General features: G+C 43.0%; 1 protein-coding gene across 17 annotated transcripts; it reads right to left on the bottom strand.

Moving 5' to 3' along the window:
• Positions 1-45,167: 45,167 nt before the first annotated feature.
• Positions 45,168-119,627, bottom strand: Cyld (CYLD lysine 63 deubiquitinase). 17 transcript variants are annotated; one of them, XM_046434485.2, is made up of 19 exons: positions 119,452-119,587; positions 118,851-118,928; positions 112,022-112,674; positions 110,277-110,579; positions 107,949-108,054; positions 88,833-88,931; positions 86,816-86,932; positions 79,981-80,076; positions 79,697-79,890; positions 78,558-78,723; positions 77,516-77,657; positions 75,430-75,552; positions 73,261-73,352; positions 72,174-72,240; positions 54,574-54,706; positions 53,567-53,675; positions 52,628-52,746; positions 52,152-52,368; positions 45,168-50,426 (listed from the first exon to the last, which is right to left on the bottom strand). In XM_046434485.2, exons 3-19 carry the CDS (start codon positions 112,523-112,525, stop codon positions 50,242-50,244), a joined length of 2,772 nt encoding a protein of 923 aa, XP_046290441.1. In that variant the 5' UTR covers positions 112,526-112,674; positions 118,851-118,928; positions 119,452-119,587; the 3' UTR covers positions 45,168-50,241. The 17 variants fall into 17 exon arrangements, with proteins under 17 accessions (XP_046290441.1, XP_046290443.1, XP_046290433.1 ...); XM_046434487.2 differs by having other exon boundaries at positions 79,981-80,070; XM_046434477.2 differs by having other exon boundaries at positions 79,697-80,076.
• Positions 119,628-126,887: the final 7,260 nt, after the last annotated feature.

The following is a 126,887-nucleotide window of genomic DNA, read 5'->3' as shown; positions in this document are numbered from 1 at the left end:
TTGGTCCCCTCTTTTTCTAGTGATATAATGAAGCCAGATAGTTTCCTGATAAGAGAAAGCCCTCTAGACCTTCCGGGCTGGCTCCAAGTGGTGGTGGGGGAGGGGAGGGAGGAACTCAGAGCAGCTGGCCCCGGGGACCCAGGGAGATGGACGGTCACAGCCAAGTCACAGGATTCCTGACCAGGTTGACACTCCCTCCCCTGGCAGGGACCTGGGCAGAGGCTCTGGTGGGGAGAGAACACAGGAGAGGGGACAGACTGTCAGGAGGAGGGCTCAGGGACCCCAGATCCTGGCTCCTGTGCAGTGGTGGCCGGCTGGTCCCCGTGGGCACGTGAGTGGACATCAGGAGGGGGCCGTGTGGTGCGGAAGGGAAGGCAGGGCCCGGGAGCCTCATCTGCCAAGAAGGGCTGGGCAGGGGCGGAGCAGGAGGCGGCTCTCGAACTGTGTGGCTGGAAGGCAGAGGGGCAGGCACCGTCCTGGGGTTAGAAGGTCACCCACCCTCGGGAGCCCTCAGGACTCATCCTGGAGGATGGGGGAGCGGGAGGTGTGAGTGTGCGCCACACCCCCCTCTATCAGCAGGAGGTCGGTAGTGACCAGACCTGATGAAGGAACTTGTGGGTACTCTGAGGTGGGCGGGGCTTAGGGGACCCCCTGGAGTTGCCCCCAGGCCTCTGGGAGCAGGCATGGAGTGGCTGGACTTCCTGTTGGAAGCCACCCTGTGCTATCTGTAAAATATATTTTATTAAAGAGCCTTTATAAGTGTTCCTCTACTTCACCCAGTGCCCAGGCCAGGAGGCCCCGCAGGAGAGGTGTGGTGCCCGTTCACCCCTTTGCAGTGCATCCGTGAATCTGTTCTACAGGAGACGATGACCCATCTCCCTTTCTTCCATTTGGGCCCCAGACTTTCTCATCTGCATAATAAGAAGCTCAAGTGAGGGCCCTTGCTTTCTGACAGCCTCAGGTTTCGTGATGACAGTTTAAGTCAAGGGACTCAGATTCTAATTCCACTCCTGCCACTTCCTGGCTGTGTCACTTTGAACCAGTGACTCAACCTCTCTGTGTTCATTTTCTCCTCTGTAAAATAATGGGGACTGTGCTCATCCACAGGGTTGCTTGGTCAGGCCCTTGGTTCTCGTTCTCCCTGTGCTTGCCTGACGAATCTCTGCACCTCCCCTTTCAGTTCCTCCCTCCTTCTGCTCTGTCCTCCCTCCCCTCAGCCCCTCCCCACTTCTGATGGCCACTGACAAGGAGTAGATGAGGAGCTTGAATAACATTAAAGCATCAGGAGACAGAAAGAACCAAGATCAGGAAGAGGGATCTCAGGAGACGAGGGCAGATGGATGGTGGGACAAGTGGTAGCAAATGTGGCTCAGGGCTGCCAGGACTCTGGGCGGAGACTAACAGAACCCCCAATTCAAACTGGCTCAAGTGAAAAAGCATTGATTGGCTCACTTTACGAGGAGCCCAACACCACCTTCAGGTACGGCTGGATCCAGAATTCAAACAGTACCTGCACAAACATGTGTCTCCCGTTTCAGCTCTGCTCCTCTGGGTTGGCATCAACCCCAGGCAGGCTTGTTCAAAGACATGGGAAGAATGGTCTTGGTCGTCTTGGCTTCTGATTTCAGAAGACCCTCCCTCTCCCAGCCTCCCCAGCAATCTCTGACCTGCCCTCTTAATCACATGTCCAGTTTTAGACCAGTCGCTATCTCCAGGCGGGCAAGGTGTTCACCCACTGGAGTCACATGATCTTCCCTGGACAAGAGAGGCAGGCCCCTTGACCATCAGACCCACCAGAATCCCATGGAAATGGAAGAAGCCTTTCACTTGATCTATGGGCCGGAGGTGAGAGGAGGGGGCAGGTGGGCAGGCTGGGCTGACTGTGGGGCCAGCACAGAACCCCGTGGTCCCAGTGGGATGTGGCTGGAGTTGGAAGGTGAGGTCAAGCCAGTCTGGAGGAGAGGGAGGTGAGGAACCCCGGGCAGGACAGGGGCAGAGGCCCCACATGCACCTCACATTTCAGGAAGCCGGAGCCACACACAGCCAGATCCTGAGTCCCCTGGTCTGGGGCTCAGATGTTCCAGAGGAAGGCAAGCGGACTCTGTGAGCCGGGTCAGCAGTCAGGACAGGGTCCCCAGTCCCCAGACCTCCAGGCCCCCAGACCCTGCTGGGCATCTTGATGAGGCGCAGGCCCCCCGGCAGGCCCAACCCTGTGCTCCAAGGAGACTCCGCCGACTGTCACCAGCCATCGCCCTCAACTGCAGACTTCCCGCCCCACTGAGGACAGCAGAGGGCCTGCTCACTGTCTGTAGGCACGTAGCCACGCCATCTCCCTTCCTTCTCATTCCAATTCTGACATCCCCATCGTCCAGATTAGAAAATCAAGGCTGAGAGAGGTTCAGTGACCTTCCAGGGATCACTCAGTCAGGAGGAGCAGGCCAGGCCTCCACCTGCAAACCCTGTGCCCTGAACCACCGGCTTCTGCTGTATACTAAACACATTCTATGTTTACATCTTATATTACACATGGTTTACGTTTGTATTTACTTAATACAAATACACGGCTCTTCCCAGGCACCAGGAACTCTCCTGGGCACGTGACCTGCACCCTTCCAGTTCACCCTCATATAATCCCACGAGGTAGGTACTTTTGCGACTCCCATTTTAAAGATCAGGAAACCGAGGCCCAGAGACATTACACAACTTACGCAGGGTCACACAGCTAGTAAGTAGCAGAGCGTTGGCCCCAGGCATGTGGCTGCAGAGGCTGAACCTAGGCCAAGCCTGCACGAGCTCCCTGGGGGACACACCTGAGTCCCCTCTGAGTTCAGCACTGACCCGGGCAGGCACAGTGAGCCTTTGCTGAGTGGCTTTCAGGTGGACAGCAGAAGACTGTACAGGGAATTCAGCCCACTGGCCGCCGGAGGGGCCCAGGACCAAGAATCTCAGGACCACGAGGTCTTCATCTGTAAAAGGGGGCGCAGGCACAGCTGGAGCAGAGGCAGGTCGGTGCACCCGGGAGAGGGAATGAGAGCGACTGAGGCAGACAGAGACATGCAGAGGGGAGAGAGCCACGCAGAGCCTGACCCACACAGCCCCGTCCCCAGAGCACAGGGTCCCGGCTGGGCAGGGGGAGGAGTCCCAGAGCTGGGTCTCAGCAGCCCGGCCACCCTGCATGCCCTGCACTCCTGCGGCACCTCAGGGCCCTCAGAGTGGCTTCCCACCAGGGGGAGGGGGAGGGGCAGTGGGGTGGGCTGCTTGGAGGTGAAGATGCGGCTTTCGAGGAGGACGGGGGGGGGGGGGGACCTGGCTAACAGAGCTGCTCCCTCTTCCGTGCTCTCAACCTTCAAGGGCTCCCTAGTCCCCCCACAGAAAGTCAGTGCATTCCCACCGCCCTCCACCGCCTCCCACGCCCTCCCCTGTACCTCGGGGTACCCACTCCTCCTCTGCTCCCTGTGGGATGTCTGGCCCCCAGGCCTCAGATTCAGCCTGAACCCTACCCCTCAGAGCACCCCGAGGCCACCAGGGCCCAGACCCATCTGTCCTGCAAAGCCTGGCTCAGCCCCGGCTGCACAGCCCTGTCCCTCCCCGGGGGCTGGCTTTCCCTGCTCCCCAGCCTCACTCCCCCCATTCCACTTCTTCACAAACCTGTCCCTGGACCCGGCTACAGCTCAGGCTCTCCAGCGCCCTCAGGCTTCAGGTGCCACCCAGCGGGTGCCCATGGTGACCGTGGGCGAGGATCCAAATGAGATGGTGCAGGAGAAACGTCTAGAACAGAGCCTGGAACCCCAGAGGGACATTGCTGTGCTGTCCCTGCTGCCTGGGGGGCGTGGCCCGTTGCATCTTCCAGAATAGCTTCGTCCCCTGTGCCCTGGGACCTGGCCGCTCCCGCAGAAGCTGAGCAGTCAGTCTGCTCCTCACCCGGCCCCTGAAACTCTCCAGGTCAGAAGCGAAGCCCTGTGACATTTGAGGCCGGGACACAGGAAAGACAGCTTCTGCAGCCCAGCACCCCTTCTCCCCGGGAAGCCAGGCGCGTGTTGTAAGGAAGCCCGGGTCACAGGGCAGATCGGCAGCAGGTTCCAGCCGACTGCCCAGCCACCTGCCCAGGTCAACGCCAGACCCAGGTGAGCTGCTTCTATTCAAGTGAGTCCAGAACCCGCCAGAATAATGTCCCCCCAGGATCCCCGAGCCCTGATCCTGGGCCCTGTGTGTCACGGTTTGGATACGAGGCCTCTCCCCAGAGCTCTCTGCTCATGCAGGAGGTGAAACAGGTCATGAGCCGCGAGCTGTCAGTGATCGGTCCATGTGAGGGACGGGAAGACTGAGTGCACTGACAGGGGAGGGGGGGTGACTGTCGGCAGCAGAGTGTGGCTGGAGGAAGTGGGTCACTGGGGCTGCCCTCGGGGTTGTATTTTGTCCCTTTCTCTCTCTCTCTCCTCTCTCTCTCTCCTCTCTCTCTCTCTCTCTCCCCCTCCCTCCCTCCCTCCCTCTTTCTCTCTCTTCTTACTCTGAGGGGAGCAGCTCCTGACCACTCCCTTCCTTGGGACCCAGGGCAACCTGACCATGGACTCAACCTCTGAAACTTCCTCCTCTAAGTATTACACAGCCATGAAAAAGAATGAAATTGTGTCATTTTCTGGTAAATGGATGGAACTGGAGAAGGTAGTGTGAAATGGAAGAAGCCAAACTCAGAAAGTCAAAGGTCAAATTTGGAAGCTCTGGTATGAGCAAGGTAGTTGGGGGAGGGAGAGAGACAGAGGGGAAGGGAAGTGAAGTGGGGGAGGGGAGGGAGGGGAGGGGAGGAGGGGAAGGGGAGGGGAAGAAATGGGGAGGGGGGATTCCATCAAAATAAAAGATCACAGGAATAGTAGGGGCTGGAGGGGTGAGTAGGGATGGGACAGGGAAAACAGTGGAGTGAATGTGACCAAAGTTTCCAGTGTGCATATGTGACTGCACCACAGTGAGTCTGACTGTTATGTCTATCCACATGACACTGATCTTACCAAAAAGAAAAATAGTAAATGAATGGGAAGCTCAGTAGAGGAAAGGGGAAAGGGAGGGAGGGTACTAGGGACTGAACAGGAGCAATTATGCCCCATGTTTTTATAATTATGTCAAAATGAACCCTAATGTTTTGTATGACTATTATGAACAAATAAAAAATTAAAAAACTTCCTCCTCCAAATTGTCCTCCTCAGGTGTTTCAGTCCCAGTGACAACTAACACAGCACGGCTCTGTTACATGGATAAAGGACTCGCAGATGGCCCTAGGTGGGTTGGACCTGGGGCTGGGCAGCAGCCTGGGTGACAGGGAGCCCTCGGGAGCAGGGGCCTTGCCCAGCTGCAGGACGGGCTGACTGAGGGGCAGGAAGGCGGTGGGGAGGAGCAGGCCGAGAGGAGCCTGGGGGAGAATTCCAGGCAGGAGAGGCGTCAGGAGAGGGGCTAGGAGGCCAGGCCACCTCCGAGAAGCTGAGACCCCCGCAAGGGAGCAGGGATGGGGCCACGGTCACAAGGAAGGGATCTGCCAACATCCTGAGGGGCTGGGCACCGTCCCCGAAGCCCTGGACTCTAAGCTCACACCCAGCCAGGTCACCAGATGCAGGCCCCGTGACACCCGGAGGTAATGGACCCGGGTCGGGGAACCCTTGGGTTTGTGGCTACACCTTACAGAGAAGAAAACTCAGCGGCCTTCACATTCTTGGGGGTCCCAGGTGACACGCATCCCCACTCCCCTGCCCCCCAAGGCTCCTGCCCACAGAAGCTCCCAGCAGGCCGTCCGCCTTGCCCACGCGTGAGGTTTTGTGCAGCCCTGGGAACGGGTCAGGGGCTTCCCAGCCCCTTTCCCAGAGGAACCACCGTGTCCTCTGAACTCACCAAGTCACGGTCCCTTCGGCCACAATAAGAACGGTGACACAAAACAAGACAAGTAGTGACATCAGGAAAGGGTACCACGCCGAACCCCGAGTGAAAACCTGCACCGATGTCCACCAGGCGACAGGTCTGCGAGAGGAAGAACGATGCTGTCACAGTACCCAAGGTACAGAGGCAACACAGGCAGCCATCGATGGTCAAAGAAAACGTCACACACCCACGTGAACACGCGCTGACACACATCACACACAGTCACACACTGGGATGTTATTCAGCTTTAAAGGAGGAGGACATTCTGCCATTTGCCACAGCGTGGGTGGACCCAGAGCCCATTCGGCTAAGCCAGATGCAGGGGGAAAAATACTGCATGATCTCACTTAAATATAGAACCTCAAGAAGAAGAAAAAGACAAGGTCAATTATACAGAGATAGAAAACAAAACAGTGGTTCACAGTGGTACTGGGCTCAGTGAGAGGAGAAGGAAACGGGGAGGTGGAAGTCCACAGATACACAGTAGCGGATATGCAGGGTGAAGAAGTCAGAAGATCCAAGGCACAGAGGACCACGCTTAAGACTTACTGTGCCTGGGAGTTTGGCTAAACCCGCTCTTGCCATAAAGGAGGAAAAAATGAATAACTACGTGAGACGATGGATATGTTTATTTGTTCCACTGTAAGTGACCACTCAGATACCTACAGACAGATCTAGATGGGTCTCTTACGACATCTTGCCATATACCTTAAATATAAGCAATATATACAGAAACTCCCTCACAGAGTTCTCACTTGGCAAATATAAAAATCTTGCTTCTTTCTTAAAAAACAAAACAAAACAAAGATCTCTGTTGGAGTTTTGCTGCAGTAAGATGCCATGTCACTCATCAGGATGGTTATTATTGCCAATCCCTAAACACCAAAGGCTGAATGTTCTCTCTGATAAGTGGATTCTGATCTATCATGGGGGAGTGGGGGTGTGGGGAAAATGGAGGGACTCTGGGCAGAGGGAGGGCAGGGGACAGGGCGTGGGGGCAGGAAAGACGGTGGAGTGGGATGGACGTCATCACCCTAGGTACGCGTATGACTACACACAGGGTGAGACGCTGAGTCGTGTACGACCAGAGAAATGAAGAGTCGCGCTGCGACTGTGCGCAGTGAATCAAAATGAGTTCTGCTGTCATATAGACCTAATTAGAATAAATAAATAAATTTAAAAAAATAAAGTAGTAAGAGCTTAGGGGGAAAAAGAGATGCTATTATCAAAACCAACCAACCAACAAAAACCAGAAAACACCTAATGTTGGAGAAATCAGGACCTTGTGCATTGCTGGAAAATGGGGTTTTTAGCTACTATAGAAAATGGTACGTAGAATCCAAAAATATTACCAGGGTTTCCATGTGATTCCTCGATTCCCCTTCTGAGTGTCTGATACCCAAAAGAATGGAAAGGGGGGACTCCATAGACATGGGTACCACCGTGTTCACAGCAGCAGGACCCGCCATAGCCAAAGGGTGGGAACACACAGGTGTCCAGCAACAAGGGAAGAAACTTTTTAAATATGGCCTGTCCCCCATGCTGAATATTATTCAGCCTTGAAAAAGGAATGAAATACGATGCACGTGGCACACGAAGGGACCTGGAGGACTCCGCCAAGTGAAAGAAGCAGCTACCAAGAACAAAGGGTGGCACAAGCTTCCGTTTCTAGGAGGAACCTCGAGCCATCAAGTTCATGACAGAAGGAGTGGGGTTGCCTGGAGCCAGGGTCCAGGGACCAGGGGACGGGAGGCTGAGGAGGAGAGAGCTGGATGAGATGGAACAGTTCCAGAGCCAGGAGGTGGGAGTCCGAGGGTGAATGTCGGGAGGGCGACTCACTACCTAGGACTTGTTGGCATCGGTACCAGGGGCATCTTGAAAGGAAGCTTTCAGCGTTGCCACAGGGCGCCGTGTGAAATGGAGGTGCAAGGGCCACTCTTATGCACCTGTGTGCTGGCCAGCCGTCTTGCAAGAAGCAAGCATGAGGTCTGCAATAACAACGGGCATCAACGCATATTTTTAAACAGTGGCAGGCACCGCAAACAGAAGAAGCAAAGACCAGCATCTTCCCCATGGGAAACGCAGCCTCCCTGGACACAGAGTGCCCAGTGGCAAATGTAAAAATCCTCACCTTCTGTTTTCCCTCCCTGAGCACCACTGAGCTGCACCACAGCCCCCAGAGGCTGAGAGTGAAGCCGACCAAAGACAAGGAAATGTCCACCCAGGAGGCCCACCCAAGCCTCCTGACCCCATCTGATCAGGACCCGGCAGCCCCTCAGCACCTCTGCAGTTTAGCCAGAGGGTTCAGTCTTGAGATTCTAAGAACACATGATTCTTTCTAGGGGGTCACATTATTAGGGGCAATAATTGCTGTTTTTCTGGATCATTCTCAGAAACCCAGAAAAGCTCTGACAATGTTTCATCCATCCTTCGGCCCTCTTTCCCAAATGCCAGCATCCTCAAGTAAACTGAGCTTATTTTACCCTTCCTTTTGAATATGCGATGGCACTATTCACTTCCTGGAAGTCTCTCACAATATCTAGTTCAAGTCTCTCAGGCTACTGCCCTGAAAGAAAAAAGAAAGAAAGAATGGGTTCAGGAAAGAAATGTGATCGATCTTCTTCTTCTCTCCCCAGAACCAGAGAGCACGTTCCCTTGCACACCATCAAAAGATCTTAGCAAATATCATCAGTCCAGAGCTGTGATAGTCGGGATCTCCAGAGACACAACCAGCAGGATATGTGTGTGTGGGCACAGTCATGGACCACATGATGACCTTCCGGCCAACATCGGACCACATACACGACAGTGCCCCCATGAGATTGTACCACTGCATTTCTCCAAATGGCTCTCCAGTGCTAATTAAGTGATGCCTTAATTAATGGTTTTTTATAAGGAATGACAATAGTGATGACAGAGTGAAAGTGTCAATTAACAATCGTGAGCAGATGGGGTAGGGGTCACCAGTGACCCAAAGCAATGTAACAGAGATTCAGCCTCCTAAGAAGTGGACCTAACAAGAATCTCTGCCTCCGGCTCAGAAAGCCAAGAGCTGTTCCATGTTACGCGGCCAGGGCTGACCTGAGTTAGCAGCCCCCCAGCACAGCTCCCGTCCGGGAAGCCCTTTCTGATGAGCCCATCCTAGCAGCATAGTATTCCCTTGGTCTTTTTAGTTATTCTAAAAATATAAGGTGATTTTGTTAGGTCTAAAAGCCCCAAAGCAATAAAACAAACACAATTTTTTATCATCAAAAATGTTAGAAGATATAAAAATTAAATCTCACATACAGCACCAGCTAAAGTCAGTTTAGTCAAATGACAGATTTGAGAAAATACTTGCAATGCAAAGAATAGAAGCTCAATGTTTTTAATGTGCCAACAAACTGTTACAAGTCAAGGAGATATTTTTTATTTTAAATTGCAATAAGGACATGAATCACCAAATCCCAGGAGAGCAGATACAGAGGTCAATAAACACCAAAAACAGATGTTCAGATTTAGGGCCATGCAGATTGGCATAGCAGGGACATTATTCTTCATCCATCAGACTGGCAAAAACTTAAGTGGCCAGCATCAGCCCAGAAGATGTGGGGGAAACAGAGATTCTGGCTGTCAGGCAGGTGAAACGGGAAACAGTTCCGACTTCCGTTGTTTGATTGACAGCCTCTCTCCTGGAAATGCACCTTATGAAAACCAAAACCCTGGTACCTGAGACTGGATAGGTGCCCGTCACACAATCATTCGCTGGGACAGGTCACTAGATTTAATAAAGAGATGCCCATCAAAAGGCAAATGCGTGGCGTCCAGCCGCCACAGACAGCCACAGAAGAGAACGGCCATTGAAGAGAGGGGCCGAGGATGTCCGCTGCAGGGTGGGTCCCCGTAACCACAGCAGGTGGGACAGTGGTTCATGGGTCGCAGAGCTTCTCCACTCTGTGGTTCTCTGAAGCATTTCCCTGGAAAAGGGTGGGTCGGAATGCTGGGAAGGAAAGGGAGCCCCTAAAATACTGAAGGCAAAAGCAACAGGGATGCATTCAGCATGATCACACTTGTATTGGAAGAATAAAAATAAAAACCTCAATATATGGATGTTCTGTAAAATGGCTATAAATGGAAAGGGCCTCTGGGGAGGGGGGCTGGTGAGGAGGGCCCTCTGCGTCTATATCATGCAAATTTATACAATACAAACATGTGCTGCACGTTTTCCCTGGATGATTCTTTCTTTCTTTATTTTTTTGCATTAAGAACAATTTTTGTATTTGTTCTGATTAGTTACACATGACATAGAATGCACTTCGACACATCATGCATAAAGGAGGTAACTTCTCATTCCTCTGGTTGTGCATGACGTAGAATCTCAACGGTCGTCGAGTCCTACGCACACACAGGGTAATAATGTCTGACCCATTCCTCTATCCTTCCTGCCTCCACACCCCTCCCCTCCCTTCACTGCCCTCTACCCAATCTAAAGTAAGTCTGTTCTTTTCTTGCACCCCCCTTATTGTGAGTCAGCATCCACATGTCAGAGAAAACATTTGGTCTTTGGTTTTGGGGGGATTGGCTTATTTTGCATAGCATGATATTCTCCAGCTCCATCGATTTATCAGCAAATGCCATAATTTCATTCTTCTTTAAGATTAAGTAGTATTCCATTGTGTATATGTGCCACACTTTCTTTATCCATTCATCTGTTGAAGGGCATCGAGGTGAGGTCCATAGTTTAGCTATTGTGAGTTGAGCTGCTATAAACATTGACGTGGCCACGTCACTCACTCTAGTATGCTGATTTCAAGTCCTTTGGGTATAAACCAAGGAGTGGGATAGCTGGGTCAAAGGGTGGTTCCATTTCTAGTTCTCTGAGGAATTGGGAAGATGCTCAGTATCCAAACCATGGGAGCCCCTGATGCAGCCTCTGAAGCAAAGGTCTCACATACTCAGTAGGAACATATCTTCCTGGTAGCATTTGAAATGGAGTGAAAAAGCAGAATAAAAAATGTGGTGAGCTGAAAACTGTCCATTCCTGAAGACGGCAAGAATGGACACGGGCGAGTCCTTACCCTTAGAGGGGGCACAAGTCCTTCTTATTTTTACAGTTTTTGCTATGATACTTTTTGTGCAGTTGCAAACACTGATATCAAAGCCGTTTAAAGATACTTACACCTCTGACTTCTCCAGGGACATACACAAATCACTTGCTGAACACTCAACATCAAGTCAAGGATTGGCCCTGAAATGAGACTTTAAGATCCCAAAGAAGAAAAAGAAAAAAGTCATGGTCAGGGATGGGAAGAGGGAGTTAGGACCTGAATAGGTCGTCAAAACATAGTAGAAAGGCTTTAAGTCCAGTGGGTATGAAGAACAGGATGGCGGTGATGATGTCCAGCATTCAGGCATCACTGTATCAGGCAGGATAAGCCAAGTTCTGCTGCAGTAACAACAAACCCATAAGCTCAATCGAAAAATGGCCAAGGTTTATTTCTTCCCCATACTACTACTGTTCCCTGCAAGGTGACATGCAAGGAAGGGTAGGAGGTGACTTTGCCTATTACTTAAACACCTGACCAAGTAAAGCTGATCACCATGTCAGAAAGAAGAGGGGCTCAGGGGGAGTCAGTCCTGCAGCTAAATAATCTGGAATAGAAGCGACACCCATAATTCCTACAAATAATTGTTTGGCCAGGGTCAATTGTTCCATGCCCCTCCCTTCAAGTGGGGCTGGAAATGTAATTCTATCCTGCTTCTGAAAAGCAGGAGATGGAAATATTTCGTAAACTCCACTAGTAAGTACCAGAAACACTGATTCAGGTGCTATCCAAATACACGATATAAGTCACAAGTCACGCTATTTAATTCTGTGTTCAGAGTGCAGCCACCCAGCTGGGACCTGTCACTTGTCCTGACCTCTCAGGGGTCCTGCTCCCGCTCTGCTTCCACCCCACCCCCCCCCAGTTCCCACCAGGTTCTTTCCTTCTCCCTGAATCACAAAAAGAGACTGAAGCCCCTCCCTCAACCCCCACCCAGGGAACTACACCCCCCGTGGTGAACTAATTCCCAGCCCCTCACACAGGAAGCAGCCCCTCCCCCTCTGTCCAGAGGACTCCAAGGCAGACAGGAAAGGGGTCCCTGCACTCAGACTCCAAGTTTGTTCCTCTTAGGTCTGATTTCTTAGACAACCAAGTCTGGGATGAAACTAGGTCTCCCTCCACTCCCCTTAGCCCCCCAACTCTGCCCACATGATCTTTGGGGGCCTGAGATGGTTCAGAATGGATGTGACAATATTTGGCCATTTGCTTACTTGGCTACCCACGGCTTACCCGTTGCCTTAACCACGATGTACAACAAACTACCTCGAACTCAGGGGTTTAATGACTATTTAGTGCTGCTCACAAGGCCACAGGTCAAATGGGCCAGTCCTCTGATCTGCGTCAGGCGGGGTGGGGTCCACCAGGCACCCAGAGCCAGCTACGCCCCAGCTGATGGCTTTTCGGATCCTCGGGGCTCCCCCAGGACCTCAGCCAGAGCAGCCGGCTGGCTCTTCTCCGCTCCCGGGGACCTCTCGTCCTCCAGCAACCTGTCCCAGCACGTCCTCGTGGTAGAGGGACATTCAAGGAGAGACCTTGGAACCCGCGCAGGGCATTTCCACCACGTGCTGTTGGCCAAAGCAACTCACAGGTCCAAGAGGTGGGAAAAGAAACGGATTCCATTTTTTCATGGGAAAAGCTACAAAATCCCACCCTAGAACTGGAGGAAATTTTGTTATTCGTCTACAAAAAAAAATGAAAAAGAAAGACAAGACGCAAAGATGTCCAAGCATCTGTCTGCATGTGCACACCTGAAAGCCAGGCGTGCGAGAGCTGATGCACGTGGGAAATAAAGAGAGTGGCCACGTAGCAGGCTTCTCCTGTGGGGACTGCCAACGGAGGACCCCTCTGCCCCCCGTGCCCCTCTAAAGGACAGACCTCTCTCACTGCTGACAGCACTAGCCAGAAAACCCTTGCAAAGTCCCTGCCCAGACTCAGAGCCTGTGCAGTGGCAGTGAATTGCTATCTGAGGACCCAGATGGCAAGACTGGCTACGTAATGTGTGGGGTTCAGTGCAAAATGAAAATGCGGAGTCCCCCACTCCAAAATTAGAAAAATTCCAAGACAACTGTCCAGAGAATGAGATGGCGATCCTCTGACTGCAGGGAATATTTGCAAAAGAGACTCTGATAAAGAACAGTTAACCAACACACACGCGCACACACACACACACACACACACACACACCTCTCAAAACTCAACAGTAAGAAAATGTAAAATTGGGCTGGGGGCTCAGTGGTGGAGCATTTTCCCAGCCTGCACAAGGTCCGGGGTTTGGTCCTTAGTGCCACTCAATGAATAAAGTTTTCTAAAAAGAAAAATACACTTAACAGACACCTCCCCAGAGAAGATACGTGTAGGGCAAATAAGTATGTGAAGAGATGTTCTACATGCCCCGTCACCAGGAATGCGGATGAAGACAACACTGAGATGTTTTACATAGGCAGTGGCCAAACACTGTCACAGGCACACACCTATTGGAATGACACCAAACGCTGGCGATGATGTGAAGCCACAGAGGTTCTCATCCCCGGCTGGTGGGAGGGCAGAAGGGTTCAGCCACTTTGATTGGCAGTCTGGCCTTTCCTACCACCACCCACACTCTGCCCATCACCCCGAGTCGCTCTCCCTGGCACTTACCTAAAGGTGTTGGAAACAGGTCCACACAGGACCCGTGAGCCTGAGCGCTTCCCACAGCTCTATGCGCAACTGTCCCCACCGGGAGGCACCCAGCATGTCCTCCACAGGTGAACCGATGAAGAAACTGTCGCTCACCCAGACAAGAGGATATCCCTCAGCACCAAAAAGAAACGCCCTCCTAAGCCACCAAGAGACGCAGAGAAGCCTAAACACACGTCACCACATGAAAGGAGCCCAGCTGGAAAGACCACCTTCTGCATGACCCTCTACAAAAGGCAAAACCACAGGCACAATAAAAAGCTCAGGGGTCACCAGGGTGGGGGGGCGGGGTGAATAGGCGGAGCCCCGAGGTCTCTGAGGGCAGTGGAACCTGTGCCACCTGACACTGCAGAGCTGAGTACCTGTCATTATTAATTTGTCAAACCCACAAGTGGAGAGCACCCACGGTGAACCCCAACATCAATGGTGGCTTGGGTGACAATGACATGTCAGTGTAGGCTCATCGAGGGCAGCCAGCGCACCACCGCAGGGACCGTGAGGGGTCGGGGTGTGTGGGGACAGCCTTCTGCTCAGTTCTCTTGTGACCTAAAACTGTTCCAAAAATACTGTCCCTAAACAAACTTGAAGACAGCTCTGGCAGAGCGTCCCCTGAGCACTAGCTGTGCAAAGAGGTCCCTGCACAAGTCACACCCCCAGGAGGCTGGCCCGCCCACCAGGACCCCTCTCCTCAGGCAGAGCAGAGCCCAGCCTCAGCCCTCCATTCCTTCATGTGACACCGTCTCACTGAGAGTCTACCACCACCCAGGGAGGGTGCCAAGTGCTGGGGACAGAGCAGGGGAACAGACAGTCCCTGTCCTCATGGAGCTTTGCATTCCAGAGGGGGAGACAAACAGTAAACAAGATAAATAATGTATCATCTGTTAGTGAGCAGAGCTACAAAGCAGAACAAAGTAGGAAATGACGTAGCGTGTGGGGCAGGGGCAGGGAGTGGAATGACACCCGTGTGGGCAAGGGAAGCTTGCTCGGGTGACTCTAGAGAGGAAGTGAGGGGCTGAGTCCTGGCCCGTGAATGGCAGAGGAGTGTGGAGACATTTCAGGGGGAGAGCAGTGTGTGCAGAGGCCCTGAGGCAGGGGGACTGGAGTATCCAGGGACAGCAAGGAGGCTGAAGTGGCTTCAGGGGGGCAACCAGGGGAAGAGGGAAGGAGGTGGGATCAGACAAGGGGCGGGAAAGGCCACACAGGCCAGGAATTGGTTTTTACTTCAAAGAGAAAGGGGGAGAGGGGAAGGGTTTTGAGAAGGGAGACCTCACCTGACTCATTGTTTCAGAAGGATCAGCTGCTGAGAGGGGGGCGGATGGGAACTGGGGAGGCAAGGACAGAAGTAGGGAGGCCATGTAAGACTCGCTCGCCTTCCCCTACACACTCTCCCTTCAGGACAGTCACTGGGCCCCTGGGATTCTCCACCCCTTGGGCCACTGCAGCCAGTTCTCAGGTTTCTAGGAATTGACACCAGGAAGCAGCCCTTACCAATGACAGTTGGAGCTGAAGAGTAAGACTAAGTGCTCCAGCTTGCTCACCTCCGAAAAACCAACCCCAAAGTGTGCCCCAGACTGCAAATAGGCCTATGTGATAATGCTAATGGATCATTTAATGGGCTCTCTCTCTCTCTCTCTCTCTCTCTCTCTCTCTCTCTCTCTTTGGCTCTTTGATACCAAAGATTGAACTTAGCACTTTTTTATTTTTACTTTGAGACAGGTCACCCTAAGTTGCCCAGACTGGCCTCTAACTTGCATCCTCCTGTCTCAGCCTCCCAAATCCCTAGCATTACAGGCTAGCGCCACCGCTCCCTGACTTTATGGTCTTTCTTCTTCTCTCTGCCATTGTTTTGGGGACTATCTCCCAAACAAATGCCTTGCCCTCAGACTCTGATCTCAAGATGTGTTTCTGGGAGGACCTTAACTGGAAGGGAAGTACTAACAGTGATTTAGGGGGATCCAAGGGGGCCAGATAGTGACTGTCATGGTGGGAACAATTCACTAACCCTATTTGAGGACCTGAAGGCTCAAGGGACCTGCTTTTACCCTGCCCTCCCCCCACCCTAAAGTGGTGCCCAGGCCTGAGTGGGGCTCAGCCTGGTGGAGACCAAGAGGCAAGCCTGGCCCTGACCACAGGCCCCTGAGCGCAGGCCAGCCCCTGTCCTGCAGGGCGGAGGGGCTGAGGCTGCGGGACTTAATGAGGTCCCCGGCAGAAGCACACACGGCTGAAAGTGACAAACGAACGGCATTACAGACCGCTCCCACAATTACTATCAGTTGGCTGTAATATAAATATGCAAATTCCCTGGGTCTGAACTTTAACACCCTCTGTAGAGACCATTCATCTCTTTAAAGTATTAATTTAAGTTGTAAAAGGGCCCATATATCACTGCGTGTCATTTTGAAAACAAATATTAATCAATTTTACCGTCGGAATTGCTGCGGAGGAAGCGGCCCCCTCTGCCGTGAGCCAGGAGGCTGGGGGACATTTACATATTCATCTGGGCTTAAGGAGCCGCGATAATGCAGGACGCCCAGCCTCCAGACCTTATCACAGCGGGCTCTGCAGCCGTGCACCGCGCACAGGAGGCGCCCCGCGCTATCTGGATAACCTTGGATGCCCGGACGGTGGGCACAGGCCGCAGCCAGCTTCCCTTGCCGAAAGTAGGAAGCACCAAGAAAGGCTGGACTCGGGCTCCCCAAACAGGAAAGGCGCAGATCTGGCCTCCGGGCCCCGAGTTTCCTTTTCCAGCAGGGAATGAGATGAGGGATAGGTCCTAGAAGGTGGGGAGACTGGAGGTGATGGGCTTCCCGGACAAAAAAAGGGCTTTTCTCTGTGCCTCTGTGATATTATCTGAGAAATGGACCTCACATGTTTGTTGTCAGGGCTAGAAATTATCTGTGGAAAGCACCTGGTATAGAAATGGGTATAGACTAAGTGCTGGAATTACATTGTTGATGATGATGATGATTTTATTATTATTATTAGTTAATCCCTGTGCTGAGCACTCTCCCTTCCTCACCTCCTTTCATCTCTCCTGAGGTGAGTTTGAGAGACAGGCCCTCCTGCCCCCACCCTGCCACCTGCCCTGTCCTGATCTAACAGAATCTGCTTCTGGTGCCTGAAAATCTACCGCCTCTTTACAAAAAGACAGGGAACCCACAAGGTCCTCGGAACAAAATGCAGGTCTGAGTGAAAGGCCAAGGGCCCCCATTTGACAGGCTCTTCCTGCCCTGCTTTCCCCACCCTGGGAAGAGCAGCCTTCAGTGGCCTAAGACATGACTGCCACCACCCTCTGCTGTTGGTGAGTTGCCACCTCAAGCCAGCAGAGACACATTGTGCCTGGGCAGGTGCCTGAGAGAAGATTCTCCTTCTTCCCCAGAGCCATCCATGGTGCCATGCACGTGCCTGTGGGCATCCACATGTGTGCACAGGGGACACTGTGCAGCTGACCTCTACATCACAGCCAGAACACCCACCTGCTTTCTTCAGCCCCCCTGCAAAATTGGGACAGGTCTTCCTGATGGCCCATCTGTACACAGCAGAGCCGGTGCACACCCTCCACCACCTCCTGGCCCTCCTGGGTACCAGCCCTGTCAAACGATCACAGTGGCAGCCACAGATCCTGGCTTCCACCCATCTCTCCTCCATGCCAGGGTGAGGAAGACCCACTCACCACTTCTAAACCTGGGGTATGACCACCAAACCCCCTACCCCACAGGTGTATCTGAACCACATGAAATGTGTATTCACGTGTGTGTCGAGCCACATGTAAATGGCACATGTGCATAGACTGAACCATGTGTGTGCACTGCACATGCGTGTTAAGTCCTGTGGGAGCAGCTACATGCATGTTAAGCCACACACTCGTGCCTGTGTGTAATAAGGTCTGTGTGTGCACATTTATTGATCCATGTGTAAACATGTGCACATTATGTGTCAGCCCATATACCTGTGCACACCTGTGCTGTTGAACCACATACAGACGTTGCTCGTTGCGTGTGTATGTTGGACCTCAGGTAAGTGCCCACGTGGCTGAGGTAGGTCTGCGAGAGCATGTGCAAACACTACAACGGGAAAGAAGTAACAAGAAGCAAGCCCGTCCCCGGCCAAGGAGAAGAAATCTTTGTTCAGAACACCTTATACTCAAATTTAAAACCCACCAAGCATTAATCTCACAAATGTTTATTAAAGACTGAATAAGTTTCAGGCAAATGTCCACGTGGGGGGACCAGAGGACTCAGTTTTCCCAGTGTTGGGTAAACTCGAGGCGGTGGGATGGACCTATGCCGTGGTACAGCCAGGAACCCCCACATCCAGCCCTTTACTTCTGTCCTTCGACTCAGTCACGAACATGGTCATTCCCTGTCACTTAAAAAAAAAAAAAAAACACATGGTTTTGAAGGACAGAGTAATGCAGGAGTAGAAAATTCCAGAAAATAGGTGCCCATTTGTAAGGACGTCCTAATTTTTTTCTAAGCAGAGCATGGCAACATTGTTGGCCTTTGCCAGGAAATCTACCTCAGGCCACTGTGCTGCCCACACAGACCCAGGGTCCCCTTCCAGTGGATCTCTGAGTTCCTGGAAGTCCAGTGCCTCACCATCTGAACCTGGCCAGCTGCCCCCTGTGCCTCCGTTTCCCCGGGACAAGCCAGGAGCTGCCTTCCCACACTGTGGGGTCAGTGAAACTGGCCTGGAACAGCCCTGGTACTCAAGAATGTACGCTATGGTTATCATCATCAGTCATCAAAGCCAACAGACATCGTATCAACAGAGTGGTGTTGTTTTTTTTTTTTTAAATTCCATGCAGCACTAAACAATTAAAACAGTTGGCATAAAAATTCAGAATTCCAATTTTTCTCTTGAAAAATTCAAACCTCTACCCGACCAGCATTAACCCCGGGTGACATGTGGCCACAGATGAGTGATGGCTACCCCTGTGGAGAAGTCTGTGCCCTCTCCTCCTGTGGCTACAGTCCCTACCCGGCCCTCTTGCCCATTTCTGTGTCCCTTCCGACTCCAGTGTGAAGCAGAGACTGAGAACTGTGACCTCCTGCTGGCTGGCCCTGCACAGGAAACCGGAGTCCCAAAGTGGGCAAGGCCCTGCCAGAGCACAGCCCCTGGCCCACAACCCTCCCACCCTCCCGTGCTAAGTTCTTCTGGGCCAGGAGCCCAGAGAGAGAGTCTAAAGTCCCAGCTGCAGTTTTTCAAAGCTCTAAGTGGCCCACTCCGTCCCCTGCTCAGTACAGCAGGACCCTAGTGCTGGGGGGTCCTGGGGCCATAGCTGCAGGAGTGCGTGGCTTGTCTGGGGTTCGCCCCTCTGCCACGTTCTTTCCCATTGAACGTCTTAACCGATATTAAGGCAAAGTGGATCTATTAGACCATTACCTAAGGGAACTCAGCTGCTACCATCAACCAATGAAGTTATGACGGCTGGCCCGGGAGGAATCCAAGCTGAGTAAAACCTGTCGCAGCGGCTGACAAATGATGATAAAGTGATCGCTCGTGCCAGCGCTCGATGGAAATTGACAAGGTGAGCCTCCGCACCTAATGAACAGATCCAACCCTTGCTCCCGATGAGATGCACGGCAAGTTGAATCTCAATAAGCATCCAAATAAATTTGCTCCCTTGTTTAGAAAGGGTGCAGACACGTGGGCAGGAGCCTTGGCCTTCACAGAAAGGACCCGGTGGGCAGGGTTGGGGATGGTGGCAAAGGTACAGGGGGGCAGGGGGCTCCCCCAATCTGGTACCCCGGATGCACCTTCTTAAAAGTACCTCCATTGCAAACCCCAACGGCTCCCAGAAGCTGGGGCTCAGATGGAGCCTACGTCACAGAGCCCCGAACCTCTTGGAGAGCAATTGTCTCCATGACTCCTATTAAATGTGCACAGCTCTGGGTTCTTATAAAGTAATGTCAGTTATAGAACAATACCAGCCTGCCAGACAAGACACATTAGAGGAACAAGGCGGTGGCGTGGGGGTGGGGGGAGAGACACCCCCCACCAACCCTCGGAATACAATGCACCAGCTGCACATTAATAAATATGTAATGTTTGATTAGAAATATGTATAGTATTTTTTCCTCCCCAAATGCCGGCTCGCCCTCAGGCGGAAGACGGGATCTGGCCCACACTGACGGGTTTCTTTCTTGCTTGCTTTGAAAATACAAACTCCAATGTTTTCCTATCCCAGCTGTTTCCCATTGTTGCTGTTTATCAGCTTGAAGGATGAACAGTGGGATAAAAAAACACGCTGGCATTTCAAATGTGCCAGTCAGTCCGTCCATTGTTCAAAGAAGAAAGCTTAATTGTCTGTGCTGGCAAACTTCTTTTTGGTGAATGTCCAGGTTTTGAGAACAGCTAATTCAGCTGTGCAATTTGTTTAATACATGCAGAGAAAAGCATATAAAATCACACTTTTTTTTCCTGGGGGGGTGGGAATTAAATAAGGGGAAAAGAGAAATTTTGGAAAACAAGGAATCACGTATTGAAGTTCTCCAACTTGCCCCCCGGGGAGCGTGAGTTTCTGTGCCCTTTTCTGAAGTCTCAGCTTTCTCTCGGGACCCCCTGGAGAGTCCCACCCAGTGCTTGAGCTAGGTGTGGACCAAAGGCACGGGCTGCAGAGGGGACCTGGCCCAGGCTGCAGAAACCGCGATGGAGCCACCTGCAGCTCTGCCAACCGCCCGGGCTCCTGGTTGAGCAGCTCCTGGTTTCTAGAGGTGAAGCACACGCTGAGCGGCAATCCCTGTGGACTTGTCTGAAAGGTTTATTCTGGAGCCTTCTCCAGATTTCAAACTCTGGTGACAAAGTTCTTATGCAGAAGGTTGGGTATGCCCAAGCAGACGAGGCCCCCCGTCCCCACAGCTCGCTTGTCGACACGGGTGCAAGGGGACAAGTCTGGGCACTCCCACAAGCCCCCACCTGACTCCAGGAGAAAGTGGGATCTGCGGTGGCCTCGTGAGCCTGTGGGGAGACGCCACCCATCCCCGCCTCCCGAAAATGCTGGAAGTGCGGTTCACACAGGGCACAGTCTTCCCTTGGGATCGAATGTGCTCAGCCCCCTTGTAAAGGAAGCTGGCCCCAGGAGCATCCCAGGTTGGAGCTGGCTGCTTTGGGGACAGGAGAGTGACTTGCAGCATCATCAGTAGGAAGAGGCTTGGTGTCCCTTCCAGATTCAAGTGACTACAAAAATGTAGACAGCTGCCCTCTGGGGTTTCTCTGTGGGGAGGAAGAGAGATCAGGCGTGGAGGAGCTGAGGGAGCACCCACCCAGGCGCTGGAGGACGGGCCTCAAGTGGGCGCCTGTCAGCGGCAGCTTCCGTTTCCCCTGAGGCCACAGGAGCCTCCGTCTCAGTCTCCCTCTGTCCCCAGGTTTTACCTCCATAATGTTTTTCTATTACTAGAAAGGCACCATTCGGTGGCCCTCAGTGTCCCAGGCCAGTTTGTGACAATGTTTCATTGCTGTGATGTCCCTGAGTCATCTACAGCGGGCTACTCACGGCCACCTGTACATCCGCATCACCATTACCTCTGCCCGGGGCCGGGTGGGGGGGCGGTGGTGGGGGATGAGAGCTCTGGAGGTGGACCCCTGCCGGCATCGGCACTGCCAAGTGGTAGCGCCCAGCCTCTATGTCCTGTCCACCTAAGCTGGGTGAAGAGAACCAGGGGACTAAGGTCACCTAATGCCGGTTTAGATAGCTGTTTAATCACCGTGACCAAAATGCCCCACAAGATCAGCTTAGAGGAGGAAGAGTTAATTGGGGGCTCACAATTTCAGAGGTCTCAGTCCACAGATGGCCAAGGGCATGGCTCTGGGCCCAAGTGAGGCCGCACAGCAGGGCAGAAGGGCCGGAGGGGGGGGGAGAGGAGAGGAGGAGGGGGAGGAAGGGCTGCAGGCAAATACCCCCTTCCAGGACACACACCAGTGACCCACCTCTTCCAGCCACGCCCCACCTGCCTACAATCACCTCCTAGTCCATTCAAACCAGACCAGGATGGCCCCATCAGGTGACATCTCATATCTAATCATCTCACCTCTGAGTATCCCTGCATTGACAGGAGAGTGCTTTCCTAAGTTTTCCCAGCTCCCAAACCAGCACCCTCCTAATAGTGCCCAGGACTGTCCAGGGCAGCTCTGTGGGCTGGATGTGACCTGAGGCCTGGCCCTTAGGGCGACCCTGGGAGCCAGTCTCCCCACCCTTCCTCAGCAGTGACCACAGCCTCCCCTCTCTTCAACCCTCCCTCATGGTAGCAGAGAACACAGGCGATGGCTAATCTCAGGTGCCAGTTTGGCTGGAATAAGGGAGATCTAGAAACATGGTAACGCGTCATTGTGGGCGTGGCTGTGTGGATGCTTCCAGAAGAGATTGACTGGTGATTCTGAGTGGACCAGGTGGGGAAGGTCTCTATAAGGGTGGGCACCCTCTGACTTTCCAGAAACCAAAAGAACAATTACAGAAGGTAAATAGACAGACTCTGCCCTGCAGCCTTTGGACTCCAGGATTTCTGCGGTGCCCCTCCTTCCACCCCCAGGTTCTCAGGCTTTCTGCCTGGACCCAGAGTTACAGCATCAGTTTTCCTCATTCTGAGGCCTTCAGACTTGGCCGGAGTCCCACTGCTGGCATTCCAGGGTCTCCAGCCCGTGGACAACCTGCTGTGACACGTCTTAGCTGCCATCATCCTGTGAAGCCCCGATCCACCCATATCCATGTACCTTTGGATCTTCTCCCTGGAGAACCTCCACCAACACAGCACAGAAGGAACAGATAGGTGCTCAGTTAACTTTCTACACCAACCTATGAACACAGCCACACCTGAGCCTGCCCTTGACCTGTCCTGCCATACGCCAGCCCTGACACCCGACCTGGAGCCCAGCCCCTCTGGCTTCCCAAGGCAAGCACTGTATCTGTCCATCAGCCCCACTTGCCTGTCTCCCCAACCTCCCCTCCTCCCCACAGGGCCCTGCGTCTCCAAGAACCATTCCTTAGTCTCTCCTGACTCAAGAACAAATATACAAAATGACAGGATGAAGAAGACAACCAGGCTGTGCCCGTCTACCTGTCTTTCTGCACCGAATCCCTGAAGAGTTGTACTCTAAAAAGAAAAAAAAAATGGGTCTATAACAAGCAAGAGCTTATCCACAATTCCTGGAAGGTGGGAAGCAGGTGGGATTGGGTGGGCAGCCTAACCGCTGTAGCTGGGCCACTGAGAAAGGAGACAAGACACAAAGTAACCTTGTGCCCAGAGCAATCAACCATGAAGCCCAGTGGGCAGAGCCACCGGAGGAGAGGTCAGTAAAACAGCCATGCTCAGAGGGGTTTTCCCTGGGGCCCAAGGAGCCCACAGTGCCCCTGTGCAGATAGGAGCTGTGTAGCCTCCAAAAGGAAGTGAACCCCCTTCTGCAGTCAGGCACACCCCCTGGTTGCCACAGTGGAAATACAGGCATCTCCACTCAAGACCAAGGAAGTAGATGAAACATTTCTTTTTAGCCCAGCCTGAAGATTCCTGTCCTGATGTAAATACAGTCCAGAAACCCTGCAGCCTCATTCACAATGACACAAAATAGAGATAGATAGATAGATGATAGAGATAGATAGATAGACAGACAGACAGACAGAAAGAAAGAAAACCTAGAAATAAACCTGCCAAGCAATGCAATGCTCAGGCCCTGTGTGACGAAAGCTATAGAAATCTACTGAGGAACATAAATGGGATGGATAAGTGGAAAAGCACAGCCCGAGACCTGGGTGGACACACTCAATATTGTAAAGATGTCACATCCCCTTGAATTGAGCTATAGATCCAATACCATCCCAAGGGCTGTGCCTACAGGACGTTTCATGGAACTGGACAAGTCAGGCCGCAATCCACTAGACAGAGAAAATGTACAAGGATAACAAAGAAGATTTTTGAAAAAAAGAAAATGATTGCTTGGGAATTTGTCCCAACAAATATTAAAACGGACCATAAAGTATTTAAAAGAGGATGAAGCTGAAGGGATGAGACAAAGAAACCAAAGAAGCAGAACAGACAGTCCACACATGAAGGCAGACACCACACACACACACACACACACACACACACACACACAGGGAAAGCAAGGAAAGAGTGAATTTTCAGTGCATGAGATCTGGGCGTGTAGCTTCCCATCCGAAAAAGAAAAAGAAAAGTCAGATCCCTACCTCACTTCATATGTAAAAACAGGTTCCTACTCGATGAAGAAGCTAAATATAAAAGATAGATCTGGAAAAGTATTAGAAGATAATACTGCACGTGTGATTTTGAAATCATGTAATATAAAATTAATCACGCCTCCATGTTACATGCAAAATTTGTAATTCCTCCCCTCGAAGTAAAACAAATGATCAAGAATTGTGTAGTCTCAAAACTAACAGCTAAGTGAACTGAAGCTGCCACTTCTATCAGTGCTACATGGTGATTCCTCTTTCGATTACAAAATAAAAAGGGCCTCACATCCTTAACCATTACTGTGTGACCCAAATTGTTGTTCCCCCAGCATAGCTTCCGGTGGTATCTCTTGTGACAAGTGGGTGTTATCTTTAATATTGACTAATCTTGTGACTTATCATCTCTTAGTCTTTAAACAATCAAACCCAAGCATTTATTAAAGACTAGCAGTAGTGCTAGAGTTTGTGCTAACACACACACACACACACACACACACACACACATCAATCACCCAGGTCCAGGGGTAGTTATTTGGAGACCAAAGGCCACCACAATGGGCTGGGAATCAGGAGCTCACGCCCCTGTAAAATGTCAGGAACTTTGCTGAAAAAAATCCACCATCATTATAGACGTGTGTGTGCCAAGAACAAGAAACTCCTGCGACCGCCTACCACCTCCTGGAGAAAGTAGCCTGGAATGATGCCAGTTGTAAATCACACAGCGTCTTTAGGGTGCCGTTGTCCTCCCAGAGCCCCTGTCTGAACCCCAACTGCTGTGAGTTGGGCAGATTACAGCCCCCAGCATCACCTGTCCCTGGAGCTCTGCCCTCGGCTGATGACCTGGAAGGTAAACCAGCACACGGCAGGGACAGCCCACAGTCAGTGACCGACTGGTCAAGGGTTACAAGGAAACTTGGCCTCCAGGCAGGGCCAAGTGCAGGGCAATTATATTTCAGAGCTCCCGACCCCCACCATGACTCAGGCCGGGCTTCCCTTGAGATCCACCGCCCAGCTCTACTCTCTCCCTCTCCTTCTGTTGAATCCCTTCCCTGACAAGTGTTTCTCTGAGGAAAACTTCTGGGACCCATCTCCAGCTCTCCAGATCCCCATCTCCAGCTCTGCTGCTGGGAAACCTGCACTGATCAAGTTGGAACAGGAGCCGTCCCAGGAAAGAGACTGGCTGGGATTCTGAGTGTGCCGGAGGGCTGCAAGTGGTGGCTGGTGGGGCTGCAGCAGAGCTCAGCTGCTGAGGCTGCCACGTGTGGCCCAGGATGCAGGTGGGAGGGGCACACAAGTGGCATAAAAGAGCATGGAGCAGGGTTCTCCCGTAGACCAGAACTGGATGCCTGCTGACAACACCACGGAGCAGACACTGCACCAAGAAAGACGTCTGAGTGGCTCAGAAACACATGCAAAGAGGTCCCACATCATCAGTCATTAAAGAAATGCAAGTGGAGGGCGGTTACAACCAAAGCATGGTATATGCATGCATGGAAATGTCACAGTGGAACTCATCCATTTGTACAATTAATGTGTTAATAATTACAATAAAAAATACAATGCAATACTGCATACATACTAGAAGGGCTACAGTTAAAAATCCTGACCATCCAAGAGATGCTAAGAATATGGAACAACTGGAATTCTCTTGGAGAACATTTCACCAAATCTGTGATAAATTCCACGTATACTGAGCTCATGACCCAGTACTTCTGTAGCTATTGACCAAGAGAAATGAAAGCAAATGTCCACACAAAGTCCTAGACTCGAACGTTTGGGGCCGTGTTATTCATACCAACCTGCACCGGAAACCACCCCCAAATCTGTCAGTGGATGAGTGAATGGGTCACAGCCCTTCTTAGCAATAAAAAGAATGAACTCCTAACCTACAGAATGAGTCAAAGGCATCTCAAAAGCACTCTGGGAAGTGAAAAAAGCCAGACCCAATTTATGATTTCATTTATGTAATATTCAAGAAAATGCCAAACTTCATAAAAATAGAAGTCAGATCAGTGGTTTCCAAGGACTGTGGGTGATAGGGAAAGGGCATTGGTTAAAAAGAGACACAAGGACATTTTTTGGTTGCAAGGAATGTTTTATCTCTTGACTGTGGCTGCTAAATGACTGCAAGTATTGTCGAAACTCAGTGAACTGTATACTTTTTTTTTGGTGGACTTGGGGATCCAACCCAGGGCCTCACACACACTAGGCAAGCTCTTTATCATTGAACGACATCTCCTCATTGAGTTGGACACTTTTTTAAACGATGTGTATTGTATGTATGCCTCAATAAACCTGCAAAAATGAAACATTTAATAAGCCATTACTACATGCTGACCCTGAGCTGACACTCTTCTTATAACGTTCTAATCGCGTGGTGATTCCTTCTGTTCAGTTCCAAACCCAGAATTGGAATCGATGCACAAAGAAATGACAGGAAAGCAGAAATCAGCTCAATGTAGGAGTCCTTAGTCTTAGTCAATTTTCTGTTGCTGTAACAGAAGACCACAGGCTGGGTGATCTGTAAAGAAAGGAAGTTGATTCTGGCTTACAGTTCTGGAGCCTGGGAAGTCCAAGGGCATAGTGGGCAATGTCTGGCAAGGGTATTGCAACCTGGCAAGTGAAAGGGTAGAGAAACACATGCAAAAGAGAGAGGACAGGAGCAAGAGAGCTCACTCTCTAACCACCCACTCTATCAACACTAACTTACTGCAGTGAAATACAGTAAATCCCCTTAGCAACCTAGTGACCTCTTAAGGACCCCACCATGCAGCAATCAAACTTCAGTGCACATTTCAGAGTGGACAAACCATATTCGGACCACAGCATGCTCCCCACCACAACTGTGACTGTGATCAACTGATGGCCTCCCTCCCCACATGGAACATACGGACTGATTGCCATGGGGGGCTGCTTCTCCCTCCACCTGCTCCTCCAAGCATTCCCCAGGCCACTAGGACCAGCATCGCCTGGGGATTTCAGAAATGTCAAATCTCATATCCTGTTTCAGACAACCAGAATCAGAATCTGTATTTTGAGCAGACACCCAGATAGTTCCTATGACACAGTTCCCAGATGTATTCCTAATTCCCAGATATGTTCCTACAGTTCACAGACGAGTTTGACAAGCTCTGATCTGGACACAAGCTCACTTCTGACCCTACCACCCCGTTGAGTTAGATGATCACCAGGTCAGCTGTGCACATTCCCAAATCCAATTAAGCCCGTATTCTTTGCGTTTCCATCACATTAACTAAATATTATTTGTCAATGAAATAGGAATGTGAAAAAATTGGGGGGCTGGGGTTGTGGCTCAGTGGTAGAGCACTTGCCTAGCATGTGTGAGGCACTGGGTTCGATTCTCAGCACCACATATGAATAAAAAATAAAGGCCCATTAACAACTACAAATACAAAAATAAAATAAAATGCCTTAAAAATTTGGATCTAATATGAATGTTTATAGAAGATTCCATGATGGTACAGTCACACTCCCCCCCTTATCTGAGTGTGGTATGTTCCAAGACCCCCAGGAAGGTTTGAAACTAAGGATAGCACTGAATCTTATAAATACCAGGTTTATTTCCCCTATACATACATACCTATGGCAAAGTTTAATTTATAAATTAGGTACAGTGAGAGATAAACAACAACTAATAATATAATGATGATACAATATACTACAATGAAGTTATTCACAAGTTATGAAATATTAATTTCTGGAATTTTCCATTAATATTCAAACCACAGTTGATCACGGGTGACTAACACCACAGAAAGCAAAGCCATGGGAAGGGGGAGGGGCTGTAATCTGCTGTACAAACTGCTATGGAAATAAGTGTGGGCAAGACTTCACTAGTATGCTTGTCACTCAGCCTGTGGAAGGCTGAAATTGAATGTCACCAGTCCTATGTGACTTATGAAAGGAAGGCAGCACCAAGTTGTAATTGCTGTAACATTCACTCCTCTCAGCTCCTCCAAGGGGATTTGATGGTTGTTGTGGCTTGGATGTGAGGTGTCCCCCAAAAGCTCACGTGTGAGACAGTGCAAGAAGGTTCAGAGGAGGAATAATGACTGGGTTGTGAGAGTCTTAACCCAGTGAATCAATCCCCCCCGACAGCGGTTAACTGCCCGGTGATTGAAGTGGGGGGGTGTGGCTGGAGGAGGTGGGAACTGGGGCGTGGCTGTGGGCATGTGTTTATCTGGAGAGTGGAGTCTCTGCTCTCTGATCACCCCTGAGCTGCTTCCCTCCGCCACACTCTCCTGCCGTGATGTTCAGCTTCACCTTGAGCCCCCAGGAATGGAGCCGGCCTTCCATGACTAAGGCCTCTGAAACCGTGAGCCCTCAAATAACCTTCCCCTCCCTTACAATTGTGCTTGCTGGGTCTTTTAGTTACCATAGTGAAATAATTGACTAAAATAATGGTGGGATTTCAGGGTCCGTGGCTGAGAAACAGGAGTTATTTGTAGTCAGTGCTATGGCTCAGACCCAGCCAGTCCTGGGACATCATGAAAGACCCTTCACAGACGCCCTCCTGGTGAAACACCCCATCTAAACTGGACAACAGCTTCATGTGGGGGGACCCCAGACTTTAGGGCTCCTGCCTCCTTCTCTCTTTCTCCCCAACTTCCCATTCCGCCCCTTCCCACCCACCCTCTGCTCCTCCACACCCCTGAGCCTCTGGCCCTTGACCCTCAGCCACTCCAGGTCTGACATGGTGGACAGCAAACCCAGAGATAGCTTAACAGAAGAGGGTGCCCAAGTCCTGGGAGGCCGCGAAGGCCATGACAACCTCGGCTATGGGCCCCGCGGTCCTGACTCACTCTGATCTTTTTATCACCATCTTAACACGTGTTTCAGTCAGCTTCTCACCGCTGTGACTAAAGGGCCCAACCAGAACAACTGCAGAGCAGGAAAAGTTAATTGGCGGGCTCACGATCTCAGAGGTCTTAGTCCACAGAAGGCCAGCTCAATTCCTGGGGGCTCGAGGTGAGGCAGAACATCACGGCAGGACAGTGTGGCAGAGGGGAGTGGCTCACAGGGTGATCAGGAAGCAGAGAGGAGACTCCACTCCCCAGATGCAAAATACATACCCCATGGTCATGTCCCCCAATGCCCCACCTCCCCCAGCCACACCCCACCTGCCTCCAGTCACCACTCAGTTAGTCCCACCAGGGATTAGTTCACTGATCAGGTTAAGGCCACGAGCCAACCACCTCTCCTCCAAACCTTCTTGCATTGTCTCACACGTGAGCGTTTGGGGGACACCTCATCCAAACTGTAACAACAACCATTTGGATAACAAAAATGGTGACCCAGTGTGTTCATCCCCTTAGATGTTATAACACATTTGAATAAATCTATTGGCTTAAAACAGCAGAAATTATTCTCATACAGTTCTAGAGCCTAAGTCTGCAATCAAGGTGTCGGCAAGACCATGGCTCTTCTCAGTCTCTGGGAGCCGACCTGTTCCTTGTCTCTTCCCACCTTCGGGTGGCTGCCAGCAGCCTTGGCCTTCCATGGTGTTCTTTGGCCGTGGACTCACGGCTTCTACCTTGGTCTCCGTTTTCTCCTCACATATTCTCCCGCAGGTGTCTATGGGTCTTCTTTTCTGTTTCTTTAATTTAGGGTCTGCCCCCATCCAGGAATAGTGTCATCTCGAGATCCTGACCTTAATTATATCTGTGAAACCCTTATTCCAAATAGGGTCATTTCTGAGCTCCGGGTGGATATTTTTGAGGGCCACTAACTAAACCCAGTCTCTACTTTGGAAAAATGGGCCTGGAAGGATCAGCTATGGATCCTGAGTTCCCACCCCTCCTCACGAACGGTTGATCGTTTTCACTGGGAAGGTTCCCCAAAGGCTATGTGTGCAAGGCTTGGTCCCAATGCAGCGAGTTCATAGGTGGGGCTTTTGGGAACCGAATGGATCACGAGGACTCTAACCCCACCAATGGATTAATCCACTTGATGGATTAAGAATTTGAATGGACTACTTGAGAGGTGATGGAAACCGCAGGCAGGTGGAGCATGGTTGGAGGAAGCAGATCACTGGAGGTGAGCCCCTGGGGTCTACATCTGTAACCTGGACTGTTCCTTACCCCATGCCTCACCTTCTCCAGATTGCATGAGCTGAGCGGCTTTCCTGCACCATGCCCTCCTGCCACGATGCCTCTGCCTTGGAGTCAGCCCAGCCATGGACTGAACCTCTGAATCTTGACCCAAAATAAATCTTGCATCCTCTAAGTTGTTCTCTCCAGGTATTTTGGTCACAGTGACAAAAAGCTAACTAACACTCTAGTCCTTCAGGAAAAATCTCCGTTTGATACTAAAATCCAGACCTCAAAAAAATAATAATAAAATAAAATAAATAAAAGCCAGACCTCAGGTCATTAGCAGGTCAAACCTGAGTTTCTTAATTGCAGGGAGGTCCTGGCCCTGTGGGTCTCCACGCCCTGAAGAACAGGGGATGTTTTGTTCACTGGGGAAGATCCGCCTTCCCCTCAAGAGACCCACAAGCAAGCCAAGGTCTCCCTCAAAAGCAAAGCAGGTTGACCTGTCCTTTCTGGCTGACCCAATTCATTGTCAGCAGCACAGGAAGCAGGGCATTGTCGGGAGGCAGGGAATGAAACAGATGGGTGACAGCCACCTGGGTGACACAGGAGCGAGGATTGGCCCTTCTCCCAGCTCCGTCAGCCCATGCTCCTGAATCCGATGTGGACAGTGGAGGCTTACTGACTCCTGCATGATGTCTATGCAAATATATTCCCAAGTCCCTTCCTGCCAATGAGAGCTCTTTCTACAGAGAACATTCCAGAACCAGGGCTGTGGGGGCCCTTGGAGGAAGAGATGCTCTCTGCTTGCATGAGCAGAGAAAGCTTAATGGAAGGAGCAAGCGGACCCTTGAACTGGGCTTTGAAGGCATTGCCAAGCCGAGGTACTGGAAGCCAACCAAGCAGGACAGACGTGACATGTGTCAGAGCAAGGCCTGGGCCACAGGGGCGCTGAGGCCACAGCCAAGCTCAGTAAGACAGCTCTGTGCGCAGGTGACGATGTCTACTCCAGAGCTGTGACACCCACCCAAGTCAGCCTGACCTGGCTGGATACATGTCACTTGGGGGAAAGCAAGAGAGCTGTAATACATTTGGCCAAAGGATGTTGATTCCTAAAGTCACCTGGAATGCAGTGAATGGTGTCCCCCTACCACCCCCCAAAAAAGATATGTTAGAGTCCTGTCCCCCAGTACCTTAGAATGTGGCCTTGTTTTGAGGGAGGGTCTTTACTGGGGAAGTTGAGTTGAATTGAGGTCATTAGGGTGGAACCCACACTGATATGACTGAGGTCCTTATAAAAAGGGGAGATCTGGACACAGAGACAGACCTGCCAAAAGGGAAAGTCATGGGAAAGGACACAGGAGAAGATGGCCATCTGCAAGCCACAGGGACACAGAGGGAACCAGCCCTGGCGACACTGTGGAGACCTTCATCTTGGATTTGTAGCCTCCAGAATCACAAAACAACACATTTCTGTGATTTAAACCATCCCATCTGTGATATTCTGCTACGGCAGCCATAGCAAGCTAATATACTATTCATCATTTTAAAAAGAAAGAAAGAAAACCTTCCCTCTTCTGAGGACCTAAATACCCTCATTACATAATGATCAGCCATCTTCACTATGGAGTCAAGTGCACCTGGTACGGAGTTTGAGTCCACTACTCCTCCCTAGCTATCAATGTGGACAAGTGACATATAGCTCATTTCTTTGCACCCAGTTTTTTCAACTGCAAAATGGTGTCAATACTACACAGCTCCTAGAAATACTAGAAAATGAGACTATGTATTACCACTATGCACTACTATTCGTCTATTATCAGGACAAAGCTTTCTGTAGTTACAGCCTCCTACCTGGACAGGCGGGGAGTGTGCACCTGTCTGAATCTATTCCCACAACAAAAAGGGGCCCCTGAAAAGCCAGAAGCCACCACCCTCTAAAGTGCAAAGCCATCACCAGCAGAGGACCCTGGAAACAGAGTATCCATTAACATCTCAGGAGCATGGGGTATCTGGCCACCCCCCTTTCTCCCCCTCTTTGATGGTAGGACACCAGTTGGGGGCTGTTTTGGTGGGTGGGGAGTTCTAATTAAGACTCACTCTCCATGGCTCACCCCCTCCCCACACAGAGGTCAGCCCATCTTTGGTGTGGACATGTTCTGCTGTCACACACTTCATGCTGTCAATCACTCCTGAAGCCATTCATTCATTCCCAGAGTGCTTACTGAGGACCTGCCTAGCGCCAGGCACTACCAGGCGTCAGGCCTGCAGCCTTGACCTCTCTGAGGCTTTGCTTTCCCATCCGTAAAATGGAACTAGAACCCCCCAACAGGGTGTTCCAAGAACTAACAGAGAGTCAGTGCTCCAAAAATGTCACTTTTCTGCTCTCTTCTCCTCCAGTCAGCACGAGGCTGAGCTCCTTCCCCTTGAAGGAAGGCTGGCCTCTACCTGCTGGGAGCCATTAGCCAAGTAGGTATGACAATTTCCTTGCCAGCGTACCCCATGTTGCAGTGACATTGAATGTAGGTGACCTTGCTCAAGGACCAAGGCGGATTAGGGCGTTCCCGGTTTAGGTTCCAGGTTTAAGGTTTAAGATTATTCCTGCTGGGAATAGGGCATATCCTGCTGCCTGAGTTCTCCTTGAGTTCTCACGGGATTCAGACAGTATATTTTGGGAGACAGAAACCCAGTGGAGGTGGATTTGGGCAGAGAACGTGGATTTCCCCAGAACGTGTTTGTAGACGGCTGGTGTGAGTTCGGGAGTAAAGAGTTGCTGTTTGAATCTACAAGCTGTGTGGTGGCTCGTGATTGTGTGCCCAGCCAGACTGCGGCATCTACCTGTCCTGGAAACAGACGGGGCATGTGCACCCTGAACGTTCCTCCCTTTATAGTGGAAGTTTTAAACTTGATCCTCTCTGGGGTCCAGGCCTCAGGAGACCGCAGGTGGAGACTGGGGGTGGTGACGGAGCTCAGGGTTTGTTCGGGTCCTCTGCTGCCCCTCATTGCCCTTTCTGGAAAACAAACCCTTCTAGTTTTTCAAGAGAAGCTGGAGATCCAGATTTCATATGGAATCTTCCATTTTTTAACCACTGGAGTATCAGGGTTCCCCAGAGAAACAGAGCCATTGAGACAGATGATGGACATGGTGGTGATGACGGTGACGGACAGGTGATGGGGAGAGAGAGAGAGAGAGGAGAGAGAGAGAGCCTGATTATGAGGGAATGGAAGACCGCCTCACTCACCTGACTGGGGAGGCAGTCCCAGTTTGTCATCTGCAGCCAGAGATCTAGAAGAGCCAGTGACATGGCTCAGTCTGAACCCAAAGGCCTGACCACCAGGGGAGCCTGTGGGTGTGAAATGAGGTGTCCCAGCTTCAGAAGCAAGAAAAAAAGACCAAATCCTTCCTTCTTCCGCCTTTGGCTCTATGCAGGCCTCCGTGGGTGAGGTGACACAGGCCCATGTGGGGTCTTCTCCACGGAGTCCCCAGACTCTAATGCAAGCTCATCCAGAAACACCCGGAGAGACACCCTCAGAGCCATGAGCAGCCTGGCCCCCTACCGACCCAGGCAAGTTGGCACAGGAAACCAGCCGCCAGAGGGGACAGCTTTGCACAGTGACTTGCACCCACCACAGAGGCTTCGAGTGCGCACCTCCCACCCCAGGACTGCAGAGACACAGAGGCCACAGTCCGCAGTGTGCATGGCCCCCCAGGTAGGGTAGGACTTCCGCAGAGACTCAGGCCACCCCTTCCTGCCCCCAGGCAGCCAGAGCTCACAGCCCACACCCAGGAGCTTCTCTGAGTCTCATATGAGCTCTTCCAACACCCAGACGGGGCTCCGCATCCTGGGTCATTTCAGCAGACTGTGACACGGGTAGACACCTGGCGCCCTGGGGAAGTGAACTGGCAGCCAGGGGAAGAGGGAGGTTTGCTTCTTACCTTTGTTGGACATCTTTTTAGCCATAATGATCATATTTGTTGTTTTTTTAAATAACCTTTTTCTATTTGGGAATAACTCTGGATTTACACAAGAGTTCCAAAGATAGCTGAGTGCCCACGGGCCCTTGGTCCAGTTTCCCCGGATGTCCATATCTCTCACAGGGAACCCTGATGCATGAGCCAAAGCTGAAACACTGACCTTGGCCCAAGCCCCCTTTCTGAACTAGAGGCCTTATCCAGACTTCTCCAGTTTTGACACAAACGTCCTTTTTCCGTTCCAGGACAACATGGCATTGGCCGTAAGGACTCCTGGCACTCCTGGGGTCTGTGGGTTTCCTTGTCTTTCATGCCCTTGACACTTTTGAAGGGTATTGGTCAGAAATTTTGAGGATATTCCTCAATTGCAAAACTTCTCCATAACAGCTGCTGGTTTTTTCTCCATGTTTCTAAACTGGTGCATCATAATTGTGCATCATGGTGGGATTTGTTATGTCCACCATCCCTGTTGGAAGAGAGTCACTGAGGCCAGCCTCCACTGGAGTCAGGCTGCATCCCCCAGAGCCAGGGACATCTGCACAAGCATCTTATTTGCAATTTTCTTTAAGGAGGATTTTTGTCCCTTTCCCCTCCCTACCCTCCCCCCCCTTTTTTAAACCTATTCAATCATTTATTCATCATGTGGACTCATGGGTGTTTACTTTTTTTCTTAGGGTTACGATCCAATACTGTGGATGTTCATTTCGTGGCTCAAATTGTACCAGCTTCGGTTATATTTGTCTTTAAAAAATGGTTTTTAATGACAAAGACCTGCCGTCATTGAAGGGGCCTGTGATCAGGCATAAATTGCTTCAGATGATCAGAAATTATTCCCAAGCCTCCATCTTCTGCATCTGAAGAGAAGGTGTCGGGGAGTGATGATGAGCTCAGGCCCTGAAGGAGCATGGCCTGAGTGACAGTGCCACCCCCCCCCAACACGAGTGGTGACTGTGGACAAGGTGTCCGCCTCTCAGTGCCTCAGTTGAAACATTGATAAAACAAGATGATTGTGACACATGACAGTACTTACCATGCCACAAATTTAGGGAGAACCAAGTAAGACGCCATCTGTAAAGCGTTCAGAACACCCCTGGGCCCGTGGGGTTGTCACTGGCATGTCATCTATGATTGTCACTGGCACGGTGTGGCCGTACGCCCCGGGCTGGCTGGGGGCCGGGCAGGTTTGGGGTTTCTGCACACTCCCCTCCCCCACCAGTTCTGGCCATCAGGGACGCGGGTCGGCCACACCCTGGAGGAAGGCGAAGCCTGTGGGAATGGGGGCATGACTTCTGGCTGTTGCCCTCTCTGGCCTCCCACTCAGGGGGCTGTGAGCCTCCTCCAGGTGGGGAGGGGCTCGTGAAGCCGCTGTCCTGCCTTCCTCAGGACGGGCACCTAGGAGATCTGAAGCTGCTGCCCTCGGGGATCATGGTGAGGTCACTCCAGCTGGTCTGCAGAGTCACCTCCCCGGCAGAGGGACAGCGCTTTTCCTCTCCTGGGCGCCCCAAATTGCTCTTTCAGGCCTGTCTTCTCCATTCTGTCCCCAGGACCCCAAGCAGAAGCTGAAATAAAAAGTGAAAGATTCCTGCCCCCCTGCCACTAACCCACTGTGGATGGTCCTGTGGGTGCATCTGCCTGGCCAGGGTGATAGATGTGGGGACACAGAGAATGAGATGTTCCTCCAGTGCCCTTCACGCGCCTGCTCACTCTGTGCCCTTTCCCTGAAATGGAATATGCTCTGGGTGGGGGCCTCTTTCACAGCCTGGAAACTGAGCCCCAGTTACCCTCCTGAGTCAACGTGGTTTCTGATGAGGACTCAGCCCGAGGCCACACCGCCCGGGAGCCCTCCTGCCCACAGTATACTCCATCACCACCCTCTGGGCTGGGGAAGAAGCCAGAGGGAGAAGCAGGAGACCCTGGGGGAAAACATTTCTCCCTCCTTCCACATCTGTTCTGCCCACACCTTGACCTTGTTCTTGGGAGGTGGCCTGGAGCACTGTCCAGAACCCCTCTGAAAATCCAAACCCCTTCTTCAGGGCCCCCTCCTGCAAGAAGCCCTATTGACCAAGGACCCTAGAAAGGACTTCAGATTCTCCTGGATCTGAGTTCGGATCCTGGCTCCATCGCTGTTCAGGAAGTCATCCTGGATAAACAACTTACTGTGTAGGATGGAGATACCACAGCCCACCTCTTAGGAATGTCACAAAACTGGCTGGACGTCTGTAAAGCACTTGGCCTTTGGTGAATGGTCAGAAGGTGGCAGGTGGTGTGCTCCGGCCAGACAGAACTTGCAAGAGTATCAAGTTGGTCTGCAGCGTCCACTTCCTGCATTCAGTCACCCTTCCTGACGTTCCTGTCGTGGGTGGGAATCTGAGACCCAGGGCTTAGGAGAGCAACAGGACTTCCTCCAGGAGCTTGGGCCGAGTCTGGGAGCTGGGATGGGTACCTGCGTTGCCCTGAGGCCCTTACCTGGAGGTTTCCTGGAGCCTGGGGCTCAGGGTTCTTCCCAACACAGCGAAGCCTGAGCCCACCCGAGGGATGAAGGAGCCCGTGTGCGCTGGGCTCAGCCAGCCGAGCCCCTGGAGAAGGCCTGGGTAGCTGGGGAAACCAGTGGCCATCGGTGGCCAGGTGAGCTTCAGGAAACGCTCCAAGGACCCACTCTGGAAGCCCTGTGTAGGTTGAAGGAAGGAGAGGCCTCCCCCAGGTGAACCACTGGAACATTCCATCCCCTTCCACCCCAGCTGCCAGAGGGGAGTCCCCACGCTCCCTATTCATTACCTGACATAACTAATTGCCTGGTGACATTTCCCATATTATAGACAAATGTGAATTATGGGCCCAGCTGTTCCCCTTCTCGTCACCAGGAATCGGTTGATAAATATGTTTATTCGAGGTCAGCCTGGCCTCATCCATTAGAAATATTGTTTTTCTAAACATTACATTGATTTGATTTAACTCTAATCAATTTAAAATGGTTCTGACAATTAACAAAAGCTTCAAATATGACCTTAAAGTAATAGGATTCATTAGCTATGTTTAGGATTAAACTTACCCTAATAGGGCAATTTTTCTTCCGAGGGTATTTGGTAAGCGGCTAGTGGTCAGTCAAAATGAAATCAATTATTATAAATTATACAGTTAAAGTTGATTATGTATCCCCTGCTAATTTATATAAATAAGGGTCTCTGACAATGGGAGTAATTTATTAATAACTATCTCTCCCCCAGCCCGGGATCACACTTCATGTTACAGCTGCTAGAGCATCTGTAACCCATGAAGTATTATTTTCCGGGGCCGCTCTCGATGTATGCTAATTAAACCCATAATTAATTGGAACAGCTATGGTTAAAGACACAAGGCTGGCGCCCTCTGCCCTGTTATTCGTGACAGTCGACTCACTCAAAAGGCAATCTGATCAAAAATTCATATGCTAGCTCTGGCGCCCCGAAAGGAAGGCGATCGTCCTACAAAGAGGGCTGGGGACATGACAGCTGGCGTGCTGCAGGGGTGACGCGCAGTCAGAACTCCAGCCCGCCCGAGTCTTGGCTTCCCACCCTGCTGCCACCAGCCTATGCCCCCCACGGGAAGGATATGGCAGCAGCGGATGTCTGAGTCCGTGAACTGTTGGCCCATGGAGGGCTGAAGAACAAAGGTTACCAGGAGTTTACAAATGAGGGACCCTCACTTCTCTCAGAAATTCCTGGTGGTGTTTGAAACTCAGCCTATGCTCAGCTCGATACTCACGCTTCTTCCCCGCCCCCGCACCAACCATCTTCCTCTCCTCAGGTTAGGGCCTGGCCCACGGAGCAGTGAGCTGGAGAGCCACCATCTAGGACACCTCGTTTTTTAGATGGAGAAACTGGAGGCCATGGAGAGAGAGTCTTGCCCAGGAGCACATAATGACCAGAGTCCAGGCAACCTGCTGGGGGCTGGTGTTACAGAGCATGTGGGTGCCATTGGCTCACAAGGAGGTGGACCTACCTGTGACCAGACACTACTGTCCCTGACACATACCAGGTGAGGCCTGGCAAGAGGAGACGGGTACAACCACCCAAAGCCCAAGGCTCAAGGGGTCCTGAGAGAGTGGGGTGAAGACAGACCGACGCTGCTGCAGGGAGAATTTGCCACAGAAAGCAAATGGCTCCGTCTGTCTGATCCCATGTTCCTCCAGCCGGGCTGGAGCAGAGGGAGATCCCTCTCTTGCTCAAGGATACATGCTACACGCTTTCTGGCCCCCTTCATGGAGGGGAATAGAAAGTCCTGACAACCCAGACTTCATGGGCACAAAAGAACACTCATCTTGGAAATGCCCTGAAAAATGTCCAGTGCCCACACCTTGCCTGTCACTCATTCCACCTTCCAATGACAGGGAGTGCCCCAGAGTTGGGCTGCCCAATGCAGGAGGCCGAGGAGACAGAGCAACATGGTCTTCACCCTCTGGGAGCCCCACTGCTGGAAATGGCGGATTAAAAAAAAGGCGAGGGATGGCATCAGTTGAGTGGAGGTTGCCTTGGAGACAAGGATGGGTTGTTTGGAGTTTCAGAGGTAAACTGGGATGTTCCGGGCACTCAGGAAGGTGCCGGGAGTGGCATTTGTGCAGGGAAGCCTTGGATCCCTTCCACCTGTGCCAAGTGGGGGAGGAAGTAGTAAGTGAGCGAGGAGGAGAGAGAGGGAGGGTGGTGCAGGTCTGAGACCTGGAAGGTGTTAGCCAGGCCCAGGCAGCCGTGGGACGATGTGGTGAAATCAGGAGCTAGCGACAGGCCCTTCCAGGTGCACACCTCCACCAGGCTTCGGAATCCTTGCAGCCCAAGAAGCCCAAGAAGGTCAGCATTTGGGCCAGCCCACCCCCACCATTTAGGGAAGGTCCAGTATGCAATGAAGGAGAAAGTGCAGGAGCAGTGCCCCCCACTAATGCCCCAGCTGCTAATACTCCAGGGTGGGAACAGGCCCAGGGGTGAGTAGGAGTCCCCATGTCTGGGATCTCACCCAGCTCTGCCTCTGATTCACCTGCACCTACGGGTACTGTCTACCTCCCTAGGCCCCAGGTTCTCCAGTTTTAAACTGAAGGGATGAACCCCATCTGCATTAGCCAGCTTTCTGTGACTGTGACAAAATACCTGAGATAAATCAACTTAATAAGGGAAGGGTTTATTTTGGCTCACAGTTTCATAGGTTTCCGTCCATGGTCACTTGGCCCTGTTACTTTAGGCCTGAGGTGCTCCGGCATCTCACGGTGGTACAGTGTGTCATGGTGGAAGGGGCCTGTTCACCTTAGAGAGCAGGGAAGAAAGAGAGAAAGAGACTGATGTCCCAATGTCCTCCTCAAGGGCTTGCCCCCAGTGACCGAACTTCCTTCCACGAGACCTCACCTCATAAAGCCTTCATCCTTCCCAACAGGGCCGTGAAGGTCTTTCAAACATATGTCCTTGGGGGACATTTCAGATCCAAACCGTAACCTTCCACTCCTGATCCCAAAGGTTTATGTCCATCACAGCACAAAATGCCCGCCTCAGCCACGCTCCTCCTCTCCCCGGCCGGCACCTTCTATTCAGCCTGTCCTGGAGTCTGGCACCTGAGGCTGGTGTGGGCAGTGCCTTTGCCTGGTCGGGTGGCCCTGCACTCTCTCCTCCCCCTTCCCTGTGGGGCTCCTGCCCTGGGGGAGCTACTTTGCTCCTCCTGAGCCCTGGGCTGTGAGCACCAGAGCACCGTCTGGTGGCTGTTCATGCGGGTGAGACCACCCAGCTCCTTTGGCCTCAGTTTCTCCACCAGCCAAATGAAGCCCCCATTCCACCCACTGGCAGGTGAGGGAGACGGCACAGAAGGGTTCCCTGGGCAGCTGCATGAAGAGTTGGACCCAGAGGGAAGGGCAGAGTGGAAAAGACCCCAGACGGTCCTGGCCAGTGGTTTACACCACACCAGATGGAGCACACTCCTGCTTCCCTGCCTCGTGGTGACAACCCCTGGGCTGCCTCAGTCTCCCCAGTGTGATCCTGACACCGTAAGCTATCTGCTGTTCCCTCCAGGACCCCCATCCTCAGAAGGGCCCTCCTGGTCTGGAGACAGCTTTGTGTTGACGGCAGCCATAGGCAGCACCTGCCGTGCCCACCCCTTCCACGTGGTGAGCTCTTGCCTCACCCTGGGACACCAGCTGCCATTCACTCCCTCCCGGGGGTCATAGAATCCGTGATCCCCAGGAGCCCAGGCCTCTGTCCATTTCCCCGGACTCCAGCCTTTGCTCCCCAGGGCGGCCAGGACGTGGGCTCTTTCAAAACGTGAAAATGTGCGTCTCTTCTGAATGACCTCCAAAATCACCACTCCACATCCCAAACACCTCCACAGTGTTTGATTTACGGCTCACAAACTTTCCTGGGCTCATTATCTCCTTCTGATAAATGGCTCCTGCCCAGCCACCCTCCCTGCGTCCCCTGTCATTCAGTCAAATGCTGGGTTCAATTTGGATAAGACTGACAAGAGAAAAATAAAGACACAAAACCATCTGCTGTCCCTGTAATCTCTGTAGTCCATGTCCTCCTTGCTCACACACTTTTTGGTCCATCCACAAATATTTTTATAAACAAAATTAGGTCTATTAGGATGCATACATTTTTATAGCCCACTTGTTTTTCACCTAATGTTGCATGAATAATATTGCCCATGCCCTTAAGAAACAGTGTTCTAGAAGAATTGTCCATGAGCCATACATACTCCCTGGTCCAACTAGGTCATCATTTAGCAAAGTCTGGAATATTTAAGCTTCCAAGTTTGATCTTTTGATAAATCTTATATGTGCTACTCTTGGACACACATAATCATTTTTTTCTTAGAAAAAATTCTCAGCTACACAAGGGCTGGGTATAAGGTAGGTAAAACATTAAGGCTTTTAAAAATAAGCACATATGTATGACATGTCCATGTGACCCAGAAGTTGTGTACAATTGTCAGGGACAAGAGAGGCCGAGGAAGAATTGAACCTAGAGAAGTCAGCAAGCTCACTCCAGACCCAGACACCACCACAAGTGTCGCCTGGGGAGGGACCCACAAAGCACCAAGACCCTGAATGTCACAGCAGACTATAGTCCAAGTCCCCTGTGTGAGAGATGGAGAAACTGAGACCAAGAGGCCACCTAGGAAGGTCATGACTTTGGTGCCCCACCCCTCAGTCTGTGTCTCTAAAGTTTCCATGATGATTCAGAGGCAGCAGATCCCCAGGTCACTCTTGATGACAGTGTGGCTGCCGAGGCAAGCTGTAGAAAGTTAACGCAGTAGCTGGTAAGCTTACAATGAAGGATGTGCACCAATTAAGGGGTGTGACTTCAGGGTCCTACTATTTACCTACTTTTCCCCCCTGAAGCTGTAGATTCGTAATTCATTTCTCTACAGATGCCAGAGAGGACTTCACACCTGACCTTTCTGCGTTTGCCCAGTAGATGGCACTAACTCATTCTAAATGCTGTTAGTACAGGGCGACTAAAAGCTCAAGATGGATGGAGAGAATGAGACAAAAGGGCAGTCAATTGTGAGAGAGGACAGTCACAAGCAGAATGGACCCTGCTAACCAGCTGTCTTGAAAATACACAGAGAAAGTTTAAACCATCTTGATTATAATTTGTAATCTGCCATGTAGCCCTGCCTGTCACATTTGCTTTTAAAAGTCACCTGCTGCTCCCCAACCTGGGGTGGGCTTTGCTAACTTACTTGGGAGCTAGTATCTAGGACATTGTCATAACCCATAATGACCACGAGATGGTGCTGCTGCATTCAGAAGGACAAGATGGCTGAGAAAGTAATCTTAGGAAACAATCTATAGAGCATGACCTGAATATAAGATCATGAAGGCAGAAGAGAGGTGGAAAGCGACATGTTGATTAGATTTGCCACTTTCTCTCAAGTTCATGATGATAATAGTACCACTACTGCTGCTGCGGCTGCTGTTTCTGATGGCTACTATTTAGGGAGGGGTTTTAAGCACCAGGCACTGTGACAAGCACTTCTCAAACATGGTTTCATTTAAAGTTCATAAAAGCCTTATGGGAAGTTCTACGACATCTCCACTTCTAAGAGGAAGCATTGTACGGGAGGCAGAGACTGGGACCTCTTTGTGCTTTCTCAAAAGAAATGCAGACAGTGATCGGATTCTGGTGAGATCCACAATAGTGAATGGGGTGCTAGCTTCTCTTCACAAAAGGCTGAACTACTTCTTTCATTCAGCAAATATTTGAGCACCTACTTTGTACCAGGCAGTGATCAAGATGCAAAGGAAGGAAAACTGAAGGAATCAGAGAAGGCCCCTGTTTCTGGTGCAGAGCCCACATACCCACATGGTCAGAGGGTCAGGTCCCTAAAAGTGCTTGCAGGGACACTTGAGATGATGTGAGTAGCAAAGTGGAACTGCTGCCGGGGCTCATGAGAGCCAATCATTAAATTTTTATGAATGTATGAGCCAGTTCTTAAATGCACCCATTATTAAAATTAAATTATATGAACATAAAATTAAATGTTATATTTAAAACAAAGGTAGTAAACACTCAAAATTTTTCACTTCCTAATTATGTCATACCTAATTATTTCATAATTACTTTAGACAATGTTATTTTATACTTTACCATTATCTATGCTAAAGATAAGAAAAGTTGTCTTGTAAAGGGTCACTTAGTACATAGTTCATGCTGTGCATGTCATAAGGTCTCTATCACAACCACTGTATTCTGCCCATACAGAGCAAAAGCTGCTGTAGCTAGTGCATAAATGAATGGGCATGAGTGTGTTCCAGTAAAATGCTATGAAAACGTTAGACTGGGTTTGATCCATGGGCACTAGTTTGCAGACCTCTGGTCAATGCCTGGGTATTCATGTGTACCAAATCTGTTCAATGAAAACCCTGAACACTGATATGAATCCTACTGTGCCTCTTTTCCAAAGATGTCACTTTGGTAGTTTCAATCAGCTGTGGTGTGGGTATTTATACCACACAGTTAGCAAAGGCTACAAATCAGGGCTCCCCAAAACCTGTCACACTTAGTAGCACCCCACTGGCTAAAGTGCTTCAAGGGCCTCTCTGAGGTGCTCCACCAAACAGACATCTGCAACTGTCTGTCCAGAGTAGCCCATCCCACCTGTCACAGGTGGCCTACAGGCACAGTTTGGAAATGCATAGGAGCAAAACATGCTGAAGTTTTCAGAGATGGCCAGAAATAGTAAAGCACACATTTGTTTAAAATGCATACATCCCATATCATCACCCCACCCCACAGCTCCAGAGCACCCTCTGTGGTCAACTTGACCAGGCAAGAAGCCAGTCGTAGTGGCCCACAGCCTGACTGCATTTATTCAACAGGCTGGTGAGACTTGCACCAACTAGCACCCACGAGGTTAGACCTCAGAGGTCACTCTCAGTATCTCAGATGGTTAGAGAGGGACCAGGGAAGGCTGGGTAGATAGTCAACTTCCTAGCCAACCCTTAGGCCCTAATGCAATCGGAAACCACCTCCTCTGGAAAAGACAATGTTTAAAGCACATTTGGGTGTTATTTGTAAGGGGATGGTCTGACCTCTGAAATGTAGGAACTCTCATAACCCTAGGAAAGTGGTTGGGTTCAAAAAGAGGACAGACTTGCAAATTTGAGCTGCACTTTGTGATGAGAATCACTGTGCTGTGTCGGTAACCTGATTTTCATGATGCCCAGTTCTAGGTGGCTCACCTAATTGCCCTAATCAGATCCCAGAAATGACCGACTCCCCCAAAACAAAATCAGCACTGCAAAGCCGTCAACCAACCTTGGAGACCCACCCAAACCTGAATGTCCCCAGTTCAGCGCGTGGAGGGGAAGGCTGCTGAAAGCAGGCCTTCCCCAGAACCCTTCTGCTCCCTTCCTTTATCGACCCTGTGAGCTGGTTTTGTTTTAGACAACTAAAGCTTGTGATGCGAAATGCATACACATTTTGAAATGTTTCCTGAACAAGGACAACAGCATCCGCGTGACACACCTTTAGAGCCATCTTGATGGAGTCCTCCTCACAAGTCGGGGAATTTCCATCCTGCTTCCAAACTCACTTCTGCCGTCTCCAGCACACGCCCATCATGTTCCCAAGGCCAGCAGCTGGACAACAGAGTCTCCACCTCCCATTTGGAGTCTGTCCTGTCTTTCATTGGAACAGAAAGTTCCACCAGGGAATGAGAAGCAGATCCTGTGACGGAGTAGAACACTCCATCTCTCTGACAAGCGGGCCCAGCACTGGCTGCAGGTTGGACTAGTGGAGGAGCTCTGACAAATGCCCACCACCAGCCCCATCATCTGAGATCCCAGGAGGCCTGGGGTGGACACAGCAGTGGCTTCGTGGAAGTCTCCCCGGGTGGATTCAACCCGCAACCAGGATCAAGACCCACTGCCCAGGGCAGAGCACCCACGCCATTCAGGGGTAACAAAGGATAACGTGGGCCATCAGGCCCAGAAGACAGGCCCGGGTGGCATTAGGGTTCCTCTGGCCAGATGAGCCCTCCTTAGCAGGGACTCCTTTGTACTTGACTCTGCCTATCCACAGATGGGCACATGGGTACTATCCCTATCCCACTAATATACCCAAAGAGGAAGGAAGATGGGAATCAATGCAAAAATATAATAACCCTTGAATATGACAAAGAAAATCAATGATGTTTTGTTATCAGCAGGTTTATTCAGCTATGTTTTTTTTGTTGTTTTTTTTTTTTAATAAAAGGCTTACTGAAGGCATTGTTAATGCCAATGTTAATAAGACCAGTCTAGCTTTCCTACCTTGGCAGAGTAAGTGACGGCCAAGTCATTTCTGAAAGAAATTTGTTGTTTCCATTACCTAAAAGATCTGAGAAGAACTTCAGTTCCTAAGGTCATGTCGTCATTCCTGAGGGTCACAAAGCGCTCGATTGCCTCCTTAGCAGTGGTGGGGACCAGAACACACCACTCCACAGTAAACAGCTCTGGGCCCTGTTCACAGGTGAGGACATGAAGCACGGGAGGAACAACTGCTGGTTGGAATGGCTTTGAGGCGGGTGGAACTGCGTTTTAGTTAGGCTCAGAGCTTGGAAATGCCAAGCTAGATCAAGAAACCACACAACTCCTGGGGCCTGGCACAGCTCCCAGACAGGGCGAGCATGGGGGGCTTTCTAAAACAACTGTCCCGACAGCAGAGGTTTGATGAGGACAGATGTGCCCAGGTACAGCCCTTCCCAGAGGAACCGGCATGCTGTCACCAAGCAGACGTGGAGGAAGAGACCCAACTGCGGCCTTCCCATCACCGTGACCATTCCCCAAAGAAATCAAGGAAAAGGAACCATAAAAATTTCATTTTAATGATACAGAAATAGTATATAGTACATTTCTTTCCACAGCAGCACTTCATTCATCTCTAAAAAATTTAACAAAATTAAGGCTAAATCAGAGCAATCTGATAGTAAAGGGATATTTTATGTGGTGTTTTTCTTAAAGAATGTTTTCATAAATATAGGACATTCTTCAGGCAAAAAAAAAAAAAATGTTGAACAGGATACTGGAAATGGAAATGCAGTACGAAACAGGCTCCTTTGCACCAACCCTCTGATAACCACGACAACCCTGGGAAGTTTCGGGGTTTCAATGAATGTCTGTGGTACGATGCTGACCTGACTGTCCAGTGTTGAAATCCCACAGCTCAAGGCCATTTTATAATACAAAACCAAAGACAGTTGGGTCCCCAGCACAATCCCTCTAGAACACACAAAGGGTGGAAGAGGACAGCATTTAAGAGCACAAAAGACTTGTACCTGAAGCCACAGTGCTCGGGAGGATGATCCTCCACCACCAGCCCAGGGGCCAGGAAACCCACTGAGGCTCTTTACCCGGGCAGAAATCCCGCATTCACCATGATCTGGGAGGACTCTATTTCTCTGCCAGCTCTTCGCTATGTTTTCTTTCTTTCTCCCCACCCCCCCCCCTTTTTTTTTTTGGTACTAGGGATTTAACTCAGGGGAGCTTTACCCCTGAGCTACATCTCCAGTCCTTTTTATTTTTTTTATTTTGAGACAAAATCTCACTAAGTTGCTGATGGCCTCACTAAATTGCTGAGGCTGGCTTTGAACTTGCAGTCCTCCTGCCTCAGCCTCCCAAGTCACTGGATCATGGGCGTGCACCACCACACCTGGCACACCACTGCTTTATGACCCAAGAGAAGCCCATCAGCTGTTCTAGGATTTACAGTCAGATGAAGAGGCCCCTTCCTCCTGTTCTTCCCCACAGTAGGACATCTAAAAGGAAGACAAGGGAGAGACAAACGTCCTGCAGAAGCCTGGCTCTCTGGAGTCTAGAGACAAATCTAGACAAGAGGGACAATCTTGAGAGCCACAGAAACCCTGCCTTCCTGTGGCCCTGTGCACATCTGCTATTAGGGCTTCACCTCTTCCCTTCTCCACCCTGTCTGCTGCACACTGGTTTCCATTTTAACACTCTCTTCGCTCCCACCAGACCCCACCACTCCACAAACACACTGGTTTTAGGGAATTCAAAGACTTTCAATGATGGAGAGTTAGTGGTGGTGTCTGTATGACCAATCCTTAGGGGAGGCGGCCTTGTTTTTTATTATAGGCCTTATGCCTCTCCTTTTTTTAACAAGGACATCTTACTTTATAATAAAAGGACCCTGCCCCACAGAAAAATCTTCCCATGTCATTTTAAAATTTTCATCCTAAAGAAGCAGAGAACAACAAATGATGTAATTGTTTTTAACTTTACATAAGAATTTCATTTTTCTATTTCTTTGGCTCCCAGAGCCTCAATTTCCCCTAAAGAAATAAAATGAAAGGAAAATGTCCAGATAAATAACATCAGATATGCTTTTAAGACTTGTATTCCAAAGACTGCTAAAACCCCTAGGTTGAGGTACACACACTAAAATGCATTTCTTATATAAGCCATATGTAAACACTGATAAATATGATTAATATTCAATCACTCACATTTATGTAGAATGATTAATACTACAGCATTACATGATCCCATAATCACAGAAAGATAAGGGACCTCTGAGGTCTTCCACTTCAGTGATTTCCAACCTGACTGGTCACCTGGTCATCAGGTTCACCCGGTGAGCTTCCAACAACAGTTTCCCCAGCCCTGGCATGAGGAGTCAGATCCAGTCGGCATAGCCTGGGACCTGGGAATTTTTGTTTTCTTATTTTTTCCTATAAAATTCAAAATCATAACCATCTCATTATCCAGAGGAAGAAACTAAAGCTCAAGAAGTCAGGATGTCTAAGGCTACAGAGCAAGAACAGAGAAAGGACCCAGGTGTCTTGTCCCCTAGTCTTCTACCTGCCCGTCACATCACATTGTCTCTCCTTAAGCTAAGAACAATTAATAGCTGTCCTGCTGCTGAAGTCAGATGACAAGCTGTTTGAGGACAAGGACGGGGCCTCACGCACCCTGTGACACAATCCTAGGCATCTAATCAATGTCCCATAAATACTGTTGGTGGCAGTCACTCAGCTAAGGCCTCATATTGAATAATTCTCCACTCACATCTCTGGCTCCAATCATCCAAATAGATGCAAAATAACCTAGATGGATATTGAGATCCAGCCAATCCCCCTGAACAGGGGAGTGACTCCTGGATTTATGAAGAGGACACATTTAAACAACCAGGAATTTGAGTGACAATATAAGTGCCATAAGATTAATCACTGTCTCATGCTTATTCTCAAATGACATATATGAAAAAATAAATGAAACTAAGGGATAGGAATAACCTGGTAATTTACCTAAGCATTTGACAAATACAAGTTACAAAAATCCTAAACTGTTCTAAGGAGAAAATTCTTATAACAACTGTATTATGCTGATTTTTGTTACTATTTCTTCTGTTTTCCCAGTCTTAGGAGACATTCTTTTATGGATGGAGTCAGACTCCTTTATAAAGCTGATAATGAGGGATGGGATACACTTAGCCTCTATATTATTAACATGGTTACTTCTCTCTCTCCCTCATCTATAAACACACACATATACACACACTTATTTGGACATGGAGGAACTTGTTATATTTTCTATTTGTTAATTATGGATCATGAACCATGTTATAAACAGATGATTCTGCTATGTTGTAATTTTGAACATAGATCTGATAAGAAAAAAGGCTAATTGAAACATTTAATGTCTAAGGAAATATTAAGGACTTAAGACTGAAAATGAAATAAACCAACAGGCACATCAGCCGTCTCTGCCCTGACTGTGCCCGCAACACACCACGGTCTGCTGAAACAGGAACTAGAAGGGCTGGAAGAGACAGGTAGGGAAGAAGCTCCCCGCTGGCCCCATGGCTCTCAGGAGCAAGGCAAGAACCCAGCCTCCCCCGCTAGTGCTGGCCCCCGGTACCCGTTACTGCATGCTGGCTCCCAAGTGACACTAAAGGATGTTCAGCTCCACTTACAGCAGATGCTGGGACCAATTATGGATGAGGACCTTCCCACTTAAAGGAGCCTTCACCCCCACGCTATGAAACCATGCAGGCACCCAAACAAGCCTTCAATCTTCTGCCTTGCAAGCCGGGCCCTGGATCTTCCTTAGCTTGGATTTTCCACTACAGCTGTTAATCCAGTCTCACCTGGATATAGAGTCCTACCCATTCTTCCTACCCAGGACCTTTCAGAATCATGCCAATAGGCTCTTTCATCCATTTCTTCATCCAACGAATGTTTGTTACAGGGTGACTGAACTGCTCAAAGCTGGAAGACAGCTTGGTCACTGCACCCCACAACCCTCACTCATGCCAAGGGTGATGCCAGCAGGGACAGCCAGCAGGGCTCCTCAGCCTCTGTGCCTCCTCCAGCCATCACCTCACCCGGACCTAAGCATGCAGCCGTACAAAGCCTTGTGCAACACATAGATACGTCTTCATTAAGAAATGAGGGCGATTCTGTACCTTCTTAGAACTTATAAAGCTAACAGACACAGCAAGATGGAATGATGAAACTAAAAGGTAAAATGCCTTTAAAAAAGCTAACTGCATGGTTGGTAAGGACTCCATTCTTTGACATTAAGCATTTTATAAAGTCATATGCTGTGTACATATGACATCTTTTCTGTCTTTCTGCAAGAAAAGGAAGTTGTCCCAGAAAAACAAACACCACAAAAGAACACTCAGAGAATACACATTCCACAGTATTAACATTTATAATCTATTGTTCTAGTCTACGACATCCACTGTGGTCTACACACACTATGGAAAGTACCCAAGAAAACATCCATTTTCTACTTAATTAATCAGAAGGAGGATAAAGCTGTAAAGCTGCTGCTAACTTGCAATAAAATATGATTAATAACTGTTACTATCTCAAGTGAAACCAAACTGAACTAAGTGTGACCGATCAAACTTAAAAAATAACTATCTTCCTTAAATAGAGATTTATTTAAAATAACCTCTTAAATATTTAAAATAATAGTGGTTTAACTGTCTAATAATGTCTCTGGGGAAATGTTAATGAGTAATTCTATATGCCAATTTTATTTTCTTATAGACTATATAATTGTATAGCAATACATAATTTACTTATCATTCCAATCCTTTCATAAAATTTATCATTCTCTGTTCCATAAAATAGAATCTCTCTCACAACACACACACACACACACACACACACACACACACGCAGCCTGTTAGTTGACAGTTATTCCTGTGACTGTAGAGCTTCAACTGACTAATCCTCCAAGAAAATTACATCCAAAAATGGACATTTTATGACAGAATCACTCACTGATCTCAAAAACAGAACAAATAGAAAACAACACCATTAAAGGAATCTCAGTATTTTCTGACCACTATTGTAGAAACACAGAAACGCAGCAGATTGCAGACATGCAAGAATCAGCACTGTATAGGAAAGAATTAACAAGTCAAACTCAGTACAGCTTTAACAACTGGATTGAAAGTAGACTCAATAAAACCAAATTATTTCTTCCTCAAGGCATCTGTTAGCTACAAAGGAAAAATGATTTCATATCCTTGGTCCATAAAGAAGAAACATTTATTTACAGTCTCAATGGACTAAAATAGGTTTTAAAGTGTCACAATTAAAATTTTATGCTTCAAAAAATACCATATGATCAATGCACTTAACTTAAAGCTTCAGGTAATAATAACTTCATTTAGATTTCTTAAAAAACCAACACAAACGTACTTTCTAGAGTGCAAAATGCTTCTTATTAAATACTTCAGAAACACAAAAGCAGTTGATTTGGAAACACATGAATCCTTTTCTGAAGACCATCTCCACAAGACACCCACTGCCGGCAATGGGCGCTGAACAGAAGCCCCAGCGAGGAGGAGCCACCCTGGAATGTCCGCGCGGCCTCTTCAGCTCTCCAGATGACCGCGGCTACTTGTACAAGCTCATGGTTGGACTCTGGTACATGCACATATAGGCATCACAAAGAAGTCTGCGTGCACAGCCTTGGATTCTTCTGGAGTCCAAGGAATGCAGATCCTCCGGAGACATCTTCAAGTATTCTCCCACCTCTGGGCAGGGCGTCACTTGAGGAATGTTGAAGCCGTTCTGACCTCCTAAGGGAAAGAGAAAGAACTTTCTTAGGGCAGTGAGGTTCCAGACCCTCCCTGCCCCACCAAAACAAGTCGGCAGTCCTAGAACAGAGCAGACGGATTCTCAGCTTCTGAACACCAAACTTCTGATTTCTAGAAGCGAAAGCTCCTTTAACGTGACAGCTTTCTCATCTCAGCATCTGAAAGGGTTCTGAGGCCACAGTGAATCAAACTGGTGAGAGCACAGGTGATCCTGAAAAGATCCCACAACCTAATTTCCAGGCTTCTCTCCTCTTCAGTTACTCAGGGAACAGTGTGGTCTATACATATGAGCACAGCGTTCAGCTCTTCACATTTCCATGACCCTCCCAGACATGAGCACCCGGCTTACCAAGAGACTGTCCAATTTGAGCAGGTCTACTAAAATGAACACTATTACATTTCCCTGTATTTAAAAAATGTGTTTGCATACCTCTAGTACAGTTTGTTTTGAATATTATCAATCTGTGCGTGAAGATGCTCTGATTTGGGGAAAAGCTCTTCCAGTTTAACAAAAAAAAAAAAAAAAAACAAACCCCACTCTCCCGATGCTTTCTATGTGCTCTTGAGTCACACTGTTAAGGCAGACGTTCACTGGGGCAGGGCACATTTACAGAGGGCTAGGCTGCACCTAGCAGCTGAGAGCCGAGCCAAGGTTGAGAACTGTTCATCTAGAGCTTGGGCCCCTTGTCAAGAGGCTGTCACTGGTGGCATCTAATTTATTAGAGAGCCACCAGAAGATGGGGACTAGGGCTTGAGAGAGTGGCTAAAGGAAAACTGGGGGGTAAGAAGAACGGAGGGACCTGGATGTCACACTTACTTCCCAGCCTTGCCTAGGATGACCTTTCCTGTAAGCTCAGACAAGCAGCTGGTAGCTCTTTTGACAACTATTTCACTCCTGCCGCCTCCTCCAGCCTCTGGCACTCAGGTGTGTACCCAATGATGATGAGCGCCCTAGCAAATGGCCCACAAAGCACAGTTGCTCCCCCACTTCAGGGTGAAACATGTCACATACAGAACAGGCTTACTTCAGCAAAGAGGGTGTTACTTCTGCTCTTAACTTTTGCCATTTGGAAGAAAATATACAGTAGTGTCAAAAAAAAAAAAAAAAAAAACACCATAATTATGAGATCAGAAAGACTGAGTTAAATACGTTATGTACCTTTAGGAACCTTAAAACTCAGCTTTTCTTTTTTTTTTTTTCTACATTTTTATTGGTACCTCATAGTTGTACATAATAGTGAGACTTCTTGTTACATATTCATGCATTTACACAATATAACAACATAATTTGGCCAATTTCATTTCTTAGGGAAGGGCAAAATTTAGATTTCATATCAAATAACTGCAATTGCTCCCATCTTGCAAGAATTTGGATAGAATGACTAATGTATTCCCAGAGAACTTGGCAGTAAGAGCTCAATAAATGGTTACTAGGTTTATTAAAAAATGAAAGGAAGCAAAAAATAAAATCTTTCTGTCCTAAAATAAGAATTTTAAGATTCTTTAATACAGACCATATGCACTGCCAATTATTACAACAATATCATTCCTTAGTTTAAGCAGCAGAGCTGTTATTTAAGTCATTAACATATTCCTGAAAGGATTTTCTCACAAAATATCTTATAACTCAGAAGAGGCTATCCCACTACGAGCCATTCCCCTGCACAATAACAGGCTGCCACACAAGGAAGAAGGTGTTTTAAATACCATCCCGATCCGCCATGCTGTCAAAGAAGAGCCAGGCAGAATCATCCTTTCCATACTTCACAAAAGCAACATAGTGGCTTGTTTCTATGCAGAGAACAGCAAATAATTCCATCTTCTGGCAGGGGATGCAGCCATGTCTCCAGTCCCAGTCGGGTAAATCTTTGGGAAGTGACACGGGGTTATATTTGTGATTCAACCTCTTGGGATGAAGATGGACCTAAAATTGACCATGAAAGAATGGCATGAGTGCACCTTGCTTCATGTTTCAAGTGATGGATTCACTTCTCTTGATGACATCCTGATAAACAGCCACCAAGTGCTTCACAGCAAGTCAACAGAAGAGGGAAAAACAATATCATTTTATTATGGATTTTTAAAGTTAATCATGACCTTAAAAAAGACTTTTCAAAACCTGAAACCTGTTTTCAACTACAAATACCTTAAGGTTCCACATTCATTAAATAAAGCAAACTTACTTGAGTGTTGCAGGTTTTACAAAACTGCTTGATCTTTCCTGCTGAGATGTCGGGGTCGTCATAGCATTCTCTGCACTCATACATGGCAAGCCCGCCACAGATCCGGCACTGCCTGGGAGCTGAAGCATGGGGAGAGGGAAGGGAGCAGAGGGGCCTTAAACATATGCATTCTTTCATGAAAAATGTTAAAAAGAAGAACTATGCATTAAAAAAGACAATGTTGAGGGCTTCAAAAATTCTCTCTCTCCCATTCTCTTTAACTAGATTTTCTTAAATTTGGAATATCTTTTAAGACATTTTCTTTGACCAGATAACATTTTTTAAGATAATATATTCTAGGGTGCTTTCCTCTCTGGTTATAAAACATCATTTAATGAAAATTCAAAAATACAAAGAAGTGTGAAGAAGAAAACTGAAGGCATCTATATTTTAGTTAGCAAGGGATAACCTGTTGATATTATGCATTTTCACTAATAATTTTACGTATGAATAGTTACAAATCTGCACATTGTGGTGTTTATATAGACACATACCTGCATAGGCTCCTCTTGTAGAAACTAATGTAACTACCTTTTCACCTGATACTACACCACGATCATTTGAAATACATTTGTATACACACTGGTCTTCAAAAAGAGAATTTTAGTGGCAGCGTTTCATTGTATAGATATACAATTCATTTAATTACTCCCTTCATATTAATATTTAGGTTGTGACTAATTTTTTAATCCTATTACAATAAGAATATCTATATATAATATGTTTACTTTCATCTCTGATTATTTTTTGAAATAAATTTCAAGAACTAAAATTCTTGGCTTAGTGTGTCCAAACTCTTCAGATTCTGGATTACAGCTTTTAGAAGTATTATATCTACCACTAATGAGAATGACCTGACAATTTCTTAAAAAGGAAAACAAATAGCAATCTTATACTTACTGTCTTCAAGTAAATCTGTTATATTTAATTCCAGAGAAGGAAAAATTTTTTTAAATAGTTTAAAGTCTTTCCCAAATCGAGGCATCTGAATAATTAGACATGATGGTGCCTTAAAAGAAACACATATTTTTAGAAATCAAAATGCTGAAAAACAATTTTCCCTATGAAACTGAAATAGTCCTAGCTGTCAAACCAAGCAGTGATTGTTGCCATGATGTGGTGGCCTGTAAAACTGGATGCACAGGTGAATGTGGAATGGCTCATACATGAGTGGACACAGAGCAGCAAAATACCAGCCACAAGACACACCCACTCCAAGAGGTCAGGGAGCAACAACCTCAGGTGCCAAATAATACAGTGACTATTGTGCCACTTTACTCTAGGTTTATATTTAATCAAAGTTTTAGAGAAAGAGGTTTTTTTTTTTCCTTTCAAATATAATACAGAAACAGTCTTCAGAAGGATGAGATTCCTTAAAAATAAATACCTATGGCTATTAAGATTTAATCAAAACATCTGTTCAGAGATGAATACAATAAAAAATAAGCCATAAGCACATACTACTAACATCATAAGAATACTCATAGTAAAAAAAACCCTGATTTTTATCACTTGTTCATTAACAACCCACATAAATGAATTTGTTGACACTGCCTCTTAATGTAGGGAAAATAAATATTCTCTTTTAATATAATTGAATAATATGCTCAGGTAAAATGACAATTATTTTTTAAAAATCAATGTTTCTTTGCATTAAACTATATAAAAAGTATTCAAGTTACAAATCAGGATCATATTTTCTTTGGCAACAAAAATCTAAAAAGTTCAATCTTTAGTCTAAAGAATTTTCTATAAGGACAAAGTTGAAATAATGTACATTTTTTAAAATTTGTATTTTTTTAACAAAGTGTGTTTCAAACTATTCTTGGCTAAAATCAACAGACATTGAATCTACCAGTAGTCTTAAGAATCCATCACATAAAACACAGTGAGTGGGTGTTACTAACCTCTGCAAATTTCAGGTTACTGTTGATAAAAGACCATTCTAACAATTGCTGGATTGTAGGAACACCAACTTTCTCATTTTTTTCCATAAAAATTTGATAGAAGTAACAATCTTGTACTTTTTGACCTGCTGATCTAAAAGCACACAGAAAAAAAATATGTACTTTATCATTAAATGCTTAAATCAGAGTAAAGTAAATATGTACTTTATTATTAAATGCTTAAATCAGAATGTAAAGTCATTCCAACAGGATTTAAGAACAAAAAAATGTGAAAGGGATGGTATGGCTTTGTGTAGTCCTGACAACAGAGGAAAAGACAGCAACTCGGTTGACCTAAATGTAATAATGCAGCAGACCTTTAAATGATTTCTTGTCTTAGTTTTATATTCAAAAGTTCTCTTGATGACCAGGAGAAAAATCATGAAATAACATCGCCAGTCAAGAAACACTGTGTGAACAATAGCCAGAAGCTAAAATCATTTAGTTTACCATCCAAATTCAGCATGCAGCAAACTACACTTAATGCTTAAAACAAGACAATAAATTCTTACGTAACTAAGACAGACTCTTAGAAGACCTTCTAGACAAAACTTAACTTTTTCTTTTTCTTTTTTTTTTAACAGATAAGAATATTAACTTACCAGCAGATCAAAACCAGAGCAAGGTATGGAACCCAGGGGTCCTAGCAACTATTTATCACATTCTTTCTGCTAGAGCAGGCTGACTCTTTAGAGGGTCACTCATTTATTCAGTAAATGCCAAGTAAGAACATACAATATGCCAACCACAGTGCAACCCTTATATTGAGCATTTTCCCTTCTAAATATTTTACTACAGAATGCCATTAATCTGTAAGACTAACTCTATCAAAAGGATTAATAATCTTTAAGTTTACTATTAACTTTTTTAAAGAATTTCTGAGTTCAGAGTAAGACTATTTTTTTCAAGATATATATATCTAGATTTCAAAAATTTTAAGAAAAAATATTAACATAGTCTTCATAATAAAACATCAGCAATTCAGAGACCAGCCTGCAGAAACCTTCCACTTCCAGTGGGAAGTGGCAGCACATGCCTATGATCCCATCAACTGGGGAGGCTAGGGTAGGAGGATCACAAGTTCGAGACTAGCATCAGCAACTTGGTGAGACCCTGTCTCAAAATAAAAACAAAAAGGGCTTTAGATGTTGCTCAGTGATAGTGCACCCTGGGTTCAATCCCCAATACTGAAAGAAAAAATAAACAAGGAAATCTTCCATTTCCCAAAACAAATTAGGTCCCCAAATAAACATAATTTATTTGGTAACAAGGCAGAAGATTTTTGAGAATCCACAATAATAAGAATAGATGATAACTTGAAAACTTGACAGTTACGCTGTACCAACATTTTAATTGGTTGTTGATGGCTACAAAAAGCCAGGATTTTTTTCCTGTGAAAGTCAAAAATCATGGAAAAATAGCAAACAGGAAAAAAAATAAGACAAGAAACTAAAAAAGTTGAAAGTAGTGGAGGTGAGTAGTTAAAAGAAGTCGAAATGGGAGTTTCAAGATAGTAGAATAGAGAAGGTCGCTCTCCTGGCTATTCCATGGTGTGAAACTAAGCAGACAGGCAGTTTCTTGGCAAGGTGGGTGAATGAAAAACAAAGGGTGGGGGGATTTTACTGGACTTTAATACTGGACATTCAAAGCAGACTGGGGAGTCTGGAGATTGGATATAATAAAATAAGGAAGTAATTTCCAGCATCACAGCTGCTGCTGCTCCAGTCAGGCTTACAGGACCACAAATAGACAAAATTACAACAGAAAAATTCCTAATACACATAATAAGGATAGAATTTTAAAGGCTGCCAGGAAAAAATGACAAGTCATGTTTAGAGGGAAACATCCAGATCTCAGCTTATTTTTCAATCCAGACCCTCAAAGCTAAGAGGTCTTGGAATAATATATATCAAGCTCTGAAAGAAAATGGATGCCAAGAATATTATACCCAGTAAAATTAAGCTTCAGAATTTGTTAGAGTCTGTAAACAAGTCTGGATGGCGCCTGGCAAAATGCCAGAGGGAGTGGTTTGTGAAGTAATGCCAGTGAGCCATTAAGTGTGGAGATTCCTGATTGGTTGACTGATGTATCTAGTTTATGCTAATTAAGATAAGCTGTGTGGAATGTATAAATACCTCTGCTGTCCTACAATAAACGGCTCCCTCTACTGCTGTATCAATCTACACAAGTTGCTTGTCACCCACCCACGCCCCCCCCCCCCCCCCCGTTATTTTGCTGCAGCCGGACTGCGGCAGATGGTGGCCCCGGGACACTCGAGGGTAAGTGACGGAAAAAAAAGCTGCTCGTCCATAGATAGGACGGGAGCAAATCTGCTCATCCCTAGGCAGATAGGGCGAGTGGAAAAATGGCCATTTTGAGAAAATGGAGAAGATTGATACAGTATGTTTGTGTCTTGTTTTGTCTTGAAATGTTGTATTGTCTTTGTGATGAAAATATGGAAGGAGTATTAAGTAAATTGAAAAGGGAAAGAGGCACCCCAGTGGAACCAAGAATAGTTAGGGCATGTGTTGATGGAAGCCCAGGAACTCTAGTCAGAAAAAAGAAAGTTCAGAAGAAGAAGGATTATCAGAAAAAAAGTTGCAGCAAAAGGCTATTACTAAATACTTTTCGTTACTGGAGGGTGCGTGAAGCGGAGAGGCGGCTGCCGAGTGTGCAAGCCGGTCACAGCGCAGCAAGGAATTTCCAAGCTACAGCCAGCTCTTCCCTGCCCCCCACCCAGGAAGCAGAACGCCACTTCGAGAGCCCAAATCAAGACCTGACCTGGAGGCACAGTCTCGCAGGCTCTTGCTCCCTGTGCCCAGTGGCAGTTTGAGTCCTGAACACTCCCGGGACTCTCCCCGGGGGGCCATCTGGGGCTGCCCAGGACACTGCAGGCGGAAGATGGCCTGCGTCCCTGAAGTTTGATCATTTCCAAGGCCAGTAACTACAATGGTTCTAATGATCACTATTAAGGCTTATTTCAAATGTAAAAAACCTTGAGATAATGTACTAAATTGTTCAGAAGGTTGTTTGCTTTTTGGAATGCTACAGGATTTTCTTTAGCCATCCGGAGTTCCTGCCTTCATCCCAGTGCCGGTGAAAAGGAGGGTGGAAGAATTTCCAGTGTTGCTGAAAACTGGACGAAACTTTGGCTGAGAAACGGACGAGACTTCGGAGCTGTTGCTGTTTCTGCTGCTACAGATTAGGCTAGCTGCCTGCAGAACTTACCTGGACTGTGAAATCAAGCTAGCTGCCTGCAGAACTTACCTGGACTGTGATTTACCTGGACTGTGAGTTAACACTGCTTTACCTGGACTGAGATAACAAACTGTAATCTACAACAAATTGTAACTCGGTATCTTTGCTAATGGTGTTATTGCTGGTATAATTTTTCCAAGGGCTTCTTGCATGGAGCATTGCATTTGCAATAAAATAAAAACCTTCCATGATAAACAAAAGTTAAAAGAATTCACCATTAGAAAGCCTGCTCTACAAAATGTACTCAATTTTTCATAAAGAAGATATTAAAAACAAAAGTGAAAAGCAGCTAAGGGAGGAACTACAATAGAAGCATAGTCAATTAAAGGAAAAACTAATTCAAATTAAAAACCAGAAATATATAAAAATGACAGGGAATAAAAATCATTTCTCAATAATAACATTGAATGTAAATGGCCTAAACTCATCCTGTCTCTAAGAGACTGACCTCATAGGCAAAGACATCCCCAGACTGAAGATAAAAGGTTAAGAAAAAACATATCATTCACATGGATCCCATAAGGAAGCAGGAGTTTCTATCCTGATATCACATAAAGCAGATTTCAAGCCAAAGTTAATCAGAAGGGACAAAGAAAGACATTTCATACAGATTAAGGGAATTATATACCAACAAGACATAACAAGCATAAATATTTATTCCTGCAAATTATGGAGCATCCATGTACATCAAACAAACCCTTCTCAAAGTCAAGAATCAAACAGACCATAACATAATAATACTGGGTGACTTTAACACACCTCTCTCCACTGAATAGATCCTCTAAACAAAAACTAAATAAAGCAGCTATAGAATAAAAAATACAATTAATAATTTAGACTTAACAGACATATTTAGAATATTTCATCCATGAATAACTGAATTCACTTTCTTCTCAGCAGCAAACAGATCCTTCTCTAAAAGAGACCACATCTCAGGCCACAAAGCAACTCTTAAAAAATACAAAAAAAAAAATCCAGAGATAATACCTTGCATTCTATCAATCATAATGGAATGAAATTAGAAATCAGTGGTAAAATTAAAAAATAGAAGCTACTCTAGCACCTGGAGAATAAATAGGATGCTATTGAATGACCAATGGATAGCAGAATAAATCAGGGATGAAATTAAGAAATACTCAGAGGTGAATGAGAATAGCAATATCAAACCTCTGGGACTCCACGGAGGCAGTGCTAAGAGGAGAGTTCACTGCATTGAGTTCATTCATTAAAACAATAGAAAGTCAACAAATAGATAACCTAACATCACATCTCAAAGTCCTAGAAAAAGAAGAACAAACCATACAAAAGCAGTAGAAAACAGGAAATCAATGAAATTGAAACAAAAGAAACAATACAAAAAATTGATAAACAAAAAGTTGGTTCTTTTGGTGGGACGAGATGGACATCATCACCCTAAGTACATGTACGGAGATACGAATGGTGTGAATATACTTTGTATACAGCCAGAGATATGAAAAATTGTGCTCTATATGTGTAATGTGAACTGCAATGCATTCTGTTGTCATATGTAACAAATTAGAATAAAAAAGCTGGTTCTTTGAAAAAAATAAATAAAATTGATAAACCCTTAGCCACGCTAAAAAAGAAAAAGAAAAAAAAAACTCAAATTACTAAAATTCATTATGAAAAAGGAAATATCACAATGGATAAAACTGAAATACAGATGATAATCAAAAATTATTTTGAAAATTTATACTCTAAATAGAAAACCTTGAAGACATCAACAAATTTCTGGAGACATATGACTTACCTAAATTGAATTAGGAGGACATAGAAAATTTAAACAGGTCAATTTCAAGCAATAAAATTAAAGATGCCATCAAAAGCCTACCACAAAAGCTCAGAACCAGATTCTCTACCAGACCTTCAATGAAGAATTACCACCAATCCTCCTCAAATTATTCTATGAAATAGAAAAGAAAGAAACTAAAGTAGAGGGAACTGTGACCACGCACAGAGCAGGCCCAGCGGCCTGCTGAGGGGCAGAGCCGCCCCCCCACCCCCCGCACCTGCCAGGTAGGTGGAACGGTGACCACCGACAGAAAAGGCCCAGTGGCCCGCGGCGGGACAGAGCTTCCAATCACTCCTGCAAGGTAGGCGGGCCTGCGACCCACCGGCAGAAGAGGAGCAGCAGCCTGCTGAGAGGCAGAGCCGCCCCCTCCCCCTGCACCGGCAAGGTAGAGGGAACAGTGACCACGCACAGAGCAGGCCCAGCGGCCTGCTGGGGGGCAGAGCCGCCCCCCACCCCCCGCGCCTGCCAGGTAGGTGGAACTGTGACCACCGACAGAAAAGGCCCAGTGGCCCGCAGCGGGACAGAGCTTCCAATCACTCCTGCAAGGTAGGTGGGCCTGCGACCCACCGGCAGAAGAGGAGCAGCGGCCTGCTGAGAGGCAGAGCCGCCCCCTCCCCCTGCACCGGCAAGGTAGAGGGAACAGTGACCACGCACAGAGCAGGCCCAGCGGCCTGCTGGGGGGCAGAGCCGCCCCCCACCCCCCGCACCTGCCAGGTAGGTGGAACTGTGACCACCGACAGAAAAGGCCCAGTGGCCCGCGGCGGGACAGAGCTTCCAATCACTCCTGCAAGGTAGGCGGGCCTGCGACCCACCGGCAGAAGAGGAGCAGTGGCCTGCTGAGAGGCAGAGCCGCCCCCTCCCCCTGCGCCGGCAAGGTAGAGGGAACTGTGACCACGCACAGAGCAGGCCCAGCGGCCTGCTGGGGGCAGAGCCGCCCCCACCCCCCGCGCCTGCCAGGTAGGTGGAACTGTGACCACCGACAGAAAAGGCCCAGTGGCCCGCAGCGGGACAGAGCTTCCAATCACTCCTGCAAGGTAGGCGGGCCTGCGACCCACCGGCAGAAGAGGAGCAGCGGCCTGCTGAGAGGCAGAGCCGCCCCCTCCCCCTGCACCGGCAAGGTAGAGGGAACAGTGACCACGCACAGAGCAGGCCCAGCGGCCTGCTGGGGGGCAGAGCCGCCCCCCACCCCCCGCACCTGCCAGGTAGGTGGAACTGTGACCACCGACAGAAAAGGCCCAGTGGCCGGCGGCGGGACAGAGCTTCCAATCACTCCTGCAAGGTAGGCGGGCCTGCGACCCACCGGCAGAAGAGGAGCAGCGGCCTGCTGAGAGGCAGAGCCGCCCCCTCCCCCTGCGCCGGCAAGGTAGAGGGAACTGTGACCACCCACAGAACAGGCCCAGCGGCCTGCTGAGGGGCAGAGCCGCCCCCCACCCCCCGCGCCTGTCAGGTAGGCGGAACTGTGACCACTGACAGAAAAGGCCCAGTGGCCCGCGGAGTGGCAGAGCTTCCAATCACTCCTGCAAGGTAGGTGGGCCTGCGACCCACCGGCAGAAGAGGAGCAGCGGCCTGCTGAGAGGCAGAGCCGCCCCCTCCCCCCCGCGCCTGCAAGGTAGACGGAACTGTGACCACCATCAGAACAGGCCAGACCTGCAACCGAGAGACAGAACAGGCCCAATGGCCTGAGGAAGGGTAGAGCCGCCCCCCCCCCACCGCGCCTGCAAGGTAGGCGGACCTGCAACCCACTGGCAGTACAGCCCCAGAGGCCTGCAGAGGGGCAGTGCCGCTGCCTGCACCTGCAAAGTAGACAGAACTGTGACCACCGACAGAACAAGCCTAGCGGCCCGCAGAGGGACAGAGCCGCCGCCCGCGCCTGCGAGGGAGACTTTGCAACTATACAAGACCAATGTAAATATATAGGGGGAAAATTCAATAGCACAACAGTTTCACCAAGTAGAAAGGAACGCGAACAGTATGAAGAGACAAGGAAAGAAAGGACCACAAGCATTGCAGGTCAACTCAACATTAGAAGAGGTAATAGCTGCAGCAGATGGAATGTCAGATAAAGAATTCAGGATATACATGCTTCAGATGATCTGGAGTCTCAAGGAAGACATCAGACAGCAAAATCAGACAATGAAAGATCACTTCAACAATGAATTACATAAACAAATCCAAGAAGCAAAAGATCAACTATACAGGGAAATAGAGGTTATAAAAAACAAACAAACAGAAATCCTAGAAATGCAGGAAGCAATAAGCCAACTTAAAAACTCAATTGAGAATACTACCAGCAGAGTAGAACACTTAGAAGACAGAACATCAGACAATGAAGACAAAGTATTTCAACTGGAAAAGAACATAGACAGCTCAGCAAGACTGTTAAGAAACCATGAGCAGAACATCCAAGAAATATGGGATAACATCAAGAGACCAAATTTAAGAGTCATTGGGATACAGGAAGGGACAGAGTTTCAAACCAAAGGAATGAGCAATCTATTCAATGAAATAATACGAGAAAACTTCCCAGACTTGAAGAATGAGACAGAACCCCAAATCCTAGAAGCTTACAGGACGCCGAATGTGCAAAATCATAAGAGACCCACACCTAGACACATTATAATGAAGATGCCCAACATACAGAATAAGGAGAGAATTTTAAAAGCTACAAGAGAAAGGAAGCAGATCACATTTAGGGGTAAGCCAATCAGGATAACAGCTGATCTTTCAACACAGACTCTGAAAGCTAGAAGATCCTGGAATAACATATTTCAAACACTGAAAGAAAATGGGTTCCAACCAAGAATTGTGTTTCCAGCGAAATTAAGCTTCAGGATGGAAGATGAAATTAAAACCTTCCACGATAAACAAAAGTTAAAAGAATTTGCAGCTAGAAAACCATCTCTTCAAAACATCCTTGGCAAAACATTACAGGAAGAGGAAATGGAAAATAACAATGAAAACCAACAGTGGGAGGTAGGACACTAAAGGGGGGAAAATAATCAAAGAGGAAAACAAACCATGTTTAGTAACATAAATAAACAAATATGGCTGGAAGAACAACCCATATCTCAATAATAACCCTAAATGTTAATGGCTTAAACTCACCAATCAAGAGACACAGGCTAGTAGAATGGATCACAAAACAAGACCCAACAATATGCTGCCTACAGGAGACGCATTTGATAGGAAAAGACATACATAGGCTGAAGGTGAAAGGTTGGGAAAAATCATATCACTCATATGGACTTCGGAAACAAGCAGGAGTATCCATACTCATATCAAATAAAATAGATTTCAAGCCAAAGTTAATCAAAAGGGATAAAGAGGGACACTACATACTGCTCAAGGGAACCATACACCAACAAGACATAACAATCATAAATATTTATGCCCCAAACAATGGTGCAGCTATGTTCATCAAACAAACTCTTCTCAAGTTCAAGAGTCTAATAGACCACCATACAATAATCATGGGAGACTTCAACACACCTCTATCACCACTGGACAGATCTTCCAAACAAAAGTTGAATAAGGAAACTATAGAACTCAATAACACAATTAATAACCTAGACTTAATTGACATATATAGAATATACCACCCAACATCAAGCAGTTACACTTTTTTCTCAGCAGCACATGGATCCTTCTCAAAAATAGATCATATATTATGTCACAGGGAAACTCTTAGACAATATAAAGGAGTAGAGATAATACCATGCATCTTATCTGATCATAATGGAATGGAACTGAAAATCAACGATAAAAGAAGGAAGGGAAAAGAATACATCACTTGGAGAATGAACAATAGGTTACTGAATGATCAATGGGTTATAGAAGACATCAAGGAAGAAATTAAAAAATTCTTAGAGATTAATGAAAACACAGACACAACATATCGGAATCTATGGGACACATTGAAAGCAGTTCTAAGAGGAAAATTCATTGCTTGGAGTTCATTCCTTAAAAAAAGAAAAAACCAACAAATAAATGATCTCATACTTCATCTCAAAATCCTAGAAAAAGAAGAGCAAAACAACAGCAAAAGAAGTAGAAGGCAAGAAATAATTAAAATCAGAGCTGAAATTAATGAAATCGAAACAAAAGAAACAATTGAAAAAATTGACAAAACTAAAAGTTGGTTCTTTGAAAAAATAAACAAAATCGACAGACCCTTAGCCATGCTAGCGAAGAGAAGAAGAGAGAGAACTCAAATTACTAACATACGGGATGAAAGAGGCAATATCACAACAGACACTTCAGAAATACAGAAGATAATCAAAAATTATTTTGAATCCTTATACTCCAATAAATTAGAAGATAGTGAAGGCATAGATAAATTTCTTAAGTCATATGATCTGCCCAGATTGAGTCAGGAGGATATAGACAACCTAAACAGACCAATATCAATTGAGGAAATAGAAGAAACCATCAAAAGACTACCAACTAAGAAAAGCCCAGGACCGGATGGGTATACAGCAGAGTTTTACAAAACCTTTAAAGAGGAACTAATACCAATACTTTTCAAGCTACTTCGGGAAATAGAAAAAGAGGGAGAACTTCCAAATTCATTCTACGAGGCCAACATCACCCTGATACCTAAACCAGACAAAGACACTTCAAAGAAAGAAAACTACAGACCAATATCTCTAATGAACCTAGATGCAAAAATCCTCAATAAAATTCTGGCCACTCGGATACAAAAACTTATCAAAAAAATTGTGCACCATGATCAAGTAGGATTCATCCCTGGGATGCAAGGCTGGTTCAATATACGGAAATCAATAAATGTTATTCACCACATCAATAGACTTAAAAATAAGAATCATATGATCATCTCGATAGATGCGGAAAAAGCATTCGACAAAATACAGCATCCCTTTATGTTCAAAACTCTAGAAAAACTAGGGATAACATGAACATACCTCAATAAATTGTAAAAGCAATCTATGCTAAGCCTCAGGCTAGCATCATTCTGAATGGAGAAAAACTGAAGGCATTCCCTCTAAAATCTGGAACAAGACAGGGATGCCCTCTCTCACCACTTCTGTTCAACATAGTTCTCGAAACACTGGCCAGAGCAATTAGACAGACGAAAGAAATTAAAGGCATCAAAATAGGAAAAGAAGAACTTAAATTATCACTATTTGCAGATGACATGATTCTATACCTAGCAGACCCAAAAGGGTCTACAAAGAAACTATTAGAGCTAATAAATGAATTCAGCAAAGTGGCAGGATATAAAATCAACACGCATAAATCAAAGGCATTCCTGTATATCAGCGACAAATCCTCTGAAATGGAAGTGAGGACAACCACTCCATTCACAATATCTTCAAAAAAAATAAAATACTTGGGAATCAACCTAACAAAAGAGGTGAAAGACTTATACAATGAAAACTACAGAACCCTAAAGAGAGAAATAGAAGAAGATCTTAGAAGATGGAAAAATATACCCTGTTCATGGATAGGCAGAACTAACATCATCAAAATGGCGATATTACCAAAAGTTCTCTATAGGTTTAATGCAATGCCAATCAAAATCCCAACGGCATTTCTTGTAGAAATAGAGAAAGCAATCATGAAATTCATATGGAAAAATAAAAGACCCAGAATAGCAAAAACAATGCTAAGCAGGAAGTGTGAATCAGGCGGTATAGCGATACCAGACTTCAAACTATACTACAGAGCAATAGTAACAAAAACAGCATGGTACTGGTACCAAAACAGGCGGGTGGACCAATGGTACAGAATAGAGGACACAGAAACCAATCCACAAAACTACAACTACCTTATATTTGATAAAGGGGCTAAAAGCATGCAATGGAGGAAGGATAGCATCTTCAACAAATGGTGCTGGGAAAACTGGAAATCCATATGCAACAAAATGAAACTGAATCCCTTTCTCTCGCCATGCACAAAAGTGAATTCAAAATGGATCAAGGAGCTTGATATCAAATCAGAGACACGCCGTCTGATAGAAGAAAAAGTTGGCTACGATCTACATACTGTGGGGTCGGGCTCCAAATTCCTCAATAGGACACCCATAGCACAAAAGTTAATAACTAGAATCAACAAATGGGACTTACTCAAACTAAAAAGTTTTTTCTCAGCAAAAGAAACAATAAGAGAGGTAAATAGAGAGCCTACATCCTGGGAACAAATCTTTACTCCTCACACTTCAGATAGAGCCCTAATATCCAGAGTATACAAAGAACTCAAAAAATTAGACAATAAGAGAACAAACAACCCAATCAACAAATGGGCCAAGGACCTGAACAGACACTTCTCAGAGGAGGACATACAATCAATCAACAAGTACATGAAAAAATGCTCACCATCTCTAGCAGTCAGAGAAATGCAAATCAAAACCACCCTAAGATACCATCTCACTCCAGTTAGATTGGCAGCCATTATGAAGTCAAACAACAACAAGTGCTGGCGAGGATGTGGGGAAAAGGGTACACTTGTACATTGCTGGTGGGACTGCAAATTGGTGCAGCCAATTTGGAAAGCAGTATGGAGATTTCTTGGAAAGCTGGGAATGGAGCCACCATTTGACCCAGCTATTCCCCTTCTCGGTCTATTCCCTAAAGACCTAAAAAGAGCATGCTACAGGGACACTGCTACATCGATGTTCATAGCAGCACAATTCACAATAGCTAGACTGTGGAACCAACCTAGATGCCCTTCAATGGATGAATGGATAAAAAAAATGTGGCATTTATACACAATGGAGTATTACTCTGCATTAAAAAATGACAAAATCATAGAATTTACAGGGAAATGGATGGCATTAGAGCAGATTATGCTAAGTGAAGCTAGCCAATCCCTAAAAAACAAATGCCAAATGTCTTCTTTGATATAAGGAGAGTAACTAAGAACAGAGTAGGGTCGAAGAGCATGAGAAGAAGATTAACATTAAACAGGGATGAGAGGTGGGAGGGAAAGGGAGAGAGAAGGGAAAATGCATGGAAATGGAAGGAGACCCTCAGAGTTATACAAAAGTACATACAAGAGGAAGTGAGGGGAAGGGGAAAAATAATATAAGGGGGACAAACGAATGTCAGTAGAGGGAGCAGAGAGAGAAGAGGGGAGGGGAGGGGAGGGGAGGGGAGGGGGGATAGTAGAGGATAGGAAAGGCAGCAGAATACAACAGACATTAGTATGGCAATATGTAAATCAATGGATGTGTAACTGATGTGATTCTGCAATCTGTATATGGGGTAAAAATGGGAGCTCATAACCCACTTGAATCAAATTGTGAAATATGATATATCAAGAACTATGTAATGTTTTGAACAGCCAACAATAAAAAATTTTAAAAAAGAAAAGAAAGAAACCCTTCTAAACTCATTCTATGAAGCTAGCATCACCCTTATACAAAAAACAAAGACATATCAAGAAAATAAAATTTCAGACCAATATCCCTGATGGACATAGATACAAAAATTCTTAATAAAATGTGGCAAATTGCATACAAAAACATAATTAAAAGATAGTGCACCATGATCAAGTGGGGTTCATCCCAGGGATGCAAGATTGGTTTAACATATGGAAATCAATAAATGTAATTCATCACATGAATAGACTTAAAGACAAAATCACATGATTCTCTCAACATATGCCAAAAAAAAAAGTAAGACCTCTACAACAAAAATTACATAAATCTAAGAAAGAATTTGAGGAAGACCTTAGAAGACAGAAAGATCTCCATGGTTTTGGATAGGCAGAATTAATATTGTCAAAATGGCCATACTACCAAAAGCACTATACAGGTTTGATGCAATTCCTATTCCAATGATGTTCTTCATAGAAATAGAAAAAGCAATCAAGAAATTCACTTGGAAAAATAAGAGGCCCAGAATAGCCAAAGCAATCCTCAGTGAGAAAAGTGAAGCAGGAGGCATCATAATACCAACCTTAAATATATTACAAAGCTACAATAACAAAAATGACATGGTATTGGCACCAAAACAGACATGAAGAGCAATGGTACAGAAGACACACAGAACAGAAGACAAACCCACATAAATACAGTTATCTCATACTACACACAAAGGCACCATAAACACGCACTGGAGAAAGGATAGCCTCTTCAACAAATGGTGCTGGGAAAACTGGAAATTCATATGTAACAAAATGAAATTAGACCCCTAGCTCTCACCCTGCACAAAACTCAACTCAAAGGAGATCAAGGACCTACGCATTAGACCAGAGATCCTGCAACTACTAGAAGAAAAAGTAGGCCCAAACCTCTGTCATGTCAGCTTAGGAACCAAGTTCCTTAACAAGACTTCTGAAGTGCAAGAAGTAAAATCCCAGAATCAATAAATGAGGTGGTATCAAACTAAAAAGCTTCTTCACAGCAAAGAAAACAATCAAGAACGTGAACAGAGACCCTATAGAATGGGAGAAAATCTTTGCCACCCCCACACCTCAGATAAAGCATTAATCTCCAGGTTATACAAAGAACTCAAAAAACTTAACACACACACACACACACACACACACGCACACAAAACTCCAAATCAATATATGGGCAAAGAAACTGAACAGATACTTCACAGAAGAAGAAATACAACTGTATATGAAATATATAAAAAAGTTCAACATCACTGATAATTCGAGAAATGCAAATTAAAACTGCATTGAGATTTCATCTCACTTCAGTCTGAATGACAATTATCAAGAACACAAGTAACAATAAATATTGAAGAGGATGTGGAAAAAAAGGTATATTCATACATTGCTGGTGGGACTGCAAATTGGTACAACCTCTCTGGAAAGCAATATGGAGATTCCTCAGAAAACTTGATATGGAACCACTATTTGACCCAGTTATCCCACTCCTTGGCATATAACCAAAGGACTTAAAATTAGCAATACTACAGTGATGTGGCCACATCAATGCACCTAGCAGCTCAATTCATAAGAACTAAGCTATGAAACCAACTTAGGTGCCATTCAACAGATGAATGGATAAATAAAATATGGTACATATACACAATGGAATATTACTCAGCCATAAAGAAGAATTGAATTATGGTATTTGCATTAAATGGATGGAACTAGAAACTATCATGCTAAGTGAAATAACACAATCCTAAAAATCCAGGCTGAATGTTCTCTCTGATATGTGGATGCTGACTCACAATAGGTGGCAGGGTGGGGCGGGGGTGTGCATCAGATTGGAGGGGGGGAATGGGAAAAATAGTAGAATGAATCAGACATAATTTTCCTATGTTCATATATTAATACACATCATGTACAACCACAAAAATGGGCAATTGTACTCCATATATGCACGATATATCAAAATAAATCCACTGTCATGTATAACAAAAAAGAACAAATGAAGATTTAAAAAGACAAAAGAAGTAGAAATAATGATGGTGACAGGGAAGGAGAGGTATTTAAGGGAGCAGTGACTTGCAAACACAGAGAAAAAACCAGAAATCCAGAAGTAGAAAGCACAGGGCTCTGAGACATGGGGCAGAAGAATGGGATGCGAACCTCACTCCTTAGGTTTTTGAAGGCTAAAACCCTAAGGAATCACGACAAGGTTTATATAGTCATATATAAACTCTGGTTCAGCCAACTCTGAACCTAGATCTATTCTCCACTAAGGAAAACCCAAGGGCAGAAGGGTATAAACGGGTCCGCTTCAAAAGAAAATGGACATCGACGAGGACATGAGAACACTTGTGGACTCAGATATTTTTTGGTCTATCTACTGTTGCCACACAGACTATAATGGGTAGCCACTAACGTCCCCTTCAGTCCTGGGTTACCCACAGACATCCACAAGGAATACTCAGACCACCTTCTATAGTGAGAAGGACTCGGCATTGAATCAGAAAACTCCCGTTTGCTTCCTGACGGAGGATGCTGTCCCACTTGTTTTTTCTCTGTTTGCTCTGCCTGCCTGCCTCTGACTACCACCTTCTCATTCAGCGGCCATGACTGAGCTCTACCTTCGTGCTGCACACGCAGTTAAATAGTCACTATTATTGCAGCCATGTCACTGTTTTTTAAATGTGAAAGTTAATTTACCCAAGTTTACCAATTTCTTGATTCTTCCGTGTTTCTTGCATCCCACTCTTTCATTCTAAATCCAGTTTGTCTTTCTAAAGTACATGTTGTAATGAGTCTCTGAGTGGTCATTTACTCCTGCTTCTTAAAGAATTCTGTACATCTTTATTCTTAGAATTTAAGTCTGTCAGAGATCCCGAAGGTCTCCTGCACGGCTGCTCCCTCCCTGTCCCCTGTCTGTGTGAGGGTGTACCCTCCTCATGGCTCGTCCGCTCCTTGTTCTCTGACTCTGTGCGCAGTGTGCATCACCCCTGGTGAGGTCCTTCCTCCACCCATGACGTATTTCCTACTTCTGGTGATCCACTTTTGCCTATTTGCTTCTGTTGATCTTTTGATGCTGTTGATCAAATCTTTTAACCTCCATTGGTATCTAGTCCCTCTTTTGTCTCCTCAATCATTTAAAAATGTCTAATAGCTAGCTCTCCCTTGGACTATTTATCACTCTGGTTTGTAAGGTCCTCTTGTTGCTGCTCCACTGATTCTCCCTCAGTCAGAAAGAGATGAGTTCAGGAGAAAAATGACATTTGGGGAAAAAGTACTAACTTAAAATATTCTTTTATTGTCTTTAAACAGTGACTTGCAATATCAGAGGTTGCCTAGGGGTGGGGATCAGTGAGCCCTCAGGGAGTGGAGGGCTCCCCAGCTCTCTCCAGACTCCAAGGCCTCCGACTCCATCAGGGTCTGACCCTTCCTCGCTCCCTGAGAACCTCTGCAGACCTCCACCCAGGCTAACCCAGGAGGCATGACACCATTTAGGTGTGCTGGGTTAGGGAAATAAAAGGAAAAAAAACAACTGTTTTTAGAATCTGGAATTTATTTCTTTAAGAGATGAAAAACAAAACTGACCTTCTTCTCCGCGACTGCCCGCCCGATGCCCTGCATTGTGTATATCTTTCTTCCCTCATTTGTGTTTGAAGGAGGATTTCCAAGACACTGGAATACTACTGGGCTTTCCATCCAGCTCTAGTGACTGATGATTCTAATGTTGTACCAGTGTCACATACTGTTTTAGTGTCTATTGCTTTGCCTTTTTAAGCTTATAATAGGACTTTTTAAATAAAAGAATTATTCAATATTTTTCCCACTTCACTTGGTAGAGAACTCTAAAATCACTTTCTTCAGTTAAGAAAAAAGGCTAAGTCCTGCTTATGTGAAAACTATGTTATAAAAATTAGCATCTTTAGCTGGGTGTGGTGGTGCACACCTGTGATCCCAATAGCTCGGGAGGCTGAGGCAGGAGGACTGCAAGTTCAGAGCCAACCTCAGCAACCGCAAGGTGCTCAGCAACTCAGTGAGACCCTGTCTCTAAATAAAAATACAAAAATAAGGCTGGGATATGGCTCAGTGATTGAGTGCCCCTGAGTTCAATCCCTGGTACCAAACAAAAAAATTAGCATCTTCAAGTTATTTAATCTTCCTACTTAAAAAACAGTCTTTCTCACTAATTAAATTACCTTTCAGCTCTGTTTAAGTCTTTTTAAAAATCTATCTCAAGAAATTAGTTGCTTAATATTTTACCTTCATTAAGCATGAAATTGTCCCTTTCTCCTTTGGGCTTGCAGGTATACAAAAATGCGACTGATTTTTCCATGGTTATTTTTACATGGCTAAATTACAAACTCTTTTGTTAATTCTAACAATTTCTAGACAATTTTCTAGGATTTTCTAGATGTACACATGACTATATTATGCTTGACCAGGTAATAAATGGGTACCTGATGCTTTTGTATCATGTCTTATTTCATTTCTTAGAACTTCCCAAACACCATCATGATTATAATTGTGGCAATCCCCTCTTTCTTCCTTCTCACCCATCAGCTCCACACTGGCATCAAACAACATCACTCAAGGCACAGAGGTAAGAGTGTTTGCCTATGATCAGCTTTTAAGGAAGAGGATAATACATTACCAGCATTTTCACAGAGAAACCTAGGCCAAAATGGAAAACTGTCCCCCATTTAGACTCGGACACTCAAACTACCTGGGAAGTCCAGCTACCTAGAACACTAAGAAATTCAAGGCATTAAATTTGAGGTGTCCTTCAACTTGTGAGGAAGGAAAAGACCATTTTAAAAAACTCAGGACACAGGAGCCGACTGGTGGCTGACTGGTGGGTGGCCAAAAGCAATGTTCTTCCAGTGTTTGACTAAGTTAGAATGAGATCATCTTACAAGGTTCATTAACTGAAATTACAAAAACATTCATATATAGTTTTGTAAGAAAATGAATTGAAGTAATTTTTATTTTGTGGGTTAAAGACATAAACTGCCACTGGATTTGTTCTTCAAGTCAAATCTGGCACAAGAAAGACAACAATGATTAAGATGTACTTGCATGTGTACCTGCCTCACAGGATTAAGAGCCCTAAACAATACTTCTATCATAATTTAAAAGTTACCTTATTTTTAGTAACGGTTCTACTCTTAAAATATGATGAAACAGGATATTTAAGAATTCTTCAGGATCTAGGAGAAAATAAAAATCAAATAAGTCACAGACAAAATGCTAAAATCCTTTTATTCTTTACTTATTACAACCATATTTCTATACTGAATTCGATTTTGTTCATTCAGTAGTATTCCAATTAAACTCATAATTTTCAATTTTTCCTGACAAAGGAAAAAATACAAACAAAATTTGAAGGCTATAGTAAAGTATTATATTTCAATTTTGATATAATTTTATTATATTTGGAAGGATATAATCATTTATATACAGTGAAATAATTTTTGGTTTGGAGGGTTTAAGATTAAATAGAATAAAACCTGAAGTGTGCCCTCTTTTTCCTGCTGGTTAAATAACTATCAGCCTCCAAACATTATAGCTGGTTACAAGTACATTGCTAATAAGGTCAAAGTCAGAAGTTAAATCTTTGAGAAAATCCATTAGCTATGAACAGAATAAAACACTGACCATAAACATATGTACATATGTATATGTGTACATATAAGGCCATTTTGTACCTTCTATTTACAAGGAAAACCAATGGTACACATAGACGACTCACTGCACCCTTCCCCACAGGAGAGAAGTGACTCAGAGGGTCAGGGCTGGGGGAAAGAAAAGAACTCTTTCTTGCATCTATTCATTTAATACACTAGAACCAGCCAGCTTCTTAAAGGGGTTCATTCTTCCACATCGTTCTTCACTTGTAGAAGAAAAGATGAATTTATAAAACATGGAGAAAATTGTGTGTCACATAGAAAAATAATTCCTTTTTGTTTATCTTGTTTGCATTGTAATGAGCTCAAAGAAATCCTTGACAAAACTCTAATTTTTCAGTGGTGGGGACAGGATAGAGCCCAGGGCCTCTTGCATGCTGGATAAGTATGCTACCCCTGAGCCATATGCCCAGCTCTGCTCCCCACAAATTCTAAGCTAGAACTATACCCGACACCACACAAACAATGTTTTAGCTAGCAATTAGCATATTCATATCTTTTTGAGTCATTTTCAATGCATATAGTATAAATTAAGGTGGTCACCTTTTTCTTCAGAGGTAAATCCTGATGCAGCCTCAACTTTTTCAAGTATTTTCCTCAGTTTCATAATTTTTGTGGCACATACATATCCATATCTATGTTAGGAAAAAAAATTTTAATTGCTGACATGGGCTTATATAGTAAATTATTCAACATGTCTTAACAATGAGACATTTCTTATAACAACTCCAGTATGTCATGAATTAATAGACAAGGCAATGATTTTGAAGAACACAAATATAAGCTTTGATTAAAGAATGAAAAATTACAGAACTAGAACTAGAATTATCCCAAACACTATTATATACCTTAAAAATGATTGTTAAATACTAATAAAAGAAAAAAAATAATGTTAAAAGTTTGGGATGATGGATTTTAAAATAATATTTGCCTAAAAATTTTTAAAAATTTACATTATAAAACAGAATATATTATTTTGAGAGATAACATCCTTTTAATACTAAAGAAGAAACAACTTCCAAAGGAAATTAGAAAGGGAATTGATGAGGTATTGAAACTAAAATCTATAATCAAACCAATCGCCACCATTACAACATTTTCTTTCATCTTGTCTGACTACAGGATAAAATCAATGAGATCCTTGACAAAACTCCACCATGGGCTTAACACAAGTCAGAACCAGCCAATCTTATATTCATTTTTATACTGTTTTATATTTACTCATTAGTTCTCTGCAGCCAACTACACTGAGCAGCTACCACTTACACAGTCACCCAAGAGATCAGCCCCTGGGAGAAGGGGAAAGGTTGAAAAGATAGGGTCTCTGCTTTTGAGAGCAGGGTTTTATTATCAAAAAACCAGTCAGCTAAAATAGAGATGCAAACACAGGGACTGTTGACTGCAAAAGGTCACCTGACAAGCTTTTTGAAGTGGATGGGATTAGAGCGTCATAAACTATGACTCTTAACTGGGTGGACAACAGTATACAAAAAAATGTTTATTAATGGACTTATGATGTTTTGTAAAGGAAGAAGTGGCAATATGTTTAAAGAATTTTGAATTTGACCTATCTTGCTCTAGTATCAATTACCTGGGAGTAAGAAATAGAGAACTAAGTTGGCATAAGACAAAACAATTAATGTGAAAATCAAGATTCATACTCATCTTAAAGGATAAGACAATTATAGAATTCATTACAGAATTTAAAGAAAACAAAAGACATAAATGGGATAATTTATTCTTTTATAATTAACTTTCCCAGTCATAAAATATAGTAGGTCACTGGAACACTCATTGTATTTCAGTAGTATTTTTTTTTCTTTTTTGGGTCAAAATATTAAACTATATTTTGTTTTAATTGAAAAATATGTCACAAATTTTTAATTAGTCTTAATACAGAACTTAAATTACATACTTTTCTCTCTGTATTTCCAAATTTGTTTTATGATTCATGGCCTAATTCTTCAGAGTTTAAATTTTATAATGTGACATTATCATATCTCTCTATTACCTCTTATCAAAAATCTTTACTAAATGGTGTTCTGTCACTTGCGATTAGATTAGTACAAATTGCTTCCTGTGGCCAAAAGCAAAAAAAAAAAAAAAAAAAAAAAAAAAAAATTTCATTCTAATTTCTAAACCAGGAATGAAAAAAGAATCACCTGATTCAGCACCTGATTAAAATTAGATGGAAAGAGGCCTAAATATATTCCTCAAAATAAAACATGCTACTAAAATACATCTCATCTGCTTCTAATACAGAAATATTGAATAGTAGCTATTCTATAAATAAAAATTTTCCCTACTTTTTTCTTTGATATAAATTAAGAAGCCATATTGTACCAATTTGCTAATTAGTATGATTATTATTAGTAGTACTGTTGGAATAAACTGTTTCAAAAGATAAGAAAGCCAAATGTTATGTATCAGTTTTTCTATACCTACTGCAATTGCTAACTTATTGTATACTCCACTAAAATAGTTCAAAGCATTTCAAGGAATACACTATGTTCTATGCATTGGTCAGACTTAAGAAATTAAATAAGCAATGGAAATACAAAGAACAAAGCCTAAAATAAAATCAGTATTTCACCATGACAACTAATTTTTTCCCATTTCTTATTACAGGAAAGCAGGACATAAATTTACTACTGGACAGGATAACAGCAAACAGAATACCATCTAAAGGCAAAAAATCTTCCTTGTACTTACATTCTCAGAGGATTAACTATTTCTGTCCTCAGCAGCTCTTGAGTTTCACTATAATATTCTACATCATTCTTTTCTTTGGGTCTAAGTAACACAGTATCCAGAACAGAACTAAAAGCAAATAAGCTGCAAAATAAAATCATTATTTTCCCTCATGATAAAAAAAGATCATTTTTCAAGAAATAGATTATAAAAAGAATCACAAAAGGAAAAGAAGCAAAGTCTAAGAGAACAAAGAACATAAACATTCACTTTCTTCATGAACATGGGCAACCAAGACCCCTGTGAAGACCCCCCAGGTCCCATCTTCAGGTCTTCAGATTCTTTCAGGTTAAGAATAGTAAAGCCAAGAAGGCAAACTATAGATTGACAGTGTTAAAGGATAAAAATATGATGAAAAAACTTCTTTGCAAAAGTTAAAAGGGGGTCTACAAATCTGAGTCACACCACAATGGACAACACAGGAGGACGTTTGGAAACTACTTCTCAAAGCAAAAGCAACTCAGTGCAATACTCAAATGAGGCAGAGGGTCAGGTTTCAGGGGGTGAGTGTACCTTCCTGATGTCTGCTGTCACAGGTTGACTGACTTCTAGGAAGGCCACCCCCAAAGACAGAGCAAGAGAAGGGGACACACAACGGGCATTTCCATGGAACATTCTATCTCAAACATTATCTCCCTTTTGCCACTTTGCGAATACCTAAATTCCCTTAAAATCACTTGTGAGTGAGTAACTGTGGGATCCAGTCTGAATGATTCACATTCTCCTTCCCTGAGCTGGAGAGGCTTTGACCCTCACTATATCTCATAGTGACCTGGACATTGCCCCGTCCTGGAAGTCTGAGGACACATCTTCGGACACAGGCGTGTTGCCCCATGGATTGAGCTACGTACGCTCACCTGTTCCTTTGTGATATTACTCCTTGGCCCTGTTTGGGATAGAATGTTCCATGGAAACGCCCGTTGTGTGTCCCCTTCTCTTGCTCTGTCTTTGGGTGTGGCTTTCCCAGATGTCAGTCAACCTGCTGACAACAGACATCAGGAAGCTAGACTCAGCCTCCCACTGAAACCTGGCCCCTTGCCTCATTCGAATGGCTTCTCCTCAATAAAAGGGGTCAGCGCGCACTCGCTCTCTCTCTTTCTGTGGACCCTTAAGGTCAGAGGGGCCATCACAGGAACCCAAAGAAAAAGGTATCTCTGTCTCTTGTGTGGTTATTTCATGCAGCCCAGTTCCCTTAGAGTGACCCTGAGTGTTTCAGTCGCAAGGAATGCGACAAGTAACAACAGAAACTTCCTGGTTTCAAAGAAAACAAAACTTGTCTAATACAGATTTTTATTAAGAAATCTAATGAATGTTATCTCAATGCCATAATGTTTGCTCCTGACAAAACATCTGTGAGTTGAAAGTACTCTATCATCACAATGGCCTACCATCTTTTTTCTTTTTCCTACTTTTAGAATTTTAACATGTCATGTTAACTCCCTGATTCTGATGACATAGCTATACAATTAATGGAACTGGCAATGCAAGGTCCTTAGGGCCTAAAGACTCCTGGTTCAGTCTTCAGAGTCTAATGATTCTTGCCATGCTAAGTTGTTCCACTTTGGGAAAAAACTACATATATAGGAACAACAGGGCTTCTATGGAACATAATTTTTTTTTAAAGAAAGCAGTTTAAAGATTCCTTCTACCTACGAAAACAAAGACAGAACACATCGGCCAAGAGCTTACTGCAAGTCATGTTATTTGATTCATGTTCAAAGACACCGTGCCTACTCGCTCCAGCTGCCCTCGGCACATATCTGCTCCATGTGCGTCACTGTCATCCAGCTCTGGCTCATTGTTCCCTGCCTTACTTTTCATATTAATGTGGTGGATATAGGAACAGGCGACAACACTCCGTAACTTCAAGAAGTGTATTTCGGAAAGCAAACTCCCTTCCTCTCCTAACCCCCAGTCCCTAGTGTCTCCACTCAGGTAGCTGGCTCTCTCTCTCTCTCTCTCTCTCTCTCTCTCTCTCTCTCTCTCACACACACACACACACACACACACACACACTCTATACCTACTGCATTCATTTTAAACTTACCAGAATAAGGTTGAGTCTAAGTAACAAGAATTGTAATGGCCCTGGATACCTTTCTTCTTTCCAATCATTATCTCCAAACCTTCTTTTTCCATTTTTGGTGGAGTATTTTCTTCTACCACTTCACTTAAGTAGCCTCCAAAGGCTGAAAAGATTAAAAAAAAAAATGAAAAGAATTCTTTTAAACCATTAAAAAGAAACTTTCAAACTGTGTCTTCATTTTAAAATATATTTTGGTATTTTGATAAAAAATATTTGTTTATCAACTTTCATTAATCAATTCAACTTGGCATGTAAAACAACACTATTGTTAATTTTCAAACTCGATTCCTCCACAATTTGAAAAGCACTTTAGAGTATTAAGTAATGTGTAAAAAGCATCTGTCAAGCAAAATATTTTGCTCCTAAAATACTTTATTATTTATCCACAATGTCTCATATTTTCAAGTACAAAAAGAAAACAAAAAATATAAAGTACTCTTTCAACAGTAAGAAAAACATGCTTCATTAAAATGGCCTTCCTATTACACCTTCCTATTTATACCTACTCTTTGCTGCGCCACTGTTATTCAGAAGTGGGAAGGGATAGCATCAGAAAGCCACCACCTCTTCCAAGTGATGAGAACAGCTCTCCTCCAGCCTCAATCTAAGACTATTTAGACAAACCCTGATTTCTTGGTAAGACATGCTGACTGATATACTTAACCAATACATTATAGGGGACGTTGATGCCAAAAAAGAGGAACACGGCTCAATTTCTAGCCCCTGTATTGCTGAAAAGTAAACATCTGTAATCAATAAGAAGAAAAAAAACAAATCCCCCTACTCCCACCTTTTGCATCCAAGACACTATTCCTAACACTTTTTTAAATGGCTCTTCTAGGCTAACTAACTTTCAGATATACCAAGTAACAATCTTTACTGGTTTGAAAGCTTACGAGCAATTGGCATGAAAATCACTTAAACACTGTCACTGTCACCTAATACAAAATGGTATGAAATGAAGTCATTCCAGATTAGTAAGTAAATGAAAAGCATCCGATACCTAAAGAGTTACAGCGCTCTATCTGATTGGAAACAGGCTGCAGGGACGCGAACCTCGAGTCAGGCCTGCAGCTCTTCAGTTTAACAAACAGCGCCTTCTTCAGGGCACAGGTGAAATACCGAGTGCCCCTAAAGGTTCCATCTGTACAGCCTGCGCATTCATCTTCCTGGAAAAGAAAGGCTTCCACATGCATTACACCACGCCGCGAAGATAGACACACAGAACTAAGGCGCCCGAAGCTGCTCCTAGTGACCCTTTCTCCGAATTCCCTCTCCACGTGTACTGCAAACTGCATCAAGAAAAAGGGGTTGCGGAATCAAAGCATCGAGCCTTTAGCTAATGATTTAAGAAGTGAATTCCTTAATCCAACAGGAACTCCTCAATGAATTCCCTTTCAGAACACCTGCCTAGGCCTTCCCTGGTTACCTGACTTTCTTTGTACTATTTCCGAAAGTATTAAAACCAAGGAATGAACTCGGGTGTAGCTCAGTGGTTAGGTACTTGCCTGGTACAGGTAAGGAAGGCCCTGGGTTCAATCCCCAGCAATGCTAAATACACACACAGAGGGAAATGAGGAGGACAATTATGTTAAGTACTCCTCTAATAGTGCTCATTAGCATGAAAACAAACAAATAAGCAAACAAACCAAGAAATATATTTTAATAAAAGCTAAATGTATTCAAATTCCCCTCTCCTGATTGTGCAATGCCAAACAGGCTTTCCTACTCTCCAAAAGGAAAATCTTTCCCTCTACCAAAGATACCAAAAGACCTGAGAAAACGATGGTTAGTTCTAAGGCCAATGATTTAGCTTTATACGGAACAAGGCGAAACAAGAAAAGTAAAAGCTGGTAACAATTAACAATTTGCTTCCCTTATTGCATTCTACTCAATATAAGAAGCCTAAATACATTAACCTAAAACGCAATTCTTCTTTTTTGGACATGGATCAACTAACATTAGAAACAGGTGAGGCAGAAGCCTAAGGAGAGGGAAAAAGAATTCAGGCAACACGTCATGAAATTTTTCTCCAAATTTTTGGACATTCACGATGATTTGCCAAGAAATATATAATAGGAAATATTCTGCACAAAACCCCATTTAGAAAAGAATTATAATTTTTGGATCAAATTAAATTACCAGTTCCAGGCCAGCTAGTACTTCATTCAGTCCTGGGGGCTGACCGATCCAACGAATGACCCCGTAGAAAGGAGGGTTCTCCTTGACTTCAGCCAGCGAGCCCACCTCCAGACCGTGAGAGTTGCCAGAAGACATGGGCAAGGGCGGGCTCTCCTGGACAGGCGCGCTGTTCAGCTCCCCCATCACAGACTGAACTGACAAAGAAAGCGGGCTGTGACCAATGCTTCCATTGGAATTAGGCACCTTTGTCAGGCTGAATGGTAGAGAGTGAAATCTGTTCTCACTGGATAAGGAGTTCATGGAAGGAGCCTGCAGCGGCGGTGACGAATGTCCAAATTCTGAAGATAACTCTGTTAGTGACTTTGCAGGGTCTTCTGCAACTACGAAAAATTATTCTTAATTAGAGAAATATATTCAAGAATCACAAACACGCCTTAAACATTAAATAGGATTTACATATCTAAAAATTAACATACAGCTCTAGTCCAACTGCCTGCATGGCCTCTCTGTGAGGATTCTTCCAGGCATTGCAAATTAATATCTCCAAAACAGCATTCTTGCTTCTCTGCCCACCTGCAAACTTCTCTACCTCACTAAATGGCACCCAACTGTTCACACAAAAGAAAAATCTATTACTTATTGATGTCATATAGCCTATATTCTTTATCCATAGCCCAATCACATTATGAATCAGTACAAAAGACACCAACATTTTTAAGAAATGATTCTAAATTTTATGAATCAAAGATGACAATGTTTTCAAAATAAAGGAGTAATGAAAGGAGCGAAACAGAGGAAACAAAGAAAAGCTGTGGAACACAAAGTAATACCTATAAAGGAAATTTACAGACAGATTATTTTAGAAAAAAAAAAAGAAAGCCCAGATATTAATGAACTCAGCATACAACAGAGGATTTGGAAGAACAGAATGACCTCTCCATAAAAGTAAGCAAGAATAAACAAAAGAACAAAAATTAATGTAATAAATTGTTATTACAAGAAAGAAGATCCAATCCAAAATAAACACAAAGACAGAAAATAATGAAAGAGAAAACAAACACATTATCATGTCATAGCCAAAAGCTGTTTCCTTAAAATGATTAATACCGCTGACGGCAGGCACTGCAGACCAGTGGGGAAAGAAGGGACTTCTTAATGGTGTGGAGACACCAGTTATCCATATGTTTAAAAAATTAAACTGGAATCCTACTCACACTCTACACAAAATCAGTTCCAAGTGGCTTGAAAACAGACACAACAGGCAGAACTATACACTTCTGGAAGATAATACAGAAGAATGTTCTTTATGACTCAGGATAGAAAGAAATTTCTTAAACATTAGCACATGAAACAAAGAAAAAAATACTGATGAGTAGGATCATATTAAAATTAAGAACTTAATCACTACAAGGTATCATATCATAGTGAGTGCAAAAATTTGAGCCACAAGGAGAAAACATTTGTGATATATATAGATACCAAAAGATTATAACTTGAAGAAGATCTGCAAACTAATAAGACAAAAAGAAAACTAGAAAAAATAGAAAAAAGACTTGTAAAGGCAATTAATGCAAGAAGAATATCAAGTCACCAACAAATCAATGACAAGATCCTTGCCTTTGTAGGAAGTAGACAAATTAAAGCCAAAGCTAGCAGGAGCTATCACTTCAAGAGTTCAAGGTCTCAGAACATTAGCTATTCATAAGAATGATTCTCCTACACAGTGCTGATGAGGATGTGCTGCGGGACTGTGTGTTTCTGCCTCTAAAATTCACATGTTGAAACCTAATCCCCAATGTGAGGGTATCTGGAGGTGAGGTCTTTGGGAAAGGATTAGGTCATGAAGGCAGGGCCCTCAACATAAGATTAGCGCCCTTATAAACGGGGCCTTAGAGAACTCCCTTGATCTTCTACCATGAGATATCACAGCCAAAGATGGCTATCCTGAACCAGGAAGGAAATCCTCACCTACTAACAAATCTGCAAATCTGATCTTGGACCTCCTAGCCTCCAGAACTGTGAAACATAAGTTTCTGTTGTTTATAAGCCACTCAATCTTTGGTATTCTCTTATAGCAGCCCAAATGGTCTAAAACACTTTAAATTGGTATAACTACTTCAAGAAACAGTTTGGCATTGTTTAGCAAATAATGTACCAATAATACTACTTCTAGTTATACACTCTAGACATACATAAGAATGTTACTAGCAGAGTTGCCAATGATAGCAAGAACCTAAAAACAATGGTCAAATGGACCATTGGTCTGAATGCCAATTGGTCAAAAGGATAAATTGTGGGATGGTAATATCATGGAATACTATACAGCAATGGAAATGAATAAATTACAATAACATACTGTAACTCGCATGAATCTTAGAAACATAATGTTGAGTGAGAGAAATCATGCAAGAATATATACAATTTGGTTTCTTATATATAAAGCTCAAAAACAAAGAACTGACAATATATTGTTTACATATACTACAAAACTACAATGAAAAGCAAGAAAATGATAAAATATTAAAGTAAAGATGATGGTAGCTCAGAGGAGGGACTAGAAAGAGGCACCCCAGGAATTTCAAAGGTAATTATAATGGTCTTTTAAACTCAGTAATGACTACTTGGGTATTCACTGTACTTTCCACCTACTGTTCATTATACCTTAGCCAAGTTTCCTTAGTAATGAGAATCTAAAATCTATAAAAATCAGTCTTTTCTTTCCCAAACACTGAACCCCCTTAATACCAACACTTGAATTCATAAAGCAAGTTCTGTGGGTTCTATCTGGAGTGCACCCATTTCTCCTCTGCCATCATCTCTTTAATCCATGCCCCATCACGGATCACCCTGCTACCAGACTCTTCCCAGTGTCTCTCTGCTGCCTTTCTGGTCCCTCTTCAGTCTATTCATCATACAACAACTGGTGAGGCTATTTTTTTTAAGTTAAAGATCTTAGGTGACCACGTGTAGCTGACACCTTCCAGTGGTTTCCCAGGATTCTTAGAAGTTCTAGACTTCTTACCTAGACCAGGGGCCTCCTACCTGCCTTCCACACTCATTAAGACCACTTCTCCTTGCTTACCCTGTGGTCACTCTGGTCTACTTCCGGCTTCTCAAATACGCTTCCTCCCCTCAGAGCCTTTGCGCTTTCTACTTCCTCTGCCGGGAATGCTCTTGTCAAGTTCTTTCTCTGGCAGTTTCATTTCATCATTCAGATCTCAACCTAAATAGCCTTTCCAAAAAGTCCTTTCCAAACCACCCTGCGGTGGTGGCTTCCTACTCCACTGCTGCACCTGGTTCATTTCCTTCACTGTAAATGTCGCCATCTCCAGTTACCTTATCTGTTTATATACACACTGTCTATCATAGAAACCACAATACGAGGAGGTAAGTTTCAAAAGAATGGCAATTTTGTTTGCCCTTGCCATGGTTGAATCTACAGCATTTGGTGTAACCACTTGGAATACAAGAAAATATTTGTAAAATATTTGTTTTTTAAAAAAGTATAAATTAATCAAATATTGTAGAGAAAAGCTCTTTTAAATTTGTAAGTAAAATTAACTATGGGAACAATATTCTTTTTACAACTAAATTACTTCTGTTTTCTGATTTAAAGATGAATACCTACTCTAAAGTTCATTACTTTCCATGTTCCAAATAGGTCTTTTAGGATCAATAGTATTTCAAGGACGTATTATACATTAAATCAGATTAATAGAATCAAGAAATTAGGAATATTCCACTGCAATACAAAACTGTTTTAAAAATAAGAAAGATAAAATTATGTACAAACATTGACATTACCTAGATTATGAAAAACCTATAGTTTACTTGTTTCCTTCCCTCCTCCCCTTTGGTACCAGGGGTTTAACCCAGGGTGCTTAACCACTGAGCCACATCCCCAGCCCTTTTTTATATTTTATTTAGAGACAGGGTCTCACTGAGTTGCTTAGGGCCTTGCCATTGCTGAGGCTGGCTTTGAACTTGCGATCCTCCTGTCTCAGCCCCCTGAGCCACTGGGATTACAGCCTGCACCACCGCGCCCAGCTACTAGTTTCCTTTCCTTGGAAAGAAATCATCACGTAGACAAAGCATTAGCAAATCTGGCAGTAACCACAGGGCAAGTGCTAGTGCACCACAGCCACCCTGGCTGGGCCTTGTACACACCCAGAGGCCAGCAGGCTCTGTGTTCCCAAAGGACCTGAGTTACTGGAGAGCTGAAACTCCTCTCACAACAGTCGTCCCTCAGGACAGGCCCTCCTGAGGGAATGCCATTAAATAAGCCTCCTGCTTCTCGGCAAGAAAGAATCCTTGCCTCCCTCCCTCGTGGGCCCCTACTCAGAGTCGGAATGACAGAGCGCAGGAGACAGAACCACCTACTGCTCCCTTTGAGTCATTTTCCACATCAGAGTCTTTGATGTATCAGCAACCTGTTGCAGTGGTGGATACGGATCAGCCTGGGACTGGATCCACGTCATAACTAAGGAGTCACTATAGCCACTCTAGTACGTAAATCTGTATTTTCAATTAGTTTGCACGCAATTACTGAATCTGCTGAATGCCGTCCTGGGCTGAACACCAGGAACTTACAGTCTGGCAGAGGAAACAGGAAAGTAACCCAAAACATTTTGAGATCATTTTGAGGAAAATGAACCTAACCTAGAAGTGGGAAAGGAAAGGAAAGAAAAGGCTTTCTGTATGACTTAAAAATCTGAGACTTAAGAGATGATTTAAGAGTAAGCCAGGCCTCAAAGGTGGAGGAACAGGAAGAAGAATTTCCAGGAAGAAGGAGCATACGAGAGAGAGAGAGAGAGAGAGAGAGAGAGAGAGAGAGAGAGAGAGAGAGAGAGAGAGAGAGAGCCCAAGGGCTCACAACCCATCCCAATATCCGGAGCAGAGAAAATGATGGAAGCCACACCACAAGGAGCCCAACATGCCAAACTAAGGAATTTGAGTTTTATCTTTAAGAGCAGGGAAACATTCATAGAGACTGTGTGAAGAAGACAGCAGCAAAAACGCCCGCCTCTTACAGTGGTTTTGAGGATAAACCAATGTGTACCGAGCGCTCAGCCCAACTCGGGGCGAGCAGCCAGTGGGCTAGAAGGTCGTCTAGAGGAGGGTGGTGAGGACGACGCAGCTGGCATTGCTGTTAGAATAACTGTAAAAGGAACAAGTCTGAGGCAGGGAAACCAGTCAGAAGACCACCAGGCGAATTCAGACAGGAACAAAGCAGCTGCACTAAGGCCAGGGCTGCCGAAATGAAGCAGGGGAGAGTCTAATGATGTGAAGAAGGGGAAATCCAGGGCACGTGGTGACAACTGGGCTTTACTGATAGGAGGGAGGGAGAGGGAGAAAATTGAATGAATGAATGAATGAACAGTTCAGATGAAACCCAAACTTCCACGAGTCTCCATCGGCCTCACGTCTCATTTCCTCCCTCCAGGCTCTCAGCACACTCCAATCTGGACCCTGTGAAATTCTTCCACACAACAGAACCAAGGTCATCAGTGACTTCCAGGGGTTCCTGGTGCCCTCTCATGCCCTCTCACAGGACTCAACACTACTGTCTGCTTGTTCCTTGCCTTTTGAGACCACAGCTCCTGGTTCTCCCCACATGCCCCTGGTCATCTTTTCTCCGCCTCCTTTGATGACTGACTTTCCTCCCACTGAACCATTCAGCTCCTCAAGGTTAAGTTGCAACCCATACTCTCCCTCCTCACTCTCCAGAGGCAATACATTCAAAGGACTTCAATCGCCCTCTATGAGGACAGCCTACAGATTTATTTCCCGAGTACTTGCTCCTTTCCTAAGCCTCCAGACCTGTACTTCCCACTGCCTACTTGATGACTCACCTCCAGTAAGTTTAAAAGGCACCTCCAATACAAAATACTCAAAATCCAGTTTTTCGCCTGCCTTCGTCACCTACGTAAGCAAGCCGAAAACTAGGAGTCACCAGGACACGCCTTCCTCAACTCCTACTTTCACTCATCTGTAAGTCCTATCAGATCAACTCCCACATCTCCATCTACTTTCTCCCCATCCCTTCTCCAAGTCTAGTCCCGGACTACAATCAAATTTCTGGGACCTATCGCCACTTCAATTTACTGCCTGCAGCCTGGGTAATCTCTCCAAAAGGCAAACCTGGTCATGCCACAGGTTGCTGAAAAAATTTCAGTGGCTCTCCATTTCCTGTTGGTGGGACACCCCAGGCTCCACGTGTCCCGGCCCTGTTGGCAGTTCCATTTCCATCCCTACAGTGCTATGCCGACTCTGTGTAGCTACTCTGGCTCTTTTTAGCCCTTAGCAAAGGCTAGCTCCACTCTCCCCGAGGCCTTTATCTGTGCTATTCCCTCTGCCTAAAAGGCTCTTGGATCCTCCTTCGCCATGTTACACACAATCCCTCTGGTAAATCTAAGCACATGCCGCTTCCTAAAAGAAACACCACGCCCCTAGGTAAATCCCAATCCTTCCTCCAACAGCACTATGTCTGTCACCACTGCAGCCTACATCTGTTTCTATGTCTGAATAATTTTGATCTTAACAATTTGACCATAAACTCAGAAAGGGCAGGAGCATATCTACTTTGTTCCCCACCACTATAACCTTAGAAAATGCCTGGCACAGAGTAAGCCTCAGTAAGCATTTGCTAAACAAATGAACAAGAAAATGAATAAATCAGAAAATTATGTCCCTGAACCAAGGGAAGATAGTTTTTTAAAGAAGGTGCTATAAATTCCATTATATCCCATCATCCTACATAACAAGATACCCATAAAAACTTACAAAATTTCATAGGACACTTATAAAATTGCTCAATTTAAGTTATAGGTATTCAATATATAAGATGATGGGACATAGTAAATTAAAGAGGTCAAACAGACCCACAGAAAAGTCTTTAAATGATTCAATTGATTCTACAGATCTACCCTAAGTAGATAAGTTTTAAAAAAAGTACAAGTTACTAACACATTTAAATGTTTTATTAGCAGTAGTGCAGTTCAAATTTTATACAATATTAAGTCTATTAATTCTGTTTCCAAATACTGATGAAAAAGCCATTTTTCTCTGATGAGTTAAAAGGAAATAATCACTATAAAGAACACTAGAATTATACATTACCTTCATCAATGTACCATGTATTTTTTGATTTGGATTGTGGTTGTGAGTCAACAGAAGACCCATTTAAGGTATAAAATAATTCAGATCTGTTTCTGTTTCCAGGGTCTGAGGTAGATCCTATGGAACAAAAAAAGTTCCTTTTAAAAATATAGTCAATATGCTGTAAAGCGTTTTTATTTTAACAGTAAATTAATACGCATATCATGTCAACAACTTTAAATATAACCAACAGTTGTACAGATACACAGTAGATTTTATTATTGTCTTCCTCTTATAAAAATTTGGCAGCCATTTTTGCAACATGAAAAAAAGATTTCTTACCTGTAGAGTCAGTACAGGAAGAGGTATAGGAATAAGTTAAAGAGTGTTTATTTTTTTAATATGTAAGTATTCTGAGAAATACTATAGTTTATTTCTAGATATCAACATCACCATTCTCCAATTTCATTTGAAGAATCTATCAGTTTACAAATTTAACCTATTAGAATCACAACCTATTAGATTTATAACACATAGTAACATTTTGGCCAATAACAAACTATATATACAAAAGCATCATACCACATAGCCTGGGTTTGTGTAAGTATGTACACTCTGATGCTTGCAAAGACAAAAATCACACAATACATTTCATTTCTCAAATGTTAGTATGTGATACATTTTTAAAATAGATCCTTTTAAAAAAGGTATATAAATCAATGCATAAAATTAATAAAAAGATTAAGATTTACACTGGGGATATAACTCCCCTGGGTTCAATTTACAGTACCACAAAAAATATAAATACATAAAAATAAAATAATTAAAGTTTAAACATTTTGGAATTGTTGGTCATCAAATTTCTTGTTTGATTTCTTCATGCCAGAATAAACAAGGCATCATTAAATCTTTTATATCAGATTTATCAAATGCAACAAAAAGTTTATAGAGCTGTATCACAAACATTTCCAAACACTGCCTGCTCTAGTACCAGTTAAGAAGATAGGCCATCCTAAAGAACAGTGGAGTCTCCAGAACCCATACTAAAGCAGATTTTATTTTTTCAACTTACAGTCAACAGCTCTAGACTTTACACCATTAACTCAGAACTGCGATAACACACTTAACACTGGTGTCGTAAGAAAATCTGGTGCCAGACGCAGTGCCACACACATACAACTCAGAAGGCTAAAGCAGAAGGATCATTTGGACCCATGAATTTGGGGCCAGCCTGGACAATACAGCAAGATCCTCAATCCCCCAAATTTTTTAGTTTGAATAAGGAAAGTATGTAGTTTTTTTTTTATATATGAGAGTAATAAATCTGAGTTATCCTTTATAGATCTATAGGCTAATATAAAAAGACCTATATATCCTGCAATTAACCCTAAATCTCAGGACTTAATACCATATAAAATATTTCCTTAAGTATAATTTCCTTCTAAACAAGCCATAATAGTTTTGCTCAACTAGATAACTGAGGAAAAAATAGTCTTCTTCTAACCGACATCTGAGTTAACAAAAATTCTTATAGCCTTTTAAATGAACTGTTGGGCTTGTTTAAAAACTACCCTATGGTGCATGTGGAAGTGAACAGAAAAAGAACTGTGAACTCCACATGTATTGTGAGGAAGTTTCTGCAAAAGAGACAATATTTTTCTCCTTAGCAGTTTGGAATTTAATTTTTGCCACATCTAGTTAGCCAAATCCACATAATTAACCTTCCAGTACACTTTATCCTATGTAACACTAGTCTATACAGTTGCAATTATAAATATAGAAGATTACAAGCAGGGAATCCCAAAAGCCAATTGATTATGGGCCAGCTAACGACAGAAAACTTCTTACCAGGAAAAAAAAGTGGGGAATTCTTGGCTTAGGCAACACCATGTACGTAAAATTTTAGTTACTACTTAAAATGCCTGAAAGAAGTAAGTCTAAATATACGTTAAGTCGTGATAGTTTATAACCTTTCTTAATGCCTGGGCAAATAAGACAGTACATCAGTCACCAAGAATTATATCCTATTAATCCATACCTGTAACCTTTGGTTTATTATGACTGGATGAACTTTTGTCCCCAATACCTCTTGACATAAAGGAAAGTTTGGGAGGCCTCCTTTCCTGTGTCACGCTATCTGAAACAGTAAACATGTTTTGGGTTTTTTTTTTTTTTTTTTTTAAGATAAAAGTAAATTCTTTTAGAAGAGAAACAATCAAGAAAACAATGACAATAACAAAAAAACAAAAAACTGCTTTCCAACAAAAAGCACAATTTTTACAGTTTTACAAATTCTCTTTGAGGACCATCAAAGAAAAGAGGTAATGGCTCCAGGAGGGGAAAGAAATCAACACTGTTCTTCAAAATGCAATGCAACAAGAAAATCACCCCCAAAATATAATTCAGCTAAATACTTTTAACTCTTGAAAACGTAATCATGTGTAGCCAATTTTATTTTTATATTTTAAAGAAAACCTTACTCATGATTTTTGCAGCATTTCCCAACTCGGTGTGCTCGGCCCACCCCTACGTATCAGAAAGGGTTCCACACTCAAATATTCTAGATGCTGAGACAGAAAATAGATAATTTTTTATTGCATAAAACCAGAATCTTTGATATGCTAAAGTATACTGTGAATCTCTCAAGGATGGATATAGTGTACTTATTTGAAAATACTTTTTGTGCCACTCTACTGAGTATCTTATATTAACATATATTAAGGGAAACAGTTTGAAGAAAGCCTGGGGAGAAATATGTATCATAGGTAGGAAGGCACTGGTTATGAATCTGTTTTTAAAAACATATATATGTTAAGAATGACATACATGTGTACACAAACTCTTATACATATAGACAAGAAAACACAGAGGGTTATACATATTAATAATACAGAAAGTCAAAGACAAACAACAGAAATATTTTTAAAGAAAACACTCTGAACACTCTTTGAATTTCTCTTTGGCAAACTTGTTTTTAATACAAAGACCATTGTGAACCTTAAAGCTCAGTAACACTCACAAGACATTTATAAATACTGTTCAAATATATGTAGGAGAGTCAATGTGGAAAGTTTTTCCTTTGAAAAGTTCAACAACACATCTGTGAATCCCAACATGACACTTAAAGAGTCATACCTGATAAAGCTGTATATCAGCAAAAACGATATCACCCACAGTGGATTTTTGAGCACAGAAAGAAAAAAACAGGAAAATTTTTACATTTTAAATACAAGGAAAATATCACTTTTTTTTACATTCCCAAAATTGGATTTATTTTGGTTCAAAGACAATTGTTGAAATAACTTGCAAATTATGAATAAGATTTGTAGAGTAAATATTCATAATATAGTTATCCTATTTTGATCATTGCACCATAGTTATAGAAGATAATTTCTCATTTTTAGAAAATGTGAGTATTTAGGAATAAAATGACATTGTGTGCATGTTGCAAATGGTTCAGAGATAAAAACTGTTATGTACCTATACTTATCAAGAAATGGAGAAGAAGAGAAAAAAACAAGTTAACAAAATAGTAACATTCGGAGAATGTTTCTTAGGAAATCTTTTCACTACTGTTTTAAATCTTCTATAAATCTGAGATTGTCAAAATAGAACATTTCTGAAAGAAAAATATCACTTTTTTTAAAAAAAGGAAATCATGTTAAATTAATTATATGTAAATGGTGCTTGGTAACTTTTTTTCCAAAGTTGGAGGAGGGAAATGTATTTATTATGCTACATATCTTAAATGTCTCAGAAAATAATGAAATGGAATATTCCAATATTATTATGGAACATGCCAGTATTATCTTAATTCAAAAATTATACTGATTAACCATGATTTTAACAAGTAGTATAGCAAAAGAAATGTTACATGCTAACTTTTATGTTACCATTCAGATATATCAATGTCACTAATGACAGAAACTATGGAAGGAAAATCTCTGTCACTGAGAAATATTCCCAAATTATAGCAGATAAATTGACTAAAGAAAGTTAATTACCACTACTAACTGTAACTAACTGTGATTGACTGCATATAACTCCATGTGAAAAAAAGACATTCACACGTATACCATAATATATAGTCATCACAGTTAGTAGCCATTGTAACAAATTTAGCTGATGTCTTCACTCCATTAAACTGTTAACACATCCTAGCAGCAGCAGCACAGGGTCACATGATGAGCCAGTGGTGACAGTTCCACAGGTGATCCTTCAAAGACTGGAATGGGAGCTGGAAGCACTGGAGTTGGAAACTATGGTTACCTTCTACCAAAGACTTTATCAAAAACAGGGCCAAGGGGCTGGGGTTCTGGCTCAGTGGCAGAGTACTCGCCTAGCATGTACGAGGCACTGGGTTCGATCCCCAGCACCACATAAATGTAAAATAAAGATATTTTTAAAAAACGGAGCCAAATATCAACTTTGAGGGTTAAGACAATCCAACAGAAGTCTCTGCAGATAAAAGGTCACATACCACATCTAATTTACCCTCTAACAATTATATACCGAATAGCTGTCATTAATTTGTCATAACTACTTTAATGATCCAAAACTACTTGAATAATAAAGCAAAGCCTTCTAACTTAAATAAATTTTAGATTATTAACTTAGGAAAAAGGTAAATAAAGGCTAATAAACAAGGTAAGGAATATATTCACCAGATAATTTTATAGAATTAAAATGGTTCTGATTAAAAATATTGATAGAGATAGCAAGATACACATCCACCAAACGCATGTACAAAAATGTACACAGCAACTCTATTCATAATAATCAAAAGCTAGAAACAATTTATCCTGCAGAAGAATAAAACAAATTGTGGTCTACTCATATAATGGAATACTATATAGCAATAAAAAGGAATGAACTACTGACATATACAACAACATGGACACTTAAGCAAAAGAAAGCAAACCTAATATAGAAACAGCAAGGATCATAATCAAAATGATAAAGTTGATACCTTATCCATTACTCTTGATTTAATCAGAAAAAGAGAAAAATCCCTTGGATAATCTTGGGCTGAAAATTATAATAGTAAACGAGTGAACAAGTTTTTTACTGAAACCTAAAGAAATGTTTGTACATTTGAATGATGTGTTGAGTTCAGAGAAATTGCTTCATTGATCAGCCACAGAGTATAATTCAGACCCAAATGAGAATTTAACATCCACAGAAAAATTGTGTGAGGAAAACATGTTTACTTGAGTAGAGTGAGATATTATAAAACCTGGTAGCAAACAAACTGTACACAGCAACAATCCAAAATTTGATTACAGATCACAATACATACTTTCCTTCTATTTTAAACTGTACATAAAAATTGTATCTATATGGGACCTGATAGATAACTTCAGAGTTGCATACTGAGACCTAGTACTTCAAAATATCCTTCTTTGGGGCTTTGTCTCACAGGACCAGAAGTCCTACCTAACATTCAAGGTAATTCAATCTCCATGGAAGATCACTCGTTATCAGCTATCAAAATGTAAAATGCACATACCCTTTGACCCAACAATTCTAAAACTCCCAGGAAGTTATCTTTCAGCCTAATGCACAGGCATGCACGCAAACTGATCCATATGATGAAGTTGTTCACAGAAGCACCATTTTTAACAGCAAAAGACTGAAAAAAAAAAAGCCTAAATACTCATCAGTAGGGGATTAGTTTTTAAAAGTTTATGGTATGCCCATAAAATGAAACACAATTCAATAATTTAAATAAAAATTTAATTGTGTACTTTACTCATATGAAATGATCTCTACTGTTAAAAATGAAGATGCAACTTGCACTTCTGGAAAGATGGAGTGGACGTACTTTTCCCTATTTTTCCTGCTAAGTACACTAAAAACTCTTTAAATATAATGGCATACAAAACAAATATTCTAAGTTGGGAAGAAGAAGGTAGACCATCAAGGGACTTTAGGACCTAAGCAATAACATGGTGGAGGACTTCCCTGGGTGCTCTTCTTGCCTCATCTACATCCCAGCAACAGAAGCCAACAGCCTGGAAACATCCCTGCAGGCAGGCAAAATAAAGCCCAACTAAAGTCAGCTCTCTCTAACCAAAGGATGTCAATTCTCCCCAAAGCTGCATGTAAGTTTAATGTGATTTCTAATCAAAAATCTCAAGATTTTGTGTAGATTACAGAAGATTATTCTTAAATGTATATAAGGGGAAGAAAAAGATATAGAATAACTCAAATAGTTTTGAAAAATAAGAATAGAGAAGAATTATTTACCTGTTGCAAGACTTGCTATTTAGCTAAAGCACTTGAGACTGTGAGGTATTGGCAGTGAAACAGAACACACAGATCAATGGGACAGAATGGAGGGCCAAGAAATAGACCCATATAAATACACAATATTGAATTTTGATAAAGGTACAAAAGCAATCCAATGGAAAAATGGTATTATTAACAAATGGTGTTGGAACAATTAGACATTCTTGGGTTTAAAATGAAAGAACTTCTTAAGTCTCATATTTTATTAAAAATTTTAACTAAAAATGACGCATACACTTAAATGTAACATGTAACAACTTTAAAGTTAAAAAAAAATAAGAGAAAAGAGTACACAAAGAAATCCCATACATTAATGGTAGAAGAGTAAAATGGTACTAGCACTTCAGAAAACAATCTGGCAGTTCCACCAATGACAAACACAGAATTACCACATGATCGAGCAATTCTACTCCCAGGTATATAACCAGATAAACTGAAAACATACGTCCACAGAAAATATAGCAACATTTTTTGTAATAATAAAAACAACCCAAATGTCCATCAGCTGATGAAGGCGAAGGAAAATATGGTATGTCCCTTCACTAGCCAGAAAAAGGACTTGAGTATTGATTCATGCTACAACATGAACGAACCCTGAAAAGATTATGCTTAAAGAAGCCAGTCACAAAAGCCCACATTTTAAAAATTACATTTATATTAAATGTCCAGAATAGGCAAGTCCATAGAGACCGAAAGCAGATTATTGGTTGCCAGGTGATGCAGAGGGAAAGCAACTGGGGAGTAGAGACAGGATTCTCATTTGGGATTTTGAAAAATTCCTGGAACTAGACAGAAGTGGTAGTTATACAATATTGTAAATGTACTTAAGATCACTGAATTGAATGAATTGTATGTTTTGATGGAGAGTAAATATAATGGCATATGAATTATCTTTCAATTTTTAAAAACTTAAGAGAAAATCTTCCAAGTCTAGAAAAGTTGTTGGACTTGACATAAAAAGCATGATCCATAAAAGGAAAACTATAAGCTTGACCTCATAAAAACCAAATTTCTTTTGCTCTGCAAAAGATATTAAGAGCATGAAAAGACAAGTAACAGACTAGGGAAAATTTCTGCAAATTATATTAAATTCAGTAAAGGATCAGTATCTAGAATATATGAAAAAGTCTCAAAATCTACAATGAAAGAACAAACAATCCAATTCGTCTGGCAAAATAGATGAAGAGACAGTTTACTGAAGAAGATATACAGATGGCAATAAGCACAGGAAAAGATGCTTTCAGAGAAACTCAATACCACACTGAGCTGTCAGCACACATCTCTCAGAATAGCTAAAATTTAAAACAGTGGTAATCCCACATACTGGTGAGGATGTGGAAAGATGATCAGTCATGTAATGCTGGTGGTCATATAAAATAGTACAGACACTCTGGAAAATACAGTAATAGTTTCTTAAGAAACTAACTATGGAAATATCATATTACTGTACCCCTGACATTTATGCCAGAGAAATGAAGATGTGTATTCACCAAAAATCCTACACACAGATGTTTATAAAAGCATTGTTCTTAATGTCCAGAAACTAGATGTATTTCAATGGATAAATCATTAAACAGCATACAACCATAACATCAATTATTATTTAGTAATAAGAAGGAAGAAACACTAATACACACAGCATGAGCTAACCTCCAGGGAATTTGCTGAGTGAATAATTTGAAAAGTTACATCCTATACAATTCCACTGAATAATATTCCTGAAATGATAGACTTGGAAAAACAGAGAAGAGATGAGTGGTGGTCAGAGCTTAAGGAGCAGTGAGAGAACAAGGGAAAGAGTGTAGTACTAAAAGAGCACCCTTGGTGTGACACTGGACTCTGGTTTTACCAGACGTTACCACTGGAACAAACCAGGTAAATGGCCCTTTCTGTGAGTGAATCTAATAATCTCAGGCATTCACAAATCATATATCTGATAAAGGATTTGTATTTGAAATTTATAAATAATTCCCAAAACCCAATAATAAAAAACCAATAAAAATCATCAAAAGATTTGCACAGATAACTATACCAAGAAAGATTTACAGATGACAAATAAGCATATGAAAATCTTTGACATTTGGTCACTAGTGAAGTGCAAATTAAAACCATAATTATATTGCCATTATTTATCTATTACAATAGCTAAAATTAAAAGACAGACTATAGTAAGAAATGTGGAAGAAATGGAACTCTAGTACACTGCTGCTGAGAATGTAAAATAACGCAAACACTTTGGAAAGACGTCATGGCAGGTTTGCAGTTTGGGGGGATTTTTTTTGTTGTTGATGTTTTGTTTTGTAGGCTAAACAATTATGAACAATAGCTTCAGCCATTTCATGTCTAGACATGTACACAGAGTAATGAAAGCATATGTCCATAAAAAAATCTGTATGCTAATTTTCAAAGCAGCATTACGTGAGTAATGCCCCCAAACTGGAAATAACCCAAATGTCCATCAAGTCAATGAATTAAAAAAAAACTGGAATACTTATCTGCAATAAAAAGGACAATAGGGAGATGAATCAAAAACTAATTATGGGCTGGGGTTGTGGCTCAGTGGTACAGCACTTGCCTAGCATGTGTGAGGCACTAGGTTCAATTCTCAGCACCACGTATAAATAAATGAATAAAATAAAGGTTCATCAACAACTAAAAAATAAATATACATATATATATAAATTTTTGAAAGAAGAACTAATTATGCTGAGTGAAATAATCAAACTACATCTGAGTTATGCCACTTATACAAAATTCTAGAAAACATGAACAAATACATAGTGAGAGAAAGCTCAGTGGCTGTCGGGGAGGCAGGCGGGGCCGCGGGGCAGTGAATGTGTCCACTGTCATGACTGGTGATGGTCTCATGTGTACACATGCCCGAGTTTATCAAACTGCATACCTTAAATATGTGCAGTTCACTGTATGTCAATTATATCTTAGCAGATAAAGTTGGTTAGAAAAAAAAGTTTTGAAAAGACGACTCATAAAGTGCAAAGACATGCAAATGTTGAATGACACAGAAATTGATTAAGTGGATATACTATATAGTATAATATAAAAAATAAACAGCACCACACTCTAACCCCCACAACTGGAACAGACATCTCAGGCTGAGCTCAAAAATCAGAAATGTCTAATTTATGGGTGGCATCAATTTACATGCTTCATCACAACCCTAAAAACCTGAACATAATGTCAAATTAGATGTGCTATAGTGTTTAACCATCTGAAACAGCAATGAAGAGAGAAACAGTTTTACAGCAGGTTTAAGATGCCTGCATCTTTTAGTCAAAGGTATCCAGAGCCATCAGTAACAGGCAACTGCCTGGGAAGAATCCCTCCCTAATCTCACCAGCTGTTCAGCTGCTCCAAAAGAGCCTGTCTTAGATGCTGATAATATTAATCTTGTCCCACAAATGAAGGTAATTGGGCAAAAAAAAAAGAAACTAAGGAACTAAAAGGAGACACTGTGACTCTTTTTTTCCCCCTCAAGAAAAGAGTGTTGATGATGATATGAAACAGAGAAGACGACTCATTCAGATAAACTAAATTAATTTTCACTTAAACAACTTAAGTTTTTAAAGTCTATTTGCAAGCTTTATTTTGTTTGCAAATAAGTGTAATTTATGTATTATGTTATAAAAGCTGGTATCATTCTTAATTATCTCCTATTCAAGGTTTATGAATATCAGGCTTTAAAAGAAAGGGAAATGCGCTCTTCTCCTCTAGTCACTGCTCGGAGCCAGCGACGATGCCAATGACAACTAGGGCTAGAGGATCACAGTCGGCCTGACAGTGACTCCCAAGAAAGCACCAAGCTAATTTTTTTTTAATTTTAATTCTACACTAATATTTAAATAAAATATAAATTTTTAAGATAAGTACTAGTAAAATAATTTCTTGTCAATCCATTCACAGAAAAATAGAAATGGTAGTTTTTTCTTTTCAAATGCTACCACAGACCCCAAGATAATTTAGGTATCTGCTGGGAGCCATTAGCCAAGTAGGTATGACAATTTCCTTGCCAGCGTACCCCATGTTGCTTAGTGGAAGGACTCGTGGAAATAGGACATTTTGCAGTGACATTGCATGTATGTGACCTTGCTCAAGGACCTAGGAGGATCCGAGTTTAGGGCATTCCCGATTTAGAACTATCCGGGTTTAGGGTGGTTCCAGGTTTAAGATTATTCCTGCTGGGAATAGGGTGTATCCTGCTGCCTGAGTTCCCCTTGAGTTCTCACGGGATTCAGACAGTATTTTTTGGGAGATAGAAGCCCAGTGGGGGTGGATTTGGACAGAGAACGTGGATTTCCCCAGAACGTGATTGTAGACGGCTGGTGTGAGTTCGGGAATAAAGAGTTGCTGTTTGAATCTACAAGCTGTGTGGTGGCTCGTGATTGTGTGCCCAGCCAGACTGTGGCAGGTATCAAACCAAATTAAGAATGGAAAAAATACTCAGGAAGAAATAAAGAAGTGGAGTAAGAAAAAAAGCACTTCAAATCTTTAGACTATATTACTCAACCTTAAAGAATAATGAAATTATGGCATTTACTATTAAATGGATGGAACTGGAGAATATTATGCTAAGGAAAATAAGCCAATCCCAAAGAACCAAAGACCAAATGTTTTCTCTGATATGCAGATGCTAATTCACAGTAAGGGGTGGGGGGAGAAGAGATGTATTCTGGACCAGATAGAGGGGAGGGGTACGAGGGTAGGAACGATAATAGAGTGAATTGGACATTATTGCCCTATGTGCGTATATAATTACACGATCTGTATAACTCTACATCATGTACAACCAGATGAATGAGATGTTATACTTTATGTATGATGTGTCAGATGCATTTCACTGCCATGTATAACGAATTAGAACAAATTAAAAAATATTTTAAAATCCTTATTTTACAGCACACTGAGAAAAACAATCAACTAATTATATATAAACCTACTTCATAGGGTATCTCTTTCTTTCTTTAATGATAATATTAAACTAAATATTTCCTCAGTCTCCTAAATTACTCAATTATATTCTGAGGTAAAATGCAAAATTCAAAGAAATGCAATTAAAGTACGTAAAAAGGACAGCCACACTCAATCTAAAATGCCATAAGGTTGTGAGCTTTCATAAGTACCCTTTGGACATTTCCTACCACCATCCCCACACACACCACAAAGAATTAGAAAGTAACTCTTGAACATACTTGATTTGGTTAGTAAAGTGAAATTTAATTATATGATCCTAGAAAAATATTAGTCAGAATTATTTGCCTTGAAAAAATATATTAAAAAAATGAAAGAAAAAAAAAAGGGATTCCCCTCAGCCATCAAGCAAGTTAGCATTACAAACTTAGTATAGCTCCCAGAATATTTTTAGGACATGATATCTCAACCTAGCTGTACTAACATTTTAGACCAGATCATTCATTATCTGTTGTGTGCGCTGCCCTGAGTATTTAGGATATTTAGCAGCATCTCTACTCATGAGATATGAGTGCTATCATCCCATGATTTGACAATCAAAAATGATTCCAGGCATTGTCAGATGTCCCTGCAGGCAAAAATCATCCCAGTAAGACGTTCTGATTTAGACCTAAAAGGACCTTCTTCTTAAAAAGGTTTTCTATTAATTCGAAAGCAAGAAGGAAAACAAAAAACCTCAAAAATTCAATATGCAGTGAAAATAATGCAATATTTCAAATAATAAAAATCTGATCATAAACATCAACATACCTCCCCCAAAGAAATCCTTCCTTTTTCTTGAATCAATGTCTCCATATTCTAAAATGGACAGTATGTAGAAATGACTGCTATGACAGAATGAGTTCCTATTAGACCATTTCCCCTATAGATAATAAACATAAATACCGACCACATATAAAAACAACTATTTTCAGGCACTGTTGAGTGAAAAAAACAGCAGGCAGATTACGAGAAGAATCAAAATTTAGAAGTAAGGATCAGCACAGATATAATCCAAAATTGTTCAACCTATAAAATAAAGGGAAACTGTACCTTGTTCTCCAAAGAAAAAAATCACAATGACTACCAACCCATAGATGATTCAATGCTAGAATTAGCAAGCCAAGGACCTTAAAGAAGCAAGTGTAACTAAACTCAGGGTGTAAGAAAAAGTGTGCTCACAATAAAGGAGAAAAAAGAAAATCTCTGATCCAAGAAATAAAAATTACTTAAACAATCAAAATAAAACCAAATAGAAAATGTTTAAAGCACTTTGGAAAACTTAAAAATGCAGTACATAAAAAATAATAATTCCCTGGATGATGCTACAGGGTTTGGATAAGGTCTGAGTGTGTTCCCCAGGGGTTCATGAGCTGGAAATTGGTCCCCAGTATGGCAGTGAAGGGTGGTGGAATCTTTAAAAGAGAGATGAAGCCCAGTGGAAGCAATTAGGCCATTGGGGGCATCACCCTTGAAAGATATTAATAATAGTTTCATGAAGTGAGTTCTCACCAGAACAAGCGGTTGGTTATAAGAAGAGAAAGACTGGCCCTCTTTGTTCTCTGACTTCCTATCTCATCCTGTGATTTCTCCCTTTCCCTCTCCAACCACTCAAAACATATCATCTGCTGTGAGGCCCTCTCCAATGGCCAAACCAAGTTGGCCACCCAATCTTGGACTTCCAGTCTCCAAAATTGTGAGTTAAATAAATCTATTTTCTTCATAAAACACCCAGTCTCAGGTATTGTTATAGCAACAGATGAGTTACTGATCACAATGAAGGATAATCAGTAAAATCAAAGATGGAGCAACAGAAATTATCTGAATAAAGAGAAAAAGTTTGAGAAAAATTATCACAACCTCAAGGACTTGAGGGACAACATAAAAAATTCTAATATGTTTCTAACTGAAGTCATAAAATGAGAGAAGATTAATGGAACAGAAAGTATATTTGATGCCATAATGGCTAAAATTTTTTCATTTTTCTGAAAGAGATAAACTTACAAATTCAAGAAGTTTATCAAATTAAAAGCAAGACAGACATGAAGAAAAATATAGGCATATCTCATAATAAAGTTGCTGTAAACATAGTACAAACAGAAAATCTTCAACACACACAAAGAAAAACAAGTAGACTGGTGGTTGCTTAGGACTAAAAAGGACAAAGGGTTAGGAGAATGGTGACTAAAAACACTTTTTAAAAAAAATAAGGTGATGAAAATGTTTTAAATTCTAAAATTAACTGTATTAGCCAGGTGTGGTAGCTTGCGCCTGTAATCCCAGCAGCTCGGAAGGCTGAGGCAGGAGGATCATGAGTTCAGAGCCAGCCTCAGCAACTTAGCGAGGCCCTAAGCAACTCAGTGAGACCTTGTCTCTAAAGAAAATATAAAAATGGCTGGGGATATGGCTCAGTGGTTAAGCACCCCTGGGTTCAATCCCTGGTACTCAAAACAACTAGTTGTATTAGTGATTTCACATATCTGTAGATTGAAATATACTAAATTGTATACTAAATGAACCTATTTTAGATACATGAATTAGTTCTCAATAAAGCCATCTTTTTAAAAAAATTAATTGTATTTCTATGCATTAGTAAAAACACTATTTAAAATGTCTTACTTTATTTTCCAATCCTTTTTATTGATGTTTTTAAAAAATAAATGACATCAGAATGCATTATAATTCTTATTACATATATACAGCACAATTTTTCATATCTCTGGTTGTATATAAAGTCTGTTGACACCAATTCGTGACTTCATACGTGTACTTTGGATAATGACGTCTATTACAGTCCACCATCCTTGTTAACCCCCTGCCCCGTCCCTTAACCTCTCACCCCTCTGCCCTATCTAGAGTTCGTCTATTCTTCCTGTGCTCCCCCTCCTTACCCCACTATGAATCAGAAAATATTCTGCATTTATTTTGGGGGAATTGGCTAATTCACTTAGCAGTATCTTCTCCAACAAAAATACACAGAATGGAGTTAACAGCAGATTAATCATGAGAAATGTATTTAAACCCATAACATTGGAAAGAATCTAAAATGAAACACTGAGAGAAAACAATTTTATAAAGAAAATGAGAGCATCATTGAGCTGGGACAATTCAAGAGGCTTAACACATGTATTATTTGAGTTCCTGAGGCATGGAGGTGGGATGGAAGAATATGTGAAAAAATAATGGACCTAAAGTTCCTAAATTTGATGAAATTGATAAACTCACACATTCAAGAAAGTGAAACAAACTTGAGAAGCTACCTAAAGAAATGGAAGTCTGTAATGATTCATGAATGAGAATAAGTGTTTTCTTCTGTATGCATCTTTACTGCAAAAGCATCTTTCCAAAGGTGTACAGTAGGTGGGGAAGACAGCAGTATGACTAGTAGCTTTCTCCACTCTGTTGCTAAGACACTTAGCACTATTCTGAGCCTGAGTAATAAGGTCATTACCTTGCATTACTCTCTGTCCTTGCTTGATACTTCTTTTAATCATATAAAATTGTTAAATTGAACCATTTTAGTACCCAAACATTCTTACTTTTTGTCATTATCTTTTGTATGTATTTGTCAATATTTAAAGAAAAAAAATGGTTCATGGCATTAAGCTAAATGAAATAAGCCAGATTCAGAAAGTCAAGGATCACATATTTTTCTAATATATATGGATACTAGAGACAAAAAAGGTAGGGGTGAGTGGGAGATTGGGGAGTACAGGAAGGGCATGTACTTGAAAGTAAAACTGACCAAAGTATGTTAAATGCATATATAAATATGTCCCAATGAATCCCACCATTATGTATACTATAATGCGCTAATAAAAAAGTTAAAACAAAAAGAATAAATGTTTTTACTTTATGATGTATCAAAATGCTTAAAATCCCGCCTAAAGAAAACTGTAATTTTACTAAAATAAAATTAAATAAATAAAAAGATATATAATGCTCATATATCAGAGGTTTTAAGGTGATAAAAATGTCAATTTTCCTCAAATTGTTCTATAGATTAATTTAAATTCCAAACAAAATCATAACAGAACTCTCTTGTAATATTTGAGCAGTTGATAGTTAAATTTATGATGAATAGCCAAGTCCAAAAAGAGCCAAGACACTCATTTTAAAAAAGAGAGAGGGGAAAAAAAAACAGGAAAGGTACTCTCCCAAGTGTCAAGATCTCTTCTAAAGCTATGATGATGAGGCCAGAAGGCTTAATGTAGGGAAAGAAGAGCCCGAGAGAGAGCCATACATACGTAAGTGGAAAACCAGGCAGCAAGCATGGCAGGCCAAATTGGGCACCTGACCCTGTGTCTCCTTGCCCACACAAATCAAACCTAGGTGGAACGCAGACTTAAAAGTGAAAAGCCAACCCATCAAACTTTTATAAGACAATGTAGAATGGGAAAATTCAGAATGGAAGAAGAGGGGACTAACTTTACTGACATAAATATATAAAATAAAGCATCACTGAAAACAATGTGGTATTGATGTGCTGGTAAGCAATTTATATAATGAAAGTGGCAGCTCAAACTAGTAGAGAAGATAGGCTTTTTAATAAATGATTTGGGGACAACTGGGTACTTATCTGGAAGAGAAAAACAAAAATTAGATCCATATTTCATGTCACACACTACATAAAATAAAGATGGGTCAAAGATGCATATGTAAAAAATAAAACCACAAGAGTATTAGAAGAAAATATACGGAAATTCCTTTAGAACCAGAATTTAAAACACAATTGATAAACCCAATTGCATAAAAACTTTTTTAAAATCTTGCATGGCAAAAAACACCAAAACAAAATATGCCAGATTCAAAGAATAAACATTGTATGATTCCACTTATATAAGGTACCTAGAATAGAAATATTGAGAAATTCAGAGGTAGAGATTAGAAGTTAACATAGGCTGAGGGGAGGGAGGAATGGGAGTTGTTTTTTAAAGGACAAAGAGTTTCTGTTTGGGAGGATTAAAGTCTGGATGTAGAGAGTGATGATGGTTGTGCAACTTTATAAGTGTACTTAAAGCATCAATGAATCCTACGCTTAAACATGGTTAAAATAGTAAATCTTGTCACGCAAAAAAACAAATAAGGTTAACTAGATAAACAAATAGATTTTTTTAAAAAGACAAATGACACATAGGATGGAGGAATGGAACATTTAGACCTCATATCTCAAAATCGAACCACCCTAACAAAAAGAAACCAATGAGAAAAAAAGACCAATGCCCAATATAAAAATTGACAACAGATATGAATGAACAATTAAAGAGAATTACAAATTGCCCTTCATTATATGAAAAGATGTCCAACATCACTCAGATATGTAACTTAAAACTATATAGGAATATATTTTTCACCTATCGAATTGCAAAAATGTTAACAATCATACTCCCATAGAAAAGCTATAAGTTACCCTTGTATTTATATCCTGGCATAAATATAAATTTTTATATCCATTACTGAAAACAATATCTACAATAATACAAAAACAGGCACCCTTTCATCATAAACAAACATATGGGAATCTATATGCCAGCACATGTGGAAACACATACGTCCAAAGTGACTGAAGCATTGTTTACAATAGTATAAAGTTAAAAACACTTCACAATATCCATCAATAGGAAACTGATTAAATCAATTATGGAATTATTTTTCCACACAATAGAAAACATATTCTAAAAAATAAGAAGAACCTCTCTATTCAGATATACAAAGAGCTCTAAAATATGAAATTAGAATAAAGCATACTAGTACCTAATACCTAGGATGCTTTTTATATTAAAATAGAATGAGAAATAAGAAAATATATGTATGTGTGTGTATGTATATGTGTGTGTATGTATGTATATGTGTGTGTGTGTGTGTACACACACACACACACACACACACAAAGAAACAGTACCTGTGGGATGCAAGGGATGAGGGAGAGGGCAATTGGGATTAAAGAGATAAAAAAGGAAACAAGATAATTTACTGTGCTTTTTAAAACTTGAGATATGTGAATGTATTTCTCATTAAAATTGTTTCAATAACTTGATAGGGAATTGTAATCAATGAACTACATTTTAAAATCACCTTGAGATACCATTACTCAGCTATCAAGACTGGCAAAATTTTTAATCAGTACCAAGTGTGGAAGAAAATGTGGAAATAACCCAAAATCCAAACATTAATATTATAATGGTTCACTATATTGTGGGATATCCTCCCAATGAAATATAATTTGAAACAGTGACAGTGAATGAACTATCAATACCCTCACCACAGAAAGTAATCTCAAAATACAATTTAAGTAAATTATGCAAATAATTGTAGATATGATTCTATTTATATTAAGTTCAAAAACAAGCATGAAACAATGTATTATTTTGGCATAGAGATATGATAAAACTGTAAAGGAATCTAGGAAGTGGTTAACAAAACAATTATCTAAACAGCAGTTACCCCAGGGGCATACTGTTAGTATGAGAGAAAGATACATGTGTACTTCTTGACATACATATAAGTCCTCTTTCTTAACCTGGATGCCAAGTTACAGAAATGTTCATTATTTATTATTGATACATGTTTTACATACCCTTTTGCAAATAAATTCCACAAAATGTTTTTCAAATATAAAAAAATAGCACTATACCCATCCTTACAAAAGAATTAAAGAAGTGTTCTTATGATATTAATAGAAACATTCAACTCAAATTATTTAATAGGTATGTTTTATATTCAAAACAAAATCCTAATTTCAAAAACATATAATCTGAAACAGTGACAGTGAGTGAACTATCAATACCCCTAACACCCCCACAAACAAACACACACACACACACACACTCCTGCTCCTTCCTGCTGTCCTTCCCACCTCAGTATATGGCCTCTATAGCCTTCTAGGTGCTGGGTCCAAACCTTGGAATCATCTTGAATTCATGTCAATTTCCCTCACACCCCCTACCCAAAGCATCTACAGATCTTGTTAGCTCTCTTCAAACTACATCCAAAATCCACGCAGTTCTCACCCACTTTATCAGACGTCAGACTACAGCAGCCCGTGCTACCACCATCTCGCAGGTGAATAACTGCATAAGTCTCCTTCTGGGTTCCCCTGTGTCTGTCTTCCACATAGTCCATTCTTAAGATGGGACCCCAGAGTGGTCATTTAAAAATGTAACTAGACAAAGTATCCTTTGCTAAAAACCCACATATGGCTTTCATCTCCCCAAGGGTACAGGCAAGACCCCACCCCACAGCCCACTGCCCACCTGTCCAGCTCTCACTCTCTGCTGTCAGTCTCTCCCTCACAAAGTCGGCTGCAATCACAAGGAACTCTTTGTTATTGCTCAAATTGCCCAGGCTGGCTGTGGCCGTGGCCCTACCCCTTGGAATCCACCTGCATGCTCACTCCCCAATTTCTTTTTCTTTTTTTCTTTCTTTCTCTTTCTTTCTTTCTTTCTTTCTCTCTCTCTCTCTCTCTCTCTCTCTCTCTCTCTCTCTCTCTCTCTCTCTCTCTTTCTTTTTTAATGTGTGTGTGTGTGTGTGTGTGTGCGCGCACACACACCAGGGATTGAATCCAGGGGCACTTAACCACTGAGCCACATCGCCAGTCCATTTTATTTTGAGACAGGGTTTTGATAAGTTGCTTATGGCCTCAATAAGTTTCTGGAACTGGGTTTGAGCTTGCAATCCTCCTGCCTCGGCCTCCTGAATTAAAGATATATGAATGTGCGCACCATGATTGGCACTCCAATTTCTTTCATATCAAGAATTCAAATGTCACATTAGAGAGGTCCACTGGGACCATTCTGTATGAAACAGAAGAATCCCATTCCCAACCCATTCCTCCCCTAACCTTGTTATAATTCTTCGGCCTCACCACCACCTAATTGATCTATATTTTACTTATTTATTGTCTGTCTCCACTTGCTAGAATGAAAGCTCCCTGTGGGAAGAATTTTTGCTTCCTACTACACATCCAACATCCAAAAGAAGCCTAAGCAAGGGCTTCATAATAACTGAATGAATGATCTTTTATAGTACTGCTTTTTAAACAATAAGCATTCGTTATATAAAAAGGATTTCAATTCATAAAACGTAACTTATCATGCTATTAATAGGCATGAAAAAGTGAATTCAATATTACTAAGTAAAATATAAAGCACATGTGTGCTTTCCTCTGAATATAAACCATGGTTTCCAAAGGGAAACAAATAAATAGCAAGGAATCTAATTTGCAAGAAATAAAGAGCTAATTTTAAAGAAATCAAGAAAAACAAAGTATGCCATGTCAGACTTTTCCCAAGCAAAATCAAAACAAAGCTATCATCCGACTCTCATACTCCAATGAAATTAATGTACTCTTGTGATAAAGCTAAAGTATAAAGTATTTTCTAACTTTGTAAAACAAGCACTTATGACTTGTACACCAACAGGAAAACAGGAAGAGCACACCATATAGGCTAGAAGAAAATTTAAGTTTCATCTAGTATTAGCTTTTCATTTTTACAAAACAAGAAACCGAGGACCTAAAATGACCTGTAGGAAACAAACAAAAAAAAATGTTCAGTGTCAAAATTAATAATAATAGAAAAATACTACAAGAAAAAAAATTTAGTTTGCCAGCTCAGTTGTGATCCTTACTACAGTAAAAATCCCACTCTTATAGAATTAGAGACACTGAGTCTCCATGGAAAAAGTATGAGAGACTGAGAAGTATGGTTTTCTAAGCAGGTCTTCACATCAAAAGAATACACAGAGAACTGGGGTTGGGGAAGTGCTGAAAAGAACACTGCTTGAAGGGAGGGGAGGGGGCAGGGAGTAGGAAAGATAGTAGAATGAATTAGTCCTTATTACCCTATGAGCATGTATGATCACATGACCGTGTAACTCCATCATGTACCCCCAGACGAATGAGAAGTTACACTCCATTTATGCATGATGTGCTAAAATGCGTTCTACTGTCATGTGTAACTAATTAGAACAAATTTTAAAATATATTAAAAAAGAAAAGAGCATTGCTTGATAATCAGTCAGGCCTGGATTTGAATTCTGGCTCTAGCATTTACTTTGATCTTAGACATTCTTAGTCATACTTGAGCTCCAGGTTTGGGGGGGATCTTTTTAATCAGCAAAATGGGGATCATTAAGACCTACCTTATAAGTTGTCAAGAATTTAAGAGTATATAAGTCATCTAACTCAGAGTGGCACATGCCTGTCTATAGTCTATCTGTAGTCTTTCAGACATTTAATTCATAGTGGTAGAATGCTCAATAAAACATCACCACCTCTGATTGTCTGTTAGTTTTTCTGCACTAGCCCATCACTGGGAATTCTACGAACAAGAATGGATGGTACTATTAATGTTGCTTCACTAGGAATCTTTCAATTACCTGACCCCTGCCATTAGCTGCTACGTGTCTGAGACAAAATAAAGGTTCTTAGGACTTTTTTTTAAAGATGAAAAGTTGAGAAATTTGTTTCTGACTACAATCATGAAGTATGATATGATACCACATCAAAACTAGAAAGGATCTTCAGCAAGAATCTTCTCCACATTATATTAGATGAGATGAGATAACCAATTTCTGCTTAAAGGCTTCCAATTTAAACTAACATCTTACTCCAACACATTGTAGTTTATTGTGTTTCCTGAATCTTCTAATTATCAGAAAGGGATTTTTCCTCCAGAAGATAAAAAAGTAAAAAATAATATATAAATGTCACCCCACACTCACATACTTCTGGAAATAAATTTTTTTTATTGTTTTCATTAGGGGGTAAGAAAGGAGATTCTATAGTATAAAAGTAAAATTCAAAACATGCATCTTGAAGTGTATATTTAAGTTCTCATAACAAAATACATGTTAGAAACTCTAGCTTGTAAATGTATTAAACATCAAGAAAACATACCTGGGATGATATCATTGATGTGCAAAAGAATCGTACTTTCCACACTTGCAAAACTACAAAGCTGTACTCCATCAAATTTTCCATCCCAGTTGCCAATAGGGTTATCCTAGAAATTACACAAATAATATAAAATATGAAAGTCTATTTTCCATAAAAGAATCCTCCAAAATATCTTACTTTGGTAAATTTAACTATTGGCTTCAAAGAAAATATACATATATATTAGAAATAATTGCCTTAGTACTGAGGCTTTTTTGTTTGGGAAAATAAGAACCAATAACAAGTAAGTTATAGTAAACACAGAGATGAACAAATAATTGAAAGTGTTTTTTCATACTTTGCTGGACAATAAATACAAGTCTGTGGAATAACACCCATCTGGGGTTTTAAAAGATAGTGTTTCCATAGAAAAAAATAATTAATAAAACATTATTTCACCAGAAACCTATCCCTATAATTCCCTGAGCACCAAATCAGTTTGAACTACTGTCTGCTTTTCTGTATGCAGAAAGTCTATTTTTAATTGTTCTTCTGTCATATATGGGTCTGCAAAATTTTCTCCAAAATGAATATTTTTCTATTTAATATTATACATCAAAATAGCACCAACTACTAGAGCACTATTCATGAAGCTACACTGATAGATTGGCCAGACAATTGCCCTGAGCACCAATGTGTACAGTGTGCTAAAATGACCCTGGAAATAGAAATATTAAAGAAAGTTGTATTGGCCATAACCTTCCTCTCAAGGAACCAACACCTGAACAAGCTAACTGGGGGATGGACAGAAGCAACAGGAAGAGCGGCAGGACATACCTCTAGGCAGCCTGGCCTGGGTAAGCCAGATGATCTATAGATACCATCTAAGGAGGGCAAGGCCTAAGTGACTTTTGCCAAGTTTGGGGCCTAGGCCAAACAACCTGAAGCCTAACACCAGTGACTAGTGTTCTCTTCCTCCACCTTTCCTCCACTCAGTCTACCATTTCTTCTCTAAAATACTGAATTAAAATTTAAGGACTATGGTTGAAAGAAGTTATTTATAGTTAGCTATCTTGAGAAACCCACAAGTTTTACATTGGTTCTAACTTCACATAGTTAAGAGTTCAGCAAATGTTTATTTAGTACTAACTAATGAATATCAAAGAGCATTTCCTAGAATTTCCAAGCACAAGATAAATAGACACTCATGCTAGAACATTCACATTCTACCATCCTATTCAGATCATACCTGAACAGATACAGATTACTAAAAACATCCAAATGACTACTAAAAACAGTCCCATCGTGAGTACAGAGTCTATTACTCACATCCTCTCCTAATTCATCCTCAGGTTTTGTAATCCTGCATGAATCTCATTCTTTGTACCTAACAAAAATTTGCCCATATTTCCCATCTATGATAAAAATGTTCCCAGCCTTTCTATTCTCATTTTCTTTATGCCACAGGTATAATTCAACTTGCCACACTGGAATGTATCATTATTAACAATTATGATTATAAGGTAACATTCAAACGAGTGATACAAACAAAAGGACAAATAGTATGATTCCACTTCTGTGCAGTACCTAAAACAAGTAAATTCGTGGAGAAAGAAAGAAGAGCAGTTAACAGGTGGTAAGGAGAGTGTAGACAATTGATTTAATAGGTATAGAGTTTCAGTTTGGAATGGTAATAAAGTTCTGGAAGTGAATAAGATGGTAAAATGAGGATACACTTATTGCCAATAAACTGTACATTTAAAGGCAGCTAAAAAGATAAATTATTTGTCACACATTTTGCCACAATAAAAAAAAATTAATGAGTGATTTCCTATGAGAGTACTCCAATTGTCTTCTCCTCTAAAGAAGCATGGCCTTTTTCCTACTCAGGTATTTCCTATAAACCATTATTTTTATATTACCATAAAAATCAGACTAGCCAATAAAATTTGTAAAATACTACAAAAAGAAAACATATATTTCAAAAAAAAACTTTTCAAAATACATCACATAATGTATTTGGTGTTGGGTGGGGGAGTCAGGGTTTTTTGCTATTGTTGTTTTAGGTTTCTTTTGTCTTTTTGTCTACTGTATAGCTATAATAAGGCAAATTCAAAAATTAAGGATACTATTCAAGTCTATGCAAATCAGAAAAAGAGTAAATGTAATTCTATATTCAGATTCCTGTCTTTTTTCAATGTTTCTTTAAGTAAGATGAATTCAAATGTGTCTTTTACAGTAAACCAAATTAGTACATTTTAAACATTTAAAGTGTTCAATTTGTACCAAAATTAATCATAAAACTAATACATATGTTCATAATGGTAATATAATGCAAAATTTTCTTACCATGTCCACACCAACAAAATATCCTAAGCTCTCTTTTCCTGGCAAAACATCACAGAATATAACTGTTCCGGATTCTATAGTTTCTCCAACCTTCAAAGAAACTCTGGAGTTTATTTCCAAAGGGGGAAGTTCAACCTGCATGGTGTCCACAGGGCCTGCATAATCACTTTCCAGTCCATTATCATCATCTTCTATGATTTCTAGCTTGTCCAGCGCCACAAACACACCACAGTCTTCATCACACTGAAAAAGCTGTTTCCCTTGATACACCCCATCAGTGAAACCTTGACCACGACCTTCTTCCTAGTTTTTAAGAGAGAGATTATTTTTAAGATAGACAGTTAAATATAGGAAGATAATCTACAGGAAAAAAGATCTACCCTAGGGATTTCAGAGATATTTGGAAAAATTCTAAATGACACAGATAATAAGAAATATAAATTAACTGTTGCTATTGGACTTAGGATGTTTAAAACGTAAGCAGCTACATCTGACGCTGAAATAAAATTACCTGATGATTACAAATCATAATTGGATTGGGAAAAAAGCTAGAATGGAGTCTACATTGTGATTCAAACATTAGTTTTGTCATAAAAAGAAATTTTGACCTTATTAGCAACATTAGTTTATTTATTGATCACTCACCATATGATAGCCACTGTGCTAAGTCCTCTATCAATACATCACAAAGACACTACAAATTATGTACATTATATAGATGAGGAAGCAGATTTAGAGAAGTTACCTAGATTGACTAAGTAAGCAACCTGGAAATCCAGGTAGTATATGGCTTAACTGGCATTCAGATTCCTGTTTCACTACTTAAAAAATTAAATCAAGAAGCAAATAGGGCAAAATGTGAATGCATTTATACTGTCATGTATAAATAACTAGAACAAATTAAAAAATTTAAAAAGAAGCAAATAAGGCATGAAATTTTATTCACAAGAATATCAAAATGACATTGATATTTAAGTTCTTGAAAATTAAGTTTGAAAACATTCACAGAGTCATTAGGTTTCTGTCCAATAAAAATAAATTCCAAAATAATTCTCACAGTTATTATCAGGGACAACTGTAAGCAAGTTTAAATTGCTGCAACTTATTAAAAAATCTTATATCTAAATTGTCATTATTTAGTAGCACACATTAAGAAGAACTGAGAAACCTGTAGATGATAATGTCACAAGATAATTAACATACTTTAAAATGATTAATTACAATTGAAGTTAATTTTAATATAAATAATGTTAAAATCTCAAAGATATAGAAAGTCTATAATTATGATCATATTGTCATATACAGTTTCCAAGTTTCCAAGCATCATCTACATTATCTCAATTCATCATTAAAAATTAGTCCTGGGGCTGGGGGCATAGCTCCATGGTAGAGCACTTGCCTTGCATACATGAGATCCTAGGTTAAATTCCCAGCACCACAAGAACAAAAAAATAAAGTAATCCAGTGAATATTAAAATCAGAGAACACTGGGCTGGGGTTGTGGCTCAGAGGTATAGCGCTCGCCTAAGATGCATGAGGCACCAGGTTCGATCCTCAGCACCACAAAAAAATAAAATAAAGATATTGTGTCCACCTATAACTAAAAAATAAATATTTTTTTAAAAAATCAGAGAACACTTCTAGGAAAACTTACTTTGTGCTTAAAGGAGTAAAAACATATATATGCATACAAATACATACAGACACACAAACATACACATGCAGCCCACTAAAATCAAACTTACCAGCAATTCTACTCCAAAGAATATGCCTGACACTGTCCTCTCTGCTAGCAAGGGTCCTCTGAAGCGCACGACTCCTGGGAACTTCTCTTCCCCAGACCTCAGCTGTACTTTCACAGGGCAGCCCACGTCCACCTGGAGGCCTTTACTCAGCCGGCTTCTGTTTTTAAACAGGCTGAGCCTTTCCTCACAGTTGGTAATTGCCAACAGTAACTCTGTGAATTTTTCGTTTATTTCTACAACATCCTTTTCATCAACAAAGAGAACTGCATGAGGTTGCTCTAGAATTTTTAATCCAATCTGATTTTTCTTGGCTTTTGCAGAAGGAACCCTTGAGTGCCCCACAGAGCGGTCTTGGATATACTGTCCTATGCTCCCCTTTGGTACTTTAAGGAGCTTCTGTGTCTGTTTGTCTGTGACACTGCATTCTTGGAGAAGCAAATAAAAAATCCGCTCTTCCCAGTAGGGCGAAGTAACTTTTTCTTGGCTCCATAAGCCTGAACTCATTGTGATAGTAACTTCAGAACATGAACTCAAAAAAATGAACCACTAGTAAGTTTGTCATAAAATCGCAAAAGATAAATTCACTGGCAGTCCCAAAGTATGTGTTTAGCAATTTGGTGTCCATGCTGTAAAAAGACAGCAAATCAAAATGCCTAGTGAACAAGCAAAATAAATAGATTTCATTCTCCAGAAATTAAAATGAATTTAAACTAATTAAAATCAAAGGCTTTAAAGTCTCATCTGACTAACACACACACACACACACACACACACACAAATGAACAATCTCCAAAAATAGCTAAAAGACATATATATTGGTATCTACTATAGCTGCATATTTAAGGAAATATAATTGTAAAGTACCTTCAAAAATAATTCAATAATGATTATTTCCAAGGCTCTAAAATTTATAAAATCAAATTCTAGCCAAAATTTTAAAGGTTAGCCTCATATACGTATTCTGAATTTTTACACTTTAAAAGGTAACATTTTTAATGGATTCTGCCTAACTTAAAAGGATAAGCTGCCTTTTTGAGCAAAACACACAATAAATAAATAAATAAATAAATGGCTCTCATTTCTGAATACACAGTTTAAATTAAAAGTTATACATTCTAGTACTGACCATCTTTTATCAATAAAAATATATCACATTCTGAAACTTCAACCACAATTCTCTTATGTGCATGCTCTATTTTGATAATGGAACATTTTACCTCTGACTCAATTTCATTTCCTTAATCTTGTACATTTTGTTCTTAGGCAAGCAAATGCTAATCATTTTAATCATAGTCATCATTTTATTTCTCACAGTCCCAAATAACAGATATTATAGTTTTATTATATTAAAACTATCTTAAAAATAAATTCTGTAGCATCAAAATTTGTACTATATAACAAAGAGATAAAATTGCACTATAATGATATTGAATTGCAGAAGTTTCTATCAAATATGAAGTGTTTTTTGCCACAATCATACAAGGATTTCTTCTTTGACTTCAAATTTTCATTTAAAATTTTACAAAGATAACCATCTTTCACAATTAAAAAGACTCCTTCTCAAATCTACTTTAACTAATGGTTAAAAACTACATAATTTCATTAATTCAAACTGAGGACTGTATTTCCTTATTTGAATTATTTTGCTGAAAACAACAGTTCCTATTCTCTGTCACATAAATAATGTGGCTATTTGGTTTCTAAATACAGTACTTATTTCATCCTCCTTTGAGATGGAGGTGTCTATTTCCATTATTCTGGCTAACAGCAGCAATTGATAGCACTATTGAATTTCTCCATTTTATTCTTGCAATTAAAAAATAAATGCTCCTAAAACTAAAGAACCAATTTAAGTTTAATCATTTCACAGTGAAACAATCTATATACAGAGTAACATTTCTTTTAGAAAGCATTGTTAAGTAATGCAGTACTTCATCCTGGTGAAGTTTTTGCACGTCTGTCCCTCTCTAAGTCAAAATGAGACTTGTAGGTTATCCAGGACAAGTAAAAGGCTAGTGCCCCGTCACATCAAAATTACTGTGGCACATGTACAACAAAAAGTGAAGACAGAAGCAAAGGTGGCATCAAGTGGTTCTCCTCTTTTTTTCTTCTTCTTTTGTAATGTACTTGCTTTAATTCCACTTGAGGGCACTGTCTACTTCAGCAGGAATGGAATCAATTTACATCTGCCACTTATATAAGATACCTGTGGACACCTCACTATTGGCACCGCATAAACAAAATCCCTTAAAGGGCTGCCCAAGCAGCTATCCATCCCCTTTATTTGTCTCTATGCCTTTAGAGTACCAAAATGAAGTGTTGGCTTGTTTTCACTAAATTGCTTTTAAAATGTCAGCACTTTTCAACAAGGAAATTGGTTTTTTTTTTCTTGACCAGTGAATCGTCATTAGAAATATAAATTATTGTGTGTGACTCTCAATATGGAAGGCTGTTTGTTACTTTGTTAAAAGGCTCTACATCAACATCATACTTCTGTGCCCACTTGCTCGCTTTCTATAGATCTATAGTTCTCTCTTGGAATCAGCCATTTTCTGTGGTTTCCTGTAGTACACATTTGACTCCTTTTACAGCCTTGTTACTTTCCAACTCACTGCTTCTCATCAGTTCTGAGAAGCCAGATGATGAGATATGTCTGTATGTTAAAAAAAAAAGCACCAAAAACAAAAAGAATACACAAATTCTGAAAGGATCTTTAGGAGTAAAATGCACAGGTTTTATTGCAGAGATATTATTTTGATTGCTCTTAGAAGGTTAAAGTAGCCAAAAAGCACCTCCAAAGTAGTGAGCTATTGTTCTGGTTCTTTTAAAAATGTATTTAAGGGGCTGGGGATGTGGCTCAAGCGGTAGCGCGCTTGCCTGGCATGCGTGAGGCCTGGGTTCGATCCTCAGCACCACATATGAATGAACAAATAAAGTAAAAAATCCATTGGCAACTAAAAAAATTATATATATATATATATATATATATATATATATATATATATATATATAATTTTTAAAAGTGAGCCATGAGGGCTGGGGATGTGGCTCAAGTGGTAGTGCGCTCGCCTAGAATGCGTGCGGCCCGGGTTCGATCCTCAGCACCACATACAAACAAAGATGTTGTGTCTGCCGAAAACTAAAAAAAAATAAATAAATATTTTTTAAAAATGTACTTAAATTGTGTGTGTGGGGGGGGAGAGGGGTGTTAAATTTTTTTAAAAGATAAGTCAATTCTATTTTCAAAAGAAATACTTTTTTAATTTCTAAAAATGGTTACCTTCAAATATTAAAATCAGAAACTTCCTCTGATCTTTTCACTTATATGCCAATAACTCCAATTAATTTGAGTCTCTTAGCTTAAAAAAATTCATGTCACAATTTAAAATAAAAACCATCCGTGCCAAAAAAATCAAAGCAAAATAAATTATTATATGTAATGAATGAGAACACTATATTTTAAATCAATTTGATTATAAAATTGATATTTGCAAATCATTTAAGAGCGTCCCCAATAAAAATTGACATGACTACTCAGTTTATTAAAAAGTTGAGGGCAAAAGTAGTTTTCAAGGACCATTTTTTAAAGCAAACTACACAAGAAGTGGTAACTTTTTTGCTAACTTGCAATAGCACAAGTGGGTATGAACTTAGACTAAATAACAGCATAGCAGACAATTAGAAGAGTCAAAGCAAAAGTTATAAAATATTCAAAACACATTATCCAAAAATAAAAAGCATGTGCCTTTCCTCTTTTAGAAAAAATACATTAAGAAAAGGTTTGAAACTATAGTATTAAAAAATTGATTATCATTATTGCAAATGACAGAGAAAGTTGAATGGGAAAGCTTATTAAGGCTCTGGCCTAAAGGTATACATGATGATCATTGATATTCTCAAAATACTACATAAGTATTACAACAGGGGCTGGTATGTGGCTCAAGCGGTAGCGTGCTCGCCTGGCATGCATGAGGCCCGGGTTCGATCCTCAGCACCACATACAAAGAAAGATGTTGTGTCCGCCGAAAAACTGAAAAATAAATATTAAAAAATTTCTCTCTCTCTCTCTCTCTCTCTCTCTCTCTCTCTCTCTCCTCTATCTCTCTCTCTTAAAAAAAAAAAGCATTACAACAGAAATATGCCAATACATATTCCCTCCTACTGTAGTAACGAATACAATGCCAACATTCTTTCACTAGGCTATGCACAATAGTTAAATAAAGTTTAAGAACGCCAAGCAATAAACCTTGCCTGAATCAAGGGAAAGATTTAAATCACACTTGTAAATGAGATTTTGTCATTCAAGAAGGTTAGCTTGTGGGTTTAGTATTTTGATGCACACAGTACTGTATTAGACACTGACGAATACAGAAGATTTGAGATAGGATGACTGCCTTCAATAAGTCATATCATTTTATTCAGCTTCTGCCTTTAAGTAAAGGTCACAGAAGCAGTAAGGCAACACAGGGCAAAAACACAGCCAAACTCAAAATTGGGGATGGGGTAGGGAAGTGAAGGGGCAGTGCAATTTTCATTTGTGTGCTCTTGTTTAATACTTTATAAGCAGAATCACTGTGAGGGTGAATAAAGAAAAATGACTCATCTAAATACTATCATATTTCAGGCTCAATAACTGAGTGACCAGACCATGAATATTCTGATAATTACTGTAAGTACTGAATGAAGATTATCAAAGAATTGGAATACAGTAGTATATTTAAGACCCAAACGGTGCTGAACAGAAGGCCTTTCTTTCGAGAACACTGAAGGTAACAACTCAGTGTCATATAGATTTGAAATCATATCTGGTTATCTGAGCTTGTTGATGGTCTAGATTCATAGTGAAGGGCATTTAACTGTATTAAGACAAAAATCATTAAACCAAGTTGAGGGTTGAAAAGCACAAATATTAGTCAATTTCCTATGAATGAAACGAAAAGGAGATGATCAAGAAATAAGTCTTACATAAAATTATTAAAGAATTATCAAGTTCTATGAGCAACACATAAGCACAAATGATCATTACCTACATAAAACTGACAGTGGTTAACCCATCTAGAAGACACAATGTCATTTGCATTTTCAAGTTATCAGGTTATACCTTTCAGAAGAACCTTACAGAGACAGGTGTAATTCAAGAACTCTGCCATCTCCTGTGATAGCCTGTTTGTTCCAAAAACTACAGGAAGCTATCTAAATCAAAATACAAATTAGAATATCAAATACTGCCCTTAATTATAAATGGCAAAGACATAGGAAGATCAGCATGAACACCCGAGAGAGAGGACATGTGAGCCTTTTTCAAATGCTCCTAGGTAGCTACAATGATTACCATTTTAAGAAAGAACAACGCTCACTAAAGGAACAAGTTGTCATGTTCCTAAACAGAGAATTTATATATTCCTAAATGCAGAGATTCCAAGAACAGTAAAAAGACTTGATTGGTTTTAATTTTTCTCATAGATTAATATGTGACACAAGCACACAGTCCCTAAAACAGGTGGGTCTTACAAGGTTACAAAAAACATCTGACTCTTGCATCTGAATATTCAAGTCATAAGGACAAGGAACACTGCTGTCTCACTAGAATTAAACCTAGCCACTGAACTCCCAAAATGTGAATTCCCCAATTCCTTCATCTCTGAACCTCCAGGGCCCAGACAAAGTGATAAGAGTTCAAGCCAAAATGCCATTTCCTCAACCTAACTGTTTAATTATTCAAAGCTTCTTCAGGTTAAACAAAAGAAAAACATTCAAGAGTTGGACCACTTAGTGATTTTTTTGGTCTAGAACATCACTAATTCTCTAGATAAGGGAAGTCAAGATCAACTTTTACTCCACTTCATTGTTACAAATAAGGTAGAAACAAATAAGGTGATTTTCACAATTATGAAACAAGTTGTTTTGAGGTTCATTTGAAACCAGCTTCCAAGAACCGCACACCACATATGACGCTCTTAAACTCTGCATCGATATTAAAATCTCCCAACAAATTTAAGATCATACTGTAAAAATCAGGAACAAACAGTGAATAGTGTAAACACTCCCTTCTCTCTTCTTCCTTAAATCAAATGGGAACCACAGCTTAGGCATGCCAGACCACAGAAACCATTGCTGCTGGTCTTTCTTTTATATAACAAGTGCCCTTGCCTTATCAGCTTGTCACCAAAGTTACCACCCAAAACAAGCTTATTTGTAAGAACGCCTTATATTTTTGCAGCAGAACATTAAGAAAATGTTCTAGGCAATATTAACATTCAGAGCATATGAACTTAAATAAAAATTTCAGCAAATCACTTTGTCTTTGTACTGTTCTAGTTTAAATCCACCCACTACCCAGTGGGGACCTGCAGGCTAAATTCTTAGAGCCATTCAACCTATCAGGGCATGAGGGGGTGCATAAGAAATCGACACTTGAATGCACACCCTCTTGAGGCCTGGGTTTTTCTCTGAAAGCCAATGATTGCAAAATGAACAATGTTATTAAGATCCATAATTATCCCCAATTCAAAAGGAAGGTATGAATGCTCCTTAGCTAAGGACACAACTTTTCAGGGAAAATCAGGAAGAGGGAGGTGGAAAGGATGGTGGAGGCTGGGAGACTGCAAGGCTACAGGCTTGGTGGCTGAAAGATGACAACCATCCTAAAACATGCAAATGCCAAGGGGTGGAATAGAAAAAGATGCCAAGTACATGAATAACCTGGCAGCTGACCCAGCTGAGCACCAAACTCAAGAACACCATCTTCCTTCAAGACTTCACGATTTCGCCCCCCCCCCCCAGAGAACCTTAATAAAACCATCCAAAGAAAAACAGGAAGAAATTATACCTGTCTCAACAGGGCACAAGCTTTCAACTAAAGAACTCCGAGTTGTGCAAAACCATCCTCACCCTGGAAAGGCAAAAACTGAAAGAAAACGCAGGACACGCCATTAACGAGGCCAGAATCCCCACTGCTCTTCCTGGACCCAAGCTACAAATACCCCCAATACCACAGATCCATACGCCCCACAGCACGGACGTGAGATATTAAAACCCGGGGCTCTCGGGGCCAACTAGGGCCTTAGGGAGCCAGCCAGAGGCCCGTGCCTCAGTTTCCTCGTCTGTAAATGGGGAGGAGTCCAAAGAGGGAGTCTGAGTCCTGCGCTGCTCCCACTCCAAGCCCTCTCCTCTCCCCAGGTCCCGGCGGCGGCGACCACGCTCCCACGACTCGGGAGCCCTCCGGGAAGGCTGGGGGTGGGTGGCGGGGAGCCCGGGCTGACGTCAGCGGGCTCAGCACCCCGTGGGCCCGGCTGTCTCGGGCTGGCCGGGGCAGCTAACGGGCCAGCGCCGAGGCCCGACGGTCGCCACCGCGGCCAGAGGCGCCCTGAGGCCGGGGAGGAGCGCCCGGGGGATGCGGCCGTTAGCCGTTCGGCCCCCAGCTCACTCACCACTTTGGGCAGCGGGGCGTCGCCGCCTGGCTGGCCTCCCGAGCCAGTGTCCCGGGCCGGCCCCGGCGCTCCACACCCACCGCCCCAGTATTTACCTCCGACGCGCGGGGGGGCCCCCCGCACAGCCGAACCTGCTACCTGGGCCCGCCCCCACCTGCCCCGCCTCCGAACCGCCGGGGTGGGGGGGAGAAGCGGGGGCGAAGGGGGCAACCACCTCGATAACCAATCACAGCCCGAGTTGCGTTTCTACGTGCGTCCTGATTGGGCCTTCCTGTGACAGACCTTCCTCCAATGGCTGTCGGCGCGGCGCCGGCAGAAGGGACTTTCCGCTCTGTCAAGCTCGGTGGAACCAAAGGGAAAGCAGAGAGAAGGGGCGGAGAAGAACGGGAAGGGGGGGCGGGAAGCCCCGATTGATTGGACGAAAGGCTGCGGGTGCCGCGTCACCATTGGCTGAGGCCAGAGCCAGGGCGTGGTGCCGGGCTGCCGGCCCCACCTCCCATACGCAAGTCTTGGCTCCTGCCTTAGCTGTCAAAACGGGTGGGAAGCAGTCCAGATGAGAGCTGGGAACAGTGTTCCAGGATTTCATGAAAGAGCAAAGCTTTAGAGTCACACCTAAGAGTGAATTTTTTGCTCTCTCAATTCGCCGCGTGACAGGGGGGAATTCACAACCACGTTGAGTCTCAATTTCCTCATCTGTAAAATAAAGAGAAGAGTATCAGTTGTCTTACCAGACTATTGTGTAAGGCCATATTAAAGTTTCTGGCACGCAGTAGGAGCTCAGTAAAGGTTAAAACTCTTACTACCCCCTCAGAGGCGTCCTGGGATCCCTGCTGTTTCTGAACCTCGGTTACCATCCATCCCCAGTTTGCAGAGAGGTTTCCTAAGGGTGGTAGGTAAAGAAGGAATTTCCACTAGCCTCATCAGTCAGCCCTGCACCCCTGGCCACCAGCCAGGACTTGGGGTGTAGTTAAGGATCTTTCAATTAAAAGAGAGGCTTCTGATTCCCAAAAGTGCTCAAAATATTTAAGGAAATGCTTTTTATAATCAGTCCAAGAGCTTTGCAGCCTGCCTTGCTGCACTGGATACTCTCATTAATTAATTCCTTCTCCTTTGACATTTTAAGTACTAATTATGGTGGAAGGTGATTAATACTGAGAAAGGGGGAGGGATGTGCGTGTGTGCGCTCTTAATCATGACACAAATTTCCCCAGTGGAAAGTGACATGTTTCTGGGGATCTGGGGGATTTAAACCAATGAGTACATAAAAGAAGTGCCATGAGTGATTACTAAAAGTGATCCTAAACAGATTACCTCCTCTCCCTCTCCATAATCACTCAGAATGAAATGAACATTTTTGAAAACCTAAACCTCAGTCCTCTCTATCCTTAGGACACCCTTATCCTGTTTCCCAGGTTTTGTGAGCACACCCCAGACAGGAGCAATATGATGAGCATCTACAGCCTAGCTTGCCGTGTGGCCTTAGACAGCACCATTGCCCTCTAGATCTACATTCTCCAATAAAGCTGGTAGACTCATAAGTCAGTCTGGCTGTCTGGGAAAAAATTTCATTCTGAAGGCTGTTTTTGCTTGACCCAAACAATAAGAAGAATGGAAAAGAAGAGAAAGCAGAGAGAGGGGTTTTGAATCTTTCAGACAAAGCAAGCTCTCTCTTCCTCTAGTTTGCCATATCTCTCACCATACACTATTTTATGCCTCTGGACCACTTCTCTCTTTTGTATTATCTATTAGCCCCTGAAGACATTTCGGTTTGCCACCCCTGGACTAGAGCATCTTTATGTCCTTTCTGATGGTGGCATCTGGTACTGGTAGGGCTTTCTTTCCCACCAGCAGTAGTCAGATACCTTGCTCAGCCCTCCTGTCACATGTCCTTTGAATCAGTATCTGGGCCTGATTTCATCCAAGAGATGTCATCCAAGCCAAGCCTGACAAACAGGCTTATATCAGCTACCATCTCCTATCAGTGGGTAACGACTGCTTAGAACTGTATGTTGGTGACTATCCTGAAGCCACGTATTCAGACTCACAGGGGCCTGTCATGGAGTGATATGACAGAACAGAGTCATAGTGCTATTTATTTGCAGTCCTTTATCAACCATCCTCTGCTTTTATAGAAGAAGTATTAAGGTCCAGAGAGGGAAAATAACTTCCAATAGTCACCCAGGAGATGGGTTAAGAGCTGATTTTCCTTATTCCATCCAGGATTCTTTCATCTCTGTTTCAATGGATTCACCAACTGAACGGTTCATCCTAACTTCCAAATACTTCCTTCATATAGGGCCCAGCCAAAGTCTAGCCTCATCAGGGGGGTCTTTGTTGATGGCTCTAGTCCCCACTGATCACCTCTGTCTCTCCACTCCTCCCCTCAGCCTGTTCCACCCAGCCTGACCCCTGGGTTTATGCAAGTGGCGGTTGAGTTACTGAACAGGAGCCAGTCAACACCGCAGTGCTGCCCCTAACAAGGAAGGTGGACTTTACCACCGATTACACAATCACCCAACTTAATTACAGTTCTAGTAAATTCAGGGGGAGAATTGCTTTGGGCATACAGGAAGGGTGGTGGGGCACTCAGGGACGGCCTGTTTGAGGAAGCCACTTTAACTGAGATAGGAATGATGGCCACGGTTGAAGGTGAGGGTAAGCACTGCACACAGAGGGAACTGAAAGGTGCGTGACATGTTGAAGGAACTGAAAGAGGCAGAGCAAGGCAGGGCAGCAAAAAGGTTAAGGAAGCTGGTAAATTCCAGAGCCTAGCAGGAGCCTCTGATGTCACAGATGGTCAGACTCACAGAAGCCCTCTCCATAGCACTGGCTGAGGTTATTGATCAGGTCCTGTCCCAGGCTTCCTAGTGGCTGCCACAGGCTCCTTCTCCTTCCAGCCTCATCAGATTCCTTGTTCACTTCTTATTTCACGCACTACTCCACCTCTCCACTCACCATCACCAAAAGTGATCAGGTGATAGTCCCCACACCTGCTGCAGTCCCACTGCTGTCCCCACCTCAGTAAACGGGAACTTCCAACCACTCATCCGGCCTCCCATGGTTCCAGTCATTTTCCCACCACCCCTGTGCACACGGGCATTCAGAATGAGCTCTGAGCCAAGGGGCGACCTGGACCAGGCGTCCACACAGGTAAGGATAGGGTACCAGTGTTTTCTCCATAGTAGCCCAGTGACCTGTCTTGATCCCTGGATGAGGAGTTGGGAGACCTCCATCTCAGAGATGTGCTTATCCTTCAAGGAGGAGAAACTCTGGTGCAACTGAGCATTCTGCCTGGAGGCTTTTACTCTGGTCACCTACAACCTCTTTATGATGAGATAAAAGGGATTATTTTAATCACCTTTAAACTAATCCAGCTGAACTATAAACCTATGCTCTCCTTTTTTGAGCTATTTTTTTATATCAGTGACAAATGATTTCTGGGTATGATTTAAAAACACAGAGAGGAGAAAAGCTTAATGCTCACCATTGAGAACTTTATGCTACAACTGTAATCTCAGACAGTTGGTGCAATAGGATTGGCCTCATGTCCAGCAGAACCTTCCTCCACAGCAAGGAGGCATTAGCAGTGTCAAGGGAGTGGAGGTGGGGTCATTCTTACAACCTGTCTCAACTTCAGTTTTCTGTTCCCTTTAAGTAGGGTGAATCCTTCATCTAGTTAACAAATATTTATTGAGCGCCTACTAAGGCTGGGCACCTTTATAGACTCTGAATACACTGCAGTGAGTATTGTTCCTGTTCTCAAGGAGCTGGTATTCCAGGGGAAGTGTCATTAGTCAGCTTTCTTTAACTGCAAGAAAATACCTGAGAAAAATCAACTCATAAGGAGGAAGGGTTTATTTTGGTTTATGATTTCAGAGGTTTCAGTCTATGGTCACTTGTCCCTGTTGATTTGGGCCTGTGGCAGCAAAGTACATCATGGTAGGAGCATGTGGCAGAAGAGTCCTGTTCACCTCATGGCAGCCAGAGAGAGAAAGAGAGAGCAGGGGGAAGGAAGGGCTAGGATCCAAATATCCTCTTCAAGGCCATGCCCCTGAGTGACCTAACTTCCTTCCACTAAGCCCCACCTCCTAAAGGACCCACCCCCTCCCAATGGCACAAAGCTGATCTCCAAGCCCTTAACACACAAGCCTTTGGGAGACAGTCAAGATCCAAACTATGGATCACAAGTTCAAAGCCAGCAATTTGGTGAGGTCCTAAGCAACTCAGTGAGACTCTGTTTCTAAATAAAATACAAGATAGGGCTGGAGATGCGGCTCAGGGGTTGAGTGCCTCTGAGTTTAATGCCCAGTACCCCACCCCCCCAAAAAAATCTAAACTATAGCACAAAGGAAGAAACAAATGTACACCCAGTAGTACACCATTACACAGGCTGGGGGAGAAAGGAATGGCTGAGCATAGACAGATGGTTCAGGGAAGGACTCCCTCAATGAGGAGGTATCTGAACAAAGGTCCGGAGGAAATGGAGCAAGCCACAGCACTGTCTAGGGGAAGAGGACATCCCTAAGAGGGACCAGACACGGACAAGGGTATGGAAGCAGAGAAAGGGAAACCCTGCAAGACACTGCTGCAAGAATCCAGGAAATCAATGTAAGAAAGAAAGAATCCAGGCAAAAGGGGTTCTCAAGGGGTCCTTGTTTCCTAGGGGAAAGCCGGGAAGAAGCAGGGGTGGGAAGGAATATGGAACTCTAGATGTCACGAAAGGAGGTGTTCCAAATAGAACACGATGCGGAGCTCCTGAGAGGGTTTTCAGGGAGAGTGATGGGGGACCGTCGGGGCTCAGAGGATTGGATTGGTGGATGGTTCTGGAACTGATGATAGTTTGGCACTAAGCAAAGACAAAGATCTTATATTTCTAGTTTGCACAGCTGTAGTCAAATGCAGCTCTCCAAGGGGAAATTGTTCAGGTCAGTCCCAGTGTCCTGGGTCACCTTACCGTTCACCTGTAATACTATCCAGGGCCCAAGGATACAGGTGCCCTCATACATGGGCACTGCCAGGGTGATTCCTGTGCGCTTCACCCCCTGGCCTGGACCAGTCATCTGAGTGGGAGAGAGGCTGGAAGATACATTGGTACAACGAGGAACAACGCTCTGTTCTCATTTCACATTTCAGTGGGGTGTGTTCATTCCAGCATCCTGTTTTTGGCATTATTAAGAGGACTGGGGACTAGCAGAAACACTCAGATTGACACTTTTGTATTCCAGGATGATGGTAAATATAATTAAAGTCTGAGGCTCTTTTGAAAATTCTCATGCACAAATACCTTGTTTTTCTGCACAGAGGAAATAAATATTCTTAGTCATAAATCTGGGATCTGTCTCTCCTGGATAAGCCACCAGCCACAATCACAGCTCATTCAGGTAGCTTCCTTATCAGAGAACCTTAAGATTAAGAATCCTAGGGGCTGGGGCTGGGGCTCAGCAGTAGCTCACTTACCTGGTATGTGTGAGGCACTGGGTTCGATTTGCAGCACCACATGTAAATCAATCAATAAATAAAGGTCTATCAACAATTAAAAAATATTTTTTTAAAAAAGAATCCTAGTTCACTGTTTACCTACACAGGCCCAGAATACTCTTGATGATAGCTGCTAGATTTTTCAAAGTTAATATACCAAGATTTCAGTACCACCCTTACCCTTTACCTGGACGCCACTTGACTTCTTCTACTTAAGCATCTCAATCTTGGCAATCCAGAACAGAAGTTCTTTCCCCTTCTAAATTTGTTTTCTATTGATCCCAGTCCTTAGGTACTCAAGGCAGATATCTAGGAGGCACCCTGGACCCTTGCCTTCCCCCGAGCTCTCTCATCCAGTCTACCCATAAGAAACTTGAGAATCTGCCTCCAGAATGCCTGGAATCCCTTCTCTTCTGTCCACCTCCACTGCCGACACCCCAGGCTGGCCCACTGCCTCTCACCTGCAAGACACTGAGGCCATCTCCCCACTTTCTCTTCCTGTAGTCCCATCTCCATCAAGAGCAAAGAAGGTCTTGGTTACACAGTCATTGGGTCACATCTCTCCAGCTCTGAATCCTTCAGGGCTTGCTGTTATTCTAACATCAAGGTCACCTTCCTAACCATGGCCATCTAAACTCTTCATGAACTGGTGCAAGATGCAAACCCGTCCGGTGACAGCCTGCCCTCCGCTGGCCACCAACCTACTGTATTAGTTTCCTCTGGCTGCCGTGACAAACTGTCACAAACTTGGTGGTTTCAGGTGACACAAATATTCTCTTGTAACCTGGAGGCCAGAAATCCAACATGGAATGGGCCCAGGGTAGCCAGGGCTACCAACTCCCCCCAAAGTTCCAAGGGAGAGTCTGGGTCACTGCCTTTTCCAAAGGCTTCTAAAGCAGCTGCTGCACTCCTGGGCGCCTGGCCCCTTCTTCCACCGTCCAACCCAGCAGCATGGCATCTGGCTTCAGTGGCCCCAGGCTGCCTTCTCTCTTGTCAGCCGCTCCTTTGCTTCTCTCTTATAAGGACACTGGTGATAGCATTTAGGTCCTACCACATAATCCAGGATGATCTCAAGATCCTGAACTTAATCACGTCTGCAAAGTCCATGATTTCAATACCACCCGTACCCCTTCCCTGCTGCCATGTAAACAGCATTCACGGGTCTCAGGGACCAGGGCCTGATGGCTTTGGGGGCTGACCAGCCTGCCGCACGTAGCAAGTCCTGCCCTTGACAGACTCTTTGTAAACAGCTCCTTCCTGTAACTGGAAGGCCTTCTCTCCCACTCTCTCATGGCATGGCCAGCCCTCCTCCTTCTTGGGGACACAGCATACCTGGCACCTCCTCTGAGGTCCTGTCTCAGACCAACCCCTCCGTGGTGTGAAGAAGGTCCCCTCTACCTTGCACCTTTATTCATTTCTCTCTTGGCCAGCTTTCCTTTGCTGTGACAAAATACCTAAGATAAAAGGAGGAAAGGTCACTTGTCCCTGTTGCTTTGGGCCTTGGTGGCACCCAGTACATCATGGCAAGGGGGCACATGTCAGAGGAGGCTGGTCACCTCCTGAAGGCCAGGAATTCCGAGAGAAGAAGAGTCCTGGATCCCAATATCCCCTTCAAAGGCATGTCCCCAGGGACTTAACTGCCTTGCGCCTACATCCTGAAGGTCCCACGCTCTCCCATGAGCACCACAGATTGGCAACCTAGCCTCTAACGCCCCAGCCTCCAGGAGGCATTTCCCATCCCAAACTTCAGTCTCCCTCCCAGCACTTACTGCAGTAGACCTTATTTTGGTACGATTTTCAATGTACCTAATTTCTTCCTGCCTTTTCCTCCACCCTCACCTAAGTGCCTTGAGGACAGGGAATATGTCTGTTTTGTTTATCCACAGGTTGTCCCAACACCACTGGTTAATAAGTCCTTGCTGAATGGACTCAGGAAAGATGAATTTCCACCCAAGATG

Source organism: Marmota monax, unplaced genomic scaffold (genome assembly GCF_021218885.2).
Source record: "Marmota monax isolate L192 unplaced genomic scaffold, Marmota_monax_Labrador192_F-V1.1 WCK01_AAM20220418_F8-fsc00024, whole genome shotgun sequence".
NCBI classification, from domain to species: domain Eukaryota; kingdom Metazoa; phylum Chordata; class Mammalia; order Rodentia; family Sciuridae; genus Marmota; species Marmota monax.
Note: the sequence above shows the minus strand (reverse complement) of the source record. Positions and strands in the feature narration are given on the sequence as shown.

Coding starts and splice junctions, on each gene's coding strand:
- Cyld (XM_046434481.2), bottom strand. CDS start 112,525: ATGAGTTCAGGCTTATGGAGCCAAGAAAAAGTTACTTCGCCCTACTGG. Junction 53,676..54,573: donor GTAACCTGAAATTTGCAGAG/GTTAGTAACACC, acceptor GTTTCTTTTAAG/GCACCATCATGTCTAATTAT. Junction 50,427..52,151: donor CAGCATGGCGGATCGGGATG/GTATTTAAAACA, acceptor TCTTTCCCTTAG/GAGGTCAGAACGGCTTCAAC.